The 104200-nt window shown below is 43.8% G+C and overlaps 2 protein-coding genes across 6 annotated transcripts; both read left to right on the forward strand.

The window, feature by feature from the left end:
* Window positions 1–7127: 7127 nt before the first annotated feature.
* On the forward strand, window positions 7128–75835 carry actn1 (actinin, alpha 1). Of its 5 annotated transcripts, none has more exons than XM_069662412.1 (22): window positions 7128–7544; window positions 40529–40643; window positions 42025–42144; window positions 46906–46992; window positions 47585–47672; window positions 51901–51979; window positions 52265–52346; window positions 53608–53693; window positions 60248–60340; window positions 61500–61730; window positions 62472–62619; window positions 63438–63588; window positions 63961–64069; window positions 64473–64613; window positions 64738–64920; window positions 66070–66204; window positions 67049–67228; window positions 69296–69442; window positions 73632–73712; window positions 74005–74070; window positions 74388–74546; window positions 75240–75835. In XM_069662412.1, the coding sequence occupies exons 1-22, from the start codon at window positions 7437–7439 to the stop codon at window positions 75396–75398; spliced, it is 2748 nt and encodes a 915-aa protein (XP_069518513.1). In that variant the 5' UTR covers window positions 7128–7436; the 3' UTR covers window positions 75399–75835. The 5 variants fall into 5 exon arrangements, with proteins under 5 accessions (XP_069518513.1, XP_069518514.1, XP_069518515.1 ...); XM_069662413.1 differs by lacking the exon at window positions 53608–53693 and adding an exon at window positions 56484–56569; XM_069662414.1 differs by lacking the exon at window positions 74005–74070.
* An 892-nt stretch (window positions 75836–76727) lies between these two features.
* Window positions 76728–83706, forward strand: cox16 (cytochrome c oxidase assembly factor COX16). The gene is made up of 4 exons (XM_069662424.1): window positions 76728–76862; window positions 78352–78429; window positions 81686–81754; window positions 83504–83706. Exons 1-4 carry the CDS (start codon window positions 76803–76805, stop codon window positions 83615–83617), a joined length of 321 nt encoding a protein of 106 aa, XP_069518525.1. The 5' UTR covers window positions 76728–76802; the 3' UTR covers window positions 83618–83706.
* Window positions 83707–104200: the final 20494 nt, after the last annotated feature.

The following is a 104200-nucleotide window of genomic DNA, read 5'->3' on the forward strand; positions in this document are numbered from 1 at the left end:
GTTGTATCTGTAGTCATCCATCTTTTACTGGATTACTGTTTACTCGCAACACTTGCAGAGAGCAAAAAAGCAGCCGCTTAGCTCCGCCTACCCTCTCTGGCAGACCAACCACTGCTGGCTGATGGAAAACGCGTCACTAACTGGGCGCTGCTTGTGATTTTCTTCCGCGGATGTCGCTACAGACACTCAGTCTGTAATAATGCAAATGCAAAGGCTTTCATCAGTGGGCCATAGGCTCAGTCACCATTGTGTTACCTCATTAGGTGACAGATAGAGACTTAACAGACATTTACTTAAATGCAAATCTTCCAGATTATTACTTTAATGTTTCCAAGCTCACTGTAAAACTTGTGAGTGAGTATTTTGAACGTATCACTGAAGTAAGATGAACTTAGTTAAAACTCTCCGGTGTCGACTCCTTAAACCGATCACCTTAAACCTTTTAAGTTGCATTAACACAAAACAGATACCGTAAAATTCGGTGTATAAGACGCACTTTTAATACTTTTTTTCATCTATTTATAGAAACATTTGTAGTTTTTTTTCCGATAGCTTCCATGTCATGTGACCCAGCGTCCTCAAATCAACGTCAGATGTTAACACTCGGACAAATAAGACACACCTCATTACATCAGATTATACTGCTGTAAATATTTTCTGTTAATATTTGTCAGTGACTGTATATATAGATGGACGACGCGTCTCCATCTGCTCTCATTGTGTGAAATTGATGCCAAAATCACTGGGTGGCGCCGCCGTAGCCACTTCTGCAAACCAAAACACACACTTAACTTAACGAAAAAAAACAGCAAAGATCCGGCATGGTTTTTTTTTAGATTATTTGTTTGGCTTTTTATGCCTTTATTTTTAGAGAGAGGACAGTGGATAGTGGCAGAAATGGGGGAAGAGAGAGTGGGGATGACACACGGCAAAGAGCCGAGGGCAGGAGTTGAACCCAAGGCTGTCGCATCGAGGAGTATAGCCTCTCTATGTGGTCGCCGATTTAACCGCTGAGCTAAACTGTCGCGGACGCCGGCGTGTTTAACAGCAGAACAGCTTCTTGTGTCGGTCTGAAGCAGATATTCACGCTGATGGAAAGTTCAATGACTGTAGTGTTAGTGTTAGTTACGTCTCCTCTCGCCGTTCCTCCTCTTCTCTGCTGCTCGTGAACAGAACGCTGCAGGAGCCCCATTTGTCAACAGAGCTGTCAATCATGAGGCCACGCCCCCTTTTTATAGCATCAAATAACTAATTAAAAGTAAACTTGTCAGAAAAATGAACACATGGACATAAATCAGCATGATAAGAACTAACTATAATGACAGAAACCATGTTTGAGAAAAACGTGTATTGTACGTGTATTTTGATTTTATAGTTTGACTCATGTCCCATCTGTTAACATGGAGGAGGCGGGCTTTATGAGCTATACTGCAGCCAGTCAGCAGGGGGCGACAGAGAGGGTTTGGCTTCACTTTCAGGGAGCTGTCATGTCGGCCATCTTTTTATACAGTCTATGGTTCCAATGAGGAATCATACAGGTGGTCATAAGATTTTGCTCTGAGAGATGTGAGAGTGATCCAGAACTAAAAGTTGAGGGCTTGACGGATAAAAAACGACCTGAAACTTACTATAAAGTTCCATAAATCTGATCCAGAGCTGCACATAAGAGTAATACTTGACTTAAATTTATTCTAATTTTTAAAAAAAAATGACATTCAGCTAATAAAATACTACTATTTGCACTTTTACCCTCAAAAACTACCAAGAACAAGACCTCAGCTGGTTTTGGGATTTTGTTACTGAAGTTCTTATCAAGTATATTTTCAAATTAAAAGTACAGCAAAAAAAAAAAATCTGCTTCCCTTAAAGACAGGAAATCGTCCCGTCATGAGGTGAATAACCATAAATGGACGGGTATCTGTTCAGCAGATAATTTCACCACACCCACTAAGATTCACCAGCTGTGTCATGGTTGTCCATGAAACACATGATGTCATCTCAGTCTGAGGAAAAGGCCATGCCAGTCGTCTCCTGTCTAGAGCCTGAGCGACGGCACTCTCCTGCCAGACAAAGCAGAGGGCACACCGGAGGCTGTGTGGAAAGATTACAAAAGAAAACACGGCCTCTCGAGCCGGCCGTGGAGCGGTAATCGGACGTGTAGCGGAGAGTTGCTCTCTTGTCTTGAACTTCTCAGTGAAGGCCGTCACTTATCTGCAGGAAGTATGCACCCTTCATTTAACCCCCATGCTTCCCCTGAGACGAGCATTCAAACAGGCATATTGTATGCTTTGGGCTTGTTTACTTTCTGACTGGAGCGTGCCTGCTGGGCTGCGTGTGGCTTGATGATTAATTACAGGCCACCAATGAAGAGAGAGTCAGCTTTTTGGACAGCTCACGCTCCAGTTTTAAAGCTGCGACGTCAATCAAAATGTTTACGGAGAAAGTATGTCGCAGATCTCCTAAAAGAATTAAGTAAGGTTACTTACAACAGAAAGGCATGTTTGGCTGCTCACATTAGCAGAGAAACAAACCATTAGCAGACAATGGAGTGTTTTATCTTATTTATTCAGGGAGGTTAACTGGTTATGTGTGCTCTATAGCAGCACCACCCTCCTTCAGCCCAGATCAGCCACAGCCCTGGAGGACTTTCATGAGCAAGCGTGTGTTCATTCAAAAGATCCATCCTGCCTCTATCAGCTTCTGTCTGTGAGTGTTTTGGTCCCAACAAGAAGACATTCTTTTCTGTTTAGAAGTGTATTTAACATGAGAGATTTCTGGACTTGTTCTGGCCGGGCTCAGTTTGACATATCCTTCCCTGCACCAATCAGAGTTCAGGGTCAGTTGAATGAAAGTCGGATGGCGGTTGTGGGGTTGTTTGCAAGCGTTAACCTCTGCTGTTGAAAAATGATGCCAAACAAACTGTAGTTCCTCGAGTGGCCACTAGATGCTGTCTCCAAAAGCCAAGAAAGACCAATTAGGGCTCATGTTAAGATGTCCAACTTTACAGCGAATAAAACATGTTCACAGCCTGGAACAAGAAAACAGTTCTGGTCTCTACAGCTCATTTCTCTCTTCTGTACGGGGAGAGTCTTTATAGATCTCACCTGTTTACATTATATTCAGAAGATCTCAGTTTCGCAAATGCAAAGATAGAGACTAAACAGACATTTACTACAATGAAAATAACTGTTGGGGGTAAAAGTAAAAAGTTGTCAGAGAAATAATACCTTAAACTCTTTGGACTTGTTTGGCAGTAGCTTGAATTTAATGGAGGACACAATATGTGAACGTCCTACATCCTTTGACTTGTATCAGATCTTGCATTTGATTCCTGAGCGTTCGGTCGTAGCCAGCCCCCGCCCACTGCTGCATTATTTTCCAAAAGGTCAAACCTCTCCCTTTAGATGGAGCTGTGACATTCTTTATCCTACAGCGTGCTTCCTTTGGTCCCAGATGGTGTTTTGGCTCAAGTTGTTTGACCGCAAACCCAAACACATGTACAACTCAATAGGATTATCATGGTTGTGCGGCAGTATCCCATACATGGTTTAGCTTTGACAACAAGGACGGCTATTTAGGAATTCCCCTCCCAACATGACTGGAATACCTTGGGAAAATGCCAGAGACCAGACAGAGCCGACTGCACCGGCTCTTCACATGACCTGTGTGCCTCAGACAGCAGCCTCAGCTCCTCTGCAAAGCTTCTGCTGAATAGCATTATGTTGACGTCAAGTAGCTGGACCCGGTGAAATGTCTCCAGTCTGCCCAGATTAAACCGTGCAGTCTGGAGTGTGCTGCCAGAATAATTATACACATTTCAGTGGTTAATTAGAATGAGTTAATTGATGCGTTTAATAAGCTATCATTTGCAGCGTTGGGAGGAAGAGCCTCTTTTGTCAGTCGGCCAATTAGAGCTCCTGTTGCTGCTCTGTGGCCTGGACCTATTGAAGTCTTTAGTGCGGCAAACTGGCTGTGTTTAAATGAGAAGTAAAAGAGACAAATGCTAAAAAAACCAGAAGCAATTGAAGTACAAACGGAGTAAAAGCCTTTTTAGCCATGGCAACAGCATGACCCCAGGGATGAGCGACTCAGTCGGTCCACCACTTTGGTCCACACTGAAATATCTCGACTGTCATACACAGATGTCCAGAGAGGATGGAGCCAATTGACTTGATGATTGCCCAACTTGTAATCTGTTGCCACGAGCAGGTTAATGTTTGTCGTTTTCACTGTAATATCATGTCGGATATTGAATGAAGTGCAAGGAAATGTGGTACAGAAGATCATTCGTCATAAGTTTGGTCATCTCTTACAGGGAGAAATTTAGTAACGGCTTCCCAAAACTTGTTGGACTCATTTGAAACAGGGGTTTTTTTGCCTTTAATGCCTTTATTGAAGGAGAGAGGACAGTGGACCGTGTTGGAAACAGGGGAAGAGAGAGTGGGGATGACACGCAGCAAAGGGCCGAGGTGCGAGATGAGCCGCGTGCCGCCGCGTGGAGGACTGTAGCCTCTGTACATGGGACGCATGATTTAACCGCTAAGCTAAACCGGCGCCCCTTGAAACTTGAAAATTAAATTAAATTAAATTGAATTTGTGTCCAATATGGTCAAGCTCCAAAAATACTGGGTCCTATATTTCCTATTCATATCAATGTTGTCCTTTAATTGCCTCACTCTGCCTCCTATTTGATAAGCTAGCAGAGAGAGCAACAGTTAGCATTGGAAATAGTTAGCTTAACGCAATAGATATATGATTAAGATAGCTAGCTTAGAGTACTTCATTGAATAGATGGTTGAGATAGCTAAGTAATGGATAAAGAGTAGAATCAGTTGGCTAAGACCAACGGATGAATACAATGAGCGAAAAGTAACAGATAAATAAAAGCTAGCAGCAGCATCCATCCATATATACTTATCTTCCGCTTAGCCCAGCAACGTTTTCCAGCTCCTCCTGCGGGATTCCGAGGTGTTCCCAGTCCTGACAGGATTTATAATCCCTCTGCAAGCTGTGGGTCTACCCCGGGGTCTCCTCCGGGTGAGGGTTGGAACGTAGATCACCTGGTAAACCGAAAGCTTTGCCTTCAGGCTCAGCTGCCAGTTCACCACAACGGTCTGTACAACGCTGCAGCGATCCGCCTGTCAATCACACGATCCATTTTACTCTCACTCGTGAACAAGACCCCAAGATGCTGCTTCACACTCAGCTGCAAACCGCCCCAATGCCAGCTGGAGGTCCCAGCTTGATGAGGCCAACAGAACCACATCATCTGAAAAAAGCAGAGATGAAGTTCTGAGGTCCCAAAACCAGGAACCCTCCTCCCCCCGGCTGCGCCTTGAGATCCTGTCCATGAAAATCACAAACAGAATGGATGAGGGACAACCCTGGAGGAGGCTGACGCGCACCGCTAGCAGCAACATGTCACAGATACGTGGTTGGATGCTAGCTTAAATTATTAAATGGTAGAAATGGTTTTCTCTCAAGCTAACATCATGAATAAGTGCTTGAAATATATCTAAAACATCCATTTGTCCATTCAAAGACACAATAATGAAATGCAGCTATTAACACGCACAGATAAAGAACACTTATTCACTTTTAGCCAACAGTTTTTCTAAACTGTGTAATTTAAATGTAAATGTAATGAGTCATTTTGTTTTTCAAATGACTGTAGGTTAATTAGCTAATGGAAAATGTGTATAATTATCCCCCTGGCACCGTCCAGACTGCATTACTAACGAGTTGCAGTCAGCTACTTTTGGTTTTGTTCTACGGTGGACTTTTATCACCGCCGGGCTGCTGCTGCTCTCAACAGGAGTCTGCTTCCTTCAGCCTCGAGCTGGCAGCCTGCTCCCTGTCCGTGACATCACTTTCCCAAACATTTCTCTCTTGGAAGTTTGTCCATATATGGAAGAGCACTCCACTTTCTCCTGACTGTCGGGGCTACCCCTTGTCGGCATCTTTCCTGCTCTGTGTGTGTGAAAATGTGTGAGTGTGACGGAAAGACAGAGGGAGACAGAGAGAGAGGAAGAGAGAGAGAGGGAGAGAGTGAGTTTACCTTACAAGGCAGACAGACCTGGCCTTCAGTTCACATGTTTACAGGAGCTGCGCCATGACTCACCTTTCTTTTCTGAATGACTGGGAGGTTCAAGTGCTGCGCAAATACTGTTCACTGCATGTTGGAGTGCTTAAGATGGACGAGCACAATAATGGCCTGAGTTATATAGAAATAAATGATGGAAAAAGAAGCCTTCTCAAATAAAATATAAGTGTTAAAGAAAAGACTTGTCGGGTGCAACAATCCATTTCTTAGAGTTATATATTTAATTTCATTGGAATATAACAACTTTAACATGTAAGCAGTGTTTTAATGTTACAGCTGATGGAGCCAAATAAAACTATCTACTTTATTCACTGTTGTACAGTTTGATCTATACAGCACATTATCCTTCTTGTTATTAATTGATCATGTTTTGTTTGGAAAATCTTAAATGTAGTGAACCAGAAGTTGTTTAAAAAAACAGAATATTATAAAAGTACTTGTGTACCGGTAAATGTACTTAGTAACTTTCCATTACTGATCTTTGACCCTAAAAGAAGAAACGTGACCACCAGTTCGTACATTTGTACTTGCGCACAATTGAAATGGAATTACTGAACTTGAGTACAATTATGAGGTACTCCACTATTTTTAGTAAGAAAAAGTCATACTGTACTTAAATGCACTTAGATACTTCCCACTACTTCTTAATGCTAAAGGATTTAACTACGTCCTAAACCACTTCTATAATCCGCCTAATTGTAATAACACCGATCTGTTAGCGATGGTTTACAATGTTTTTTGTACTTCTTGATAAGTTTCCGTGTTCGGTGCCTTGGTTGAACCGTTAAAAAGTAACGCGTTACACTTGTTTTATGCTAATTACAGCCTGAAGTCTCCTCGCAGCAGTCAAACAGTCAGATGTTTGGATCAACCTAAGCCTCCATGATGACAGCCAAACCAGCCAATCCGCTTTGAGGAGGCGGGCCATGTTCCCCCCAGAGCGTCCAATCAGAATCTTCGGTCGGTTATCGATTCAATTTGTCTGAAGCAAAGTTTTTGCGTCTGTCGCTCCTCGACACTGGACCTGCCTACTGCCTGCCTGCCCGCCTGCCTACCGCTGAGAGCTCCTGCCGGGCGAAAAACTCGAGCAGATAGAGAGAGAAAAGAGGCAGAGTTGGAGGGGAAAAGAGAGAGAGCCAGAAAGAAAGAGAGAGAGCGAGAGAGAAAAAGAGAGAGAGAGGGAAGCCGGGGGTGGACCGTTAATTTCATCCACACACCGTCTTGAATGCGTGGCGAAGAGCAGACTGAGCTGCTGTAAAACATCACCTCGCCGAGGACCGGGGGACATACAAGCGTCTTTGTAGGATATATATAAACCCAGCTTTATAGATACATGTATAATATGGATCAGTACGATGGAGAAGAAGATTACATGCACCAAGAAGATGACTGGGATCGAGATCTGCTCCTGGATCCAGCCTGGGAGAAGCAGCAGAGAAAGGTGAGACTGACTTCCTTCTACCTCCGGTGTAAAGGTGCGGAAGTGCGGATAATGAAGCTGGCTAATATTATTATTATCACACTTTAATGGGGATGATTGAGTACTTTGAAAGCATATTGATCAGCCAGCAGCACCAAACACCGGCTGGTTACTGTTTAGTTATTACGCTCGTTCTCTTTTTGTTAAATCACCTGTCCGACTTTCATCAGGAGCCGGATTCTTCTTCCCAAAAACTTCTCTCGCCTCCAAATCTCGCAACACACTGGCACACATCCTGTTATGAAATATCCTGCAGCAACATTTACATGCAGGCGGCCTAACGATTATCTTTGCAGCAGGAGGGGGAGGATAGAAAATAAGGGGTGGGGGGTTCAGGGAAACGATTAAAAACCGGACAGGGCGCCCACCTTTCCAGCGCAACAGATGTCAGCCATGCGCTTGGCTGCATATGGTGTGTGCCTGGCCCCTCCTGTCATCTGGTTTATGATGCGACGTGGATTAGGGCATGCTTAACTAGCAGAGGGATAGAGTGTGTGTGAGGAGGGGGTTAACAGCACAATAACTTATTTTGCGTGTCCTTTATGTAGCAGTTTGCAGTTTTTACGCGTGGATTCTGGGTGTTTGTGAGCTTGTTTTCTGCATTGTGGCCACAGTTTGGGAGATTGGTTCATTTTGGGTGAATATGAGGTCTTTAATCTGGGTCACCTTTAAAATAAAGGGCTGTAAGACACCCTTATAATGTCTTAACAAGTCCAAATCATCCACACGCGTCTAACAGCTGCTGCCCGTTTCCACACAGAGCATGAATGGCCTGTTTCGAGAAGGGCTGTTACTTTTTTCCCTCCTGCTCCCCATACTTTTTCCTCCTCTTTGAAAAACGGGGAAGAAAAGCGCTGTGGAATCTGAGTAAGCGCTGCGGTTTGGGCTGGGCTTGCAATGGGAGCAAGCGTGCCCAAAAATGGTAATAATCAGCCCCTCTCGCTGCCGCTGGAAAAACTTTTTCCCCGAGTTACTTTCTTGCGCTGTGAAGGCTTCTGGTTTCCTGGATTATGTCATCGGCAGCAGGCTGCTACCGGCCGAAATTAAAGGAAATAAAGGGAAGGTATGCAGGGCTGATGTCAGGTGTGAACAGCAGGTTGGCCTTCTTTAGGCATCACAGGACTTCTTCTGGGTGGCTTTTCAGTATGAAAACTCTTCATGTTATAAAGAGATGGTTTACTCAGGCCTGAAGGAGCGGGATTACTTTCATTGTCCATTATTTTTTAAGATTAATAGATTACTTGGTCCATAAATGTGTGAAATATGTAGATCAAAGTCTCAGTGGACGTCCTCAGATGTCTTCTTCTATCCACAAACCAAAGTTATTCAGTTTATTATCAAAGAGGAGAAAAGAATCCAGAATATTCATATTTTAGAAGCTTGAATGAGAAGTTTTGGGCTGTACCAGAATCAGACCTGCCTGTTTAATACGGACCTTTGACTGTATGTCATTTTTATTTCAGTTTAGCCCCAAACCCGACACCGTTATCAGCCTACATGATTCTTATATTTTACCTGCAAGACCGACGTTTAACCGAGTGCAGCTTTCGACTACTTTCTCAGTGTGTCAAATCACGCTACTGTCGTTTTTCTGCGAACACTTCGCTCCTGTTTCAAACCTCCTAACCTAACAAGCTAGCTAAGCACTGACAAACAAGCTAGCAGCAGCTTAGCTTGCAGCTCCCCTTTTCTCACTATTGTCTGAAAAAGACAAATTTTCAACGTGAAGCTGCTTTATTTATTATTTCACCTGTTTTAATCACCAGGTGTAATTGTTTTAAAGAGGAAGAGACCTCTTTAGATGAATTAGCTCTTATGAAAAACTTTGATCGATGAAAAGGTTGACAGCTCCTGCATTGCTCTGCGTTAAGTCAAACACTAGAGTGCAGAAAGATTTGACTGACAAAAGTGTGAATTGAATAAAATATAACCTAACCTGGTGAATCGATTATCAAAATAATTGATGATGATATAATTGCTTCAAACGTATCGAATAAGCGTTTATTGATTGCAGCTCTAAACATCAGACAGTTGCATCCCCACATCCCCTCCTTCCTCGACCATCACGAGTCCATCGTGGTGGAACAGTTTCTTTTAATGACGGGCTTATTTCTGCGCCTTCATGACCCTCATTGATCTCATCATCCTGCAGAGAGAGACATGTTTTATTCATCTGTTCCTCTCCACAGAGAGCAGCGATGAGGGCTTGTGTTGAGATCTGACTCACACAAACACAGGCTGAGCAGGGAGACAGCAGCCCCCCGTCAGGTCGCAGGGCGAGTGTAGTTTACTGTCACACATTCATCCATATGCATGTGTGCAGCAATCAGACTTGCTGCTGATGATTCCCACCGAGCAAAACATTATTATTGTTGAGATGTTTAAAACATTCGGACCTGCTCAGTGTTAAACAGACCGAGCAGAATCTTGGACGAGCTTCCTCCAAGAGTTTTGGGAAGAATCTTGCAGAGCTATATCACGTTTTGATACGATGCGCTGGCAGATAAGATACAATACTGTACGACAACATAAGAAAAGATAGTGTCATGTGAAACGATAGGATAGGATACAATTCGAAACAGTACGATACGCTGCAATAAGATAAGATACAATACAGGATACTAAATGATACCATACAATACCATATGAAACGATAGGATAGGACACAATACGTTAGATACACACGGGTGACGATTTCCTGTGATAACGAGTTATTTCTGGTCGTTTTCTTGAGATCTAGACTTATTGTTCCCGTTATCTTGAGATAACAAAGCTGGTTTTCCCGTTATAATGGATTAATGTGGCCCATTATCACGAGAAAAACAAGCTCCGTTTTCTCGGGGAAAAATAAGTCGAGGTATCGAGAAAAAGACCAGAAATAACTCGCGGGAGTAAATAAACCGTGTGGATGCATGTCCGCCAAGAGCTTCCGTATGGATTAAACCTTATGCATAAAATCTGACAATCACATTTTAAAGTAAGTTGGACCTGCATTTGTTCTTCTCACAGTCCCTCTAACATCCAACATCAAAGCACTTCTTTTTGTGCAGAGTAAAGGCATTAACATTTGAAACAATCATTAAGAGGTAATACAGTATCATACAACGTTATTTCGCTACATCCAAGTGTATCAGTGCTTTCTTGCAATCCCTCCCTTAAAGAGCCGCACAGTTAATCATGAGGACATGAACAATGACAGTATGACCAAATGAAATATCCACATGAAATAGATCAATCAAAGCGTGATCGTGAAAATCACATGAAGAAAGTGAACATTCTCATCTCGTCGTCGTCTTCATACATGCTCTGTTTTCTCAATTTACTCAAATGGCGTTTTTAGTAACCCCTCCCAAAGCGCCGAGCCAATCGTCAGCCATCAATCGTTCAGCTGTTTATGAAGTATTTTCTAATTGATGCTGTTCTCGTTATTGCCTCGCACCTTCCTGTGCACAGAACTGCTCTCCGTCAGCACAGAGTAACGATGTCAAGAACTAAAGAAAAAGCAATAAAACGTAAAAGTCATTGCATGAAAAACCGACTTTTAATTGTTCCGTGTGCTTCCCTGTGTGTTGCTTCTCTGTAGCCTGGAGACAATTCATTGTTTGCGATAATTGAACGGCAAACATTTAACCGTCAGAGTCGGCCTTATCGTGTCCCAGAGACACAAACGCAGTTAGAGTGTCGAGCTGCTCTGTATTGCACAGGTCAGGACTTTTCCTTTGGCTCTATTTTGCAATTCTCTTTGACGCACATGAACCCGGCGTGTCAGAGAGTGCTTCGAATATTTTGTGTCCTCTGCAAGTCTTAACCTGACCCCCCGAGTGTGCGGGCGCTGCGTGGTACTCTCTTATCTGTGAATCTAAATGTGTTTGCAGACCAGGTGTGTCAGGTACTCGCTGCCAGATGTGCCTTAAACAACACACAGGAGGACTTTATTTACCTGTTGGTGTCTTTAACAAACAAACAAACTGAAGCACACGTCTGTTTTTGAGATGTTTATTTTCACAGCTGGAGGGCAGGCGGGCGGGCGGGCGGGCGGGGTTCAGGTGTGATCTGCTGCAGATAATCTGTCCAGGTTTGTCCTTATAAGGAAATGAGCAGCAGTACCTTCAATCGGTCTCTGCCTGTAAACCTCCCGCCCCCCACCTCTCATCTCCCACACCTCAAACACTCCCAGCACACACCCACATTCCCCCGCTCAGACGAGCCAGCTCACAGATAACATCCACTCAGTCCCACAGGAATCTGATCACATTTCAGATGTGATCAAATCCTGAAAATGGAAAATTCTTCAAGAAAGAAAAGTTGTTTTGATTCTGATCAAACCTTCAGAAGCTTTTGTTAAAACCTTTCAGTAGCATTTGATGCATTTGATCTAAAAGGTATTATCCCAGCAGAAGGGTCGATCCAGGGTTTCAGGGAAATAATGTACAAAGTTTAAAATGAGTTCAAGCAATACATCAGAAATAAAAACTGCATTTATTTATATTTGATTGAACTTTCTGAAGCACAGGTGACGTTTGAAGCCATCTTTAATATGTGGTCCCTTTAAGAGCACTGGTAATCAGGTTCATTGACCTGATCCAGGAACAAAGGATGACATGTTGCTTTGAAAAAACAGAAGGAGGGAGCACGTTTGATGCGGCAGTTTTATTAAACATGATGCGATGCTTCTGGACGCGCCCATCTTTTTGTTTTTGGAGGTTGAAGAAACCACATTTTGTGGAGAGTTAAAGAGGACGATCGGTCAGCTGTTCCATGATGGCAAAAGACGGGATTTCTAGATCTGGATTAAATATCTGGTACAACTTGGATTCCATTTGTTCCGTTTGACAGACATGGACCGGACCCCTTTGTCAATTTGTGCTTCTTAGCTGAGGAAAACACTGAATAAAGAAGAATCATGCGTTTATCTCGCTTCCTTTCAGAGTGTAATCGAGGTCAGGGCGTTCATCAGCAGAGTGTCGGATGCAGGACTCACTTAATTCACCCTGCAGGCACTTGTCTCTGTGTGACAGATATACAGGAAGTGCCCCTAAAGCGAATCATTCATCAGACTTGTCACCGCTTTACACTCCCCACTTTGACTAACCAGCGACGCCCGAGCATCCCGACCTACATCTTTGTTTTCTTAGATTACAGCATCTGACAAGTTTCAGGAAACTGACTCAACCTGCGATCGCCTGTGACGTTTCAGTAAGAAGAAGTTTTGTTCCATGACTGCATCTGCTCGCTGCGTTTCATAATAGGATGTGTAAAGTCAGCGCCGGCCACCTCGCAGAATGCTTCCTGTCATCAGATTCCTCTGTTCCCATGATGCAGCCTTCTTTTAACAAAAGAAGAAGAGAGTCAGAGAGCGGCGGTGACAAAGCAGGGAATGTAAAAACAGTGGATTCCCCTCCCTCCCTCCCTCCCTCTCTCTCTCTCTCCTGTGCTGAAATGTTCCTTTTACTACCTTAAACATGAGCGGCTGCAGAGTGTCGCTTTCTCTAAATGCAGTCAACCAACTGTCTGTCTGTGTCATGTGATGTTTTCCATCCCGCAGCTCGATGCTTCGCCGCTGATTAAACTCACATGCAGTTATAAAGATGCAGAAAATAGTGCTTGCATGATATTTTTTTAGTGACTAAAATTGTTTATGATTTCCAAAGAGAAGGACGACTTATGAGTTATGAGAAGCTCCTGACGTCCTGTGTATAGCCGGCTACAAGTGTCCTGATGCTAGCACAAACAGGCTTACTTTTAGCATAGGAGCTAGCCAGACAACAGGGATGATATCGCCTCTGTAATGCCCTCGGTTCAGCCTTTGACAGGTATGGGTGCGGTATCAAGCTTCTCCTCTAACTCCCAGAAAAAGAGTGAATAATTCTGTGAGTCTCGGTCTGACTCAAAGACGCTTCAGGGAAGTGAGCACCCCTCTGTCTGTTTCTCGGCAGGAGACGTCTCAGCAGACGTTTATCAGTCTATTAGTCATCTGTCAGGGCGGCTGCTTAAGAAGCATGCAGAGGTTTTGATAGAAGTCCGGATGTCACGAGTTCTGTTGTTTATGTTTTTGATTTGTTTGTTCAGAACATTTCCTGTTTTATTTTGCAGTTCTTGCCCCATCTATGTCTTGTCGTGTTTTACTTCCTGCCTTTGTGTTTTCCCGCCTGTTTGATTATGTGCCCCGCCCTTATTGTTTTCACCTGCTCCCTTGATTGTCTCACCTGTGCCCGAGTAGTCTCATCTCCCCAGTGTATCTAGTCTTTGTCGTCCCATGTCCCTGTGCCCGCTCGTTGTCGTCCTTCCTCCTGTAACTTTGTTTCCAGTTTCCTGTGTTTGTTCTTCCTTTTTCGTTGGACTATAGTTGGATCTTTTCATGGATTATTTCTGAGCAAGCGTTTTGGACTTTGCCTTTTGTCTATTTAATAAATTACCTCTGCACCAGTCCAGCACCTGGGTCCTCTCCTCTCCCTTTCTGTTTGAAACTTGAACTCTGACACCGGAGTGTCACTGGATGCTGATATTCCTGCGCTCCTCCGCTCGCTATCGCGGTCAACAAAGCCGGACTATAAATCCCAACAGGAGCTTCCCCGACAAACCAATCATGTCGCCCCGGTCACGCTGTCGGAGCTCGGTCTCGTTTCTCTTGATTGATGGGGTCACAGGCTGACATGGAAGCGCAGAGGTCCCAGGAGCGTCCAGCCGTGCACACGTCCCATCGCAGGAAGTTTTATGAGCGTGCTCTGAGCTCAGCCGCTCAGGGGGACGATCAGAGGAAGAGTCCGGATGCATGTTTTTCACTTATTCATATTCTATGGAAGCAATAAAACTGATCTGATTGTTTATGCATGTTGTAAAATAGGTGTCAGTATCGGCCTCAAAAAAACAATACTGGTCGAATTCTTCTCTCTGGACGACTCCCAGCTTTCAACCTGTGACCCTCCGCTGACAGACTCTCATATCTCCTCATCCTACCTCCATTCTTCTTCCTCCGTCTGTCTGTAAGCCGATCCTGCGCGAACACGGTCAGGGTTTGATCGAGCGCCTTGCATAATTAACCGAAACATCTTGTTATCTGCTGCTAACGAGAAGCTTTCAGTCAGGAGGAAACGGCCTCCTCTTTGTAGCCTGGAGCTCCGGGTTTGATGTGTGGTGTGTCAGAAGATACTGACCTGTGTCGAATCACTTTGACATAACCCGACTCCTCGTCTCAGGGAGGGGGATTGTTCTCCACTGCTGTGTTGTAGAACTGGTGGAAGTGTTTAGACAGGAGAAGTCAGTGGGACAGCTCACACAGATCAATCCTTTGGAGGGTTAGTTTACTACACGTGCTACAGAAAACAGCCGCTGTGTGACTGTGCTAACAACAAGCTAATGTTACTTTAGCCATGCTCGTGGATCTATGGATGGAAATAGTCTGTTAGTTCAGCACCAGTCTCCAGAGGACGAATCCTGACTTCTTCATGAATGCTAAATGAAGTTGACATTTATGGGTTGGAGTCAAATATGTCGCCAACAGCTGGATGGATCTCCAGGACATTTGGTCCATACATTCATGTTCCCCTCAGGATACATTACAGGTCAGAATAGAGCAGTGAATCTTGAACTTTATTTATCTATTAGGACCGTCATTTATGTAAAAGCATCGGTGCATACACAAACAACCATATCCACATATCCAAAGTGTTTTCCTGTTAGATATGTGGGGTGTTCTGGGATCACATGTACACGGTGCAGTTCCCTGTTTGCAGTTAGCTCTGTTTGCAAGTCACGCAGCAAACAGTTTGCAATGTTTGGGTTAATCAAAGCCTATTCGACTGCATGTTACCCAAAATATTTGTGGATTATTCACATTTATTAGCCATGAAAACAGCTTCGTATGAGTAGAATCTTTTGGGAATAAGGGCAAAAAACTGAAATATTCTGTGCTTGTGAAAGTAGCTGTGTCCAATGTCAGGAGGTGCATCCTTCGAAGGACGTATTTTATGTCTGATTGCGTCACAGCGGCGCGGCGAAGGCTTCTTCAAATGCGTCCTCAAAGCATCCATCAGGTGCATCCTTCACAGCCCAACGTATCCCGAGATTCATTGCGCGGCAATTCAAACGAGATGGCGGACTCTTAAACGGCTGAGGAATTCACTTTTCAACTCAATCAAGTAGCCAGAGATACAAATGTTGCTATGCAAAAGGGGCCTTGACACAAATTGTCTTCAAATAATAGGTTAAGTTACATGACGTTAGTCATGCTAGTTAGCCCGCTAGCTACCTGTTGCTAGGTGACAGGAGCGGCTTTTAAGGATGCAAGGTTAAGGGAGGAACAGCTGGAGACACAAACAGGAAATCCTCCGTAGAACAGACGGTCTCATTTCAGTTCGGCCTTAGCCTCTGCGCACCCTCCGTAGACCGCCTCCTTCGAAGGATGCAGCCCCTGGAATGAGACACAGCTATGGTGGACATGTTAGCATGCTTATGTTAGCATTTAGCTCAAGACTCCACTGTCCCAAAGTACAGCTCCACAGATCAGCTAGCATGGCCAGCTAGCATTAGAGTCTTAGTTTTGTTTAAAGCCAGGGCTGAACGATTCTGAACAAATATCTAATTGTGATTATTTTGACTTAAATTGTGATTTCAATATGAAAAAACATATTAGAATGCTTATGGTGCGATCTTTGCGCATCTGCCCCGAGCAAATATATTTGGTACTTAGGCCTGTGTATGATGTGTGGGCCGGAACATCTCTGCAGCACAGTGTTTAAATAAAAAGGTTTCTTGACACACATCTCAACTCTAACATATAATGCACCTCCTGATCTGGAAATGACAGTTTGCCATATTGCGATTTCGATAACATTTTGATGAATTGTTCAGCCATAATGCAAACAGTCATGATGGAAATGAACCATATCTCATTTTAACTCACTATTATGGGATTGGTCTTCCATCTGGAAAAATACGAGCTATGCTTCCTTAAATGCTAACAGGATGTTCTCCAGCTTCAGCGTCTCACTCATGGAGCGCTAAGACACAACACCTCAGTCTTTTTGAATGTTGTTGAACTGCGTCTCTTCTGTGTTTTGCAATACGGCCTTTTCTGTTGTAATACGTGTTTCTGTGCCAGTGATTGAGAAAGCAGACTCGGGCTCTGTATGTCTGAGGAGAGGAGGGTGAACGTTTCAGAACTCCTCATCCTTTCATGGTCTGGAAAACATTTTCATGCTTAAGTTACAACCCTCGGCCCCGAACACTTTCTCCTTTATTTGTTTCAGGAAGGCGAAAGCTAATTCGTCCTCATCAAGCTGCACGCTGCGTCTGGGTTTTACAGAATTCACTGTTTGAAAAGTCAAATGTGAGCAATTACCGGGCTCTTATCTGCACAGCACCCAAATGCCAGCGCCCTGATGCAAATTCTTTCCTGGCTTATTTTCTCAGGCTCGTGCTCCAAATTTAGAAACGTTTGGTTAGAGGCCATTAAAACGGTTTCAAATGTGCGATGAATTTCAGCAACTTTCTCTGAGGTTTGGAGAAGTTTGACTGCTTTGCTCGATAGTTTCATCCTGCACAGACCTTCTGGAGTTCGGTGTTATATTTACAGCTCGGCGGCAGATTTGAGACCCCAGTCGGGGAGCTTTTTGGATTCCACATCCACCATGGGATTTGGGGTCAAGGTGCATTTCCTGTGGAGCAGAGAGTGCCGAGTGAAAACCTGCTCAATGCTCGAGCACGTCTGGAACCACTACGCGTTTACGGTCACATGTCTTCAATAGGCCCAGAGGGGGTTTACAGGCGAGCCGTCTGCATGTTTCCAAGGAATTTTCCTGCACCACATGGGTAGGATGTAGCCGGGTCTTTCCTCCGCTAATGCTATTAATCAGACCACATGCATTCTCGAGTGCATGAAGCCTCTCTTTGAAGCCGAGGGGGGGTTCGTACTGTACTTTACTCGCAGACTCTATGAACATGTGAGTGTATTAGCTGTAAGCTGCCTCACAGGAGCAGCTGCAGTGCCTCTCCTGTAAGTGAAAGCAGCTTTGAGCAAACAGATACTTTTGGTTAATGCAGGGACACCTTTCCATTCAGTAGCCGTGTGGGAGGAGCTCCGGACGGGGGAGAGGAGAGGAGGGAGGGAGGGAGGAGGCAGTGAGTGGAAGAGGAGGCTCAGACAGAGGAGCTTTCAGGTCTCTGCACAAAGAGAGCGCGTTCAGGAGGCCGTCTTTTGTCACATTGTCAACCTGGAGTCAATAATTTATCATCAGTGGGCGGCATGGAGGACGAGCTATCAGATGTCTCTTTGCTATTGTGTAGCTTTAGGGTGTTTCCCCATGTTTAGCAGGTTACTACAAAAATGTATGTTTCAGTTTCAGGAGAGACGCTTTTAGATTCAAAGAGTGAAATGAGGATTGAAACCACTCATATTTCTGTTTATTAACCAGGAACTGTTTAGCTTAGCTTAGCACAAAGACTGGAAACACAGGGAAACAGCTAGCCTTGGTGTTTTGGCACGGTTTCAGTTTGAGTTTTTAAATGAAAGATAATTAAATCCTGCAAAACCTCTGAATTACATGTTAAAAATGAGCGTTTCTTTGACTCTCTCACACACAGCGTCATGAGGGGCTGCGAGGTGAGCTGCTTCTAACAGCGTCAGCTCAGTTATAAGGTTAGATTTCCTTCATTGTTCATCGTTCAAGGCGTTTTAAGCAGAGTTGTATCTACAGAGTTTCCCTCCTCTCCTAAACAAACAGACCAGGTGAATTAAAGCTGTTAGGATGCACGATATTATCGGCACGTTATCGGTACCTGCAGATTATGGCTTGAAAATGACATCGACGTCAGCAGACATGTCATTTTTCTACTGATATTTTCCGCAGATAAAACGCTTTAATTCTGCCTAAATGCTCGATGATTCCCCAAAAAACTTGACGTAATGCTACGACATTAACTTGGTGCGAGTGTACAAATAAAGAGTAAACAGTTAGCTCACATTCTCTTCATTTTACCGACTTAACAACATCAAACAGTAACCCAAACATCACTGCAGAACTAACTTACATATTCATGGACGCACACGCGATAAAAAGAGTCCGTCGGCGATCACTGATGTCTCCGTAGTAGGTGCAGTAAACAAGTCCGGGCATGTCTCCCTCACTGCCGTGTGCCGGGGGAGGGGATGCTGCATTCAGGTGCACTCAGAAACGTGAGTTTTCTACGCCTCTTCCGTCAAGCGTGAAGACAGGTGCAAGATGTCTGCTTTATGGCAGTTTGTGGCCCCTACAATAAGAGTAGGCACGATATCAATTCCACTACAGGGGAGACTTGATGTTCTCTGCAATTAGGTGGGAAAAACATATGTGCCTAATCGGTATCAAAAACGGCAATCGGCAAAAAGGAAAATATCAGCATATCGGATATTGGCAAAAAATCCAATATCGTGCATCTCTAAAAGCTGTAAAAACACAAGAAGTTTCACGTTAAAAATCATGGTTTGTCAAATGGCGAGTGTTTAGGGCTGTGAGCCGAGCTGCTGCTAACTTTAGCTCACCTTGTGTCTACCTTAACTTCTAGACGTCTGATTAAGTGACAGAGATAAGACCTGAAAGAGCTGGAGAGGTGTCCGGTGGAAATGTTTTCTGTCTGACGTGGAGGCTGGAAGCTGCACTCTGACTGACGGTCGTCGTGTTTGTGTTAAAGGCTGTTAGATCTCTCCTCATGTGTGATGAATGTTATTAGCATTAATTTGACCACGCTCTCGTATTGTGCTAGCCAGAAATCAACATCACTTTGTGTTCTTGGAAAGAGACTGTTGTGATGAACTCTGAGGCCAGCGGCTGTTTGTTCAGCTGCACTCTTCCACTTTCCTAAAGTGGGACAACTATTGAACGTCTGAGTTTCAATCAGTGGCTGCTATTGATCGCCCCGTCCTCCGGCGCTCATGGTCAGTTACAGTTGACTCCCTGCAGGCATGTTTTCTTCCGCGCTGACGACTCTGTGCTGTTTATGATCGCGTCTGCAGAGTTGATTCTCTCTGCCTCTCAGCCTTTGTTTCCTGCTGCAGGATTAGTCTGCACGCTCCCGACGTCACTCCATTCGTTAGAGTAAACAACAGCAGCCACTGTGAAGTGCTCACGGCAGATCTCATTACAAGTTGTAACAGACACCTCCCCCTCGACAGACCCGCCCCCCGCTAACCCCGCACGAGCAGGGAGAGCCGGCCTGCTGCTTGTCGGTGTTGGTGGAGAGCTCTTTGCAGAGCAGCCGGGCTGCAGAGTGGTTTGAGATGTTTGAAGTGCTGGCAGGTGCTGGATGGACGCAGACAGACAGACAGACAGACGGGGGGGAGGGGGATAAAAGAACCTGATGCAGCTGATTGTGCAGCAGATTGAAGTTTAGAGGGTGTGATCATGATCTCTTTCTTTTCTCTGATTATTATAATAAACCGTTTCTCTGCTGTGAAGTGCACATCTTTAGAGCTGCAACGATCGCCAGAAAAATGACTGATGAGAAAAAAATCAAAGAAGACATTTTCATGCAAAAAATGTTTTTTGATCAAATATAAAGACATCCTGCATGTCCCAGTTTTATACCATCCACCATCTATACCGCTTATCCTGTTCATTGTCTGGAGCCAATCCCAGCAGCCATTGGGCAAGAGGCGCACTTACACCTCGACTGATCTCCAGTCAGTCACAGGCCGAGTTTGATAAACAGACTGAAGGAGTAATAGATACAACAAAGCCCTAACCACCGTAACATCTTCACTGTTCACTAACCCTGTCTCCCCGCCACGTTTGTGACGTCAGACAGTGACGCAGCAGAAAAGGACAGGAGTATACTTCACTGGCAATGGGAAAAGAGGCAATCTGCATTTATTCGCGGGTCATCCCGGGTCTGAAAAACCTGCGTCATTGCGCTAATTTATGTGGGAAAGGGGTAATAGAGACAGACAACCCTTCACGCTCACACTCACACCAGTGAACCTATCGAGCATGTCTCTGGACTGTGGGAGGAAGCCGGAGTACTCGGAGGGAACCCACACATGTACGGGGAGAACATGCAGACTCCACACAGAAAGGGCTCCTACGTCTGAGCCGGGATTCGAACCAGGAACCTTCTAGTTATGAGACGACAGCCTAGTTAAAACTTAAAAAAGTTTTAACTAGGCTGCAAACTGGGACGGACTATTCGGATACATATCGTCCTCTCCTCCAGTCAATAAGTAGTAAACCTCTGTTTCTGATTGTTCCTCTTCATCACATGAATGAATTCCTCTACACGGACGCTTGATGCGGACGTCAGAGCGAGACCGCAGTGACGTGTGGCGAAGGTTTCAGTTCACCTGGTCTGTTTGCGTCTCCTGAAAGCTGCTTTCATGTCGGTTTGTTTTCGGAACTGAAACGTTGCTGCTTCTCTCTTCTGCACATGTGGAACTGATGAGCGGGAGGCTTAAGTGTGTGTGTACGTATAAACAGCACACACGCACACACATGCACACACATGCACACGCGCGTTTCAGATCTACTTTTACTTTCCAAAACAGTGACGCTCAGCACCATGTGTGAACGTTGACACTGAAGCAGCCCTGTTTCTCCTGAGGGAGAAAGTGGACAGCTGTTGTGGAGCTTTCGATCCGATCACATGGTCGTCCTCAGGTGTTTGGTTTCTGTAAATGATTAAGATGATAAAGACGATTCAGAGAACGTTTTAGACCTTTAAATAAATTCTCTTGTGATTAAAGTGTTACACAAACATTGGAGAATAGTTGAAGGGATCTCTAAACGTTCTTTTCAAAATAAAAGTCCTGCTACACTTTTCCTGATTACTTTTTAATCACTCCATAAGATTCAGATTTGTCGAGAAAATACAAAACAGCTGTAAAAGCAAAAATTTCAAACAGCAGATTTATGAACAAACTTTTTCCTTTCGTTGTAGAAAGTTCCACTGATTTTTCAAAGGCCTTAGTTTTATATGCGTCTTCACCTATTACATGTTATATATAATTTTATATATCGATTTTAGACCAGCTGAGAAGGCTACTGAAAAGTGACCTAAGTGACCTCTTTCATCATTATGGAAAGTTCAATGACTGTAGTGTTAGTGTTAGTTACGTCTCCTCTTGCTGTTCCTCCTCTACTCTGCTACTCGGGAACAGAACGCTGCAGGAGCCCCATTTGTCCACAGAGCTGTCAATCATGAGGCCATGCCCCCTTTTTACAGCATCAAATAACTAATTAAAAGTAAACCTGTCTTGGCTTCTCTTTTAGGGAGCTGTCATGTCGGCCATCTTTTTGTCGGGACCTGTTGAGTACGTTCCAAGCTGCCAATTACGTCACACTGATGAAGGTTGAACTACAGCAAAGCTACATTAGGGAGAGATCTAGTCGCTTCTTCAACAAGAGAGAGGAGTTTCATTTCAGCACAGAAGCAACCATAAAATAAGTATCTCCCTTTTCTGACCCAAAATGTGAAGTTTAAAGATTTAACTACACGAAACAATACCAAAAAAGTATTTTAACGACTTGATTCACTGTTCAAATATGATTGTAGGTGATCCATCAGAACGCGACTGCAGAATGAAGTTAGACTACTGTTTTAATTACACATTATTACAGTGTATAAAATAAGAAGAAGATGTGAGAAACTACTTACAGATATTAAACATGGTCGTACATATGTATTAGGTATTTTCCATTTTGGATATACTGAAGAAGCCTTCTGCAGTTTAATGCATCGTGTGTGTTTATTATCTCTGTTACTTGGTTTAAAAAAGGCCCTGATACAGACATGCTAAACTGAACAGAAAATGTTGCGTCTGCTTTCCTGTTAACATCTCAGTGCACAGAGACTCGGCACATACAATAAGTACAATAGCCCTAACAGGACACGTACAGTACAGTCGATGTGCAGATGTGTTGAAAGCGTCCTTTGTCTGAGTGCAGCGTGGCTCCTCCCTGCTCAGCATTTCTCTCAGTCAGGTGACCGTCAGCAAGAAAGAAAAGCGCTGCTCCGGCACAAAACACGCCCGCACGCTTCCCCTCACACGACCGCTGCAGCACAGCGAGCTCCAGCTGACTCAGTGTTATGACTCCGAACACTGTACTGCCCATCACTCTGTTTAGATTGGCGTCTCACTGTTGTAAGAGAGCATGACTCAGGGATTATATCTGTGCTGAGTCGCTGTGTTAACAACTTTGTTCCTGTTGACGCTTCCAGTGCACATCCTAATGTTCAGTAAGAGTAAAGTGCTGTTGTAATTCATAGAGTCATGGAGTTTACAGGGCTCTGCGTTTCACTTTATCATTACCATACATTAGAAAGTTAGTCTATAAAAACATATATAACATGAGTGTCAGCCAAAAACTTAGTGAGTTTGTAATATTTAAAGAGATATTGCATTATTTTAAAGATATTTTGTGTTATTTATAGGACAGCTGAAGAGAGACAGGAGGTGTTGAGGAGGATAGACTGGAGGTCACGACTGGGAGTCGAACCTGCGATCAGTGCGATGAGGACTGTAGCCTCCGTATGTGGGGCACCTGCTCTACCAACTGAGCTAAACCAGCGCCCCTATTGTGTTTAAAACCTTTTAGACCCTATTTGTCCAATATTTGGGGTCTATATAACTGACATGTACAAAAAGTTTGGTGTTGCTCTGGTAGATAGCTTCAGCCAGCAGCCACAAAACAGGCTGTAATGGCTGAAAAGTATGTCCACTTAAAGTTCTTGTTTTTGCCTCTGACAGGCTCAGACCAGTGTTGCCAAGTCAGCGACTTTCTCGCTCGACTTTTAAGACCCTCGTGGCGGCTTATTTTCTAAAAAGTGACTCGCGACAAATTTAGCGAGATTTTCAGACCTGTGAGATATATTGCATTGTTATTCATTCCCATGTACGCTGCTCAGAGTAATCGCAGGTCACAGCTCCTCTGCCAACAGCTCTCACAACACCTAAGCGTTATATGCAAATGAGTACAGGATGACATCACCAATTTGCAAATTGGCTGACATGTTAGAGAAAGGATCCCTGCAGAGAGAGATCTTTTTGTTAAAGAGGAAGAGCCTTTCTTTTTAACTAGAAACAGCCCTTATAAAAGGCACCAAACTCCATTGAGAAAAAGCTAAATTTTACGTGTCATGACACAGGAGTTGCTGCCTCGATCATTTAGTTTGTTTGTGTTGTTCTGTAACTTTATGGTTTTTAATGGTTAGTTCAAAACCAACACAATATTTGTGTAACAGAAAATGTAACAAAAAACTGACTGATCCAGACCAGCAACTCCTGTGATCTGCCAGGTAAAATGACTGCTTTTGTCAATGGAGTCTGGTGGCTTCAAAGGGAAGACTGTAACGGCGGTTTCTTCTTTCAGAAAACGCCTGTCTCTCTTATACCAAAAGGTCACATCCTAAACAACATGCAAAGCTCTTCAGTGGCAAAAACAAGCACTTTTTATTGATCAAGCATCTTTGTCCTGAAGGATTACGTCGAAGCCATTACAGCCTGTTTAGCGGCTGCTGGCTGAAGTGATCTGCTGAAGCTGCTCCAAAACTATTTGTACTTATTCATCATTTAGACCCTAAATATATATAAAAAACAGGATCGTGGTTAACAGATGCTGGAATTACTTTTAAGTTAAACTTTAAGCCTCATTCATATACTCCCCTGCAGCTGTGTGCACACTCCATGTTTGTTTAAGTACCATAAAGCTGAGCCGTAGCTCAAGTTCAGCCACAATCAGCACAGAGACGAGGGTTCTCTACAGACTGGCCTTTGTCCAGGGGAACTGTCCTGCTTTGAGCCAGTGAAGCAGGGAGATACATGCTCACGCTGGGCTCTTTCTTTGACTTGTTGCTCAGCATGTCCTCTTTCATGGCTGGCGCTCTATTTGAATAGTTTCTGCATGAGGATTTGCATCCAATTTGTGTGCTGTGAGATCAGCAGAAGTGCTGCGTCGTTTTATCTGATGCTGTGTCACTCTCAGTTAGACGTTTGTGAGGACGTGGACATACATGGTTTGGGATGTCACCAAACATGGACGTTAAATAGAAAAGATATGTCATCCCTGAAACAGACGGGTTTCTCATGTAGATTAAAAACATTTTAAGTTCATAGATTTTAATGAAATAAAATGAGGCTTTAAAGGTTTATTATACGTAGATTAATTGGTAGTTTTGAGAGTAATTTGTTTTGCATTGGAAGACCTGGGCCCTGTTTTAACATTTTATGAGGTCTCAGTGACAAATAGATATAAAGTGTTGGATTCGCTGCAGTAGTTGTCTTCAACCAGCAGCCATAAAACAGGCTGTCATGGCTGCAACATAATCCTGGGGGGGAAATGTGATCAAAGTGTGAAACTGACAGGCTCAAACTGTCAAACTGTCAGATAAAATCACAAAAAATATCTCTGCAGAGAAGACTAAGATGCTTCTTTTAAACTACAAACAGTCATTGCATTTTTCTTTCAAAGCCACCAGACTCCATTGACAAAAACAGTCATTTTACATTGCGGAACACAGGAGTCACTGGTCTAACTGCTGCCTCAACTGGTTGTTTTTTTGTGTTGTTGTGTAACACAAACTTATTGTGTAAGATCCAAACTAACCATTTAAAACATCATCACAATCTTACAATAACACAAACATACTTACCCGTCAAGGCAGCAGTAGACCAACTGCAAGGTTAAATTAGCGTTTTTGTCACTGGAGTCTGGTGGGTTTGATGAGAGCCATGTAACGGCTGTTTCTGGTGAAAAATAAAAGGATGTATCTGGAGGGATTATTTCTGTAATGTTGTCAGATGCTTAGAATAACAATCTGCGCCTGTCAGTGTTAAAAAAACAAATGTGTAGTCGTCTTTTCCCGGCTTGCTTGTAATTGCCCCAAAGGATTACGTTGCAGCCATCGCAGCGATGACCCAGCTGCCGGCTGAAGCAATCTACTGGAGCAATTCAAAATCAGTAGTGTAAAAGAACAATATTTGTGTTAAAGGATGTTATTAATTATTATTAATTATAATTAGGGCTGTCAAAGTTAACGCGATAATGACGAGTTAACGCGCATTCCCTTTAACGCCACTATTTGTTTTGATGCGTGATTAACCTGCGTTCAGCCTCAATGCCCTGCTCGATGGTTCTCTGGACAAGACAAAAGTTATTTGTATTTCCTGTCGATGTGAACGGAGTTACCACCGGAGGACGTCGAGTCTTAAACACCACTTGGCCGAGCACACAGCTGATGCAGAGAGCCCCAGGTTGTGAAATGTCTTTAAGTGATTAAACTTTGACTAAAGTGATGTTATTTTTATCTCCTTCTGCAGACTCAGTGACTTATTATTCAGGAATGTTACATTCAGCTCAATGTGCCGTCTGTTGGTGCTTGTTGGGCTTCAGTTTGCCATGTTTTTTGAGCATGCAGCACCTTTGAGGTTATTCTGTAGAATGTTCTGGACAGTATTTGTCATGTGTTGGAATGTTGCAGTAATAATAAACATACATTTGCATAAAGGAAGCAGATTTGTCCATTTCACGTTGATAAGAGGATTAAAAACTTGAAAAATATCTCTTTAAGGTACATTTACAACAGGTTGTTTGCTTTACTTTGGATAAGATGGTGTTTTTTTTTATTAAGCAGTAGCTGTACAATACGTTAGCAGCATGACACAACCTTGAGATCCTCCTTTTCCACAAAACCTTTCCTGCACAGTGTTTGAATTTAAGTTCTAGGTGACCCACAGAGAAAATGACCCACATGTTTGTGTGGTTGTAAACTTGTGTGTGTGTGTGTGTGTGTGTGTGTGTGTGTAAGCTGACATGTTGGACGTGGGGTTTTTAAGAGCCTCGCCGCTGCCAAGCTGTTTGTTTGTTGGTCTCCAGGCTTTTGTGGTTGTCATCGCAACCGCCCAGTGTTCGGCGCTCTGCGGCAAGACGAGCCTCTTTGTTAAATGAACTCGGCTGAGGAAAGAGCTACTACCACTCTCTGACTCCTCACTGTAACACACACACACACACACACACGAATATGCATGAGGCCGCTTTGGGCCACAACAGAGTAAATATCAGCGGACTCGTAACAATGGCTGCTATTCTTTGTCAATCTGCACTTTTTGGCCGGCTCACTGCCCCGTCAGCACGCGCAGAGTGTGTGTGTTTAGTGTGTGCATGTGTGTGTGTTTGCTTCCATCCAGACAGGCTGAATGTGTGTTTCTGTGTGAACATATTTTTGTTGCGCTCTCTTTCACACTCTCCGTCGTGCACACGTGTGCTGAAGCAGCAGATAGATAAGTGTAATGGGACGGCGGTGCTGAGTCGGCAGTTTGCAATAACAGCCTGTTTGAGCGAATGCTTGGACGGACGCTGCTGCACCTGAGAGGCTGCCGCACTCCATCATGGCTGCAGGAGGAGGATGCTTCCTCTGCTCTGTGGGCCAGGAGAGATGACGCCATGGGACAGTGTGTAGTGTAAAGTGTGAGTCTGGTCTGAACTAAGATTATTGGAACAAACAATGCAGGAAAAATTAGGGACAGAAAAAAAAACAATGTCAACAGCTTCCTCGGGCCAATCAGGTTTTATTTCGGCGATGTTGTTGTGAATAAAACAGGAAAAATTCAACAACTTTTATCTCTAATTTTATGCACATTTAATTCAAATTCAGCGTGACTTATTTGATTTCTTTGGAAACGTTCAGATCTTAACCAGAGTTCAGAATATAGTTCTGTTGGTTTTCAAACATCCATGAGATTGTAAATTGAAAGACCGCCAGAAAGTTCTGCAAGGTTGAAGTAGTTAATGAAGCATCTCATAACGCAGTACGGAGGATAAAGGCATTTATTAGAAACAAGGCTGCTTATCAAACCTGAACAGTTTTAAAGTACCAATAAAAATATGTCCATAGACTTTAAAAGGTTGGATTAGTGAGTTGGTAACGGATCATTGTTCATTTTTAGTGCTGTGAAGCAGGCTGTAATGTCTGCAACGTAATCCTTGGGGACAAATGCAGTTGATCAAAGTGCCTGACAACTTTACAGGAAGGATCCCCACAGAGATAGAGCTTTTTAAAAGTGAGATCCCTTTCCTTTTGAACCCGAAACAGCTTATATATCATGCTCCTCAAAGCCACCAGACTCAGCAATTTTACCTGCAGGGAACTGGAGTTACTGGCCAACTGCAGGTTTGATTGATTAGGGTTTTTTGTGTTTGTGTGTGTTGCACCAATGTTTTGTTAGGTCCCAAATAACTATGTGAAACACCAAAGTCACACAATAACACAAACAAGCTAACTGGTCGAGGCAGCGGTTGACCAGCAACTCTTTTGTTCCACAAGGTTAAATTACTGCTTTTGTCAATGGAGTTTGGTGGCTTTGAAGAGAGGGATGCAACGGCTGTTTCTAGTTTAAAAAAAGCACTTTAAAAGTAAGGTCTATCTCTGCAGGGATCCTTTCTGTAAAGTTGTCAGACACTTTGAGTAAAAAGAGTCTGTCTGACAAAAACAAGAACCTTTAGTGGACGCACGTCGATCAGGCGCGCTTGCACAGAGTGATAAGTTACCAAAATAACAAGTATCATAATTGCACCGTTATCTACACATTTCAGCCCTTCTTGGAAAAGTGTAATATTTTCACAACTAAACTGGAGAAAGGGAACAAGAAAGTGACAGACACACACAGACACACACACACACACACACACACACACACACACACACACACACCTCAGCTGAGCCTCGTTCACTCATTTCTGGAGCTGGATCAGAGTGTGTTTGTTGTGTGTGTGTGCAGTCAGGCTGCACTCTCTAGTGAGCTTTAGAGGAAGGAGACGGGGGGGGGGGGGGGAGGTTGAACGATGACCTTTGACCCTTTCAGTGCACTCCTCTTGCTTGTTGGCAGGTCCCCAGACTCCTGTCCTTCCTGTGTTAGAGAGACAGAGAGAAAGAGAGAGCATCCTCTGGGCTCTAGAGAGGGAGCGGCTGTTTGAGCAGCAGAGGATTAACATAAAGTTGTTCCAGTGTTCAAACCATTGCCCTTTTTTAAGGGGGTGAATCGGCCTGATCAAAGGGTTTGATTTTTCCACTGACAGGCTCAGATCGTTATTCTCAATGTTTAACAACATCACAGAAAGGAGAAATGTTTTATGTTGTTCAGGTTAAATAAATTTTTTTGTCTCTTCAAAGCCACCAGACTCCATGAATAAAAACAGTAATTTAGCTCACAGAAGAAGAAGGGGGTTGCTGGTTTCCTGCTGCCTTGATCTGTTAGTTTGGTTGTTTCATTGTGCTGTATGAACTGCTAACCCTTTGAAACATTAAAGTCAAACAATTATACAAACTAACCAACCAGTTGAGGCAGAAGTAGACCAACTACTCCTGTTCTCTGCGTGATAAAATTACTGTTTTTGTGAATGGAGTCTGGTGTCGTTGAAGAGAGTGACCAGCTGTTTCTGGTTAAAAAAAAAGCATCTTTGTCTTTAACAAAAAGCTCTCTCTCTGTAGGGATCCTTTCTGTAATGTTGTCAGACACTGAGAAAAACAATCAGAGCCTGTTAGCGGACGTACTTTGATCGGGTGCTGCTGGAGAACCTGTTAGTCATTTACCATAACTTTGTAAAAACAGGGACCAGGTTTGAAGATACTGAAATTCCCCTTTAAATGTGGCGAGTACAATCTCGATACTTACAAAAAACAGAGCGAAATATTTTCATTATTGTCCCTTCGCAGTGTTAATTTTGTCTCATGTGAGCCACTGTAGGTGATTTGTGGAAGTTTCTGGTCAAGAACAAAAGAGTGTACAACCTGACATGTCAGAAAATGTCCGTTTGAGAGCCCTTTATTGTTGAATTGTGGTAATATTATTTAAAGTTTTTAGTAAGGAAGAAGCACGACCAAGATGATTTGTGTCTTTGGAAAACGTGGATGTAGTGACCTCTTTGGCTCTCTGTCACCAACCGGACAAGATGCACATTTGTACCATCGACGCCTCTCTGCTTACTGTCTGCAGTCCATGCCACGTCTCTTTCATGGGCCACTGTATTCTCCTATCATGAGACTGGATGGTTTTCTCTTCAGGTCAAAGGTCATCAGTTGGACAGTAGTTCAAAGTCGTATGTCAGAGGTCACGCAAACTGAGCTCTGTGCCAAAGCCAAGGATGGATTATCCTCTCCTGTGTGAGGATGTCCTCTGATTGCTCCGATTTTATAGAGATTTGTGCATTTTGTCGTAATGCAAATTGATTTCTAATTTATGAAATGCGCAGATATAAAAAAAATGAGGGTTCAATAATACGCCTGTCTCTTACATTTCCTCTCTCTCTCTGCTGCCGCCCATGTCTCTGTCTGTCCTCATCATATGCATGAGTCCTTCTCGTCTCTGAGCGTGTGCAGCAGACGTTCTGCTCTCTACCGTCACGTCTCTCTGCCTCCAACACGAACGCTGAGATGGAATTTGTGCTTTAAGTCTCTCTCTGCTCTCCAGATGCACGGAGCCTCAGCTCAGCGTTCTGCAGACGCTGGGCGCTTCCTGCATGCTGAGCCTCCAGACGGGAGGCGTCAGGCTTTCGTGTTCAGCTCTGGTTCTCGTCTCAGTTCTGCTTTTTGTGTTTGTATTTAAGGACGTAACCCATATCTGATATCAGCTGTCAGAGATGAGGAACACAGTACATCTATTTCAACCCTCAAGTTTTCAAGGTTTTCTTTAATTTATGAGGTTCTTTGACGAAACCGAGGTGTCTCCTGTCGTCCAGCCAAGTCGTTCTGATGTTGTTCTCTGTCTCAGTCAAGCTGCTGCTCATTTAATTCAAACATATGATAAAATAACAAATAAAAACTGGACTAAAATGACAACACATTAACCTCACATTCACCTCTGGCGTCAGAACAAACATCAGCAAACACATTACAACCCCTGAACTCTGAGCTTTACTTCAATTAAATACCTGCAAACGGGACTTTTAATACCTACAAAGTGTTCTATGTGTTAAATGAAGTTAAATCTCTTTAAACAGATTCTGCACAAAGGATTCAGAATCTGTAGGTGAAGGACATTTTTGGGCACTTAAGCGTCTTTTAGTCCGAGTAGTTTCGTCCTGAAGCGTTCCTGCAGGATAACAGTCCATGCTGAGAGAGAAAGAGGCAGAACATATCAGCTGCACATGACGCTTTTTATTAAATACACCTGCGAACAATCCAGTTATTCAAGTCGTCTTCAAGCGCACATCAAAGGAAGTCTTGGCATGTTTGTCCTTATCAGTATAACCACTGGGAACCCAGAACAATTGGTTGTAGCTCCGAGAGGCTACATTGCCGTCAGATTGCCGTTCTGTTTCAAGGTTGACTTTATTTCCACAAATTCACTTTGTCACCTAAGAGCAAATCCACAGACTGCGGTGGATTTTGGCACAAAACGTTGCAGTTTTGGATGCAGAACATCTTTAAAACAAGGTCAGACATGGTGGCAGTAGTTACAATCTGGAGAGCAGTCTGAGACGTCTTAAACGTGAGAAGTTCTTCCCTTCCTTTTTTATGTACCACCCCTGAAAAGAGAGGCCTCATGCAGCGCTCTCCTCTCCTCCTCTGCCGTCCCTCCATGGTGCCGTTCTTGCTTCAGACGTGCTCTCGGTGAACTCGTCTGGGCAAAGCGCGATGCCCTGATCCGTCTCACACCAGGAAATCATCTGGCAGTCTGAGAGGGAGGAAGGTGCCGGGGCTGTTAGCAACTCTGTTTTCCTGGCAGCAGAAACTCTTTCCACCAGCACTTTCTGGCCCCCACGAGCTCGAGTGAGACCAAGACACTCTTACTTTCCTTTGGAGGCCCATTCCCCCCGACTCATCCAGACAGTTTTCACTCTGGATACAGCTCAGACTGTGGGTGGCGTTACAGTTTTTAAGTCGTGGATTGGACAGATATTTCTCTCTGCCTGTTTCTGGGGTTTCATCAGGACACGAGAGGCCCTCTGGTACCCTGGGCTGCAGGCTCGAGAAACCGGCCACCGTGTTGAAAACCTCCTTCCTGTGTCGGACGCTCTGCCAGCAGCCTTTTCCTCTCTCTCTGACTCTTGTCTGCCTGCCCGTGTGTTTGGATATGGCAGGGCCCGCTCTCATGAGCTGGCTTGTTTCAGTGAAAGGATTGTACTAATATGGAGCTGGCAGAGAGGCAGGAAATATTTTCCTAACTGAGGTTGATTAATGTCGCAGGAGGGAGGGAGGGAGGTGAGCGGTGGGGAAAGGAACAGGAGCAAGAAGAGGAAAGAAAACTACATGTGATGGGCGTTAGGCTGCCAGTACAGAGAGTTAGAGAAGGTCTATTTGATTTAATATTTTGAACGGTTCATTACTTAATTAGTTAATTGGCAGAGAAATGAACCAGACAGTTAAAGCTGAGGGCTCAAATCGCAGCTTTGGACACAGATTTGTGTTGCTTGGGGGATTTTAGAGAAATGTTACATCGTTTGACGTCTTCTGTAAAAATGATTGAAACTAAGGTTTCAGTATAAAACCAGACTGTTTACACCACATGCAACCTGCAAGAAGAAGAAGAAGCGATGCTTTGTTAATCCCCGATTAAATTTTTCACTCATTTTTCTGTTTTTACAAACATGCTGCACACATAGGCCTGAAATACACACATGCACAAACAGGACACCAGGACATGCACTAACGGAGAGATGTCAGAGAGAGGGGGGAGGGGTGCACATGGACATTCAGTGCCTTGCTCAGAGACAGGAGCCCAGGAAAGGAGCTGGCACCTGTGAGTGACCGAGTGGGCTACTGTCTGCTGTCTCTTAGCTACCGTCTAAGAGGTGCACAAGTCAATATGGAGTCATAATATCCGTCTGCTAACCCGATCACCATTGTAACCATGGCTGCCCAGGCAGCGTGTGTGCAAATAGGCAGGTAGACAGACAGGCAGGTAAACCCTCTGATCATTTCATTCTGTCTAAATTAATCACAAATATATATTTTCCCCTTCTCTCTCAGAACATTTGTCAGGAAGGTTTCATCATGAAAGTTCAAGACAAAGCTTTTATATTTATCTCTAAGCCGACCAGGACCGACCTCTAGAGCTCCGAGTGCCTTAAAGATTTATTGATCGGTAGTGAGCTCTCGCGTACGCTGAGCAAACTCTTTCTGCTGTGGACGACGGGGAAATACAGAATGTTTGTTATGTAATACCACCTCCATTTCTGCATTTGACTCTACAGCCACAGTTAGCCAACAGTTTGCCGAGCTTAGCATAAAAACTGGAAGCTGCTAGCCTGGCTCTGCCCAAAGATAACACAATCATCCTACCAGCACCTCAGAATATCCCGAATGAATGTTACAAATCCAGTTCGTTTCATCAAGTCTAATCCCTGTTTACACATTCTACATTATAATGTAGCATGAGCAGGGTTTTGGTACGGAAGTCTTCTGGTTTCTGCTTGTAGTCCGAGTAGTATTGACTAATCACGTGTCAGCAGGCTGCAGCGTATGCAGGAGAAACAGTCTGCGAGGAGAGCAAAAGCAGGAGGAATCTAATCCACCGTAATGACAACACGGCTCCCATCAGCATCACCTGATGATGATTCAGCTTCTTTTTAATCTCTATAAACAGACATCTGCATGCTAACAGCTAACAATCTGTTCTAGATCAAAAGTTCAACTTGAGACAAATTCCCTAGACGCCGTGTCGCAAAAGCCGTTCAGCGTTTAGATTTCCTGACTTCCCTGAATGCATCATAAATGATGGCTCCGCCCTCCGTCTCATGTTAAAGTAGTGTTCTTCTCCTCTTGAGGACAGACCTGACAAAGCTTCATGTTGTTCCTAATCTGCATCCTGATGTTGTTCTTTCAGCAAACTGAAGAGCCGTTAATTAAAGTCGATCACAAGAAAATCTGTTTCTGTTTGGGCTTCATCCCGCTGCAGTAAGCCAGAGTGCAGCCTCTGTGTAACTTACTGTTTACAGTGAGACTGAGACTCAGCACAGACAGATGAACGGGCGCTCCTCCGGGGGATGGGACGAACCGAGAGATGACAGCGTTTATTTAGCAGACACATCTGGAGGGAGAATTTACCTTTGATCTGAACACACGGTCGCTTCTCGAGCTGCTGACTGGACTGTAAACAATGCAGCGCACGGAGGAGGAAGTCTGGGCTGGAAGTCCTTGTTGCTAAACGCTGGCTAAACCGGACACGTCCGACATGTTCGCCGTCGTCATCAGACTGTAGCCAATGGGGGATGAGATTGAATCAATACAAAAGTATAAATGAATTCAGGGACTTTTGTGTCAGATAAATGCTAAGCTAACTGATTCTAACTTTGTACAACTTCTAGCCAACGTAAGAGTGATATCTATGTTCTTGTTTGACTTTCTGCAACATCACAGGTGTGTGTTTCCCACAAATATTCCTTTAACTTCCCTGATAACTGACTATTTTTAGAATCAGCTAAGGTGCAAAACAACCCCCTCTTGCAGCTTCTCTAACGTGATGATTTGAGGCCTTTCTGTATTTTTTATTATTGTAAATTGAATATCTTTGGCTTTTGGACAAACAGGCATCTTGAAGACATCCCAATAGGATGTGGAAAATTCTTATAGGCAGATAAATGCAGTTAAACACAGCAGTTTAGTCCTCTCCGAATCTGAACACAGCATTAAGGTTGGCTGGCTTTATGTAGTTTGTCTGCTGAGCTCTGCATGCAGTTGTTGCCATGTGAAAAATACTGCCTTAATGACGCTGACTGGCAACTCTCCCTGAAACTGATGCGGAGCAGATTCCTCCTGCTCTTGACCCCTGTTGTTTTTACAGCCCGCCTCGGTTCTGGGAGGCTGAGACCAGAGAGAGAGGAGGGAGGGATGGAGGGCTCTCAGAATTTACGACCCTTCTGCTCCTCCCGCAGACACAGTCAGTCGTGCTTTCACTTTGCTCTTTTACACAACATGTTGTACTGAAGCTGTGTTTTAGCCACAGTAACGATGATAATTTTCAGTGTTGATGAGAAGAGATTTGTCTCTGGGACTGTGGAGAGGACATGTTAACAGCTCACAGAGATTCACAGCACAAACTGTACTGACGGACACCGAACAAGGACAACACGATCACACAGGCAGTGCACAAGAATCATATGACACACACACACTTTATACACAGCAAAGTCCTGTGTCACTCTACATTTCTACAACAAACCGTGTAAGCTCTTATTTCACAGTTGAAGGGGCATACCGACCCTTGGCCCCATTTGTACATATTTTAGTCTACATGACTTTTATGTTAAAAAGTTTTGGAAAAGCTGTTATTTTATGTGTGTGACATCATTACTGAACATATCCCTTCAGAAATAATCCTTTTTTTTTTCAGGGAAAATGTTTTTTTTTAAACCAGAAACAGCCGTTGTATCGATCTATTTAAAGCCACCAGACTCCATTGACAAAAGCTGTAATTTTACCTCACAGACTGTGCAAGTTCCTGGTCTGCTACTTTCACCATTGGTTAGTTAGTTTGTGTTATTGTCTGACTTTTTTCTTTTAAATGTCGAGTTCAGGTCCAACACAACATTTTTAAACACACATTAATGCAAAAAACAACAAAAAGATTGAGGCAGCGACGACCAAAAACGCCCGTGTTGCTGTGAGCTAAAATGACTGTTTTTATTAATGGAGTCTGGTGGCTGTAGAGGGAGCGATGTAACACCTGTTTCTGGTTAAAAAAAGCATCTTACTGTTTAACAGAAAGCTCTATCTCTGTAGGGATCCTTTCTGTAATGTTGTCACACACTTAGAATAACAATCTGGAGCATGTCAGTGGAAACAACAAGAACTTTTAGTGGACGCACTTTGACTGGGTCCATTTACCCTAAACGAACAGCCTGTTTCAGGGCTGCTGCATGAAGCAATCTACTCGAGCAATTCCAAAACTTTTTGCACCTATTTGTCGTTAAGACCCCAAAGTGTGTTAAAAAACAACTTTTTCATATGTGACACATCAATTCGGTTACGGTCTAAGCTTATACTAGGATTCTTCAATTTTCAGTGTTTCCAGAGGACCCATATTAAAACAAGAACTATGTAAAATGGTCTTAAATACTCAACGCAGGAGTCTCCAACCTTTTTTCATCTGACAGCTACTTTGAAAAAATGAAAGTGGCCAAGAGCTGCCTGCATTACATCGCTGTAACTGCTGGTAGCGCCCCGTGTTGATTCTTTTGTCGACTGAAACGTTGGTACCACAGACGAGGCGCACACACTCGTCCTTCACATTCGAAAGTGTGTTTGGAAACAGTTTATTTTGTGCTTTTTCTTGGCATGACCACCGTCATTATCCAATATAAATTGGGCTAAACAGGCTAACTGCACCGAGCTCCTCACTTTAGCTCAACTAGCGTACAGCGTAACTGACCCGACCTGTCGATGGAGGTTGCTGCAACATTGCTGTGATTGGTTAGGCTCAGACGTTGACAAACTTGCTAGGAGCATCACCGTTTTTTATTGACCACTGATCCTTTTATTTTGTGTTGGAGGGGGCGGGGCATCTGTGTATTTGATTGAAGTGGGAAGAGGCTTTCAAGGTGCATTTGTTGTCGTCAGATTTTTTGTGCAGAGTCTGTGAACCTCTTGGCGAGCTACTAAACTAAAGTCCAGCCATCGGTAGCTACCTGTCGGAGACCTCTGGACATACTGGACATGATAATATGCTAAAAGACCGAAGCTAAAGCTACAGCCTCTTACCCTTGTTAGTTTGATTGCACATGCTTTAAAATGTGGCCTAACAAAAGAGAAGGCCTTTAGTATGAGGGCTCACCATGTGTCGGGGAAATGTAACGCTACCTCGGGTAGCTTTGCCGTCGTTTCTGGAGTCTGAACTGTGAAATCCAACAACACTCCCCAAAACTCTAAAAACATGTCAGGGTCGAGACACTATTTATTTCATTGACAGGTTTTGTATGAAATGACTGACCACAGGGTTTTTTAATGGTCTATCTGACTGCCTGTAATCTGCTTCTGCACCCAGCGGAGCGGTACCTCAGTGTCTTGCCCTGCTCACAGCCCCAGAACACCTGAAGGGGCCTGGGAGTGTTGACCATAACACAGCCAGCGGGTCATGTGACGGTGCAGGTGGCTGCCAGCCATGACTTTGTGCTGCAGCCAAACTCCACAGTGACCCAGAGAGTTAGAGGAGCCGCAGGAGGGCCGGCTAATTCTTGTCAGGAGGAGGCCTGTCGCTCGGCCCGGAGCAGCCAAACTTAGCCTCCTTCCAGCACGTTTAACAAGCTAACATTCCTTCTGTGAACTTTTAGTCGTTTTCACAACTTTGCACTCAAAGCTTTTTGACATTTTCAGCTGTCTGGTTCTGTTACAGCTGCACTAAGCAGGACTTTCAAGTAAAAATGCACTCTTTTTATCTACCTCCAAGACACTTCTCATTCCCTTTAGTACCTTCTGCGTTATGCAGATTCATGAAATGATGGACCGAGGACGTTTCTTTCTTTTTGCTATCCTTTGGTATGAAGACTGTGTAGTTCCTGATGTCATATCAGCAGGATATCAGTATCATAACCATATAAAGTACGAGGAGAATGTCCTTGAGCAAGGCGCCGAATGCTCGGGGCACATGTCCACGTGCAGCCCCCTCCCTCTGACATCCCTCCATTAATGCATCTGCATGTCCTGTTTGTGCTTGTGTGTATTTCAGGCCTTTGTGTGTGCAGCATGCTTGTACCAATGACTGTATATATAGATGGACAACACGTCTCCATCTGCTCCCTTTGTACAAAAGTGATGCCAAAATGTGATAGGCGCTGCCATCTTGCGATGGTGATGTCATATGGAGCCAGAGTCTGCGCAGTGGCGATCGGCGGGTGGCGCCGCCGTAGCCACTTCCACCAGCTTAGATTCTACAGGTCCTAGGAATATAAGAAATAAGAAAACCCTCGTAGAAATTAGTTATAAGGGTCAAAGGTCAAAGCTTTCAGTTACCCCCTGCTGCCATTTGGATCTGCAAGTTTGCAAAATTCACAAACAGTTTTCTTTATTTCCCTTTATTGGGAGGTGTTTGTGTTTCTCCAAACAGTGGGAAAGTGAAGACGAGAAAAGGTTCTGAAACTTACGAACAAACAGAAGTGATCCTGCAGGGCCAGCAAACGCCCGTATCTTTAACACTTTGATTAAATTATACAGTGTTCACAGTCGCTGCTGACACCACAGTCCTGCCTCAACAGTTTAAACTCTTTGGCAAGCCTCTAAAGGGACGATCGATTAGGAATAATTGAAATATCTTAGTACCTGTTGGAGCTCGACGTAAATCATGACTAACTTTAGAGGAATACAGTATCTTACAGGCCGAGGGCGTGTGCCTGCCACATAAATCCTCAGCGCTGCTCTTTTCCTGTCAGCTCTGCCCTTGGAGATAAAGCACCATATAATCTGCCCGTTTCCCTCCACTTCTCCTGCAGTCTCCTCTGACTGTTCTCCGGCTTTTTCATTGGCTGAATCTCCACCACATGCCAGCGAACCCGCCCACATCTGAAACCCGGCTCAGAGTTTATTGATAGTCGCCTAAACCTCATGCCGCTCCATTTTTAAGAGTGATCTCATGGAGGAAGTTCCACGAGTGCTCCGAAACACGCTCGCCAGTGACTTTAAAGTGGCTCTTGTTCCCCCGGCAGAGAGAGAGAGACAGTGCCGGCTTTCATAAACGCCTGGCTGTGCTGCTGCAGGTCCTCCCGCAGCTCTCTGGTGGACACATGGTGCCGGGTGTTTGGGGCGTAATTAACCCGGGAACTCATAAAGAGGCGTTCACAGCCGGGTGCATGGCGGGCCCACTCCTCATGCCAGCTCCTGTTGGGCAGCTGAGACCTTGTTGCAGATGTTTTCCGTTAGCATGCCAGCATGCCAGACAATCCTAGGATGGCTACACCTACAGGATACAGCACACAATGCGTCAGTGTGTCTCACTGTAGACAGAGAGCGAGACAGAGGCTTGTTAGCATCACAGAGAAAGGTCGTCTCACAGAAGGGTGTGAAAAACAACCAACAGGAAACACATTTATTAGTCAGCAGGTCTGCTTCTGCTCCAAAACAACATACAGAGTCTCCATCTGCTTTTTACCGGTTATAACCAAAGACTGTTTAAATAATGGACGTAGTCTCCTCATTGGTTTCTGAAGAAGTGCTTTGAAGCCCGAATTGCGCCGCCGCTGGGGGTCGCCATATTAGAAGTGCCAGAGCCGGCTAATCCAGAGACGGGCAAAGAGGCGGAGCGAGACCAAGCTGATGCCTATGGCTGAGCTCTATAGACGGGCCGCATTATATGCCATAGACTGTATAAATAACTGATGAGCTGGTTTGACTTTCCCAGGAGGAGATTCTGTCGGTGACTGACTGCAGGTGTTTAGTTATCAGACTAAAGAAGTAGCGGACGAGCCGACACGTAACGGGAAACGTAAAAGAACCGGTCTCTTCATCACTACGGTCCGCTGTAATCTCTCCGGGGAAACGCCAACAACTCCTGCCTCCTATTTACTGACCGACGATTAAATAAATAAACACTGCACAGGCTAACAAGCAGCTAAAGTGAGCACAGTATACCTGCTACGAGTGCTGAAAAATATTTCAATACAGTAACACTAGCATTTAACTCACCGAAAAGCTGGAGCTCAGACTTTTTGCACGGCCATAAAGTTCCAAAAATCCCACAGAGAGATTATTTGTCCAAACTTTGGATGAAAAAATCCCCAAAAGTCTCCAACAACACAAACAGGTGAATTAAGCTCAGTGTCTGTGTGTCTGTGTTGACGTCTAGCAGACAGCCAGCAGGATCCACCTGTCAATCAAGTGATCCGGCCCCTATGATTTAAGGCTTAATATATTAAAAATTCCCCCCCGTACAGTTATCCTGAACAATAAAATTAGCAATTCACAACAAAGCGTTTTTTTGTACCAGGCTGTAAACATGTTTATTTCTGCTGTAATGTTATTTCTTGTTTTCTGGAGTCTCAAGTGGCCACTCGAGGAACTGCAGTTTTTTTGCACTTCCGCATTGGCTTCATTTTTCAGCACCGGAGGTTACCGCTTGGTTATAACGGCAAAACAGCTGGAACAGATTAAGTGTTTTTGAGCTAGCGAGATAGCATGGCTTTATGGATGGCACCGTTATTGTTCAAATGAAACATCTTAATAACTATAGGATGGATTGCGTTTAAATGTTCTGCAGTGATGTATTGTCCCTGGAGGATCATGTTGGCGGTCCTCTGACGTTTCTGTGAACTCTATAAAGATGTGGACATTTGCTGGTTTTATTGAAGTATCTAAAGCTTTCAGATGGATTTGAAATTTGGTACGGACATTCACGTGTCCTTCTGGCTGAATTGGCATCTTCTTCTTCTGCAGCTAACTATAACAAGAAAGTTGCCAAGTTGGTCCCACTGCTGGCTGTGACCTGTTTGTATGGAAAGAGGAGGGCAGAGGAATCGGTGTGTGGACGAATCTTGCACCATCTTGTGTTCAAATAACAGATGCAAAACATCTACTGAGCAATGTTTTCAAATGCAAAGCAGATTTTCTTTCTTAGAACGGCAAAAAACGGCATCCCACGACTGCCAATGTTTTTAAGCAAGCTTGAACCCGCATCAGCCACCTTTAAAATCTCACTTATTCAAACTCGGACGTGTTGCCCTCATGTTTACTGAACACCATCTAATTCTGGCTTTGATGGGGTCAGACTTCCTCCTGTGTGAAATGTTTTGCAGTTTCGTTCTCTTTGAAGGCACCTGTGGCAATAAAAGGTAATTGCAGGAGCAGCCTTCCCAGATATCCAGACAGTGCTGCATGTGTGACATCCACGTTGGCTCCGGTTGAAACTCTTGATTTTTCCTTTTCAGACTGTTTGCTTCATCTGAGCGTCGAGTTTGTTTCTTTTTCTTGTTGAAGTTGTATCTGTAGTCATCCATCTTTTTCATTACATGTGTATAAATGCAGTGACTGATGCTTTTGTCCTCTCTTTGTTTTCTCTGTAGACTTTCACAGCTTGGTGCAACTCTCACCTGAGGAAAGCAGGCACGCAGATCGACAACATCGAGGAGGACTTCCGGGATGGACTGAAACTCATGCTGCTGCTGGAGGTCATCTCAGGTAAACAGCGCCTTACCTAACAGGATTATCAGAGCGACAACAGTGTCCATGGGCGGTGTGCGCCCCATGCTGAGTTTGGATTCAAGGATCAGCCTTTATGGAAGTGTTTGACTTTTGGGGGAATACGATTGATTTCCTCCTGAGATACAGAGGAACAGATGAGTGTTGCTCTCATCTGTCTTTATGTAAGTCACAGAGATTGGAATCGTTGCATCGTTGTCTTCTGTATTTCGATGTTTGGGAAAAATGGGATTGGTGTTGTGATGAGAAGGATTTGAATGAAGTCCTTCTCATAACTTAAATCTGACTGGAGCATGTCTTTGGCCCGGAGGGAACCCACGCATGCACGGGGAGAACATGCAGACTCCACACAGAAAGGCCCCCCCCCGGCATCTGAGGAACCTTCTAGCTGTGAGGCGCCAGCGCTAACCACCGCACCACCGTGCAGCCCAACAAAACAAAACACAAAAACAGAATCAGTTATTTCGTTTTTGAATGTGGAGCTAACCAGCAGCTTGTTAGCTTAGCACAAAGACTAGAAACACAGGGAAACAGCTACCGTCCGAAGGTCGCATAATCTGCCTGCTAGCACCGTTAAAGCCCACTGAATGATTTACATGTTGTTTCATTCATACCAAAATATAAGAGAATTGTGTAACTGAAGTTTTAGACAAAGCTAGGCTAGCTGTTTCTGGTCTTTTTGCTAAGCTAAGCAAAGCTAACTGTGCCCTTGCTGTAGCTTGATATTAACTGGACAGACATGAGAGTGGTATCGATGCTGTAACCCTCGACGAGCAAGTGATTTGGTTTATTTCCTAAAATGTAAAACTTTCGCTTTCACGCTAGAAGCATTCTGTTGTTACACTTCTCTTTACAACCCGACAGAAGAAAATACATCTCTGACAAAAAGAAGAAAGCTGAAGCCTTTTTCTGCCGCAGGCCTCGAATGCCTGACCTGCCCGTCTACCTGCCCGTCTACCTGCACGCTCTCTGCGCCTGCACAAGAGTGGCAAAGACACAAAGTTAATACTGTCAGCAATCACAACAATGAGCTGCGCTCCTCCTCCCAAAGCTCTCTCATGGGCTCGTTTTTTTTCAGTGCGACACTTTCTAATCTGAGCTCACTTCTGCTCTCGCTGTTGCCAAAGTTGCTGGTTGCAACTTTAAAACCAGAAGAAATATCATGAAATATTTAAAGGTTTGTGCTATTTTGTAGGAAAGCTCTGACCTGCCACCTCCTGTGTTTGGCCGCGGCACCTTTATTTTCCGATTCATTTATTGTTCCTTTACAAAATGCTGTTTATTCTGAGCACTTAGAGAAACTGACTGACATATCCATCCAGTAATCCTCTCTCTCTGCCTGTTTGTGTTTCCTGTCCAGGTGAACGCTTGGCCAAACCAGAGAGAGGCAAGATGAGAGTCCACAAGATCTCCAACGTTAACAAAGCGCTCGACTTCATCGCCAGTAAAGGAGTCAAACTGGTTTCTATCGGAGCGGAGGGTGAGTGATGTCACATCGCTGCCTTTTAATGATATTTCCACTGGAAGTTGAAGGTAGTTTGACCTTCGCTCAGTTTGTTTACACCTCAGATTGTCACCTCTCGATTTCAATTAGGCTGTCAGCCAAATCAATAGCTGCTTTTCAGTTGTAATGTAGTCTGTCTCTCTCGCTCTCTGTCTGCCTCGTTACGCGTCTCGCTTTAATGAGATCCGTATTCGAGAGCTCTCCGGCGGAGCTTGTGCTTTGCGGTGCATTTTCTCCGAGTAGATCTTTGGATCAGCAAACCCCTCGGGGCCCGCGGCTGCTCATTGTTCAGCACAAATAACTCGGGGATGTCCGTCCTCCTCCCATCAGAGAGTAAACAGCTCTTTAGCCGAGTAAACACCCCCCTCACCCTCCTCCTCTCACTGTCACTATCTGTCCACCTTCCTCTTTCACAACCACACACACCCCTCGGGTATTTTTTGGAAGTTACAGAAACAGAAACAGAAACCTCAAACCGTGTCTCATATGTGATCCCGAAATATTATAAGGCTCTTAAAGGTAAAGTTCACCTAATGTTTAAAGAGGTTTGTAGCCATGCAGATATAACCGTCTCTTAAGATCTCAGCAGGAACTCACTGATTGTCGTCACCATCTGACATCACTAACACGCCGGAGACAGGGTTAGCAAACCGTGAGGATGTTACGGTGGTTAGGTCTTTATTGTATCTATTACTCGTTCAGTCTGTTTATCAAACTCGGCGCTGACAAATTTGGAACGATGTTAGAGCGCTGCTCGGACGGAGACGGGCGGAGTTTGTAGGCGAGATGACGAGGAAGTTACTGATGGAGCATAGCATCGCGCCAGAAAGGGGGCGGAGATTAGCGTGTCGACACGGGTTTTGTGTTCCCATCAATGCCGATCGGAGCCGAGGCGATAATTACCCGGGTCTACTGCAGAGTCATGTGACCCGGGTCTGAATGCCGATTGTAACCTTTCCCACTAAGCACAAAAGCCGGGTGTTAGCGGGTGTTTTTTTGTGCAGTGGGAAAGCGGATTAAGAGACAGACAACCGGGATTCTAACCAGGAACCTTCTGGCTGTGAGGCTAACTGCGGCATCACTGTGAAAAATGTTTTAATAACAAACCCTGAACTGTAACTGAAAAAAGAGCTGCTTTAACTGTCATATAATTTAAATATAAATATAATGTATCATTTGTGATTCTTTGTGTGTTTGAACACAGACACTGCTTTAATCTTTATCTTATCAGTGCTTTTCACCAACTTTAAATGATTTTCAGAGTCTTTATCTCACAACAAAAGTTCTACGAGTTCATCTTGTAGATGCTTCAGATCATTTTCATTTGCAGACCCTGACAGGTGGATAGGACGTGTTAAAGCACAAAGTCATCATCACAAACATGCCAAAGCACACATGTACAGACAAATAACACAAATGATATTAAATAACTGAAGTTTTCTGCAGGTTTTTAGTAAATTAAAATCATGCAACAAGCAGATTTTCACATTTTTAAAGAAAATAACTTTTTTACTCAAAATAACAAAAGTAACTTGAAAAGAAGGAGATTTTTCGCAGAGCACAGGTCGGTGTAAAAGCTCCTAAGCCAGACCAGCATTCCAGACAGATTATCCGCCTGGAATCCCCTCCTGGTGGAGCAGCCCTGCAGCCTGCAGCCTGCAGCCCTGCTAGCTGCGGCGTTGGGATGAGTCTCCGCTCCATGCGACTCGTCGGGGGGTTTGTTGTGGGTGAGGGACGAAGGGGGGGGGGGGGGGGGGGGGGTCGCGGTTTCAAATGGATTTAACAGGATTTGCGTTCCTCCCCCAGGTTGATCAGTCGAGTTCATTAGCACTAATCTCAACATGTATCTGCATGTGTCAGGCCCAGAGACCCAGCTCCACTTCTTCTGCCTCCTGATTCAACCCGAGGTGTCTTTCACACTTTGTTACACGCACAGACATCTGACAGACATCTCACAGCTGAGTGTGTCCGTCACAGGCGAGCGGCCGAGCAGCGTGCATGATGAGATTAGAGAGAGAAACAGATGATTATTGAAGGGCGGGCAAACAGGGCGAACCTTTAAGGGGATTTTCATTATCGACGGCACAGAAGAGGACCAAACAGAGGGCGTTCATTCACAGCGTCAGACTGCAGCTGATTGGCTGATTATCAGTTAAAGGCTCGAATGATTGAATCATCAAACGTTTCATTCACAGGAGCTCTATTACTCACTGCTTCAGTTCCTGCTCTGAGCTAATCTGAGCTGTGTGGAGAGTCATGCGGTGCATGAGTGCATGTTTTCATGTTGAATCGACAGATAATGTGAGTGTGAAATACGGCTGCACGATTCTGGGGAAAGCTGACGATAACTTTTTCTTCTACAATATTTATTGCAATTTTAAAAAACTACGTGAAATGATAGCAGGTCGTGTGTTTAAGACGACACTTAACAATCATTCTAGTTATCATTTGGACTTCTAAGTCTAACAAAACAAAACACCTCTCTTCTTCTTTAACCACGTTTGGTTCAGAGACTCTGACACCTGCATGAACAGGTAGAGAGAGTTCAGGTGGAGCGACACGTTATCAATACAATCAGACTTGTGGGCTGAAGTTGAACCATGTCATATCATTTCTAACAAGTGTTCAAATGTATGTTTGATCGGTGTGATCAGCCCAGTGATGCTCACCGTCTCCTGCTTCCTGTCGGCTCACACAACCTCCCCCCGTGTGTGTGCTGCAGGTGTAGCCGCTAAAAGTAAACACTCCGCGGCGCGTCGGGTACGTGAACGGTCCCTTTATGAAGCAACAGCATCGACCAGAGCCGGGACGAGGTGCCGCTGATAACGGGAATACACTCACTCATATAACAGAGCGTCTGCCTCGATCATCACACCGACATGATCTCTGACAGCAGCAGCGTGTTTCACTTGATTTGCTTCACTCTTGCCCGTCCTGCGATTTGACTGTTGCACACGTGCAGATCACAATTATTAAACGATGTATCGTACAGCCCAGGTGCAAAGTCTCCTGACCTTCAAGAAGAATTAAAGGGATTTTAGAAAGACGTGATACTGAATTTAAATCCTAGTTTTCAATGTGTTCTTTTACATTTGCTTCCTACAAGTTGTTACACGCCCATATTTGATCATGCTAACAATAATAAAGTTAATTTAACAGCTCATTTGATGCATCGAGTGCAGCTCAACATGCTGTAATAAAAATGAAATCAAAGACACAAAATACAAAAAGTTATTAATAAAAAGAAAGTAGATTAAAGCATAAAAAATGTATCAAAAAGACAAATGATGCAAAAGCAGTGATATTAAAAAGATGAAACTAAAGCAGTTGGAGGACCCTTCGGGTTGTGTTGATTTTGGCGCCCCCTGTGGACAAAAGCGGTACTCCAGTGGTGGTAATTTTCATTTATCATTATTATAGCAAAGTGTTAGATTCTCTAACTGTAAAAAATGTGCAGCCTATGCTCCAAATTATTTTGTCAACTTAAATGTGCGTCAAATCCTGCGTATACGGCACCTTTCCAGTCTTACTGGTGGCTGGTTATGTGTCTCACTGGCTTGAGTAGTCATGGATGTCAAATCCATAAAAAGAAAAGTCTCATATGAAAACTGAGAATTTAACAGTAGTGGTTAAAGTGGTTAAACATATCAATGAATGATCATTGAGATCTGTAAGTAATGTTAACAAGCTTGGACTTAACTGCGTAACCTTTATTGTAAAGGTCAAATATGTTTTGCGGCTCCAGATGTTTTGGGGGGAGGGGAGGGTAAAAATGGCTCATTTAATAGAAAAGGTTCCTGACCCCTGGGCTAACACATGCATTTGTTTGCATTACTCATAAAGTACGGGCTTATAGGAATGTCATGCAGGTTTTGGGGTTTACACCTTGTTAGTTGACTGTTTAGATTGTGACCTGGAGATGCAGATGAAAGGTCGGTGAAATTCATCCTCTGAGGACTTTGAATTCCTGTAAATATATAAGTCAATCCTATAAAAAGTAAAGATTTCAACACATGTTTAACATGGACATCTAGACTCTTTTTAAACTTGTAAATAACTAAATCAGTGTTTATTGGGCATGCCTACGGAAGCCCTGAGAGGCAAATACAACCAAGAAAAATACATTTACAGCCACAAGAAGACCGGACAGTAATGTTGATAACTCGCCGACACGTGTAGCTGCCTTGTGTTTAGGGTGCATGAAGAATTAAAACACTTATGTCCTATTTAGAACAGTGGTTCTCAACTGGTCTAGCCTCAGGACCGAACACCACCTTTAACCACTTCAGCCACTTATTTAACGAAAAGTGGTGCAGTGAAAAACACAACGGTTTAACGACCAGCAGGTAGCAGTTTCCTCGACAGCTTCCCTGACAGTTCACTCAGTCAGCAGCCTTTTATCTGCCCCCTGTGGCAGAATGAGGTATTACAACAAACACTTTGGAAAATGACCCAAAATGTTTTTACAGATAAAAAATAACCTACCCCCCCCCCCCCCACCCACCCACCACCTGTTTCATAGATAAAGAAGAATACAAATATTCAGAAAGAAGTTGCTGCTTAAAACAAGTTTTTAAATTATAAACAAAGGAGAGGAAACAATTGAGATCAGACTTTGAACACGTTTCACCTTTCTGTCATACATATCTGCCAGATGTGGAAAATATGAACGACAATCGGCTTGTAAATTTAAACATTCTGAAAAGTAATAAATGTTTTTCTTTCCTCTTATTTCAGAGATCGTAGACGGCAACGCTAAGATGACCCTGGGAATGATCTGGACCATTATCCTCCGCTTCGCCATCCAAGACATTTCTGTGGAAGGTACTGTGTGTGTGTGTGTGTGTGTGTGTGTGTGTGTGTGGGAACGTTTCCACACGCTTCTTATTCATTGAATTAACTTCATTAAAAGGAGTCCTGCTCACTGTCTTCATTTGCAACTGAAAACAGTGTTCATGGCCTCAGTGTTGAGCCCTTTGTGTGTGTCCTGCCTCATATAGACTGGAGCTAATGCATGCTGATTAACATATGAATGCCTCAGAGACTGCTCTGTTACTATGGAGGAGGAAATGTTTATGTTATGCTCCTCTGCTTGCTTGACACACTGTATATAATGCACTTACAGTGTAATCCAATTTAACTGTCAGGAGGTATCAGCTGTGATTGTTCAGCTTTAGATTCCACTGCAGCGTCTTTTAAACTGTTTAACTTTTACTCTTTGGGTTCGTCACAGTCCCAGACACCTCTCCGTTTCTAACAAGAGAGCAGGAAACATCAGAGCACAATCACACATGCTTCCCATTCACTGCGTTTCCGCTTAATCCAGCACTAAACAGGGATTAGCCCAGAGTCGGTCAAAGTAAAAGCCGGAGAGTTTCTCCAACTTCACATTGATCCCTTCTCTCCACGACTGCAGAGACGTCTGCCAAAGAGGGCCTCCTGCTGTGGTGCCAGAGGAAGACTGCGCCGTACAAGAACGTCAACATCCAGAACTTTCACATCAGGTAAGGCTGCAGGGAGGAAAACGTGATGAGGAACAGAAAAGTAAGGATGCAGATACAGGGAATAAGGAGAGATTCTGGTAAATGGACTGTACTTATATAGCGCTTTTTTAGTCTTTGCGACCACTCAAAGCTGCTTTTACACTACATGTCACATTCACCCATTCATTCACACACTGATGGCAGAGGCTGCTACCTAAAGTGCCCAACTGTCAACGAGTTATCACATTCATACCCGTTGGCTATGCCACCGGGAGCAATTTGGGGTTCAGTGTCTTGCCCAAGGACACTTCAACATGAAGCCTGAGGGAGCTGGGGATCGAACCTCCGACCTTCCAATTGAAAGACGACCGACTCTACCACTGAGCCACAGCCGCCCAAACAGTTTAGGTTTGTAGAGCAGAAGTGTCAATAATCTCTGAAGGGCCTGTGTCCACTAACGCCATGTTTACGCCACAAACTCAATTTCAGAGCGCTTCTCACCGGCGCTTACTGTTAGCTTATGAAAGTAGTGTGGTGGCTCTTCCGCTTCCCTCGTACTGATCGTTTTAAATCGCTCTGTCGGCCTGACATTAACAAAGAAAACATAAAAACGATGAAAAGGAATCGCGTCATCAGCAGCAGCTCTACACAGAGAAATTGAGCACTCGAAAAAACCAGAGGATTAGCTTCTCCTCCGACATTGATGTGACAAAGTTGATATCAGAAGCCCCACCCCTTCTGGATTTTGCCTGGTCAATGAGGGAAGTTCAAATCCCAGACTGTATACAAGAAGTGACATCTTGGCTTTAGATATCAGTTAGTTATCACACAAGCAACACACATCCTTGATTCATCATAACTGTGATATTAATTAAGACGCTTATTTTGGTCCAATAAACAAAATGTTATTACAGAACAATGTCGTAAGCGAGACGTTGTTTTTAGGTTGCAGAGGCAGCGACCTGTCAGTCAAAAGGTCACCGCGACACAGAGCATGATGCTGTACTGAGGGAGACTTGAGATTGAGACATTAACTTGAAAATGTTTAACCGAGTTAATAAATCATCTGAGAAGTCGGCTCTTTTTCTCACAGACTTCTACACAAACAGATTTGCCCCCTGCTGGCGATTAGAGAGAATGCAGGTTTAAGGCTCCTGCGGTCTATGATGAGCACACACCTGTCTGTCCTCACAAGCGACGATGTTTGCATGTTTATGACTGATGGTGATAGGTGTGTGTTATATTTTCAGGCATGTAGGTGCAGGTATACAACCCTGAGTTTGATTGGCTTGTTTTAATCTGTCCATAGAAACCAGATGATAAGAGTTAGCCGGTAGAGTCTGTGCACACCGGCTCTCAGAGCGCTCACACAACGTACTGTTGGTACTTGGAAGCTTTGCAGGATGAATCCCTGCATGCAGCTCACAAGGACACTGCTTTAGATTAAAGTATGTTTGTCTGCCTTTCTGGTTCAATTAGGATTTTATGAGAGATTAAATTTGAATCACAGCAGGAGTGAATAAATCTGTCAGAAATATTCAGACAGTTGTGATGCTGAGCGGAAACCAGAGCAGCAGACGTGCTCTCAAACTCGGACACTAAGAAGGATTCCACCAGTGCATTACAATTGATGTGATTAGATTTGTTGCATGCAAACACTTAATAAGATTACATTAGGTTAGCATACCCAGCTAGCATCTTGTTTCGGTAACTGTGCGTTCAGTCAGGGCTCGGTCTGCGTCACAGGAAGCGTCCACACCTGTTGAATTATTGAGAGGAGACCACTGAGATGACTCAGATGTGGATGAAAGCCGAGGCGAGAGGAAAGGTGGAGGGGAGGTCACTTCAGGAGAGGGTAAAGGGAGAGGCCTGATGGTGCAGGAGGGATTATCAGAGCGGAGTCCAGACCTTTGATGTGGTTTCTCTGTGAGATGATAGCTGCACTTCTCAGTCGGGAGAGAGGATTATTTTACTGCTGCTCCAGGTGAAGCAGTCGCCTTGTAAAAGCTCCTCTCGTACATTAAAGGCACTTTTAACGGCAGGTGATACATTTAAATAACCATCCCACTAATTTGTAATCGTGCGAGCAGAGAGGTTCAGCAAATCCTGCAGAACTCTTCCAAAGTGGGGCTGAGATCTCTCTGCAGCATCCCATCATGCATCACTCGCAGACAGCCGGCTTTCAGCTTCAAGGCCGCTGATCAATGAGGCACAGAAGGCCAAACTAAAAATAAGCCTTCCATCTGAGCCTGGCATCATCATCGATTTAAATACAAGATTAGAAAAAACGTTCTTGAACTTTGTGCCGGGTTTTAAACACAGCAGCTTTTCACATGAAAGTTCTGTTTCTCTTATTTTTACCTGCAGATGAAAATAAGTCCTCAGCAAACATTAAAGCTGCTACAGTTTTCACACTCATTTAATCACCTCTCCTGGTAACAAACCCACAGAGAAGTTTAACCTGACTCTGCGATTCCTGTTTTTAGCATCTTTCGGTTCCTTGTTCGATTTGACGGCCCAAAACTTTATCGTTACCGTTCACTCTTGCTGCTTTATTTTTAGTTGTTTTGGCACAAAAGACTTTAGAACTGACTGTACACCACCTCATACCAGAGACAGACAAATTAAACACCTAGCCTGTGGACAAAGTGGAGCATATACAGCTGAAATATTCACCTCAGGACCTGGTGGAGACCAAAACAGAGTTTTAAAAACAGTGAAATTGACGTGAGAGGACTTGTCCGTTAACGAAATCGATGAATGAATCCGTTTGTCCGTTTGCGGCTTCTGGCTGAGGAGCAATTCCAAAACTTTTTGTGGTTACTTCTGATTTAGAGCTCAAAACACATACAAAATAAACCCTGCAGTAATGGTAGTGTGGTTTATGTTAGTTGAGAAAAGAGGCGATGCAGAGTGACAAATACAAAATGCCAGAACAATCCACGAGGTCTATATTTCAGTTATTATTTCAAGTGTTAAAGTGATAATCTCGAAGATTTTCATGTAAATAAATGTCTGTTAAGTCTCTGAAGGAGGTAACACAATGGTGACTGAGCCTGTGGCCCACTGATGAAAGCCTTTTGCAGTATGTAGTATTATTATGTCTGTGGCGCCAAGTTGGTGACGCGTTTTCCATCAGCCAGCAGTGGTTGGTCTGCCAGAGAGGGTAGGCGGAGCTAAGCGGCTGCTTTTCCGCTCTCTGCAAGTGTTGCAAGTAAACAGTAATCTACTATGGCTGAACAAACAAAGAAAAGATGGATGACTACAGATACAACTTCAACAAGAAGTGAAAATCCAAAGAAGAAGAAACAAACTCGACGCTCAGATGAAGCAAACAGTCTGAAAAGGAAAGCGACCGAGTTAAAGAGTTAAAACCGTTACAAAGGGAGCCGACCGTGGACGTCTGGTTGAAGTGGGAAGTGTGCTTCTGTGATTACAGTTTATTGCTAATGAGTGGTGCTTGAGTGCATAAATCTTTGAAGACCTCCCAAAAAATACATTTAATCAAAAACAAAAACATTTTAAAGATTTGAAAACAAGCCAGAAACAGTTTTTAAAACCGTAGTGACTTTCACTTTAATCAAGATAATAAGAGGCTGCAGCAGCAGAAGATCGCTTTGCTCTCTGATTGTAGCATTAATGTCGAACATTTACATGATGAAAACGTTACGGGAAATATAAATAAACTGGATCAGCTTTTTCTCACTGCTGCAGCGTTCTGTGATAGACTGAACACATCTGTGAGTCAGTGATTCAGAGAAATCCCTGTAGTAAGTCAAAGCGAAGCAGCACCAGAGCCCCGCGTCTGTTCAGTGTTCAGAAGTGACCGAGCAGAGATTATTTTACTCTGAACATTTTCCAGAATCTGAACCTCAAATGCTGAGCGAGTGTAATTAACTATTTAGTCTCGGCCCTTGAAAATAATTTGATGTCTCGTGTTTTTCTCCTTCTAAGAGGCGCAGCGCGGTTTCCCTCTGACATCACAGACTGCTGATTTTGTTCCGACACACTTATCCTATTCAGCTGTAGATCTAAATATTATCATGTCTGTTATAGCTCGGAATAAAATATAAGATAAGATTTATGGTTTGTGGATGTGATCCTTCCTACAGTAGCTTCAACGTAAGGCTGGTGCATTTGATGACTCACTCATGAAGGAGGCAGATGGAGGGAAAGTTAAATTCCTCCTCTGTAACCTCGGCTCGTTCACCCTCATCACCCTCATCACGCCTGTGTCTCTGTGTTTCAGCTGGAAGGATGGTTTGGGTTTCTGTGCACTCATTCATCGACACCGTCCAGAGCTCATCGACTACGGAAAACTGCGCAAGGTGAGTGAGAGACATTTTTACACCTGACATTAAAAAGACCTGCGTAAAACCCTGTGTGTGGACGGGGAATGGTGTGGTTTAACAAGACGTAGCAGTGCAAGCTTTCGCAAGCTCCTTAAGTTTGTTAGCAAAGCTTTTAAAATAAATAAAACAGGAAGACATGCAGGATGAAAGAGGAGCCAACTGTTGACTAAAAACAACAAATTAATGAAGAACTATGGATAAAAATACGTCTTCAAGTGCACCAGGGTGATGAAGTGTTGTTGTTGTTTGTTCTGTTGTCAGGACGACCCCATGACCAACCTGAACACAGCCTTCGACGTGGCAGAGAAGTACCTGGACATCCCCAAGATGTTGGACGCAGAAGGTGAGCAGGCGGAGAGGGAAACTGTACAGAGAAAATACTCAAGTATAAATAGCATTGCAAGCTCTCTCAGAGGTGATGAAAAGGTTCTTTCAGGCCGTGGACAGGGTCTGCACTGCATCACCACCAAACCTGCAACCTGACAGCCACGCCTGTTTTCCTGCAGCCTTTAGCCAGGTGTGAAGGCGTTAAAAGGGCGGAGCAAATTCCTCACATTCTTCCTGACATCACTTTGCATGTTTGGCCGAGAGGCCTGCAGCGCTCAGAGTCAAAGTCCCGCTCCGGCCAACGTTCTTAAAGGAGCAGTTCTCTGGAAAAAGCCACTGTCAGTCAGAGCTGGTGTTCCCTGTAATCGATAGAAGCAAAAATATTTTAAATTTGGAGAAAGTTGTACAAACAGCTCGTGGTTTCGCCCATACTACATTCCTACAACACCCAGCATGCATTGCGCCCCTCCCTCTGAGAGGAACGGCCCAGCGAGAGATGCTGGAGTGAAATACGACCGTTTAAGTGCAGGCAACGGCTCAGAGCGGGACTGAATCCGAAACACAACGAGAATATACCGGTGGGTCGGCTAAAAGATCTTCAGGTCTGCGGTCTACACAAGACGTGACCTCGGAGGCGGGCATCCTAGATTGAGGAAGTGTAGTTTACTGAGCTCCCTGGCCTCTGCCAGATGACACATTTTGCGTAATCTGGTGGAGGTTTTCCAGGGCCCGTTGGAGAAGCGGATAGCGTCCTCCAATGGCACAGAGCGAAGTGCATTTTATTCCATAATGGCATTAACTCCCCATAGCAGCATGATAGGACTGAGGTTGAAAATCGGCGAACTGGCCCTTTAACCCTGTTTTAATAAATGACATAATACGACCAACATCTCTGAGGGTAGTGGCTCTGCACATTCTGCACAATGGAACATTTTCAACCCTCTGAGAGAGTTTACTTTAGCATCAACACTCACATATGCAGCTGTGCATTTAAGTTTGCATTTCTAACTGTTCAAACAGAATGACGCTTTGAAACGTCTCATTAATCTTCAAGTATTTTTGTGCTTAGTAAGTCCTCTAATCGTCAGCATCTGTAATGTGTGTGTCTGTGTTTAAACCTCTCTGATCAGCACATCTGGACGGTGACACAGCGAGCTTTTGTTCCACTCTGGATGTTGTTGAACCCAGCTCTACTTCCTGTTTGTCCATTTATCTGTTTAACAACCCCCCCCCCCCCCCTCCCCCCATCCCCCCCTGACCTCCTCTCTCTCTCGCAGACATTGTGGGCACTGCCCGTCCGGACGAGAAGGCCATCATGACCTACGTCTCTAGCTTCTACCACGCCTTCTCCGGCGCCCAGAAGGTATCCTGGATGCAGCGTCTTCCTCCTCCTCCTCCTCACCCCTCTCCTCCCTCGTTTCCACTCCGTGTTTTCCTCCTAACAGCGCCTTTCTCTCTCTGCAGTGCACCACGCCCCCCCACTGGGGTCACTCTCCTTGTCTTTTCCGCATGGTTCACACCACCAAATGCATGATGGGATGACAACAGTCTGTTCTTAGAGGCAAAGAGCACAAGTGTACCTCCAGTCTACCTCGTTGTCACTTCGCCTCCTGATTGTAGCTTATTTGTTTGGCTGAGCAGCAGCCGAGCGGAGTGGGAGGTGTGGAGAAGTTTGTCTGATAAATGATGATGACTGCCTGAGATAAAAGCCATGACTGCTGACGGAGAGGAACTAATTAGCCGGAAGTGTAGCGCCATGGGGGAGATGTTACCATTTCAGTGGATGGTTATGTTCAGCCTTGAAAGAAACAGCTTAAATGAGGGCTGGAAGAGTAACAGAAAATAAAAACAGGCACTCAGAAGTCAAGCTGAAAGCTGTTTTTAGAAGGTCATTCCATTATTTTCAATTATGGGTGCTATTTTTTACGTAGTTTTGCTACTAAATGACCAATAAAGTTCTTGTTTATGCAACTGACAGGCTCAGATTGTTATTCGAAGTGTCTGACAACATTACAGAAAGAATTCATGCAGATGCAGACCTTTTTGTTCAAGCGTAAGATGCTTTTTAAACCAGAAACAGCCATTAAATTGCTCTCTTCAAAGCCACCAGACTCCATTAACAAAAACAGCGATTTTACCTCACAGAAGACAGGAGTTGTTGGTCTACCGCTGCCTTCGTTGGTTAGTTTGTTTGCGTTATTGTGTGTTTGAAAAAGATTGTGTTGGATCTGAACTTAGCATTTACAACACCAAAATCACACGAAAACTCAAAGAAACTAACCGATCAAGGCAGCAGTAGACCAACAACTCCTGTCTTCTGTGAGAGGTAAAATCACTGTTTTTTTCAATGGAGTCTGGTGGCTTTGAAGAGAGCGATGTAACGTCTGTTTCTGGCCCAAAAAATCATCTTCGTCTGAAACTCAAAGGTCCATCTCTGTAGGGATCCTTTCTGTAATGTTGTCAGACACTTTTAAACAATCTGAGCCTGTCAGTGGAAACACTTTGATAGGGTGCGTTTGCCCTCCAGGATTACAGCCATTACTACTATTTTCTCAGCTAAAACAATCTACTGGAGCAATTCTACAAATATATCATTCAGACCTCAAATATATAAAAATAGGAGAAAGATAATGAATGATTTAGAGTCTGACAGATATCTTTGGAGCACAGCAGGAGCTCTTGGATTGCGCCGTGACTCCTCTCAGACAGTCATGAGAGAATCAGAGCATCACAAAGCAGAACTTTTCCAAGAGCCGGGTTCATCTGAGAGGCCCCGGCAGCAGAGCGAGCGTTTCAACGCAGCTGTGTTTAAGCGACTCTGATCAAAAATGTCTGTGTTTATATCTGAAGAGAGGAGAGAGGCCGGGGTCTGCCTCGCTGAGAGAGCAGGGAAACCACAGCTGGACTCTGGATTGCATCAGAGATCTGAGAGGTGTGAGATGAGACATGGCTGGAAAAAACACAAATATAGTGAGATACAGAGACGAAAAAGTCATCTCTCCTTCCAAAAGAAATATCATAGTCTCCCTTTTTTTAAACAAAACAGATTCAGTTTGAGGGGACAGTAGACAAGCACGAAATGAACAGTAGTGCCAGGGTGTGTTAAAGACCAGCTCCAGTCATGTTTTTAGACATTTAAAGGGCGTCTATAAATTACCTTTAAAAGTCCTCCCACGGCGTCTCCTCCTTCTCCCTTTTTAAAAATTCCTGAATCTTCATAGGCCCCGCCCACTATGCACATTTCCAACCGCCCCCTCCGTCGGAAAAACAGAACACATCTCTGCCATCGTTTAGTGGCAGCTTGTTGAAACTTAGCTTGAAATGTAGTAATTAGCAGTCGTAACGTTAACGTTAGTAGTCAGTTGTGAGTTCGCAAAAATTACGATGATGGTTACAGCTGGCTCGCGCATCGCCGAAGTGGTTGCCATAGGTTGCACATAATGATATGCATAGCGTCACCCCCACCATTAACCGGATTGGCTCCTTAGGTTTGTGACATCACAAACCCTGCCAATCTGAAAACGTGTTGTTGAGCCTGTCCTTGGTACACTGCAGGTTAAAAGCAGACAGGCCCAGCCATGGAGATGATGCAGATGTTGTCCCTGATATGTCTTGTAGCACATGAAGAACACCACATGGAGATGTTCACAAGGTTAAACACTGGATTTTACCTGGAGGGGGGTTTTAAGATGTTGTAAAACACAGATATTAAGTCTATAAAGCCCTTTAATTAGTCGAAGTAGAGAGTTAGTCCACATATTGCTCAATCTCCCTCAAGAAAGCAACACCGGTAGCTAGCAGGATTGTAAACTCGACATGGATAAAACAGATGTGAGGCTGTAATTTGTAGTACTTAAAGTAGTTAAACTTTAATTACACATTTAAACATTTAAAGGATGAACTTCGTCCAGTCACTTCCCACTCTGATTTTAGTCTCATTCCTAATATCTTTTTTTAAATTCTAAATTTCCCATGCAAATCAAACCACCTTGAATGCAACCCACAGGTAGACTGGAGATGACTTGTGCCCGCACTGCTGCCGCCTCTTGTGATTACGCCCCCTGCTGGCCCTTTTGTCTCTGCACTCTTTTACTCTTGTGCATTTCTCTCTTCTCTGTCCTCTCTTCCTTTCCTCTGTTTGTTCCCCGGGCAGATATCATTAGCACCTTGAGGCCAGACGAGAAGGCCGTCATGACCTATGTGTCGTGTTACTACCACGCGTTCTCAGGCAAGCAGAAGGTGAGAAACAAAGCGACGGAGAAAACCTCCAAACGGTAACCAGACACCTGCCAAAGTGGCCGGCAGACAAAGAGAGACCGGCAGCAGTCATTTGCTGCCAACACTGACTTTTTGACTGCTGGTTTCTGATGCTACAATTTGACTCTACGACAGTGTGTGATACAGAAGATGACAAGATAACACCTTTTTGTTTTATGCTCTAAGTTTGAAAGATGACTTTTTTCTTTTATCGGCAATTTTATTGATGTCATGAAATACAAAAAAATCAAAGATAAGATAATCCTTTATTGATCCCCAGGGGGGGAATTCAGGTAAATGGATTGTCTTATCTTAGCTTAGCCTTTAATGTCTTATAGTATCTAGACACATTTGGAGAGGTTGGTAAACCTGGGCAGACACCAAACAGGCTGTAATGATGCATCATAATCCCTGTCGGACAACATTAAAGAAAGGATCCCTGCAGAATTAGAGCCTTTTGTTAAGATCATCTAAGCCACCAGACTCCATTTACAAAAACCCAAATTTCCCTAATACGGGAGTTGCTGGTATACCTCTACCTCGAACGGTTAGTTTGTTTGTGTGTTACACATAATTGTCTTGGACCTGAACTGACCATTTAAAACCCCAGATACACAAAATAAATCCAACAAACCAACCTTTCGAGGCAGCGGTAGGCCAGCTTGTCCTTTGTTCTGCAAGATAACATTACTGTTTTTGTAAATGGAGTCTGGTGGCTTTTAAAAGAACGATGCAACGACTATTTCTGGTTTCAAAAGAAGCGTCTTACTCATACATATAGGGCAGTCCTTTCCAGTTTTATATTTACTTTAAGTCGACGTACTTTCATCTGGAACATTTGCCCCCGAGAAAAACATTGCAGCCATTACTGCCTGTTTTGCGGCTTCTGGCTGAAGCTGTAGTTATTTTGACTTCTAAATATGTTAAGGAAAAGACCAAAATTCCCCTTTACTGATCATGGAAAGACCTTGAAAGTTACTTCAAGTGCCATTAAAAGACATTCAACATTACGCAGCTCCGTGATTAAAACATAATGATAATAAATGAGAGAATTAAACCAGAGCTAGCTCCATGAGGCGTCACAGATCAATCCTCCCAGCGTCCTCTGTCCGTTACCTCTGACGTAAGGACACAGTAATCCATAAGAGAAGGACCTGGCTGTCAGGAGGTTCAGTAAACAGACCCAGCGTGCAAACATTTGCTCACAGAAGCACGACCTGCACATCCTGACTCTCCTTTTAAGGCAGCTCGCCTGCTGCTGCTGCTGCTCCTGCTGAACCCCCGGAGCATGTCTCCGACCGAGCCAAGTTTCCCCCTGTGAACCTTTGAGACGAGGGCGGCTCGGAGCAGTCCTCTGCGTGGGCTGTCGGTCTCTGAGCTGTGAAATGTGCTCTCTGAAAAAGGACACTTTTGTGAGCTTACAGTAACTTTTAGATCGATTAATGTCCTTATCAAGCCTTTTAGAGGGAAATCGATAATGTGCAGTTTGATTCACGACAGTCACACGTGGATTTATTTCGACTCTGGTATCATCTCTGACACTTTACCTTAAAAAACTTAAACCTTAAATATCCAACTGAAAGTGTTTCTTCTGCAGATCTTCCAGACTCTGTGCATGCTGCTTACATTTCTCTCTACAAACTTCTGCTCTTTTTTTATTGAGCTTTCCTGTTTTCTGGTAATCTAATGTCTTATTTTGAGTTTTCTAATATCAGCTAGATAAAATGCATGAATGAAGAAAAAAAAAAAAAGGTGTGACGCCAGTCTGAGAGGTCAGGGTTCAATCCCTGTTCAGGCACAAACGTTTGTGGTAGAAATAACTCGCAGGAGACAAAATCTTCCAAAACAAACAGGTTTTTTTTACAGGTAACAAAAGACGAGTTAGTCTGCAGAAGCGTTTTACTTAACACTCCTCTGAATCCTTTTCCGACATTATGATTTAACTCAACTCTAAAAATAAACAACTTCCCAGATTAAAGTCGAAAAAAAAACCTTGGATATCTTTGAGAATAAAGTAGTACATTTGTCAGAAAATAATGAGTACATGTACGAGATTATAAAGTCATACATTTTTGAGGAAAACTGGGAAAAGGTTTATTCAAGGCACCAGATTTCCTCTCACTATCGCTCGTCAGACGCCGCTGCTTGCCGTGCATCATGCCTTCCGAGCACGACCTCATCAAGTTATACTTTTCCATCCGATTTAGCAACAAGGAAATACTTGTGATTTCAGAATCGCAACTTTGTCTCACAAATTTGGCAGTTTTTTTCCAGCAAATTTACGACTTTAATCTCAAGATTTTCCATATTTTGTCTCAGGATATTACTCTTCTCGGGCTGCACGGTGGTGCAGTGGTTAGCGCTCTCGCCTCACAGCGAGACGGTTCCTAGCTCATACCCCGGTTCAGGAAGTGCAGTGTCATCGCTGAGCTGCTTTTAATTCCCTCTGCACTTTCCAAGTCTCCCAGGAGCCTCGCTCTGTGTGTATGTAGGTTTAGAGGCTGAAATAACTCCATGTACTCTGCTGCTCTATTAAAAGAAAGCAGTGCAGAGAGAAAGATGCCGCTACACCTGACGACAGGTACAATACCATGTGTCCTTATAACGGCTGTCACTTTCCATTATTAATCTGAGCCGAGCGCACCAGTACAACAAACAATCCCAGGCAGTGTAACATACAGTAGATACATCATTCGTTTGCTGTTGTGTTTTTAATTGTCTGCAGCGTTTGGGAAACCTGAGTGCGCATGTGTGGGCAGCACAGAAGGATGTATGCAGGTAAAAACTAGAGTAAACGTAAAAAGAAGACATGAGTAGATTGTTCGTCTGTAAAAGTGCAGCACTGGGCTGCCCCAGCTGAGTTCACATGTAGCCTAGTTTAAATGCTATTTCTATCTTAGGTCACTCTGAGAATGAGGAGGAGGATTACACCAGAATATATATTTCACAGTATATCAGTGAGAGCAATATTCATAAACTTAGCTTTACACTCGATGAAGGGCTAGCAAAGCTGGTAACTTGATGTAACTTTACATTAGACACTTAATGTTCTAGTGTTGGTGATTAGGGGCACATAACCTTCAATTTAACAATTTATTTATAACAATGTTACAGATCTAGATTAAGTTTGCAGAGTTATGTTCTTATAATTTTGCTCTGTTCAAGTTTAAAAACCTTTCTGTCGTTGTTTGGTGATTAACGTTAGCTATTTTTAGCCTCTTTGCTAAAGCGTAGCAAAGTGTTCAAAGACAACTGAGCGCAAGAGAAAAGAAAGTAAAAGCGTGATTTTCTGCCACAATGCTTACACATTTATCTACAGTACGTCTCTGTGGTGCAACCTAGCATCAACTTTAGAATCAAACTTCTGTTAGGCTTGTGCGACAGGCTGCAGAACTTCTAGGAGTAAAAAGAAGGACACTGATAAATAAGACATGATTAGGTTGGTAATTGGAAGCCAAAAGGGTTGTGACACTGATTTAATCTTTAACAATATTTTATTAGATCATGTAAATTGTCAAATCTCGTGACAAATTCATACCTAAATCACTTGACTTTGTCTAGTTTACTCCAAATATGCATCCATTGTTCAGTACAGACGATTGAACAGCACCAAGAGTCTCTGAGTCTCACGCTGTTTCTCCCCTCAACCTCGTCTTGCAGGCAGAGACGGCGGCCAACAGGATCTGCAAGGTGCTGGCTGTCAACCAAGAGAATGAGCAGCTGATGGAGGACTATGAGAAGCTGGCCAGTGATGTGAGCACACCCCGATTCTCCTTCCGTTATCCCGCACCTCCTCTACTCCTTCTGTCTCCCTGTACTCCTTATTAAAGCTGCTCCCCGCGCTCCCAGCCCCCCCCCCCCCCCGGGGTGTTTGTGCTCCGTACAGGTGCAGGGTTTGAACCAGAAACAGGAGAGAGCAAGTGAAAGAGGCAGACAGGGAAACACTGTTGGTTTGAGGCTTCAGCATAATTTATATAAGAGTGTGTTTCTGCCTGTTTTAGCTCATTTACAACTGAATGACATAAGGATAATTTTTAACATCCATTTTTTACCATAGAATCTGAAAATAAACCAGCAGAAACGTGAGAAACGTTTCTTATTACAGCTTACTAACCTGAAACTTTATTGATAATAATTAATGTTTTATTGTTTATCAACCAAAAATAACAAGTCGATAGCTCCAGCTTCTACAATGGGAAGTTTTTCTGCCATTGTTTGTGGGTCAGATCGAGTTATTCTCACACACCAGTTTGGATTTTGGGACATTTTTTAGCCAAATTTTTATCCAACTCTGCAAGCATGAACTTTTATCCCATAAGATGTTTGTCACATCTTAAAAGTCGATTGTATTTTATAAAAACCTTTAAAGCTTGTTGTTTTAAAAAGACTGGAAGCTCTGCAGTGAGTCAGCGGAATTTCCTACAGAACTTGAACGCACCAGAGAGGAAGAGCTTTCATAAATCTGTTTCTAGCTGCATTTCAAAGCAAACTTCATGCAACTTTAAGAAAAATAAACAGTTTTCATTGTGATGAACTTAATATTAATATTTTAATGTGTTTAAAAAAATCCATAGTAGTCATGTTGTAGTCGTTTGAAGGTTGCTTCTTAAACGAAACACAAGTTGTACTAAACGTTCTAAAACATGCAAAAACACAGGCGTGCTTAACTCAGACATAACATGTTTTCAGAGTTACGTTTGTGTGCAAGAAGTGAAAAAGAAACCCTCTTAGCTAACCAGTTATCTTAATCTGTTCTTCTCTTCCTGACACACATCACATCCACGTCTTTCCGTTTATTTGCATGACTCTCCTTAAAATCTCCCTGGAATTTCTCCTCCATTCTCCTCCTCTTATCCCCCCCCCTCAACACACACACACATTTGCCCACGCACCACCTCCATCAACACCTCAGCTGTTGGAGTGGATCCGTCGCACCATCCCCTGGCTGGAGAACCGCTTGCCCGAGAACACCATGCAGGCCATGCAGCAGAAGCTGGAGGACTTCAGAGACTACCGCCGCCTCCACAAGCCGCCCAAAGTGCAGGAGAAGTGCCAGCTGGAGATCAACTTCAACACCCTGCAGACCAAGCTGAGGCTCAGCAACAGGCCCGCCTTCATGCCCTCGGAGGGGAAGATGGTCTCGGTAGGTCAAAGCAGCTCCAGGAAGTAGAAACACACGCACAAAGTTTCCAAAAGTTTGAGATCGATCCGAACATCCTCCACGTAGAAAGCTTCTCAAACTTTGATGGCGCCAGTGGCCAAACAGTTACCTCAGCTTTCATGAAGCATGTAGGTGTGTGATGCTGAGGAAATATACAGGAACTATGGAGTCTGAAAACATGGCCAACAACTCAAAGCAACTTTATTTATTAACACCTTTCATACAAACATGCTGCCCAAAGTGCTTTGCATACGAACAAACGCCGAAGTTAAGAACAAAAATTGATAAAAATGGCTGAAATTTTGCAGGACACAGGATGAAACGGGAAAATGTTTAGAAATTAATGAATAAAAATCAGTAAAAAGTGCAATAAGACAAAATAAACACCAGAGATAAAGTAGTCTCTAGTTACATTTTACAGACTTTAGGTGCTGTGTAACTTGTAAAACATGTTAACTAAAGTGTTCTAAAAGTTACATTTAAAAAACCTTTGAGTAAGTGCACGCTCATATTTCTTTTTAGTAAGTCCACAAAGATAAAAAAAACGTTCTATGTGCAAATATTTTTTGTATTTTTCCATGAGAGCTGCCGACTCAGTTATTTTACATTGATCCTATAAAACACCCCCAGCTGGCAGAGGCGGGAGATCATTGTCTACGATAGCGTTAGCATCCTTGTATTTTTGCCGTATTCTCAGCGCGTGTTCTCCTTCGCCTCGCTCAGGACATTAACAACGCGTGGGGAAACCTCGAGGGAGCAGAGAAAGGCTATGAGGAGTGGCTCCTCAACGAGATCCGCAGGCTGGAAAGACTCGACCACCTGGCAGAGAAATTTCGCCAGAAAGCGGCGATCCATGAAGCCTGGACTGAAGGTACTGAATGACTTACTGAGCAAAGATCACACTCCTTTGTTTTTGCCTCAAGTTGGTCAGAAAAAGTCAAAAGGTTTGTTTGGATGTTGTCTTGTTAAGGTGTAATTCTGCTTTGTTTTAGATTCACTTAACAAGCCTGTAACAGTGTATACCTTTGAGATCATAGACTGTGTGTAAGAAGAGAATGAAGTCACCATGAAGTCACCCACTGGTTTGTGGACTTCAGTCTCGAAGCCTCGAGTTTGGCAATTTGGCCGTCGCCATCTTGTTTTTTTTAATCACAAGTGCACATATACTGACGAGAGGGTGGAGCTAAGGATTAGCTTGTAGGTGCTAAACGCTAAGTAATCAGATAATGCTAGGTATGTTAGCAAGGTGAGTCCATATTTCAAGATAACTGATATAAATACAAGATTTACTTTTAAAGAAACTCCTCATAATGATTCTAGTAAAACAGAACGATGAACAAGAATGTTTTTTAAGTCTCAGTTTTCTTCCCCTGCTTTATCGTCTATTTGACTCTGAATGGGAGCATAAATGACTAAATGAACATCGTGCTGTGTTAAAGAAGACCTGAAACTACAGACTGAGACCATTAACTCGTTAGGAAAATGTTCACTGAGGTCATAAATCAAGAGACAAGTACTGGCTAATTTTCTCACTTCTTTACAATCAGACTTATTTTTGCAACTAGTGGAGTCGCCCCCTGCTGGACATCAGAAAGAATGCAGGTTTAAGGCACTTCTGAATTCAGGAGGCTACATCCACTCCGTATGTACGACCGCTCACTGGAACGTTTTCTGTGTCCCCCCCTGCAGGTAAGGAGGACATGCTGCAGAAGCGCGACTACGAGACGGCCTCTCTGTCGGAGATCAAGGCCCTGCTGAAGAAACACGAGGCCTTCGAGAGCGATCTGGCTGCACATCAGGACCGCGTGGAGCAGATCGCAGCCATCGCACAGGAGTTAAAGTAAGAGATGACAAACAGGAGCCGGGGCTGATGGGAAAGTTATCTAAGCTAGCTGTATAGCATTGGAAACAACAGAGTTAGCATTAGTGACGCGTTTTCCATCAGCCAGCAGTGGTTGGTCTGCCAGAGAGGGTAGGCGGAGCTAAGCGGCTGCTTTTCCGCTCTCTGCAAGTGTTGCGAGTAAACAGTAATCTACTATGGCTGAACAAGAAAAGGGAAACAGAGACACAGCAGGATCATTTACACGTTAAGGTGCAACCCGGAAAGAAAAAACAACCAAATGGAAAACAGCTTAGTAAAAAAGGAGATGAAAACTGCCGTGATGCAGATAATTATAATGGCTTTTTGCTCCCTCGTCTGTTTGTGCTCCAGTGAGCTGGACTACTACGACTCCCCCAGTGTAAACGCTCGCTGCCAGCGGATCTGTGACCAGTGGGACACTCTGGGAAATCTGACCCAGAAACGCAGCGAGGCTTTGCAGGTGAGACGGGCTGAGACAGAGGCTCTGGGAAAGAATTAAAATGAGTTAATGAGGAGTCATATTCACTTTGTTATTCCTGTTTTAAGTCCCCTCTGTCCTTCCTGCTGCTGCTTTGAGCAGAAAAAACGACACATTTAGACTTTAAAGTGTTCTCCTTCTCACTGAGAGGCTGTAAAGATTTATCTGAAGCATGTTGCTCTTCTTTAAAATCATTTAGAGTTTTAGATTCTCTCTATTTCTAAAAATATGACCTCTAACTCCGTCTCTATGCCTCAGCTCTCTGATGGATTATCAATATAAATAAAGCCTCTATGAATTTTCTAATTTCGCCTGAACAGACTTTGAAGGTCCTTTAAAAACCCTGTGAACTTGTGTGCTAACTTAGTTTTTTTATGCTCAACAGAGAACCGAGAAGCTGCTTGAAACCATTGACCAACTGTACCTTGAGTTTGCCAAAAGAGCGGCTCCATTCAACAACTGGATGGAGGGCGCCATGGAGGACCTGCAGGACACCTTTATCGTCCACACCATCGAGGAAATCCAGGTGAGCACAGAGAGGACTCGCAGGGAAGGAGGAACAGGACTTTATCTACACCAGACACAACAAAAGCAGCGTCTGCACAGTTACGGTTACATAAATATAAATGTGTTTCATGTTTGTGTCTCAGGGATTAAGCACAGCCCACGAGCAGTTCAAAGCCACGCTGCCGGAGGCCGACAAAGAGCGCCAGGCCATCCTCGGCATCCACAACGAGATCGCCAAGATTGTGCAGACCTACCACGTGAACATGGCCGGCACCAACCCCTACACCACCATCAACCCACAGGAGATCAACGCCAAATGGGACAAGGTAATAAAAACTGAACGATGAAATCTGCACACTAAGATGTCACTTAATCCGTATTTATCTGAGAAAGACCAAATCAAGCAGTAGCTCAAATTTCACAAGCTTGTGGGGGACTTACACTCGCCTCTCATTCATCAGTCAATCCAGAAAGAGTGTAAGGCTTTGATCGTACGAGAAAGGAAAGGAAAGTTCCCCCCTGCCATTAACATGTAGACGTCTAGAAAAAGGGCACAGGGCAGTCAGTTTGTGCTATTTTCACATTTAGATATTTTAAATATAAAAAAATTGAGGTATTTCAAGTTGGAAAAAAGAGAAATGTTTGCAGAGATTTCTGTACTTTTAATTAACAAAAATATATTAAAAAAACAGTGAAATAGACGACCCTTGCACCCCAATCTTTGATACTCCTCTCAAGTTTATACACTAAAAATGATGCTGCTGCTGCTAGTCAGCTAACTTAGCTTAGCATAAACGCTGGAAACATGGGGAAGCAGCTAGCCTGGCTCTGGTGACTAGTCCAGGAAAAGCAATAGTCCGGCACACTCTCCCCCCTTAAAATGAGAAGACAGACAGACTCACTCAGCCTGAGGAGCGCTGTGCCGCTGCGTCTGACCGCGCCGCCATGTTGGATACATGAACACTGGATGCAGAAGTTGATGTTTTCACACCTCAGTTTCTGTAACAGATAAACAAATGAGATAAAACATGTTCGGTGGATTTTCTTAACTTTTCTCCAGATGTTTCCAGTCTTTATGCTAAGCTAAGTTAGCACACTACTGGGGGCAGAAATGTACCTCACAGACATGAGTGGTATTTATTTTCTGATCTAACTCTCAGCAATAAAGGGAAAAAAGTGCTTTAAGTCACTAAAAATTTAAGTTTTCCTTTTGATACTTTCGATCCTGCGGTTTTATTTTATGAAGGAAGCCGTCTCGGTCGTGAGTTTAAGCTCCTGTGTGAGCTCTGGTCTACGCTGGCTCTTAACATAAAATTAGCTGCTTCAATAAAACCTTTTACTGCCGGCCCAAAATGAAGTTTTTACAGTTAGAAAAGGAGCAAGATCCAGTTTTATTAAGTGTCATCCTTCCCTCCACTTTAAAGCCGCATTAACGTGCATTAATTTCTGTTCTTTCCTTCCTCGTCCCGCTGCAGGTCAGGCAGCTGGTGCCGCAGCGCGACCAGGCTCTGATCGAGGAGCACGCCCGGCAGCAGAACAACGAGCGTCTGCGCAGACAGTTTGCAAACCAGGCCAACGTCATCGGACCCTGGATCCAGACCAAGATGGGGGTCAGTCTGAGCATAGCTGGCGGTCAAATGACCACGTTACAAGTTCAGGACGAGGCCAGGGTGCTGGCGAGTGCAGCCTGTGTGTAGTAAAGTTTGTGTGTGTGGTTTTTGGTTGGTTAGTTTGACCTCCAGTCTGCTCCTGGGATTGAATTCAGGCAAGTTTAAAATAAGAAACAGTTAAACTCTCTGACTCCAGTGTTTGATTTCTCCAAGTCTTTATCCATCAGGGTTAGCTATATGGTAGTTGTAGTTGCTAATGTTTTCTATGGTGGTCTTCCTGCAGCAGTGTTGTCATTAGTGTCGTCTTGGCCTTGTGTCTCAAACTTTAATTACATCCCCAAATATGAGTTCAGAGGTCGCATAGATGAGAATCGGTTCATATTCTTTTGGCTGTCTTAGATATTCTGTCATATTTATTAGAGCAGAATTTACGGCCTAAAGTGCAGCAAAGTGAGGTCGAGGCTACTGCTGCTTGTATGCAATGCATCCTGGTACATGTAGGCACGGCTCCAAGCGCAGGAAAACCCAGTTGACCATCAGCGCAGATTTTAAATCCATATCACGGGGCAGAAATCCTCTGAATGTTCCTCACGCTTGGGCACTGATATGTCCTGAACATGTGTTTTGGTTGTATGAAATGTTTTAAAACTTAGAATAATTTAAAAGAGGAAAAATAAAATTCACAGAACCTGAAGAAGTGACATATCAAGATCTTCCCTCACTGCAGCTAGCTGTAACAAATAAAAGGATTTAAATATGATAAGAATCTGTCTGTCATCATGTCGACAACTTTGCAGGGACTCATTTTAAAGGGTGTTATAAACCTTCTCTTCTCTTTCTGCAGGAAATTGGCCGCATCTCCATCGAGATGCACGGCACCTTGGAGGACCAGCTGACGCACCTACGCCAGTACGAGAAGAGCATCGTCAACTACAAGCCAAAGATCGACCAGCTGGAGGGAGACCACCAGCTCATTCAGGAAGCTCTCATCTTCGACAACAAGCACACCAACTACACCATGGAGGTAAAACATGGAGCTTTAAAACACCGAACACCACAAAGAAAATATCAGTACTTATGTTTCATCCAGTTAATAACAAATCAATGTTTCTGCGTTGTTATCATTGGTCTGTTTCACATGCTTGTTTGGCCCGGCTGGATATGCAGAAAAAGATGCTGTCAGATTGTTGTGGTTTGACACAAAGAGACACAACAAACCTGCCTGCCAAGTGTTATTTACTGTATGTTGGCCGAAATCATTCATATTAATGTTGTTATTAAAGTTCTGCTCGTCAGCTGACTCATTTTTAAAGCACTTATGTAGGTGTGTGTTTGTGTCTACAGTCAGCTTCTCTCGGTAAGGAGATGATTTCAACAGCAGATTGAAAGCATACATTTGCTGATTTGTTTGTGCAAATAATTCTGAAGCCTGACTCTCTGACTCTTTTCCGATCTGAGCAAAAGTTTAGATCAATGATTCACAGCTGTTTTTGTCCGACGCACCCTGAACAAACTTTATAATCACAATCTGAATCCAAGAGGTTGGATTAAGTCCCTGGATTATTCATCGGTGTGTTTTGGGCGTATTATGAATCAGACCAATCAGAGTGTCAGCTCGCATTCCCTTTAAGAGCCGGGCACATTGCTATTCACGCAGCTTCAGCCTTTGTTCTTACAAAGAGCGGGCTCGGGCCGGCATATTGACTCCTCTCCCTCCAATGTGCCGCTGTACACACATTTACATATATTGTTTGGTTTTTTTGAAAATGTGGGTAATTTGCAGCAATCCCCTAACTCTTAAGTAGTTACTTTCCCATACGTTTAAGGACACTCCCTGCCTGATTTCATACCTGTAATGCTGCGTTCACAAGGATTCAGGCAGACGGTAAACCAGATATAATTTTAGTGGTCGAGAGCAGGACGGTAAGATGTGGTGAGGTTTCCAGCAACGGTAACGGCAGACGTTCAAAGTAAAACAACAGAATAAACGACGGGATGTTACGAACACATGGGCGATCTGGACAACAGGAAGCTGATCATTTTGGTGCGAGAACACCCGGAACTTTCCGAGCAGCGTTTAAAATCCTGCAGCTCTCCTTTCTCTGTCCATAATGGAAATGATACTGACCTCACGTTTTGAGGGAAATCTAACAGTAATTTTATGTCTGTAATAGAATATCAAGAGAGCTGCATTTGTAGCAATATTAGAATAATTACATAAAATGATGACATGGAATAAATTCATCAGTTTATTCAACATCACCATAGCAACAGTCCGTCATGCGTGTTTGTTTGCTTTTCCCGTGCCATCTGAAAGGTGTCCGTCTACCGCCTGCCTGAGTCCATGTGAACGCAGCGTTAGACTGTTTATGTAACTGCAGTACCTTCAGATGTGCTAGGACATCATGCAGCCAGAAGCATCTTTCAAAAAAACATGTTTCTGAGCACCTGAGACCGAACGGCCTCGAGTTGGGAGTGGTCCTTATCATCTTGTGATGGTCCAAGGTAAAGACCAACAGGAAATAATCGTCCAAAAAAGGTAGCAAAAACATCCCGAGGCGCTGGCTCCTGGCCTAACATGGACCCTATTTTTAGTCAAATCATATTTTCTGTTTTTAATGATCTTGTCTTTAACAATCTTTGTTCGTACTCCCGCTGACTGCAGAAGTACGAAGGTACAAATACCCATGTTTGTGATGCATTACTCTAAGCCGTCCCGCATTTTTTGCTAGCTTGCTAACTAGAGCTTGCTTACACACTCATCATACAACATGTGTTTGTTTTCTCCCTAAACTCGATGTGAATTTATTTTGTACATATGGATGTTTTTAATCAGATCAATTAATCTGAATGATACTGGTAAACATGCTGCTCCATCTTATCTTGCTCCAAGTCAGAGCAGCCAAAATATTAATTTGAGATATCTGCTTTATCTTGATCCAGTAAAATCCTGTTCATCTTATCCTTCATGCATCTTAAAACAAACATTTTATTTACAACAAAAGCTAAAGTCTGTGACTCTGTTACTCCCCGTCTCGTCCTCAGCCTTCCCTAAACTTCCTCTGCCTCGGTGTCTCTCTCTCCTCTGCAGCACATCCGCGTGGGCTGGGAGCAGCTACTCACCACCATCGCCCGCACCATCAATGAAATCGAGAACCAGATCCTGACGCGAGACGCCAAAGGCATCAGCCAGGAGCAGCTCAATGAGTTCCGGGCTTCCTTCAACCACTTCGACAGGGTCAGTACTCGTAGTGAGTCACCGTCCAGACACACAGCAGCAGGCGAGGAGAGCTGTCGTAGGTGGTGCTCTGCTCATTTACAGTCAGCTGTTTGGACTTGTTGTAGATACACACGTGGTGAAGTGAGAGCGGCATGACAACGGAAAGGTTTTTGTTGAAAAGGCTTCTTTTAGGCTAAGGCAGGCTAGTAGCTTAGCTTAGCTAAGCTTAGTTTAGCTTAGTGTAAAGACTGGGAACAGTGGGGAAGCAAACCATGAGGTTTAATGACTATTTCTTCAAAAGCAGTGACGTCCTGGAGTCTGCTGGTTTATTCCATAGACTTTCAAAAGTTCACGTTTTTGCGTTGTGCCGCCATCTTGTTTTTTTGTAGAGAGACGTAACCATATTTTGATGACAGGGTGGATACGAATTGCTACTCCTCTGTCGAGACAGACAGGTCGCTTACACTTGTTATTGCCAGGTAGCCCCGCCCTAAAGCCTACCCTGCTTTATTGACTCTGAATGGGGCCATAACTCACCAAAGAAACAGCCTGCTGTGTTGAAGAAGACTTGAAATTAAAGATTGAGAACATAAACTCATTAGAAAAGTGTTTGCTGAGGTATTACAACAAGTGAGAAGGAGGAAAATTTCTTACTTTGCAAACCTGTAGCCTTTGTCCACTTCTTTCATACGGTCTATAGTTTATTAGTGAGCGCAAAGTGCTAAGCTAAGCTATCTGCAGCTAGCTCTAGCTTCATATTTATCACACGGACACGAGAGAGGTATCTTATTGATTATCTCTCAGCAAGAAAGTGAACATGTTTATTTCCCAAACTGACCCTTCGCTAAGCCCCTCCTTTGAACGGCCTCTGTCCAATCCTACGTTAGCAACCGTAACTAACTAAGTCCGACAGCAGTTATACTCAGAGTTTAGAGGGGGGTGTCATATTTTCGCCTTTCCGAAGCCAAAAACTTGAGAGGGGAGATGTCGGATAAAAAATTGTGGAAGTCGACTGGTCTCTGCTCGCGATCCTGTCTGGCCTTCGCTACCACCACCACAGCCTTTATTACACCACCCCCTGGTTTGTGCCATTGTTGAAGCAAGCTTGTGCGGGATTTTGTTGGGCTCTCCTGCTGTCCCTTTAGGAGATCCAGTGTTTGGATCAAGCCCACGATATGCGAGCGATATCCTGACGTGCTTTTAACTAAATGAAAAAGTGGGATCATTTAGTTTTGCTGGCAGTGGGCTAAAACATATTAGATAATGAAACATATAGGGAGTCATAACTAAACATCAGCTTAAAATAAACAATACATTGTCTTACCCTGCTGTGCAAACACATGTTGTTCCTGTATATGATGAATAACATGTATAACATGAATTGACAACACATGGGGTGCCCTGACGCTTGTGGTTTTTATGTCCTCGTCACTCCGCTGACAAATTATATTCTGGATGTAGCTTCAAATGCACGTTCTAAATCCGTAAATTTGCTGTTATTTCCCCTGGAACATCTCTCACTGGTATAGTAGCAACAGGCGTAGCAACAGTAACCAAGGGGGACGGGACTTAGCGAAGGGTCAGTTGTCAAACTTCTGCTCTAAAGTTCGATGCAATCCTCTCAGGTATGTTGAGTCCTAAGTTTGTCTCTCATATATTCAGAAAGTCATCAACAAAGCAAAGAAGAACAGGTGAGATCGGATCATTTCAGGGTTTGAGGCGTCGTGTCGTGCCGCCTGAGGTGTGTCTAACTGCAAATCCTTTAACCAGAAAACAACAAGCGTGCAGTGTTTACACATACAGTACAGTTTGTGTGTGAAGCTATAGGCTGTGTACTCGCTGCACCACTAGTTTGAAAGGGACTTACAGTTGAGCGGCATGATATTCGTCTTTATAAGCTCAGTGGTGCACATGCATCTGAAGGAAAACAGAAGCCAAAGTCAGCCTCATCCACCAAACACAGAAACGTCTGCATTAAATCAAAATGAAAGAGAAAGCAGGAAGAATAATGTCGAGGTAGCTACAACATCTCTTCCCATTGAAGGCTGTTTCTATAAAACCTGCTGTCTTCACCCCCCCTCCCACCTCCAGAGCTTAGTGTTTACACTGAGGCTCAATGTGTCAGGAACAGCACCAATTATGGATGAGTTTTTATATAGCTCTCCTGCTGACTCCTCCATTAGCTCATGCATTTTTCCAGAGCTGCCCCACCGTTAATCAATACCTCAGGTTGACGATCACAGGAAGCCAAATGTGGACCCGAACCTGTGCTTTTTCTTTCGTGTTTCATTAGGTTTCAGCGAGGTGTGGAGGAAAGGTGTATCGATTAGTTTGATGGGATAAAATTCTAGTTTCATGGCTTGTGCAAAAAGGTCATCAGGAATTGGACCCAAATGCAGACGCAGAGCTCGTGTAGATCACTGATTTAGCTTCCAAGACCGTGAGCGAGGGACAGGCAACAGTTTCTCCAGGGAACATGTACAGGTAACTTATTTAATGAAAGGACCTGGACAGGTAAAGGTAGTCTGTGAGGGAATAAGGGAACAAGGTAAAGTCGAGGGTTTTGTGTTGTTTAATGCAAGTGCGCTGCCTTTTTAACACTGTTTATATAAACATCACATCGACTCGAACTCGAACGCGCCATAAGTAACTGCAGGGCTGATGAGAAGTATGAACAGGTGTGCGGATAGGAAAAGGAGGAACAGTCTGAGGACCTCTGGTGGAGAGACGGAGAACAGCACAGAGGGACGACCACAACAGAAATGTGGCTCAGGGAGACGGACTGTGAAGTCAGTCAGTCCTTCAATCCATCAGTAGAAGCAGATGATCAATAAAATTATCAACAGATTAATCCATAATTGTAATAAGCATTACAGGTAGGGATACACGATTTTTTGCCGATATCCGATATGCTGATATTTTCCAACCCTTTGTGCTGATTTCGATATATTAGGCACATGCTTTTTTCGTCAAGTCTCCCCTGTAGTGGTACTGACATCATGCCTTCTCTTACTGTAGTGGCCCTCTGGCAGATGCAGAAATAACATAATACAGTGCTTTTTAATATGTACACATTCACTGGGCAACAAAAGAAAAATACTTAAAGTGAGATTTTGTACAAAATGCCAGATTTCTTTGTAAAAGCCACCCTGCCATAGCGCAGACACCTGCAGGCAGGAGTTAATGTCAAAGCATTACATCAATAATAATAATGATAATAAATTTATTTATATAGCACCTTTAAAAACAAGAGTTTACAAAGAGTTTCCTGCTTCGACAACGAACAAAAGCAAAGCAGGAAACAAGCAAATCACAAAACCAGGAAATCACAAGAACAGAAGCTTCTTCAGAGAATCATCGAACATTTAGGCAGAAACAACGGTTTGTTTTATCTGCAGAGTTCGAGCTATAATCTGCAGATACCAATAATTACAGGAGCTTTGAAGATGAACTGTTTTGCTTATTACCAGATAATTTGATTAATTTAAGATATTCTAAAAGCATTAATGCAAAGATTCGCAGTTCCAGCCTCTTAGATGTGAATATTTTGTTGTTTTCAGTCTTTAGTGATATTGAACTGAATCATTTTAAGGTTTGAAATGATTTAAGATTCGTGAGGTTCTGGAAGCTTGCAAGGAACATTTTGCTGACATCTTATCTGCTGAACAAAAAGTAGATTAATTGAGAATAATAATAATCAGTACAGTAATCAGAAGCAATCACTTGTTGCAGCGTAACTCTGCATTACATTTACGTTTTATGGAAACCAGTAAACATGAATGTAACTGTAAACGCTGGCTGTGTGTAATGAAGTATTTTGCATTGATGCTGGACAGAAAAGGTAAAGAAGAGCATCTGTTGTGATGTGGACGGTGTGAATAACCTGAGCACGCGGCCCTGCAGACTGGCTGCACATTAACGCCTCTGAATGCCCTCACCCAGCAGTGTGTTCACCTGCCACATCCTAATCAATGTGCACTGTGTTCTCTGTTCTCTATCTCCTGCATGCCCCTCCCTCCCTTCACCCCCCATCACCTCCTTTTCCTCCCACGTGCATGATGCACTCTCTCCCTCACCTCCATTACCACCTCCCCCACCTCCCCGTCCCCACTCCTCCCCCTCACCGTCACTGACACGGCTGTATGTGTTGCTGCATGGCCTGTGGCCCCCCCGACGCCCCGCCTGGCACTGGCCTCCCACCCCCCAGGACCACTCGGGCACTCTGGGCGCCGAGGAGTTCAAGGCCTGCCTGATCAGCCTGGGCTTCGATATCGCCAACGATGCACAGGTACTTCATGTAGCCACACCCGCTGGGAGAGGTTTAACTATTGTCTTTTGTTTTCTTTTGTACTTCCCCCTGTTCTCCCTCTGCTCCCTCCTTTAACTCTTATACTTCCTCTCTGAACTTCCTTGTGATTCCCAACACTTTGCAACGTCCACATTGTGGATTTTTGCGGCTATCTTCCTGAATTCTCCTCTTTGTTCACCCTTTACTCTTCCAATGATTTTCCTCCTCTGTCCCTGCCGCTCCACATCCTTCCTCTCCTCCTGGTTTCGTTTGTCCGTCGCTGACCTTGTAGAAGAGATCAGGAATCATGGATGCTGAAGACTTCAAAACCTGCCTTATCTCCGTTGGTTACAACCTGGTAAAGCCACGAGCACTCCAACTGTTTGAACGTTTGTTTGTGTGTGATTAACCCGACCACGTGGAATTGGTGAAGAATAAATGTAACCTTAATTTGACCTTTGATGTTTGCATACCTTGTTTCAGATTTAAAAGATGTAGTGCTTCATTAATTTAAAGTTTTCACTCAACAACACCTGTATCTAATTTATAACTCACTCTTTATACATATACTTGTGCTAAGCTTAGAACAAAATAAGTTATGTAAAGTTATTTCTCTGTGTGCAGAATGTGTTTTAGTGTCGACTGAGCTTCACAGCTCCTCTCTGTTGCCCTCAGGGTGAGAACGAGTTCTCCCGCATCATGAGCATAGTGGATCCCAACCGGATGGGCCTGGTCACCTTCCAGGCCTTCATAGACTTCATGTCCCGCGAGACGGCCGACACGGACACTGCCGACCAAGTCATGGCCTCCTTCAAGGTCCTGGCAGGGGATAAGGTACAGTGATGAGTTGTGGCATCATCGAGAAGTACACTAAAGTGGAGGCGGAATTCTACCTGCAGATTCATTTGAGAATGAATGAATAAGAGAAATACAGAACCAGGGGAGCGGGTAATATTCAGAGAACAAACTTCAAGATTAAAGTTGTATACTGATGAGAAGAAAACAGGATATTCTCTGAGTTTCAAGTGGTACATTTATCAAGAAAAACGCACAAATTTAATTTAAAAATTCCCTCCTGTTTTTCGAACAAATTTACATGAAAAAAAAAAGTAAAAATTAGATTAAAGTCACATATTTATGATTTTTTTCCATATAAATTTACCACTTTAATCTACCAAAATGAAACATTCGATTATCTGTGGCCATTATTAAATCGTTGTAAAGAGCCGCAGCAGCTCAGCGGGCGGGCGGGCAGTGTGGCCCGCTCAAATCTCTCTGGACTGACAGAAGTTTGTTCTTCAGTCCCTCATTTTATTCAGAAGCCTCAGAAATGATCTGAAAGCTGCACTGTACCGCAACTTTCTCAGATTACATTCTTCATAATTCAATAATAACATGAAAAGATATTCTACCTGCAGACACCTGCTCTTTAAATTAAGCTTACTTTATTTCCTCACCTTCTGCTACATCTGAGTGAATTACAGCTTATCTATCTTAAAACAATTTTCTTTTCCTCATCCTTGACAGAACTACATCTTAGCCGACGAGCTGCGCCGAGAGCTTCCTCCAGACCAGGCGGAGTACTGCATGGCCCGCATGGCCCCCTACACCGGCCCGGACGCCGTGCCTGGAGCCCTCGACTACATGTCGTTCTCCACCGCTCTGTACGGAGAGAGCGACCTCTGAACTCTCTGTCAGTCGTCCTGACCCGGGACCACCAGCCTACCTGCTCTGATCACCGCCACGTCCTCCGACTGCCCTTCACCACACTCCTGTCCTACTACGCTCATTTTTTGTATGTCTCTGGCCTTATCTTTTTGTCTTTATCCTCTGTCTCCTCCTGCTCCTCCTCCTCCTCCTCCTCCTCCTCTCCAGCCTCTTCACTGCTCCCTCACACTCTGTCTTCGTTGTATTTGCTTCCACGCAATGCAGCAGCTCTCCAGGTTTACAAAGAGGGAGAGAGAAAAATGTTTGTTTCTGTTTTTATTTTTCTTGTTGTCATTGTTTTTCTTCATAAAATGAATAAAGTTAACATATTTTATTATACTGAACAAAAAAAGGTATTTTTCTTCACCTGATTGAAAATAAGAGACGAAAATTGTAATAAAGAAAAATTGCTATACTTCCTCTTCTTATTCTCTGTTTGATAGAGGGATGGTTTTAACCCACTTACTGTTACAGTTTGTGCATTAAGCCGAATCTCTGATCTACGGCAACTTATAAAGAGACTATAAAAAACTGTAGGCATACAGTATATGCTAATGTCCTCAGAAAGGCTGGTCAGAACCGAACCTACCTACCTTTCAGTAGCATCACAAGCTAAATTGAAAGAAAGCTTCACATTTTTCAAATAAGAGGGGAAATCTGAGTGAATAGTAATTGTTGACGTGGCTGGAAAGTTATTGGATATTCTGGGAATTTCCTTTCATTTTAAAATGTAGAGTGGTTTGGGATTTTAACAGCCTCTCAAACTGTCAAAGAAGAAAGCAGCTGCCTGATTTGCCCAGGTGTTAATCTTGCCTTGGCTCCGCCCTTAAAGGTGAATTAAACCGATGTCAATCAAACACTGCAACACATGCGCAAACAATGCTGCGAGAATCAGTCTAATCGGTCAACTGATGAGTTTGGACAGAAACCAGCGGCGTCAGAGATGGTAAGAAAATTTAAAATCATTTATATGGTGGTTGAAATGGTCAGCGGAATTGTTCAGTGTACGTATTCGTAGTAAAACATGCAAAGACTAACGTGTGTAAACTTCGGTTTTTGATTCTGTGTGAGAGATTGACCACCATCAGCTCTTGTAGACAAAACAATCATTTCAATACACTAGACGTGAACATAAAGCTAAATATCACATAGAGCAATCTAATAGCATTAAAAATACTGATATGGTAGTTTTCCCGCAATTTCAAACAAAAAATGCTTTTTCACATTTCCATCCCTGTGAAAGATACTCACCGGAACTTTCCTCGTGTCTTCACCAATGCACGGACAACTTAATGCGGCGGACCCGTTCCGGAAACGCGTCCTAACTGTGACCTGACCGGTGTTTCTATCAGTAAAATGGACTTGTAGCTGGAAACAAGAGTCATGTTTAACTTAAGGGCGTTGCAGAAAAACAAGACAGTGAAATATGGAGTGCCTATGCTTGTAAGTAACTTTTATAAAAAGTTTCTATAAATGACAGACAACGTTGATAAGGTTAGCTAACACTTTAGCTAGCAAGTTAGCATTATCGTGATACGTAACTGTGCAATAAATGTATTATTGTCTTGTATATGTTAGTTATATGCTATGAATTTTAGAGCATGCTTGTAGTAACAACGTGTAAAGTGTTAATGGGTAGATAAAGGTTATTTTATATATTACACACTGCAAACTAATCAGCACTATAATGCGTCAGTTGTGGAAACTTGAGTCAGTCTAATAGCTTAAGCAATATGAACTTGATTTAAAGATTCAGAAGATAAATACAAATACCTTAGGGAATTAACAGCTTTAAATTCTGCCGCAGTGTGTTCCATGTTGAAGGGGCAAAGTAGGAAAAGGCCAGTCACCCAGTTTAGTACGGACTGATGGGGTGGACAAAGTGATGAAACCCTGGGAGCGTGAGCTGTCGCAGCACTGTTCATGTTAGATGTAGCTGGATAAGTAAATGGGCAACAGTCCGAGCATGGATTTGTAGACGAAGCAGTGCAATGTTCTGCGCATGGATAGTGATGACCGGTTAACTAGTGAATACAGAGTGCAGTGATGTGTGAGAGGTTTACGGTTTGTGATGAACCTTAGAGCTCCGTGATGGACTGCATCGAGCAGATGTGGAGAACGAGCTGAGGCGTTCATGTACAGAACACATAGTCCAGAAGAGGTAAGAAGGTGGCAGCAACAAGCCGTTTCCTAGCAACAGAGGAAAAACAGGCTTTATGCACCCCTAATTGTTGTGAAACGATATTAGACCATCTGGGTGAAATCGCAGCTACTCTCTGATTCTTGCAACCCTCTATTTTATTGAATCAAGCAAAACTGGAGGTTTTATTTCGGGGTGGGGATCACCAAAGACCCAACCATACAATACTGTCAAAGTACTCACAATGAGGGTGTAGATGGCTGGGTTTTTTAGCTAGACTTTGCCTCTCTGTTGTCTGGATGGTGAGCAGTGAAATGATTTGTTTGCTTTCATGAATTGTATTAAAGGTTTCTGAAATATTGAGGCAGGGTTTTAATGGTGTAGGGGCTTCATCTAAGATGGTTAACCTACTTGTACAGTAAGTTGTGCAAATTATGGAGGTTGCTCAGTTTTAATCATTTGAGTTTCCCTTAAATGTATCCTTACCTGTCAGATCAGAGGTGTTAACCTCGACAGTATCCGCCCTACAATAAATTATATTCATACCTCCATGGACGGTAATGACATGGGCCTATATTGTTTGACTTTTGTCATTTTGGAGGCGTTGCATTATTATTTATGGTGCTGTCCATTGTATAGTACTGCATATTTTGGGCTTAAGAGGTGTACTCTTAAAGTCTTTGATCTATAAAATCTTTAATCATTATTATGCTCTTCTCATGCTGTAACATCAGTAACTACGGTTCTTACCTTACATAAGCTAACCACATGTCCTCTGAATGTTTTCTGCAGCTGCTGGTAGTCGGAGGTTCCTTTGGCCTGCGAGAGTTCACACAAATTCGCTATGATGCCCAGAGGATCAGGAAAAAGGTTTGTTGGTTTACACTCAAATTTCAAACATTTAATGGAGAGTTGCTTAATAAAAATGTAACGGCAAATGAAGTTTAAATTCTCACATTTCTACCAGCACATGAAAGTAGTCAATAATCAGTCTCTGTACAGTCAATGTGCTAGGGCTCCCCCCAGTGGTTAGACCCATATTTGCATGAGAGAACCAAGGTTACTTGCATGAGAACAGTATAAAAACGGCACGCATGGAGAGACCTTTCTACATCTGAGAGGACGGAGTCTCACGGTGTCGTGTGCTGGATTTAGACTCATTTATTATTCTTTAAAGATTATATAATTTGTCTATCCATCATTGCAGGCACTCAGCACTGACAGGCTTGTCTAACCCATTTAGAGTGAGTCAGTACAAGTGAGAACAAGCTCTAATAATTCATTAAATGACAGACACGATTCATTAAAAAGACAGAAGAGCGGCCCTTTATTAGCAGCCATTACTTTCTGATGAGCTGGCTGCGAGGGGAAGTCGCTGCTTTGTGCTGGTTTACTCTGATGCACGGCTGCTGGGTGGGAGCCAGATGGCAGGGGCGTCTTTTCTTATTACCGTCCATGTGAGGCGGCACTAGACTGTGGATGACGAAGGTGGAGAGGAGGCATCGCGCCCCTGGCAGCCAGCCCACGCAGCTGCCCCCACACTACTGGCTCTCCTCCGGGCAGCTCTCCTCTCAGACCCTGTAGAGCAGAGGCTCGGCTCGGCTCTTTGCTTTATGCACATTAAATCTTATGCATGGGATATTTTAACTATAACAAAATTCACATGATTTAAGCCACTCTTGTGGTTTTAAGGTGGGACTATTGTCAGCTGATTCAATGATTTTGTCCACACAGATATTTGCCCACTTAAATCATGAAAGGGTTATTCTGTCATTTAAACATTGGCCCTATTGTTACATATTTTCACCTGATAAAAACACGTCTACCAACAAAAAAGGCTGCTGTCAGACCTGAAGTCCGTTTGTTTGGTCCGAATCAAAGACCAGATTGTTACAAAGTTGCATTTAGCCTCGAGTTTGGTTTGTGTTCACACGGCAGCTGTTACCAGCAGACCAAAAGTTTTGATGCGCGAGGAAACTGCTCTCTGATTGGTCAGAATTTCCATGTGGGGAAAACTCCCTGGAGTAAACAAAGAGAGAGCACACTCCTCAATCACACTCAACATGATCGTGGACTTTAATGTTTTGTTGTCTTAATGTTTGTTTTATTTTTACTTCTAACCGACATTGTTCCACCGATCGATCAGTTCCACTCTTCTTTAGTTTCTCCCTGAACAGTTTGAAGACCTCCGTGTTTTTGTGCGTTTCTACGAGTTTGTGAAATTCTTAGTGAGCCCATATTTCTAATTCCTCGTACTCATCCTGCTGCCTGGCTGCGTAGCTGTCTCTGCCAGTGTCCCGTTAACAACCCACAATGCACAGTGTGTTTTGGTGTGCCTCCTGTATTTGGTCCTACTTTAAGTCCGTTTATGTTCACACCAGAATCAAACCGGACCGAGACCCGTTAGCGAGCAGACCATGGCCCGGTTGTTTGGTCCGCACCAGAGTTTCATTCCGGCGTTCACACCACCTAAACGAACCGCACCGAGGGGACAGACGCTCCAGGGTTCGGTTCAGTCGGACTAAACAAGGCTGGTGTGAACCCGCTCTCAGTGTGTGACATTACACAGATAGACATTTTTGTTAACGATTAAGATGCTTTTTTTTTTTAAAGCAAGGAACAACAGTTCCATCACTCTTTTCAAATCTGCCAAACTCCATTGACAAAAACTGTAATTTTACCTCCCAGAACACCAGAGTTGCTGGTCTGATGCTGCCGATATCGGATAGCTTTTTTGTTCTCAGTACGTGTAACACAAATATAACGTAATATTAAAACATAAACTACTTCATGAGGAGGCGGTAGACCAGCAACTCCCGAGTTCTGCCAGGTAAAACTGCTGTTTTTGTCAATGGAGTCTGGTGGCTTTGAAGAGAATAATGTAAAAGCTGTTTGTTGCCCCCAAAAGAGGGTCATATCTCAACAAAAGGCTCTCTTGCCTGTCTGTAACTTTGTCAGACATTTGAAATAACAATATGAGACAGAAGAAAGTAGCACTTTTAGTGGTCGTACTTTGATCAGGGACAAAAAGGCAACTGGACTTGGTTGAAGTTCTTGGAGACGTTTCACCTCTCATCCGAAAGGCTTCTTCAGTTCTAAACTGACTGCTGGACGGAGCTACAAGAGCCTTATATTTTGGATTAAGATTCCCTTGAGGATAGGCAGCCATTACGGCAGTTTCATGACTGTGGCTGAAGCGATCTACTGGAGCAGCTCCAAAACTTTTTTAGTTTTTGAAACCTCAGAATATGCAAAAATAGGGCCCAGGTTTAAAAATAGAAATTCTCCTTTAAAGTCACTGAGAGGTCAGTCACTGGATGATCCAATTTGCATTTTTTCTACAAGAATTCAGTTTGGCCTGCAGGCAGAGATGAACCTGAAGGCCTCCTGTCCTCCTGTCCAGGGTTGCGTTTGAGGTTCACGCTCGTGTCAGTCGAAGAGAAGCCAACAACACCTCCACAGCAGTTTTCACACTGATTACTTTGGCTGTTTATTCCCAGGTCTGAGGGCTGCAAAATATTCCATATATTATTTATTTGCTGTAGTAATGTAGGTCTAATTAAAAATCTATCACAGAATTATGAAACTCATCAGTCACCCGAGTAACTGCAGGATTATTGCCATGAAATATGAGAACTCATTAAAAGTAATGATTCAGAATGGGATTCATTTCAGTCCTGTTCTCGGGCAAAATCAATTTGAATTTCAAAACCCGGAGAGCTCCATCGGACTCCACACTCCATCCCAAACAACCTCTGACACATAATTTAATCTTTGACTTAACGTGGTGGTGTTGATGCCAAATCAGCCGAACGATTTACAGAGTACAAACCGGGTGAACTGGATCCTGCCTGCGAGGTTTGGAGAGGCCGTGGTCTTCCACACCAGCTTTAGCTCTTGTGCAGCTTTTATAGATGCTGCCTTCAGGGGCTTATAACCACACAAACCTCCCTCAAACTGCTACATTATCGTCTTCTTACACTAATGCTTAATAATCCATCTGTCAGACGAGGAGCATCTCCACTTCTTTGCCTTTTTTCCTCATCTGATCCTGTCTTTTCTTGTTTTCGTTGCGGAGGCATGACTCTCTGCCAGAAAGCTCCTAACGCTGTTCCTCTTCTCACAGCTGGATCCTTCACTGGAGGCCAAAGTGAACGTTGAGAGGCAGTCGGTCATACTGGAGGAGGAGTACGAGGTGAGAGAGCGGCTGGGCGGCCTGAGGGGATGAAGGAGTGGGGGGAAAAAACAATGACTGGTTTGGTTCATCTGTTAGAAAGTGGTGCAGACCAACGTGTGCTTTTATACGGCAACATCAGAAGTTTTAAAGGACATTTATGGAAGAGCCAATTATCAGGTTTCTAAAGATTAAAAGAAGTTCAAACATTAAGATTTTCTCACAATTTCATATAAATGTAAATCTTGAGGAGAACTGGGACTGTGGTTGGGAATCATAGGGTAACTCACAATGGGATAAACGATACACGATACGTGGCCCACGATAACAGTAATATCATGATTCTGCGATAACTGATATATTGTGATTAATGACTCATCACGATATCTGACTAACTTAATAATTCAAAGTGCCCCTAAAAAGGTAAAGTGCAGCATTAATGTATCCAGAAAAGACGCACCGGAATATAACACGTAGTCTGTCCCAACGTTTTCTACAGCTATTCATTAAGAAAAACGTGTAAACAAGTTATTTCAACACTATTTAAATTCCTTTTCATTCAAAACACACAAATTACAGCCCACCTTCTGTTTTCGCCATGTCGAGTTGGCAATCCTGCTAGCTACAGCTGCGGTAGCTGGCCGCCTACGCTAACCTTTTTTGTTGTGAGGCTGCAACAGTGATCATGATGGTGCATGTCCGTAAAGAAGCGTTAGCAAGGCGGGACATATCATTAGAGGGATTTGATTTCATCATTGAGAAGTGGGCGTGTCATATCACTCTTGGCGCTCTGCGGCTGAATGTTGCAGATTGACTGACAGGTGGATGTCATGATAAATCGGTTGGTCCTAGCTTACGTAAGCACACGTGATATTTTGTTTTACAGGAAGAAAAAATGGCTTTTGATATAAGAATACGAAGAAATTGATTTTTTTTTACCTATATTAGATGCACAATATTACCGGGGATGTGATCTAAAAGGATTAAAATGACATTGTTCATTTCACCTCAACTTTAACAATCGGATGGCGCCACCGTTTGGGTGAAACACCGTAACACAATAAAATACCCCTCTGGTCGCGCCGGTATATAGGACGCAGCCCACTGGGAAACAGGGAAATCTGTTTAGAGCGCCAGAGAAGGTTGATAGTTGAAATTTTAAACTCTAGGAAACACTTTATTTAATTTGTAAAATGTTCATATTTTAAGTCAATATTCTGATTACCCACACAAATCATGAGCACTTCATGCTAATGCATATTGGTACTGATATAGCAAAACAAGACAGTGGAGGGCGGCATAGAAAGGATGTTTGGTTATCAGGGAACATTTTCAGTCAGCCTTTCCTGGTATCGACAGGGCGTGGACGTCAGATTGTCAGTTTCAGAAAATGACAGAAAAGGTCAAACACAGCCTTCCTAATCCAACAATGGAAACACAGGGAGGGAGGGAGCGATGGAGGGAGGGAGCGATGGAGGGAGGGAGGAATTACCACAACTATTCGACCATCCGTAAAGCTGCTCTGAAGAATACCGACTGTTTAATTCTTGCCTCCTCTCACCTGTGTGACACACCAGATGGTCTGACTTTTCTACAGCGGGTCTATTCAGAGTAAATCAGACAAACTGAGGAAAGAGTCCAAAATAACCTTTGAAATCATGGAGTCAAACATTCACACTCTGTTCATGCTTGGTCTGATTTTTCTTTGTCGACTTCCCGGCCTCCCAAAGTTCCTCTTAAAAGCCTCTTGTTGTTTTGCCCGCTCTGCAGAAGATGAAGGAGCGGAATCTGGAGGAGTGGAAGAACATCCGAGGCCCTCGTCCCTGGGAGGACTCCAGGGAGTACCAGGAGCAGCAGCGATCCAGGCAGAACAAAAAAGAGTGAAACTGACGGTCGGCAGACTGAGCAGACTGAACAGACTGAACACACACACTGCAGCAGGATGGACCGAGTCCGCGGCGAAGGCGCCAAGTCTCCTGATACTGAAACTTCAGGGCATGGACGGGTCATGTTTGGTTTGGCTTGTGTTGAACTTAAAGGGTAAATCTGGTATTTTTAAACAGGGTCCCCATTTATAGATACTTGGGGTCTAAATGACGATGGGTGTAAAAGTTTGGACTTGCTCCAGTGGATTGTTTCAGCCAGTAGTAGCAAAACAGGCAGTAAAGGCTGCAACTTCTTTCAGGGCTGAGGCACCCAATCAAAATGTGTTCACTAAAAGTTCTTGTTTTTGTCACTGACGGGTTCAGATTGTTGTTCTAAGTGTCGGACAACATTACAGAAAGGATCCCTAAAGAGTAAGGTGCTTTTTATAACCAGAAACAGCCGTTACATCGTTAAATTACTGTTTTTCTCAATGGAGTCTGGTGGCTTTAAAGAAAGCGACTTAAAGGGCCAGGTCACTGATTTACAACATCACTCCTATCATGCTATTACAGGGAGCTAATACCATTATGGTAGAAAAAAATGCAATTTGGCTCTGTGCCTTTGGAGGACGCTATCCACCTTTCCAATGGGCCCTGGAAAACCTCCGCCAGTGGAGGCCAGGGAGCTAACTAAACTACACTCCCTCAATCTCGGACGCCCGCCTCCGATGTCATGTCTCGTTCAAAATCGTCAGGTTTGATTGTAGACTGCAGACCTGAAGAGTTTTTAGACGATCCACTGGCATATTCTCGTCGTATTTCAGATTCTGTCCCGCTCTGAGCCGTCGCCTGCAGCGAAACAGTAGTATATTCACTCCAGCATCTCTCGCTGGGCCGCTCCTTTCAGAGGGAGGGGCGCAATGCACGCTGGGTGTTGTAGGAATGTAGAATGGGCGAAACCACGAGCTGTTTGAACAACTTTCTCCACAGCTGTGGCGCCAATTTTACATGTTATTGCTTCTATCGGTTACAGAGAACACCAGCTGTGACTGACAGCGGCTGTTTCCCGGGGCGAACTGCTCCTTTAACGGCTGTTTCTGGTTAAAAAAAAAAATGCATCTTACTCTCTCACTTAAAGGTCTGTCTCTGCAGGGGTCCTTTCTGTAATGTTGTCAGACACTCAGAATAACAATCTGAGCCCTTCAGTGGTAAAAACTTTTCGTGGATGGACTTTGATGGGACGCAGTCAGTTTCTAACTGAAGCCATCGTTAGGAGCATTTTAAAACTTTTGTTTAACCTCATTTAGACCTCAAAATATGTTAAATATGCACAGGTTTAAAAACACCTTTAAACTCATGTTTGAAAGTGCTGATGGTTGTAAAACAGTCGGGACTTGTGGAGTTTAATCTGACGCCACATTGGCTCAAAACCTTAAATGAACTTAAAGGTTGGTCATGTATTAAAATAAGTGTGCTTTGGTTCTTGTTGTTTTTACACACATGAGTAAAAACAGTCACCTCTCTGATCAGGAGTTTGCAATACACAAAACAACCAGCAGGTGGTGCACCTGAGTCCTGCTGCACTTTACCTTTCTCACAGGAAGAGAGGAAGTAAATATCTTTCTATGTATGCTTTAAATTCCTCAATAAATGATGTGCTATTGATCCACATAGTTACTTTGATGTTGTTTTTCCTGCCGCAGATGTGTTGAGTCTTTGTTCACATCAGTGTTGCACTGATTTACCGGTTCAAAGTATAAAAGTATAAATAACGCACCAGCGCAGCGTTTCCTCGGGCTGCATGCATCTCGACAGTAATCTGTTTCTCTGACAGTTATTACTTTGCAATGTGCTGGATATATTACATTTGTAATGGAAATGGTATTACCTTTTTCTCCCCTACAAAGCCAAAGAACATGATTTCTGCTGCGAGTCTTCAGTAATGTTTGTGTCACTGACGGATAACGTATGCTCTGCTTCCCCTCGTTCACTTTGTGAAATAGGGTGTCGTGAATATTCTCCAGCTGCAGAGGTCGGCGTGAAAATGTCCTGGGATACATTTCAAGTAATCACATTTTATTATGTTCATGAATTTTGAGTCATTTTTATACGCAGGTACGAATGTATGGGGCCCAAACAAGCAGCTCATATGTGAGGATTGTTTTGTCACGCACAGGGAGTACAGATCTGAATCTGAATGCTGTTTTTGGGCTTCAGGAGGAGCTGAACGGAAGCAATCAGGTGATTCATCACAGGATTTGTAGATGATGCGTCGATTAAAAACGGCTGCTGTGTGTACTTTTGTTTCTGCAGCCACATGTGGGTGCGTCTGTAATCCTGGAGGTCAATCACACGCTTACTCTGGATGCTCCGCAGGCTGCCTTTGGGCGGTTTTTTGATGAGACACGCTCAGTCTAAAATCAGAACTACAGTGAGGAAGCTGCAGTTTGTAGCTGTGGAACATATTGAGTCCACCTGATCTGCAGATAATCTTGCAGTATAAAAAAGTGCACAAGTGTAGAAAGTTTTAAAGGGGACCTATCATGCTCTGCATTTTCATTCTGGGACTTGAATAGTTTCACTTCAAACTCCTTATTTAACTTATTTATCTCGTACCGGCCCTTTAAGCAGCCTGTCACTCAGGCCTCTTTCGAAAACGACATGTTTTAGCTCCTGTCTCTTTAAGGCCATCCTCCTTAAAAGCCCACTGTCCTCTGATTGGCCTGCAAGTACTATAAAATGATACACCTGTGTAGTGAGAGGGGCCCAATCCCAATCCTCACCCTAAAGCATAACCACAGAACACTCATGGCTCAATTTGGGGTTCAGTGTTTTGCCCAAGGACACTTGGACATGTGACTGTAGCATTGAGGGATCAAACCCCCAACCTCCTGATGAGAGCCGACCGACTCTGAGCCACAGTCGCCCAGTTTAAGCCCACGTTGCAGCCGTTACAGTTTTGCTGCTGCTTGTATTTTACTTCTAACTCGAAGGCATACGAATTCTTAAAGCATCGTTTTCTTGGGCCGTCATAATCAGCCTCTTTGTCGATTCTTCTTTTTCTTGCCGTCCTCCTCCGAGTCGTCCTTGAATGTACCTCATATCAAACGGCATTTATTTAGCGCGTTTGTCCGGTGATCCGTTCGTAACCTCACTAAGTGTGCAAAGCCGTGCCCTCTCACAGCATCTCCGTATTTCCCGCTTCTAATGAACCATGTTATGGAGGCTCGAGAAGCGCTGAAGCAAAAGATGGGTTATTATGGAGATGCAGGATGGGTGTAGCCGTCAGAGGACAATGTGGGTCAGCGCGGGGAGGATGAGCCATCGTAGGCGAGCTGTCAGGACGCATGATGACTCCGAGTCCTAATTTGAAGAAGACCTGCCCACTTCACGTGCTGTTTAATTTTTGATTTTAAAATGCAGGAAGACGCCATCAAAGATTCATTGGACACGGCTGAGAGAAGAGGAAATCAAATTCAATATTTACTGCAGCCTTCTACGAGCGGGAGGACTAATGAGGCCTGCGAGACAAGAATCATGTAGCTGGTTAAAGTCGGGGGCCCGGTGACTTAACGTGAGAGAACCATTATTGTTCCAGGGGCCCTCTCCAGCCTCGGGCCCCTTAACCCCACCCCGATGTGATGTGTGGCCCTGTGAACCAAACGGGCTCATCTCTGCTCGGATGTGGAAACACTCTGCAGAAGAAGCTCTTCGTCTTTTTTGGCCCCCGATGAATGAAAACATCCCTCCTCCTTAACCCACTCACACACACACTCCAGATGATTAATTACAGCTGGTGTTATCTCACAAGAAGACATTTTTCAACAAGATCACAGACATGATCATTCAGTCTTTGGAGTGAAATATTGGGATCAGCTTGTGTGAATGGGCTGAGGATCCCCCGGTGCGTGGGCTCAGAGTGCAGCAAAAATGTCAAAAATTCATGACTATTTTTTGCATTTGCACAAGCAGCTTAAAATCTACTAAAGAAACATTGTTTTTCAGGAAATGTATTTAATTTGATCGTCAAATTTTCCATGCAGACGTAGAAATGCTCTGCGATGACTCATGTTTAGTTTTCCTGCATGAAACATAAATTAAAACTCCTCGGTGTCTGGATCAGGCCTCGTGCCCCTCAACCACTGAAGCTCGTGCATCATTAAGCCTTAGTCCGACCCAAACTCAGCTCCGGAGTCCATCCATTTCCTTCTGCTTATCCAGGGTCAGATTGCGGTGGCAGCAGGCTGAGCAGGTTAGCCCAGGCGTCCCTCTCCCGAGCAATGTTTTCCAGCTCCTCCTTGGGGATCCTGGGGCGTTCACAGGCCAGGTGGGGTATATAATCCCTCCAGCGAGCTCTGGGTCTGCCCCGGGGTTTCCTCCCTGTTGGACGTGCCCGGGACGTGTCCTCCAATGGGAGGCGGCGATGAGGCATCCTCATCAGATGCCCGAACCACCTCAACTGGCTCCTTTTGATGCGAAGAAGTAGCGACTCTACTCTGACCTCCCTCCAGATGTCTGAGCTCTACCTGATCTCGGACCCTCTTGTATCTGCGACCTCATTCTTTCGGTCACTTACCGACTCGTGACCACAGGTGAGCGTTTGAACGTGCGGTCCGGTACAACGCCCACATTACTGCGGACGCTGCACCGATCCATCTGTCAATCTCATGCTCCATGACTGATACTTGAATTCCTTCACTTGGGAAGCGATCCACTGTTGTCTGCTCAGGAGTCTGCGAGCCAAAATAGGCAACTAGCAAATTTATCCTCCATCCTGTTATCAGTGCTAAGTGTTGTTCGCATCTGTTGACTGACAGCGGGAAGAAGCTTCAGGGTTCAGTTAACATCAGGTCACTGCTGCTCTACCGTGTTTGCTGTGTAGACTTATGCAGGGCTAATGCTAACTCTCGGTCTCTGGGTCGTCAAGGGATCCTTTCCATCATGTTCAGTCTGAGCCTGTCAGTGGAAAAACAAGAACATTTAGTGAACGCACTTTGATCAGGTGCATTTGCCCTGTTTTGTGGCTGCTGGTTGAAGCAATCTACTGAAACAATTCCAAAACTTTTGGTACCAATTAGTCATTGAAAACCCAAAATAAGTACCTAGAATTCCCCTTTAAGCAGGGTCCTGATGTTGCCGGCATTCAGAGCCTCTTCCTCTTGTCTTACCTTTAACCTCAGCTTGTTCCCGCCACAAACAGCTGTTACATTACTTTCTTCAAAGCCACCAGACTCCACTGACAAAAACAGCAATTTTACATCGCAGAACATGCGAGGTGCAGGTCTACCTCTGCCTCTGTAGCAGTGATGTTTTTATGTTACATGACAGTTGTTTTCTGCCTTCGGCTGCTCGTTGTAGATCGAATCAATTGTTTTCAGCCTGTCGATCTGAAGATAATCTGGAAGAAATCATTTGTAATACCATAAATATAAACATCCCTTTGTTGCAGACGTGTATTTATGTATGTGTGCATTTCTCTCTGAACAGAAACGAGGCCAGTGAAAGCCTCAACCTTCACTGCCCCTTCTGACTCACTGAGAGGGCCCTGTGCTTATTCTATTCAGGCTCTCTCTCCCTCCGTCTCTCTCTCTCTCTCTCTGTCTCTCTCTCATTTCACATCTATAAATAGACAGACGTTTGGCAGCTGAGGGGTAGTCCACGCAGAACAAATGCCCCCCCTGGCTGTTTCTCTTCATTCCCCGCAAAATAAGCGAGAGAACGTGCACAGATCGCCGCCGTCAAATCCACTTTACCCTGGCCCGAACCGGAAAATGGTCGGCACGTTAAGAAGGGCGGAGGAGACCGGAGCGTGAGCCCCCTCAGACCAGCTGACCTCCCTGCCTTGATCTCTGCCTGTTCCCGTCTTCCCTCTTCCTCTCCTTCATTCAGCACCATGAGGGCGGGGATGAGGAGATGAGAGTGGAGTCCAGCGTCCTACACTTCCTCAGAGTCAGTGTGGGTATCTCTCTCTCTCTCTCTCTCTCTCTCTCTCTCTCTCTCTCTCTCTCTCTCTCTCTCTCTCTCTCTCTCTCTCTCTCTCTCTCTCTCTCACGTCCTCCTCGGCTCATATATTCCACACCAGTGAACCTCTGAACGCTCAGCTGCAGAAGGGGCTCTCTGCATGGACGGAGCGACCCTACATGTGTGCAAATACTGCTCTCTGTGGATCCTGTATGAGCTGAGAGTACATTCAGTGTGAGAGCTGAGCACTATCTGCGTGGCACAGTCTGTATGAGTGTGGGCTGTCAGGGTTTTATATGAGGAGAGGGTTTATTACTGTAGGGTCGTCAAGGTTACGTGCAGAATAAACAGCTCTTCTTGACAATATCATGTGCAAATGCATGACTGTCTGCATGATGGGATGTTCCCTCGCGCGCTGTGGCTCCTCATGTTTTTGGCTTGTAGCCCTTTAAATGAGCAGCTTTTGGGGTCAAAGGTTACAGCCGAGCTTGTCCCAGGAGTAGTTAAAGTTTAATAAAATAATGAGTTCAATTTCTAGTATTTTTAATGTCTCCTAAAATAATCTGGTCTCTTTTTTTTAACCTTTTTGAGCCGTCATTTTTCTTTATCATCTTCCAAACCCTCTGACTGATCTTGGGAGCCGGTTCAGGTTGGAATCCACAACACTTATTACCCACTGCGACAGAGGAACGGTATCTAGTTTAGGTTGAGATCGTTTTATTTGTCTGTGCGATTTTTTGCTGCCAGGTTGCCATCTGTGATTCTCACAATACTTACAAAACTCTATTTAAACCAGAGACTCTCTGAAGCGAACAACACTGCAACGTCACCGATTGTTAAGAAGGCTCGAGTTCAGCACTTTGGCCGTCACTATTTCAGTTTATTTTTAAGGCAGAAATAATCCTATTTGAGCACGAGGGTGGAGCTGGAGAGTTTAATTACGGTGACATTTCCAAAATATTTAAAGTGAGTGACAGACCTGACTGTTAGATCTCAGTGTTGTTCTATTTAGCGCCACCTTATGGTGATAAAAGGTAATTGCAGGAGCACACTTCCCAGATATCCAGACAGTGCTGCATGCGCGGTCGGCTCCGGTTGTAACTCTTGATTTTCCTGGCTGACGGTCGCTTTCCTTTTCAGACTGTTTGCTTCATCTGAGCGTCGAGTTTGTTTCTTCTTCTTTGGATTTTCACTTCTTGTTGAAGTTGTATCTGTAGTCATCCATCTTTTCTTTGTTTGTTCAGCCATAGTAGATTACTGTTTACTCGCAACACTTGCAGAGAGCGGAAAAGCAGCCGCTTAGCTCCGCCTACCCTCTCTGGCAGACCAACCACTGCTGGCTGATGGAAAACGCGTCACTAACTGGGCGCCGCTTGTGACACCCAGTCCATAATAATACTATATACTGCCAAGGCTTTTATCAGTGGGCCATCGGCTCAGTCACCATTGTGTCACCTCATTCAGCGATAGATAGAGACTTGACATTTATTTATTATATCTTTAAGCATGTTTGGACAAAACCAGCTGAGACAGCGGCTCCTTGTCCGACTCATGGCCCACTTGAGAATTTCAAGAATGTTCGCGGCCCACATCCGACCATAAACAATACGGAGGCCAAATGATTTGTTCTCAGAGCACGTTTATGAAAGCAGCTGTCCGTCATCACCACACAGAAATAAGACAGAAAGTGAGGGGCCGTCTGCAGCAGGCCTATTAACGAATGATTGATTACAAATTGAATAACAGTATCGTTCAACAATGGAGAAATGCTTTCATACATGATGATAGGCCTAACAACAAAAAAACAATGAAAGATTATTTAAAATGTTTAAGATGTTTTTGAAAATCATTTTGTTTTAAAATATTAAACTTTTTTTTTTTTTTTAATAATTAAGTTTTTGCTGACTTGCAGTACCTTCACGGCCCACCAGGGGTCCGAGGCCCACAGGTTGGGAATAACTGAGCTAAGAGATAAGAGGTACCACTTTGTCCACAGGGGGCGCCACAATCAACACAAACCGACAGTTCCTCACAGGAGCTTTAACCGATCTATGACGTGAGAAAGACAAAAGTAAAGTTGGACTGTTTAATGTGGGACTCTCTGCAGCTCGCTCTGCACAGAAACAAGCTACTGTTATATGTGAGGACTTTACAGAGCCGTTCACTTTCACCTCAGAAGAGAAGTTTTACAGTCTTTTTGTTGCACAACTATCTCTTCTTCCAGCGGAGTGAAGAATGTGTGTACTTTTGCCACCTCCGTAAAAACACACAAACATCCACCAGTGACAGGAAGTGGCCCTCCCGCCTGCAGGCGTTTAGATCCTGATGCGAGGTGACTCTGTACCTTTCTCATTTCACAGCTTCACTTTTCATTACTGAGCGTCATAAGTGGACGTCGCCCGGGGGGGGTGGATGTGTTAACACCCCTGCTGACCCCCCCTATCCTCCTCTCTCCCCCTTCTCACACCAGCAGGACCCACTGTGTCACTGCCTGACGGTTTTTTCCACTGGAGTTGCATGTGCAGAGTGCCGAGCACAGCAAAGTGCAGCCGCAGCACAACTCTCTGTTTGTGTTTTACTGAGTATCTTTTCCTGCTCCAGATCCTCCGCTGCTGCTGCTGCTGCTGCTGCTGCTGCTGCATGCCGGACCATTTAATGCAACAGATCGAGGGCTGCAGGTGTTCTGTGGCAGAAAAAAACAAACAGGAAAAGAGGAGAGGTGAAGTTTCTTTACTTCAGAGAATCAGTCAGTTTCAGTGCTCCAGCCATCACGCTCCTCTCAGTGGGAAGCTCGAGCAGGCCTGGTGTGTTGATTACAAGTCTAATCCATTAATCATCACCGAGCGCATGGAGGACTTTGATCAGAGAGGCGAGAGCAGACATTGAATTCCAATCATGATGCATGCTGGCTGCAGGTGAACGCTGAAAAAGCCTGCACAAGAATCGAACCCCACTCTTTATCTTCCTGCAGATAAGAAAATGACATTAATATTAAAACGTGTAGACCTTATTAGATTATTGCTTGTATCAGTTTTATAAACCTGATATAAAAAACCCCACTGTAGACGTTGCTGTCCCGTAGGCCACCATTTTTGTTTACGTCCCCACCTGCAGGCGGCTGTGGGCGACTAAATGCTTCACATGAAAATGTTTCAAATGCTTCAGGAGAAGTGTCGAGAACGGCTCCAGGTCTTCAGGAAGTCGTATTTTTCCACTTGCCTTTCTTCTCTCCTTATCACTCGTCGCCTTTCAGCTTCGCCTCTCAGCTTAAAACTGCAACCAAAAGCAGAACAGAGAGCCGTTGCATTGGAGTCTTCTTTGGTCATGGTAGCGGGGTTAGCTCACCTGTCAAGCTCAGCCAATTTTATGCGACTGTATGAATAGTTGACTCAGCCACTGTGACATCACCCATCGGCTTGAATGCTGTTTTGGAACCTAAATTTTGGCATTTTGGTCGCCGCCATGTTGGTTTTCCAGAGCCTCAAAATTCCATATTTGTTAGGCACTGGAGAGCGAGGAGTTCGCAAACACCTGCATCACAGCTATACAGTCTGTGCCTGTTGCTTTTTCGTTAGCTGGCAGATAAGCTAATCATCGAGTTTCCAACGTGTTGGATGCTGACCGGAGTTGTTAAGAAGCTAATACCCCTTTCCCCCCAAAATGCGCGTGTTGACGCAGGTTTTTCAGACACTGGAAGAACCGCTAATAAATGTTGATTCTCTCTTTTCTGCTGCATCACCGTCTGACATCACAAACATGCCGGAAACACGGTTAATAAACTATAGTAAGCACAAAGGACTTACATTATACTCAGCATGCAGCATGGAGGCCAATGAAGATGTCAGTGATTTAGGCCTTCATTGTATCTATTACTCATTCAGTCTGTTTATCAAACTCGGCGCGACAAATTTTGAATGACGGAGACGGGCGGAATTTGTAGCTGTGCGTGTCGAGGCATCGTGATCAAAAAGGGCAGTCATTTGACCCGGGTCTGAATGCCGATTGTAGCCTTTCCCACTAAGCAAAAAAGCCGGGTGTTAGCAGGTTTTTTGCGGCTACTGGAACATAGCAGCCTCGTTGGTCGCCTGGGAGAGCAATTGGCGGGGAAAGAAAACATACAGGAAACTTAAAACAGTCTTTTTATAAGTGACCTGCCTTCCCCCCTGCAGGAAACAACTATCCTGACTCCCATGCACAGGTGGCCACAAATGAATGAATGCATGACAAACAGTGCGAGAGCTAACAGGGCGGACATGGTGAGCACACACCTGAAAATAAGCGCTGAGATATAAATGAGATAATAACAGAGAAAAAACTGCGTGTTGTTGGATCGTCTGTTCGTCCAATAAAGCGCACAGACTGATTATTTGTCTGATATTTAAATGAACAAAGGCTCCAACAGCACAAACACGGCCCTGAGGTTACGTCCAGTGACTGAATTAGCTGAGGTGATACCTAGCAGACAGCTAGCAGCTTCCATCTGTCACTCAAAGAGGCCACGCCCCTAATGATGCATCACTTTAACCTTAATATAATGTAAACAGGTGAGTTGTATAAAGATTCTCCCCGTACAGTTGTCATGAAGAGAGAAATGAGCTACAGAGACCCAAACAGTTTTTTGTACCAGGCTGTAAACATGTTTATTTCTGCTGTAAAGTTTAACATGGTTCTCTATGGGGACTGACTCACTGCTGGAGACAGCCTCAAGTGGAGAAGAGAGGTACTGCAGTTTTTCTCTAACAAAATACATTAAGGCCTTCATTCAATATTGATTAATTGCTGAATAATTTAAAGACTTTTAAATACTTGTATTAATCGTGCACACAGTTTGGTTTGCCTTGGGACTTCTAGGATTGTTTTCCCACAATGCTCCGGGCCTGTGTGATACTATAATTAGAGGTGGTGGCAGTGTCAACATCCTCCTGCTTTGCTCCGTCTCGGGGGCTTCGTCTGTCTCGTCAGCAGCGGTTATGGGTGATAGTGCTGCATCAAGGACTGTGTTCCCACTGAAGCTCATTATCTGCTGTCTGTGGTAAAGCATCTGACTGTGGATGGGAGAACACTGGGATGTGTGAGGCAACTGCAAGAAGAGAGAGCACAGGAGGTGATGAGTATTTGAGCCTCGGGCGGGTTCGTTTAAAGGAACAGTTTGACATTTTGGAAATGCTATTATTTGCTTTCGTGATGGGAAAATAAACATCACTTAAATTTTTTGGCAAACATTAATAAAGCTTCAAGTCTGTTATTTCCTAATAACAGACCGTTGTTATGAAGAACAGACCGTTGCTAGGGATGTGGCGCTAATCACACAATCCGGAGGACTCATGGTAATCGTGTCAATCCGCCAAAAGAAGTCCGGTAAATTTGACGTCGGCCTGTTTACAAAGGGGAAAAAAGAGAAGAGATGAAAACAGCAGAGAAAGCAATAAAGGTTAAACGATGCAAAAACTGAAGCTGCCACAGAGAGATGAACCTGAAGACGGCACAGGAAGTAAACACTAAACAGAACACTGTGGGGGACGGCGGTGTTTAAAGACGGTGAATGGAAAAGAAAAGGTGAACAGACTCTGACGGAGACGAGACAGCAAGCCTCCATCAGGTGCTGCTCTGAATCCTGCGGCCTGTTCACCGTAATAAAAATAAATTCATAAGTTAATAGCCGTGTAATAAGCGGGATAACGTAGAGTGAGCGGGTTGTTATCGCGGAGGAGCCTGACGTAAAGCAAACTCTGCGTTAACACTCGCCTCATTATACATCATCACTTACATACATCACGTCAGCCGATATGGAGCCAATATCTTTTTCATATGCATCCATATAATCACTTTTTATAGAACATAAAATTAAGATTCGATATTTGTGGTGATTTAGAAATGGTGTCATGTAGTTTGTCCAGCAGGGGGCAGTCTGACTCCACATTTAACACCACTCTCTGCACTGTCCGCAGCACATCATGTATCACAGCTGAGCGTTTGGTGGCCTTCACTACGATTCGTTAATATTGTCGAATAGTCTTTGTAGAAGGTATTTATATAAAAAGTGCCCTTCTGTAGTAACTTTGCGTCTTATTGACACAAAACTCATGTAGAAAAGATTTTTAATCCAACTCCAAAATGCACTGTCACACTGAAAGCAGCCATGTCCCGACCTGGCTTTAATAACTTGTATATATAAAATCCTACATGTTTGTGTTTTAACAGATGCTGTGTGATGCAACATTGTTCCTGTGAGGCTGCACCTTTAAACGGTGAACAATCTTTCACGTACTTACTCCATCCCTGCTCGCTCGCTCTCTCTCTCTCTCTCTGGTGTTTGTGGCACGTGGCCAGAATAAATGTCAGTGACTCAGTGATCATCTTCCTGCTGTCACTTATTTTCACGTCTTGAATTAGCAGCATGGGCAGACATCTTCACTTTTTAGAGGCAAAATAGTGCGTGACACTTTAATTATCCGCTCCCCCCTCCCTCCTCGCTGTTGTGAGCAGTTGTCATGGTGGACTGTGGGCCTGGATGATATTCATGCTTTGTGGTGCAGGTTTCTTCTCTCAGCCGATGGTGACGTAGTTGCGCGCCTAAGCGAGCCGGTCTGTGTGACTTTTAAAAATGGGGGGCGGAGGGCTGTAAGGGCGCAACCATTTCACACCTTACCGCGCGAGAATAGGCCTAGTGTTAAAAATAATTATGCGAGGATGACTATTGAAAGATAAATCTCATCTCCAGCTGTCACTGGAGGCTCCACAAGCGGACTTGCATCAGCGCAGAGGAGGCAGATCTTCATCCCGATGGTGCGCAAAGTGTAGCAGGCAGCCTGACAATTTACACACCGGTACGCTCAGCTGAGTGCAGTTTACATCAAACACCGTCTTCCATCAGAAACGCGGAGTGCCATTTTTGCAGAGAAGACAACTGGGGAAGAGGGGCTTCACGGCGGTTCCTTCTCACGAGAGCGACATCATAGATTTCCTGCGCTATCGCCGCGCAGAGAGGGGGAGGAGGAGAGCGCTGATTCACGGCTTGCAGGAGGAGGGAGAGCCGCGCGGACGGGCTCAGAGCATCCATCTCCTATCTTAAAATACCGAGCCCCCCTCCAACGCCCCCTACCTCCTCCTCCTCCCTCGTCATTGACAGCTTTGCGACCCGGTCAATCCGTCAGACAGGGAGGATCTGGGGAGGAGGGCGCCGAGGCAGGAGAGGACGAAAGGCGATCACCTCTGGCCGGTTTGATCCAATCGCCAATACCGAGCAGGCTGGGGACCTGCCTCTCTACATGAGGACGACACAGGGGCTTCACAGGGGGATTTTAGTCCGAGGAGCACGTTTGACTCAACAGATCCAAACAGCGAGATTATTTTGAGACTGTTTGCAGGCTGATCTGAAGGGAACAACAATAATAAAGGGGGCGGACAGGAGCTATTTCGCAGTCTGCACATAAACTCTCCGGAATACAAATCCAGGTAGGTTTCATGAAAAACGCATGATGCAAACTGTCATATTTAATCATCTGTGTGCTCGTGAGTGATGCAAACCATCAGATACGAACAGCAACACGCCGAGAGGCTTTCTGTGAGATTCTAGAGACCACATCAGATGCATTTCAACATCCACGTAGCTGCAGAAACAGTCGATAAGTGATGTGAGCGCTGCTCCTCATCACTGTGCAGATATGATCCATTGCAGCGGGCTGAGATGGATTCGTGATACCGTCTAATGGGTGTGCCATTAAAATAATTGCCGTCTGTCAACGCAAGTATCTGATACCGGTTGTTACAGCCTGGTGAGCAAATCGTGCTGCTGATTGGCTGAACACCTGGACACAGTTTTTACATAGGTACAAAAACACGCGGATGGATCTCTTCAGCGCATTTTGGACACAAGTGTTTCCTGAGGTCAATAACGCGCATTATTTTCAGCATGTAGGCCTGTACGCACCCTGTAAGATACCATGCAGGGCCTGTGGGTGCTCCGGCAGGGATTCCCCCCTCAGGTACACAGCTCTGACATCCGTATAGTGAGCGAAGCGGCCTCCTGATGATTAATCAGCAACAGCTGAGGCTCCGTGTGTCTGCTGAGTCCATGTTTACGCGCATCTCAAATAGCCTCCTTAAACCAGAGCCTCTTCCCAAAATAGGGAAAGAGAAAGAGATCTGTGAGCAGAGCAGCCGCTCTCTGCTCTCAGCCATACCGCTGTCTGCAGCAGGCTGGGGAGACAGGAGGGAGAGCACTGAGAGATGTACCAAACCAAACATCCATGACTGATTTCCTCTTAAAAATCCATCATGTGAAAGTGTCATCTAGAGATGCAGCACAGCTATCCGTCCTATGTTACACATTAATTGGAAATCATAAGAAAATCACAGTTTCTCAAAGCCGGGGTCGACCAACTTCAACACAAAGATATGAAGTTTAACACCACAAGAAAACCAAGAAAAATCACAAGTTCCTCCCTGATGTTGTGAACAGTTTTCCAAAGCCGGAGTCGACCAACTGAAACACAAAGATATTTAGTTTAAAGTCACAAGAAAACTGGAAAATAGTCACGTTTTTTGGGACTTTCCAGTTGAAACGACTTAAAAAACGTTAAATTTTCCGCCAATCGATGAATACTTTCTGCTCTCTTTGATCCATCTGTGAGATATTGATCATTCATCTTCAAATGTTTTGGCCTTTAAGTCTGTAAATCTTTCATAACATAATTTTCTTCTTAACATATTTAATTTCCTCCATCATTCACAAACTTTGATACACGTATGTTATTTTAAAGTGTAAAGTGAATCCGTCTGTGGGTGAACTCAAAAGACTCGGGTCAGGTCAGCCTCAAATGAGAGAAAAACTTTCCCCTGATGAAGTTAGAAGCTGCTCCACACGTTTTCTTAATGAACAAAATAAAATGTTTTATATTGAAATTTGTTGCAAAATACTTTAAACCTTAAAATAAAACCATCAGTCTTTCTACTTTGTTAATTATATTTAACTTGACCACTTACCAGCACTGTAGTAATACATTAAAGTATGAATACTGACATATAAAAGTAGTTACATTTGAGTATAATAGTCCGAGCCCAAACAGTTGGATTTCTAAATATTAAAGTATGAAATCAAAGACTCTTTGATGTTTTATTTTGTAATATGACTCTGTTCTACTTCCTTGTATTGTCTGAACTGTCTAAATGGACTTTAAATATGTTTCTCTGCTGCTGTTTGTGTCAAAGCAGGACTTCATCCTTCATCGGGAAATGTCAGCTGCTTTGTGGCTCTAAACTTTTTAAAGCTGCTGAACAGTCCTTATTAAGCTGGCTACACTCACACAGCATCAACACAAGCCTTATTATTACAGTCATTACTGGGCTAAGTGTTTGTGTAGCTCCTAATTCCGGGTTCATGTTGGTGCACACAGACAGATGAATCTCCATCACCTGACAGGTACTAATGTAATTCATGTTCAGACAGAAAATCAATTATTCAAACGCTTGTGAGGTCACACACCTGCGGCAGTGTGAGCGCTTCAAATAACCATCATAATCAGCTTTACATTACGAACACTACACGGTTATGTTCCAGTCAATCCATCAATGAATCAATCGGATCGCCTCCACTGAACAGCAACACCATGCTGATGAGTGATGTCGTAGTGATGTCATCATCCTGGATTGCAGTTGAAGTAGAAAGCCATGTGTCGGGAACAGGGGATGTGTAATTGGCATCTGTCAGTCAGGGAGCGTCCAGTGCATTATGGGATTTGTAGGTTCCAGCATTTCTAAAGCTGAATACACCAGCCTTTGGTTCGTCGCGATGGATAAAGCCGAATGTTGTTTCAGCTGTCATTGATTTTAGACATCACACGTCATCGTTCTCTTCTTACTGCCGACATCGACACAATCTTTGGATCCAAATGTCTTTTATTTTGAAAGAGCCCACTCCGAGTTAGCTGTCTCGTATATCTACTTCTGTTTGTCTGCCGCCTTATAATAGTTTGAATAGTCATCTTTAACATCCTGGTTTACACTAAATATCAGACACCAATCAGCAGATAGACAAGCAAGTTAGCTACCGTAATGTAGCAGTATAGGAGTCGGTGGAGACCAAAGCAGAGCTTAAAGGAGAGTGAATTATAATTTCCGAATACTCCTTATGTTGCCTTATTCAAGATGTGTAAGTACAGGGAACTGTTTGCCGATCAGTTTGCCAACTACTAAAAAAAAATGACACACGGTAAGCTGCGCCAAAGTAATGAAATATTATACACTTCCTGTCCTCTAAGGTGGCGCAACACCCAAAGGTTTCCTCCACCTTGTTTGAAGTGTTGTGAGCGCCTTGTGGTTGGATAAAAGCAGACCCGGTTGTCTTGGATCAGGGGTCTCCAACAGGTAGCTCGCGGCCTGGATTTTAGTAGCTCACCAAGAGGTTCGCAGACTGTACAAAAAGTCCAACCACAATGAATGCACCTTGAAAGCCTCTTCCCACTTCAAATACACATATGTCCCGCCCCCTCCAATACAAAATAGGATAGGCCGATCAGCTGTCAATAACAAACGGTGATGCTCCTGGCAAGTTTACCAACGTCTGAACCTAACCAATCACAGCAATGTTGCAGCAACCTCCATCGACAGGTCGGGTCAGTTATCCTGTATGGTAGTTGAGCTAAAGTTCGGTGCTGTTAGCCTGTTTAGACTGATTTATATTGGCGGTGGTCACGCCAAGAAAAAGCACAAAACAAACTGTTTCCAAACACACTTTCGAATGTGAAGGACGAGTGTGTGCGCCTCGTCTGTGGTACCAACGTTTCAGTCGACAACAGAATCAACACGGGGCGCCACCAGCAGTTACAGCGATGTAATGCAGGCAGCTCTTGGCCACTTTCTTTTCAAAGTAGCTGTCAGATGAAGGAAGGTTGGAGACCCCTTTTGTGTTGGTATCGGTTGTAAAGTGACTGACGGTTCTGCACTGACGGACAGAAGAGATATCTGTTGCTCAGGTTCGAGAAAAGACTTAAAAAAAGTTCCTCCTAATTTTTCTGTAAATTGGTCCAGCATTTACTTTGGTGACTATAGAAGGAAAGAATCACTCGTAATATTTGCCCTTATTCACCTGTCACTTGTCTGCTAAAGGGGCGGGGCATTGGTGAGATACAGGAAATGACTCTCAGAGTTTGGCCTCCGCTTGAAATAAACCCGGTTACAAATGTGAAAGTGTATCTCGTAGATTCGACTCAATAATTTGGATTTACCAAACTCCTCCTCTTGTTTATCACCGCACAATAAACCGACAAGTCATTCAATCGTTCTCGTCGCCTGCTTGTAACAAACTGAGAGGATCTCTCGCCTTTGAATTCTGGACGCTTCATCTATTTTTCGCCTCATTGCAGTTTCTGCCCCTCCAGCCCAGCGAGCCAGCGTGCAATAAAAGACAGGAGAAGGTAGCAGGTCAGCACTGCTGCTCTGCTTCTAAACCAGGAAGAAGAACTTCCCTTCGCCTCCCCTTCAAAAACACATCCCTGCAGTTGTTTCCAAGTCATTTCCAGTGCATGGTGATAAAGGTTTATGACTGTTTTTTTCTTACACAAACAACCGTAAAATCCATAATTTTCAGATGCATTTTTTCTTTCATTAAGTTCCGACTTTGTCACTTGATTCCTCTCCCTGTTGTGTTTGTGCTCTTGGCTGGCTCCTGTCCAGAAACGTCTCTGCTGATTCAGTTAAATTTAACTTCCTCGTCTCTCGCTTCTGCTGCCGTCTTCTTTGTATCCTGCACATCGGTGTGCTTCTCTGCAATCAAACATCTTTATTTAACATCTGAGGACTTTCATTTCAGGCTGAGATATCCTTCCTTTTTAAGTTTTATCACCTCCAACAGAAGCCCTTCTGGAGCGATCTATCTCTCTGAATGTTATTGAGGTTACGATCCCTGAAAAGACATCATAATAATACCACCAGTGATGCAATTATTTTAACCTATGAAGCATTAAATTGGAAATATTAGGAATCATTTATCCTAGAATGGATTAATTGCTTTTGCTAATGCATGAGTTTGCACACAGGACGTTGATGGAAGCAGTTTTTCTGCAGTCATTAGGTGTGTTGTTTCAGAGGCCGTACCTTGTGTTTAAACTGTTGTAAGTGCTTCAAAGCAGCTCATGTTTGACGATCAGCACCTTCAATGAAAACTCTGTCAGCTGTCCAAACTGGCCAGTGGTCCGTCTGGATGATAGAGATCGTTTCCAAAAATATCCCCTAGTTTGAGTTATTTTGAGACTTCAGATCAAGTGTTCCGCATAAGAGTAAGAAACCTGCATCCCACAGCATAACATATGCAGTTTAATGGATGCTTTTATCCTAAGTGCTTTAAAGTGCCACAAGTGCGTACTGTACACATTTTAGTGCGAGCGGCCTCAGAGGTAATCAACCCTTAAACCAAGACTCCGAACACAAGAATCCACTTTTAGGTGAAAAAAATGTAGAAAACTAAATTTAGCTCAACCAAAGCCGAGTGTGACGGTGATTAAAATCGTGTGATCCTGCAGTGGATGCAGGACAGTGTGATTAATTTACACACCCTGTATCTCTCTGAAGAGATCATTTTAATTCAGATCGAGCTGCCTGTGTGTCTCAAGGGCCCAAAGGTGTGGTGGAGGCTGCAGAAGGGCCCCACACATCAGGAGGTGTTCAAATACAGACACCAGAATCAGAAAATGCTTCATTACTGCTTAAAATGCCACCAGGCCGGTCAATGCTATGATCTAAGCTAACTCAAAGAATCGCCTTCTCTATTTTCCTCCCAAACAGCAGCCTACACAGCAATGATATAAAACACAGCTGCCACTCTAACTACTACAAAGAACTGATTACATGTTTATTTTCATGGCACGGTCGCAAACAATGCTAGCAGAGAGTGTAGCTAGCAAAAGACCAGCAAACAGTGTTTTCTAATTACCTGTTTTAAGGCTGTACCTTTTTAACATTTACAATAAAGCTAATTAAACCAGGAAAACACAAAATAAAGCTGCTTTACGGTTAAAATGTGTGATTTTTGAGTTGCTCTTGAAAGAGACTGCTAGCTGAGCTGATGCTAACGTTAGCTAAGCTTGTTTTCAGCTCGGGTATCCTCCTAAGCTAGGCCACACAAATTGATAGCAATAATTTCGCGTGCATACAGGGTTAAGCAGCTGTAAAGATTAGATCTGTATATTATATAAGACTGGGGAAAAGGAGCAAACATTTTGTCTAGTTGGGGTTTTTTTTTCGCTATTGCAAAGCTAAAAGCTAGCTTGAGTTTTGAGGACGAAATTGCCTCACAAAACAGCCTGGTTCTTTGTTCAAGTGAGGCAGCTTGAAGGAGAAAACTTTCATTTTTAAATGTCTTTGTCACTAAAACAAACGTTTCTTTCTAAATCATTTCTTGTTTTTCCCCCAGTTTAGGAAATGTCCACACTTTGTACCTGTGACGGTCGGATTCACTGTTTCGGACATTTTGATTTAGTTTCTATTATACAAAGAAAGTAATCTGATCTTCTGTCCAGGTTCAGGAGCTGTTGAGAAATATTTTTACATTAATTATAATATAAATTTGTGTCCTGATGTTTATTTTTTACCGTTACAGAAGCTATCCTCATTACGTATTGATCATCCAAATTATGTGCAAATAGTGAATGGACAGTCAAAATTAAGACTTTGGCCATTCTAGTTCTAGAGCTCAGATAATTTAACAGCTCACCCCTCCTCAGTTTTGGATGTTCCTCATGCTCTCATTACCTCTGGCTGCATCTGTTAGCATCAAAAGAAATGTCAAGTCCTGTTTCATGAGAGCTGAAGAGGTGCGTAAGATGCCCAGCCTGAGCTTTCATGAATTCGGACAACGTCTGCATTGTAATTGTAAAGCTGCTTTCTCTTGCAGAAGCATGAAGTGTGCATTTAGAGCTCAGTATGTAATGAATGTGGACGGGACATCTGCACCCTTTGTTTCAGTTTGCCTCTTGACGGTCTCCTGCCTCCCCTCTGCTGTTTTTTTTTTGCCAATGCGACATTTTGGACAGTGCTTAGTTTGGCAACATTGCACGCCTGCTGAGCGAGCTGTTTGGTTCAGAGCCGTGTATTCCCCCTGAGATTTCACACAATCACGCTCAAGTCCACATTACTGGGCGCACGTATCCACACCTAAACTGAAAATAAACTTTATGATCGGAGATGAGCCTGCAGGCTGTGATTTTATTAAACTAATGTTATCTACATTTATTCACACAATGGTTCACAGGCCTGGAAATCTCTAAGAATGTATTTTCCAGCATGCCTCTTTTAGAAAACATTATGGTCTCGTGCTGTTCGTAAAGAAGGAGACTTGAGCTTATTAAAGTTTCACAGAATGATGGGAGGGTAATTTAAATTGTTGCACTTATGAAATTCTTGCTTCTGCGTTTTCCCGTCTTTTGAAATGCAAACACACTTAGACATTTGTACCTTTACCACTCCTCAAAGTTGCAGTACCGACTAAATTATTTTTGGACTAATAAATGAATGCAAAATGGCAATGGAATGGGCTATATGTTTATTACCTCATGTGCTACTGAGTTATGGAGTTGCAGGTCTATAGACGGTATAAGAAGTGGACGTAACAACCTTGACGTTACCTGTTGGTTTTTAAACCGCCTTT

The sequence above is a fragment of the Semicossyphus pulcher genome, unplaced genomic scaffold (genome assembly GCF_022749685.1).
Source record: "Semicossyphus pulcher isolate SPU_LCO1_2020_fin unplaced genomic scaffold, fSemPul1.0.p SCAF_14, whole genome shotgun sequence".
Classification (NCBI taxonomy): Eukaryota; Metazoa; Chordata; class Actinopteri; order Labriformes; family Labridae; genus Semicossyphus; species Semicossyphus pulcher.

Coding starts and splice junctions, on each gene's coding strand:
- actn1 (XM_069662412.1), top strand. CDS start 7,437: ATGTATAATATGGATCAGTACGATGGAGAAGAAGATTACATGCACCAA. Junction 61,731..62,471: donor CGGAGGGGAAGATGGTCTCG/GTAGGTCAAAGC, acceptor CGCCTCGCTCAG/GACATTAACAACGCGTGGGG. Junction 73,713..74,004: donor ATATCGCCAACGATGCACAG/GTACTTCATGTA, acceptor CTGACCTTGTAG/AAGAGATCAGGAATCATGGA.
- cox16 (XM_069662424.1), top strand. CDS start 76,803: ATGTTTAACTTAAGGGCGTTGCAGAAAAACAAGACAGTGAAATATGGA. Junction 76,863..78,351: donor AATATGGAGTGCCTATGCTT/GTAAGTAACTTT, acceptor TGTTTTCTGCAG/CTGCTGGTAGTCGGAGGTTC. Junction 78,430..81,685: donor CCCAGAGGATCAGGAAAAAG/GTTTGTTGGTTT, acceptor CTCTTCTCACAG/CTGGATCCTTCACTGGAGGC.